Source organism: Amborella trichopoda, chromosome 6, assembly GCF_054954075.1.
Source record: "Amborella trichopoda isolate Santa Cruz 75 chromosome 6, AtrichopodaSantaCruz75HAP2 v2.0, whole genome shotgun sequence".
NCBI lineage: Eukaryota > Viridiplantae > Streptophyta > Magnoliopsida > Amborellales > Amborellaceae > Amborella > Amborella trichopoda.
Genome location: NC_142341.1, coordinates 15,362,955 through 15,507,133, shown reverse-complemented (window position 1 = coordinate 15,507,133; position 144,179 = coordinate 15,362,955). Strand labels below are relative to the sequence as shown.

Genomic DNA, 144,179 nt, shown 5'->3' with positions numbered 1-144,179 from the left:
TTCTTTCTTTTATATATATATATATATATATATATATATATATATATATATATATATATATATATATATATATATATATATATATATATATATATATATATATATAATTGTAACATCAGTCTTTGCTCTTTTTCTTCTTTTATATTTTATTGTATCATGTAGATTACTAACTTAGATATTTAACTAATCAGGGTGATCTCTCATGTCCCCAAAGTAAATATTTAAATAAGGTATGCATCTAACTCTTTTAACTTTATTGTATAGATTTTTCTTTTTGATTTACATTATTAGAAAGCTATAGAATGGATTTCTTTTTTATGTGTATTCAAATTCGTGGTGAAACGTTTAGGCATGTAATTCAAACTATTGTTTTATGAATTCAACCTTAACAGATTAAATAAATAGCATTTCTATTTTTTTGTGATTTAAATTCTAAAAATAATAATTATCTTATTTGAAAAAGCTTATGTTATTAATATTTATTGGTTACTCTGTTACTAATTATTGAATAATTAATTATGTACTACCATCCAATTTTGAAAAATATGTCTTGTCCGAAATAAATAAGCAATAAAAAGAGAATTTCATTTAAATATTTTTAATTTACATTATTAGAAAGCTATAGATTGGATTTCTTTTGGATATGTATTCAAATTCATGGTGAAATTTTTATGCATGTAATTCCAACTATTTTGTTATGAATTCAACCTTAACGTATTAAACAAATTGCATTTCTATTTTCTTAGTGATTAAATTTTAAAAAATAATAATTATTTGATTTAAAATTCTCATGCTTTTAATATTTATTGGTTAAGATTTTACTAATTATTGATTAATTAATTTTCTACCACTATCCCAAGTTTGAAAAATATGTTGTCTTAAACACAAAATAAATAAACAATGAAATGTTCACTTTTTTTTCATATCTATTCTCATGTTTATATTTAAATTTATCAATGATTTCTTTTATCTTATGGATGTGTTTGTTATTTTTTAACTATCTTTATATTTATACGTGCAACGAACGTAAATCTACTTACTATCTTGATATTTTAAAATCTCTAATCTATATCAAAATATCTCAACTTACTATTTTTTTTTTGCAATTAAATAGAGTTTCTATTTTTTGTGATTGAAATTCTAAAACTAACAATTATTTTATTTGAAAATGCTCTAATTATTGACTAATTAATTTTCTACCATTATCCCAGGTTTGAAAAATATGTTGTCCTAAACCCAAAATGAATAAACAATGAAATGAAAATTTCCTTTAAATAAATTATTTCAATTTTTCTTTTCATGTCTATGTTTATATTTACATTTATCAACCATTTCTTTTATCTTATGGTTGTGTTTGTTATTTTTTAACTGTCTTTATATTTATACGTTCAAGGCCCGTAAATCTACTCACTATCCAGATATTTTAAAATCTCTAATCTATATCACAATATCTACTTACTATTTGTCTCCCTATCACAAATACTTTAGGAAAGGGAAAAAATATCTCTACTTATCCTAACATTTTAAAATCTCTAATGTATACTACTTATTATTTCGTCTCCTTCCTATTTCTCACTCTCTCTTAGCGCGCGCCTTTTTTCTTATCTAAAAACTCAACAATATCTCTACTTACTATTTCATCTCCCTATCACATCTTTCGATTTCTCTGTCTCTCTAAATATGCTATCTGTCTTCTTCTTTTTTTTTTAGAATTTGACACGAAGTTTCAAACCTCCAATATTACATAATAGAGGAGCAAAGCTCCAATATTCCATAATAGAGGAGAAAAGCTCCAACCAAAAAAAAAAAGAAGAAATAGAAGAGAACTCCCCATTTCCAAAGAAGAACTGACTCAACTGCCCAACACTACAAACCTAAACCTCGATGGAATAAAAAAAATGCAAGCTTTCTATGCCCAACTAGACCACTTCAAGAGCTATCAGAAACAACCACCTCAAACCTTGAAAACCCCATCCTCTCTAAAACCACGCATTCACACATACCCCATTTGCAAAAGGCTCAAGGGGTTGGGATGGTACATATACAACTCTGAATCGACACCCAACATGGTGGCGATGAGGACGGCAGCAGCAGCTCGCAACCAACGACGAAACTTAGGGCAGAAGATAGTTAGAAAAGATTAGGGGTAAAAGGAAAAAAGGGAGGAAGTCAATAAAGTTATGGGAATGAGAAAAAGAAAGAAAGACGGTGAAGAAGTCCTGCTCAAACATCCCCCAAAGATGCACCTGACTATTGATAGGAATTCAAGGTCCATAAAGGACCAAAAAACCACAATAGGGCTCCTAAAGGCCGGCTGAATACCAAGCCCCAAATTAGGCGTTAACCTAGGCCTTCAGATGCAATGGTCTTCAAAGAGCAACTGCCCAAGTCCAAAGAGGCCAACGACAGGATACCAGGCCCAGAAAGAGGGGAGATCATGTCTTAAGCGTTATCCCATTGGAAAGAAGAGAGACGAGAAAGGAAAGAAGGCTGACAATCAAGAAGAGTTCCTGGACGAAAGAGAACTAGGGTGGGAGAGGATGGAGAAGAAAAGGGCAGAGAGATGGAAGACATGGATTGAAGAGCCAAACAAATTGAAAGAAAGACTAAGGTGATATTGCTGGGAAAAAAAAAAAATTTCTTCTTTCTCACCCTTTTTCATCTACTTTTTTCTTTTCTTTTGACAAAGATCATATACAAGTTGTCTTATTACACTAACTCTTGCTTCAAAGAAAATTAAAACCAATAAATTCAAGATCTTAAAATTTCTAGAGAGAGAGAGAGAGAGAGAGAGAGAGCTTCTAGGTTTAAGGCGTGCCCCCTATAATTACCAAAGAGAAAATACTTAGAGAGAAAAGATATTTTAGTGTAGAGATTTATGGGCAAGTGGTTATCTATTTATAGTAAAAAAATAGGATCAGAGTTTTTTAGGGTTTTCTATGGTTTGCCTCTTCTTGTAAGATTGAATATAATCCATTGATCTTGGATGACTTGTGGGATGAGAGATTTGAGCCATCCTCCATTTCATAGATGGGTCATCAACACCATGAAAGGTGTTAGAACCTTTGTCCCTATTTCTTAAACCATTTTCCCATCAATAGAAATTAAATAAAATAATTTCGAATATAATATTGTGCATACCAAAAATAATACACAACTCTTCTCATGCTTTCCAAAAATCCATTCAAAACTTGCTCAAGCCAATAACTTTCCAAAACACATAACAACTTGGCCTTCAAGCCAAAGTCACTTATCACAACAAAATGGAAAGCCCCTAAATCGGTGAGGCGTGCCATCCATGAGAGGATCTCATGGGCCCCATCATCTAAGCCATGGTGGGCCCATATGTACAATGGGCCCCTACACAATTTTAAATATTTTAAAACTCAATAAAAGAATTTTAGAATTTATTTGAATATTTAAATCAATGTAAAATTAATATCTCTATTTTTATAAATCCAATTTTGATAAATAAAATATCGAGAGATCTAGAAAAATTCAACTAATAATTCTAAAATCATATATATAATAAAACAAACATAATTGAATTCATTAAATGGGAAAATGATCCATATGGTCTAGTAATTAAATCAATAAACACTAGGGCACTCCACCTTCAACTGCCGACTACGGTTCACACTTGCTATATCAAAACCGACCCAGTATTTTTTTAGGACTCACAGTCCATACAAGGACTCATTAAAGGATCTACAATCATCATATGTGTGCATATATAGCTAATCTCGATCTCTCTCAATCTCACCTCATCCCTCAAGTGATAGAAATATGGTTTTATGTACTTGGAATTTTTATGAAAACGTGGCTCCTTTGACATGTAAATTACCATTATGTTATTGCAGAAAAATCCTCGCTGCCTCACAATGGAAGGGGTAAAAGTTGAGTTGATTAATAAATTTCTTAATCCATACGGCCTCCTTGGCTGCCAAACAACATTCCATGTATTCTGGCTCCATGGTGGACAATGTCATTGCATCCTGTTTTTTTGTAAGAAACTGTATCCCCTCCAATCATAAATACATATCCAGATGTGGAATTCGTATCATTTGGATCCACAAAATAGCTTGCATCTGAATATCCCCCAATTGCTATTTTAGTTCCTCATTTGTATGTAAGCGCATAATTCATGGTTTCTTTCAAATATCTGAGGATTCTAGTAATAGCCCTCCAATGCTCCTCATCAGGATTGCATTAAAATCGGCTAACCATGCTCATGACGAAAGACAAATCAGGTCTTGTTCTCGTCATCGTGTACATAAAGAACCCAATTGTGCTCTTATAAGGTACCCTCTCAATGGCTCTCATATCAATATCTTAGTAGTACACGGCTTATTACCGAGCGTCATCTTTTTGTCTATTGATCTGGGCTTACACTTATCTATATCAAACTTTTCCAGTATCCTTTTACAATAGGATGCCTAAAAAAGTTTGATACTTCTCTCTTTTCTATTTTTTATTATCTACATGCCCAACACATATGAAGTTTCTCTAAGATCCTTCATATCGAAGTGTTGTGCAAGGAAAGTTTTCGTCTTTACTACTAAGGCAATCGTGTTACTAAAAATTAGCATATCATCAACATACAAGAAAAAAAAAACCACATCATTCCCATTGATCCTTTGATAGATGCAATAGTCCTTATTATTCGTAGAGAACCTTGCAAGGGCTAAGATATCTTGAAATTTTCATTGATGTGATTTTTGTCTTAGGCCATAGAGGGATTTGTTAAGCTTACACGCTAGGTTTCCCTTTCATTTTTTCTGAAATCCCTCGAGGTTGATTCATGTAGATTTCTTCTCCTAAATCTCCATTTAGGAAGCCTGTTTCCATCTGATGAACCTCAAAATCAAAATGGGCTGGTATGACTATTAGGATCGATGGAAAGTTGGCAACTGGGGAAAAAATCTCATCATAGTCTATCCCTTCTTTTTGGGTAAATCCTTTGTAACTAGCTTAACTTTGTACTTTTCTATTTTCCCGTCCGAGTTTAACTTCTTCTTAAAAGTCCACTTATATCCTATACCCTTAGGTTTCCAAAGTAGTGGCACTAATTTTCAAACATGGTTTTGGTTAATGGAAGTACATTTATCATTCATGGCTTCTACCCAATACTTCTTTTCAGGACAAAATAAGGCTTCGTGGTAAGTTTAAGGTTCAAAATCTGGATCTTCTTTAACCCTATCATAGAGTTCCCCTAGGTAGACAAAATATTCTAGGTATAGAGGTGGTCTACTAATTCGATTGCTTCGTCTTGATTCAAGCTTGAGTTTATTTTGATTTGAGAGTTCGGGTTCAATCTCAAGTCTATTTAAAGTTTCAGGTTCGGGTTCTCGAGACACATCATTATTTCTTGCCTCCTCAAAGAGGTTGACTTGTTTCTGACTCAATCTTGCTTTAAGGGATTTTTCCTCAAAGAAGTGTGCATCGCGGCTCTCAATAACCGCCCCGGTTTCAAGGTTGCAGAATCTATACCCCTTACTTTGGTCTGGGTAGCCAATGAAATGATCTTCAGAGTTTTGGGTTGACGTTGGCCATATTTTTGTACGGGATTAGGACAAGTGTTGAGCAATGACAAACTTTTAGATGATCAATGGAGGGAGCACGAACGGTGAATATTTCATGAATAGTAAGTAGGGTAGCTTTTGTGGGAGTCCGATTAAGGATATAACATGTCATCAACACGATTTCTCCCCAAAAATCTAGGGAGAGCATAACATTCTCCATCAGACACTTTACCATTACGACCAAGGTCCGATTTTGTCTCTCGGCTACACTGTTTTGTTCTGGAGTATAAGGCATGATGTATTGATAGATGATTTTGTTTTCAATACAAAGTTCTTTGAAAAGTTTGGATGAATATCCCTCCCCCCTCATATGAAGTTTCTCTAAGATCCTTCATATCGAAGTGTTGTGCAAGGAAAGTTTTCGTCTTTACTACTAAGGCAATCGTGTTACTAACAATTAGCATATCATCAACATACAAGAAAAAAAAAACCACATCATTCCCATTGATCCTTTGATAGATGCAATAGTCCTTATTATTCGTAGAGAACCTTGCAAGGGCTAAGATATCTTGAAATTTTCATTGATGTGATTTTTGTTTTAGGCCATAGAGGGATTTGTTAAGCTTACACGCTAGGTTTCCCTTTCATTTTTTCTGAAATCCCTCGAGGTTGATTCATGTAGATTTCTTCTTCTAAATCTCCATTTAGGAAGCCTGTTTCTATCTGATGAACCTCAAAATCAAAATGGGCTGGTATGACTATTAGGATCGATGGAAAGTTGGCAACTGGGGAAAAAATCTCATCATAGTCTATCCCTTCTTTTTGGGTAAATCCTTTGTAACTAGCTTAACTTTGTACTTTTCTATTTTCCCGTCCGAGTTTAACTTCTTCTTAAAAGTCCACTTATATCCTATACCCTTAGGTTTCCAAAGTAGTGGCACTAATTTTCAAACATGGTTTTGGTTAATGGAAGTACATTTATCATTCATGGCTTCTACCTAATACTTCTTTTCAGGACAAAATAAGGCTTCGTGGTAAGTTTTAGGTTCAAAATCTGGATCTTCTTTAACCCTATCATAGAGTTCCCCTAGGTAGACAAAATATTCTAGGTATAGAGGTGGTCTACTAATTCGATTGCTTCGTCTTGATTCGAGCTTGGGTTTATTTTGATTTGAGAGTTCGGGTTCAATCTCAAGTCTATTTAAAGTTTCGAGTTCGAGTTCTCGAGACACATCCTTATTTCTTGCCTCCTCAAAGAGGTTGACTTGTTTCTGACTCAATCTTGCTTTAAGGGATTTTTCCTCAAAGAAGTGTGCATCGCGGCTCTCAATAACCGCCCCGGTTTCAAGGTTGCAGAATCTATACCCCTTACTTTGGTCTGGGTAGCCAATGAAATGATCCTCACAGTTTTGGGTTGACGTTGGCCATATTTTTTTACGGGATTAGGACAAGTGTTGAGCAACGACAAACTTTTAGATGATCAATGGAGGGAGCACGAACGGTGAATATTTCATGAATAGTAAGTAGGGTAGCTTTTGTGGAAGTCCGATTAAGGATATAACATGTCATCAACACGATTTCTCCCCAAAAATCTAGGGAGAGCATAGCATTCTCCATCAGACACTTTACCATTACGACCAAGGTCCGATTTTGTCTCTCGGCTACACTGTTTTGTTCTGGAGTATAAGGCATGATGTATTGATAGATGATTTTGTTTTCAACACAAAGTTCTTTGAAAAGTTTGGATGAATATCCCTCCCCCCTCCCCCCCCCCCCCCCCCCCCCCCCTTATTGGTTCTAAGGACTTTGATTTCCTACTTCGACTTTATTTTCTTTAAAATTTTCTAAGGCTTTGGATTTTGTGTGTATTAGATAAATATGACCATATCGCGAGTCACCATCTATAAAAGCGATGAAATATCTTTTACAGCTTTTGGTAGCCATATTCATATGACCACATATGTCACTATGAATACTTTCTAAAACGTTAGTAGCCCTTTTTGCCCCGGTGATATTTTTTCTTGTTAGTTTTCCTTGCACACAAGACTCACACACTTTCGATAAATCACCCTTAGAATTTTGAAGAATACCATCATTTTTCATTCTTTTGTAATTAATGTATCATAACCTCATATACCATAGGATAGCATCCAAACTACTAGGGGACGAGACATAAGCAATGTTATCTTTCAATAGTAAATAAACTATCCACAAGACGTCCAGTCAGAACAACATTATCGCCCTTCTTGACTACCACCTTCTCTCCATTGGAAGTGGTCACAAAACTCGACAGAGCCATCTTGGGAACCGAAACCAAGCACTTCCTCATATTGGGAGCATAAATTGCTTGCTTTAACATCAAGACGCTCTTACTCTTTAATTTAAGCTCAAAATTCTTGACTCCAAACACGTCAATCTTTTGGTTCCCTTTCATATAGATATGTTGCTCACCCGACCTCATGGGAGTAAAAGAGCGGAAGCAATCTTTGGTGTTCGTGACACGAGCTGTAGCTCCTAAATCAAGACACCAAGAAGCTCCCTTTGGGTGGCTAGCAACGTCTCAAAGACCACACTAACAAGTTCCTCGTTAGTCTTACCAAATTTGTTGGACTGATAATACTTGGCTATGTGGTCCACCTTCTTGCAAATAAAACAAGTCCTAGTCTCTCTCTTTCCTCCTTTATTTTCAAAATATCTCTTTTTATCATGTTCGCTCTTTCTAAAATTGTTTCTTCCCTTTCCTTTCTTTGGTTTAAACGAGGGTTGAGACTTTACCATGTGTACGGCCTCCCTTGGAGTCGATGTTGGTGCAAGCTTTGAGTTCCTCCTTTCTTCTTCGCTTTTGATGGTCGTGATGAGCTCTTCCAACCTTGGGGCCTTTTGTCATGCAGAGAAACAAGACATAAACGTTTCCCATGAGTTAGGAAATGAAGTCATGAGATGAATCACTTGCATGGGTTCATTAGGTTTCATGCCAATGTTTTCTGTCTCTTGGACTAGTGCACGAAAGGTGTGCACATGATCCAAGAATTTAGTTACCTCCGTCATCTTTAACTCATTGTACTTTTTCATAGCTATGGCTTGCTTCATGAGAGAGGGATTCGCATACTCTCTCTTAAGCCTATCATAGATTCCACTTGCAGCAAAAATTGACTCATACTAAAAAACATACGAGTCGGTCATAGCGCACACAATGATGTGCTTACATCTCAAGTATTTGTGCTTCCAAAGTAGCATACTCATCTTTGATTGCTTGAGATGAGTCGTCACTTGGACGATGGGGATGACGCTCATTGAGCATCTCATGCAAGTTCTCCTCATAAAGGACATATTCAATCTTTCTTTTCCAAGAGGCATAATTAGTCCCATCAAACCTTTCAGTTTTTAGGATCTTCGAGATGAAGGTACGGGCAGTCATATCTTGTATCCCTAAGCTAAATCTAGACTCAATAAAGAGAAAAAAAAAACTCCTAATGGCAACAAGTAACTATTGCATCGATACCAATGAAATAAAAACTAATGTGATATTGTTGGGGTATATATATATATATATATATATATATATATATATATATATATATATATATATATATATATATATATATATATATATATATATATATATATATATATATATCATCGAGCATCTCATGCAAGTGCTCCTCATAAAGGACATATTCAATCTTTCTTTTCCAGGAGGCATAATTAGTCCCATCAAACCTTTCAGTTTTTAGGATCTCCGAGATGAAGGTATGGGCAGCCATATCTTGTATTCCCAAGTTAAATCCATACTCAATAAAGAGAAAAAAAAACTCTTAATGGCAACAAGTAATTATAGCACCGATACCAATGAAATAAAAACTAATGTGATATTATTGGGGAATATATATATATATATATATATATATATATATATATATATATATATATATATATATATATATATATATATATATATCACCTCCTTTCCTTTTCTTTTCTTTTGGCAAAGATCACTTTGTTTATGGTGCAAAATCAAAGAGATCTTCAGAGGAAGATCCCTCATATATGAACACCACAAACTAATTTTAAAAACAAATGATAGAGAATGTGGGGAAAATCGAATTCTGATCTGAGGCCAAATCTGCCTAGAAACGAGCAAATCTGTTCTCATATCAGTGGCAGTGCCAGCATTAATCCGAATATGGAACACGAAATAAAAAGCAATAAAAACTAATTCAATCTAATTAAAATGAAATAAAAGAAGAAAATAAATAATAAAAGAGTAAGAAACGATACCGAACCAAGCCGGATGGCCCAGGACTCCCGAGCCTATTGGGGCTTGCCCGTATCAGAACCGGTCCTCTTTTGTCTCTCTGAGTCGGATGTTCACCAGAAAGTCTCTGGTTCAAGAAGGGTGGTTGTGCCCTAATGATAGATCTAGGGTGGTTGTGCCCTAGGTCTAGTTTTTCTCAGACTTAGGTTTTCTCTCAGGAGGCTCGGGTTCTTGAAGCAGTTTCTAGGGTTTTCTCTTTTCCCGTGTAGCTCTCTCTGTCTTTTTTTTTCTCTCTGATCTATATCTGTTCTCTTCCCGAGGGTTCTGGTCTCTCATACTTTTTATCTTTATCTGCTCTCTCCTAGGGTTTGGTCTCCCTCCCTCCAAATGACTATGATAAGAGGGTTTATAGGGGTCAAAATCCGCTGGGGAGGATATACTCACATAACCAACACGTACTTAGTCAAAAAAATGGGTTTACTAGGTTAAGTATGATCTTAAGGGTTCAGGAAGCCACATAATTTTCTAGATTTAAATTGGGGTGTTTACAGTTGCTCCTCTTTGGCACTCCTTGTCCTTCGAGGGACAGGTGAGTGGCAAAGAAGTAAACTCTCTGGCGTTCCTTGTCCTTCGATGGGCAAGTGAACATCAAAGATTTATTCTTGAGATTACATGGTCAGAGGGCACACCAACTATCCCTCCAAGTCATTGCATTCATCGAAGTCATCCACTTAGGGCATTTTTCCTCCTAGCGTTTTCGGTGTGAGATGGATGAGTTACACAAGCTTGAAACTCGAGTAGGATTTTCTAACCATGCCACTTAACTTCAGGGGTTTTACAATTCAAAATTTTTTAACCCTAATATCTTCTTTGATCTCCTTAGAATTTCCTTGGGCTGTCTATAGGAAAGGCTTTCTATAGGAAGAGACTTGTCTGGCCGAATCCAAAGTGAGAGACAAGGCAGCAACACCACAATCGTGGCAAACGCGATACTCATCATGTATTGGTGTCCAAGCTCCTTCGTTTTAAAAGACGTTTTAGAAATTTTGAAGATATGGGGAGATTTGAAATAAAACCAGGAGCAGCGACAAGTTACAATTTTAACAAAGAAATTAAAGTTTTGAAAAACACAAGATATATAATGAAAATTTTGAAAAGGGGAAGATATTTCGAAAAACAAGGTTGGTTAGTAGTTTAAACTCCTGCAACCATATAACCCTCTAAGCAGTTTAACGCCATGTAGCGATGGACGGTGTAGTCGTTAGTTTTACTCATATGACCGTGGAGTTATTATTATTATTATTATTATTATTATTATTATTATATATATATATATATATGTATTATTTTTTTATTTTTTATTTTTTATTTTTTATTTTTTCTTGTTGCCCCTATTTTCTTTTAATGTAGGTCTTACAGTTAGTTTAACCACTTGTGACCCCTTTGGTGGACCCTATGTGAGCGTATTGGGTCCTTGCTTGAATCTTCAGGACGATGAATCATCAAGTATTTCTTTATCTTCCAACCCTAGCTCTTGTGTTGCAATTCAAGGAGAGTTCTCTTGATTTTTGAGCGAAACAGGGTCTTGAAAATACAGGATACTGTCATTGGGTATTCAGAATCTCTTTGGATTTCCGATTTTGTTCCTCCACCACTCACCTTTCGAAGTTGAAGATGATCTAGGTCCTTAACAATGTTTCGTCGGGCTAATACTTATTGATTTTCTTTTAATACCACTTTGACTTAGGGGGAGGAAGAGAAGATGTTTAGAGAGAAGAGACTTTGGAGAGTAGAAAGAATGAGAGAACTTCTTCTTTTTCATCGCCCCAGGGTCCCTTTCAGGTGTTCAGACTGGTAGCATTTTTTTCAAGGTTTCTTTCGAATTTTCAGCCCAGCGGAATTTTTTTTTTTTTTTCTCACTCCGGGATCCCTTTCAGCCCGGTAGCCTTTTTTCCATCGCTTGGGGTTACTTTGGGATTTTCAGCCCAGCGGATTTTATTTTTATTTTTTGAAGAAGAAAACAATGACAAAGGAAGCGGAGGATGAGGGAGAAGAGTCAAAGGTACCCTCTTTTTTTTAGCAATTCGCCTTAAGATCATGTAAGAATCCGATCATCTTTTCCTCCTCCAAGTGGCAAGGAGGTTCTAATATCGGTATTCCTCTTATTTCCTTTGATCCAGGTTGGTATCCAAAATCTCTTTGACAATGGTTGTTGAATTTTCGTTGAACTTTTCCTTTAAATTGCTTCACTTGAAACTTGGATTTGAGACTAAAAATCACTATCAGTTTCAAAATCCCTTAGCCTTCTATATGGACGGATAGACTCATCAAGGTTTTCCTGTTAATGGAGTACTTCATGTTACACATTAGGCGTTAATGTCTTTTATAGTGTGACGCATGAATGCCTCATTTGGTTATTTGCAGGGGGTGAGTGACCATCCAACTCCTTTTCGGTAATCTTTTCCATTGCAAATTTCAAATTTCTTTTCGGAGATTAACTCCATGGTAGGCTCCTTCTCAGTGCTCAAGCTTAGGTGAGACTCTCGCACAAGAGGAGTGGTTGAGTTGGTACTAGATGGCCTTACGGCAGGTTGGGCGTCAACGAAGAAGGGTTCAATCTCATTAGTTGCTCCTATTGTATCCTCTTCATGAGAAGAGTTTGCCCCTATTGAATATTTTGATGCGGTTACCCCTGCAGGGTTTTCTGTTCCGTTGGGAACTTGCTCTTCACATGATGAATTCTCTTGACATGGTGGTGCTCCGGTTATCGGAGTTGTGCTCATGGCATTAATGACTTTTAGAGAGCTTGCATCTTAAGGAGGTAACATAGTCAGATTTTTAATATCCAATTCTTGATCCTAGATTGATGGATCATTCAAGAAATCTTGTGAAGGTGGTCCAAGTGGGCCCCTTAGATTTTCTAGAGGTTCGAGCTCTATCAACTCTAGTGAAGATGTCAAATCTTTGAGAATAGTTAAATTTGGGCTCTTTGCTTCTCCATCATCTATAAATGGGTTGACCTCAAGAGGTGAATTGGTTAAATCTTCTGAGCTCGGCTCTTCATCCCATATAGGTGGGTTGGCTAAGAAGTCTAGTGAAAGTGGCCCACGTGGGCCTCTTAGAATTTTCAAAGGTTCGACCTCTTTTGATATTTGAGGTGTTGGCCCCTTATTTGGAAGCGTAATAAGAGACTTTGGGGTGTTGACCCCTTGTTTGGAAGATGATCCCTTCTCGTTGATCTGGATCACATCAATTTCTAAAACGTCGTCCTCATTATATTGATCCCACTTCGATGGGTCGTCAAAGTTTTGAGGTGAAGGGCTTCCTTTTGCTTATTTGTCTCCTCACGAGTTATTGTCCCAGAAATAAGGTTTTTCTTGTCATCATGGGCTTGGAAATCCATAGCTTCAAAACCTTGATTGAGCTTATGCCCGAGTTCATATTTCTCTTGTGAGTTTGATTCGTTGCCACACACGTATGAACCATTTATTGTATTAACTTGAAAGTACGGGTTGAAGGGTTCATATGCCCTACTGTGACTCTTGATGATTGGGAATTTCTTGTGCCACTTTTGCAGGTGTATCTTGGAGGGAAATTTCATATGTGATACCCATTGCTTTTCCCCTCTCTTCGGTTATGGACTTGGAGCTAAAATCATCCTCACTACTTTGATCTTGAGTATCCTTAATCATTAATTCTTGAGTGAGGTTATGCTCGCTTTGTTCTTCATTTACTAAACTTTCCAATTGATTTCTTCTTGTGCTCCAAGGCCTTTGTGGATGTTGTTCGGATTTGGGCACAACTTATAATTCTCCTGAGTTAATCAGGTTGACACCGATATTCTTTGTCGAGATATCTAGAGTTTTTTATTCTTCTTTGCTATCAACATCTTCCTTTTCGACACTTATCATGCCATTATCGATGAGATCTTGAACTCTATGTTTGAAAGCTCGACATTCCTCAGTGCTATGGGCATAGTTTTGATGCCAATCGCACCATCAAGATGTGTCGCCTCCATGGAAAGGAGGAATCTTGGCTGTTGTCGGTAATTCTATGAGCCTTGCCTTAAGCAACTTCTTCATGACATCGATCATAGGCTCATCAATGGGAATGAATTATGTTGGTGTGGAAATCTGCATTCTCCATGTGGTAGATTGGATTTTGGGCTTTTCTTGTGAATGGTTTGCAGAAGGGTTGCTTTTCTTGATCATGTTCACCTCTCCCTCTTGAGAAGGTTTTTCAACTGCGGCTTTATCTTATTTGGTTCGCTCATATCGCGATACTCTTTCAAGAATAACATCAAATGAGTAATGGACTGTCCCTATTCTGAAGAACGTGACATATTCTGGAGTCATATTCTCTAATGCCAAGCTTACCCTCGCAGCTTCAGGGAGTGGAGTTTCAGTGACTCTCATAGCGGCCTCACTGAATCTGGTTATAATCAGGGAAGGAGATTCTTCCGATTTCTATTTAATGGAAGTTAACTCACCAAGGGTGATGGGTCTCAGCATTCCTCCACTATAGCGAGAGGAAAATTGCCTGAACATTTTGTCAAGAGTTGCTTGAGGGTTATCGTTCATGAATCTTCGTTGCCACATCAAGGGTTCTTTTAATAAGCTATGCGAGAACATGACCTTAAGTTGGTTGTGTCGGTCTCGCAGTGTGTGGACCATCAATAAGTAAGAGTAGATGTGTGCCTCAGGGTCCCTTTTCTTTAAAAATATGTTTCTGAACTGTGGCATCACAAACCCCATTAGTAGATGTTCTAGGTGTCCTAGAATTTCTTGTACATAAGCTTTAAGAATTGAGAAATCCTATATTATCATTTTCTCTAAAGAGTCTTGGAGGTGTTTCATACGAGCGACTTGAGTCGTCGTTATAGCTGTGAGCTGGCTCGGTTGTATGGTCTGTTGAACCTGACTTTCTGGAATGTGGCTCATATAAACTGGCTGTGGGGCCCATGTAGGAGGTTGCCCTAAGGATTGAGCCTGACGAATGTGTTAAACTTGATGTGTTGATTGTCGGCTTGTAGACTCACCCAAGTTGGATTGGGTCAAAGTATACCCATTTGGAGGTTGCACAACTTGGCCATGCAAGGAGGATTGAAGGCTAGGATCACCACTTAACTGGGATGAACGATTCAAGTTGCTATGACGACTAGACCTCTAAACTTGGGTGGCAAGATCTATCTGACCCTAACCTTGATTGGATGATCTATCCCTAGGGTTAGGGTATTCTCTTACCCTAGCACTAGACTGAAAGAGTGAAGGAATGCCATAAGTACTGCCAGAGGGAGCCTGCCCTCTAAGTAGTCTTGGGCTCGAGGGATGATTAGAACTAAACCCTTGGCCCGTAGTGGGTTGGATTGGCAAGCTAACATCCCTAGGATTATTCTGTTTTGAGCCAAAATGTTAGACTTGGCCCATGGCTTGAGCTTCCGAACTGACTTTCCTGGATTGACTACGCAGGATGGTGTACCCTCTATTCAGCAGATCTTGAAAGTAAGCATGCTCCTTAGGATTGTCTTTATATCGAGTTAGATCAAAACCCTGATCTTTAATGGTGATGAGTTGCTCGCATAGACTTTCCCTAGTTGTATGTGAACTCACTCACCCACTAACAGACTGATTGTCAAGACTAGAATGTCGTGCTACTAATTGACCATCAGGGTACATACGGTTGCCGACTAGATTTGAGGTTAAACCCTATGTCTTGGAGGATTACCCCCGGCCCGACCCCTTGACTTTTCAAGGTGTTAAGAACCTGATCAACATGTTGGCTCGTGACTTCGAAATGGTGGCCTTGAAAGCGGCTTGGACGACTAAGTTTGGCTCCATGGGGTCGAGGTGACACGAGCGCTATGGATGATTTGTGAAGGAGCACTGCGACGGTGCCTCTCAGATTGACTAGGTTCTCTGGATCTAGACTGAGCTAGGGCCACAGGGTTAGACCTTGCTCTACTATGATCATAGGTCAGGATTCCTAGACTCGGTGAGATCTAGACTCGATGCCTCAGGGTAGACCTAGTCTGACTCTAAGGGCAAAACCCTAAATAAGATCTAGGCTAGGACTAGACTGGATGAAACCTGCTAGACTCAATGGGTTTGGTTCAGACTCTGAACTAGGGTAAGCCTAGTCTAGCTCTAGAGGCAACTCTAGGCTTACACATATTCTATAACCTAGACTAAGACCTAAACTAGATGGGTGCAAGTCTCAGCTCGGACCAAGAGTGAGTCTGGGTTCGGACCTGGGTGTGAGCCTGGTTCGGACCTAGACTGAGCTGAGTGCAAGCCAAGGATTGGACCAAGAGGGTTTTGAAGATCAGACTTGGTGTGGACCCGGACTGGATCAAGGTTGGTTTAGGCACGAGCCCTTGGCTCGGACCAAAAAGGGGGGCCTAGGTTCGAACCTGGGTGTGAACTTGGTTCGAACTTGGGCTAGGCTGGGTATAAGCCTGAACTTGGACCCAGAGAGTTCTGATGATCAGACCAGGTATGGACCCGGACTGGATCAACGATGAACTAGGAACGTGCCTTCGGCTTGGACTGAGAGGGGGCCTAAGTTTGAACCAAGGCGAAACCTGGTTCAGACCTAGGCTAAGCTGGTACAAGCCTGGACTTAGACCCAGAGGGTTCTGCTCGGACTAAAAGTGGGCCCGGTCTAAGATCTAAGATTAACCAACCAAAATAAGAAAGCATAGCACACGAAAACTTTTGACCTAGATTATAGGTAGGCTTGGCTTGAGAGTTGGTTCCTAACTATTGAAATACGGCTAGGCTGATATAGGTCCCCACATAGGTCCTGGCCTCCTGTTATGGGATGTTCACCAGGTTCTACTATACATAGAGTTTCTCTGAGGCAAAGGATTACAGAGGGGTGCTCACAGTTAAAGTTACGCGAATTCTAACCGCCTCGACTCTCAAAGTTAGGTTCCCCTCACGCTGTTAACATGGGTTTTGGGGGGTTTTGAAAATATTTGTTGGTTTCTCGGGCATTCCCAGTTCAGTGTGTACAAGAGTGTGCAAAGAAGCACACAAGTGAAAAGAAAAAATAGCAGACATGCAAATACACAATGCAATAAAAATGTGATCACTTGGCACAAATCATGCCAAGTGAGGTGTGCTTCTGGTCGGGTTTTTGACCGACCAAAATCTCAATTCAGATGTGGGGGTAAGCAACCCCTAAGAAGGTATTGAGTCAAAACAGTGAAACCAGGCATAGTCCGTGCCTAGTCGAAGGCACCCTGAGTCGAGGGTGACTCGATCAGGGCACAATTAGAGAGAGAGTGCAGGTGAACCTAGATATATTTTTTATGATTAATAGAGAGAAGCGGTAAATGTTGAATCACAAGCAAAGAAAAGTAAGAGAATTTTTTTTTTTTTTTTCTTTTACAATTGTTTTTTTGTTTTTTTGGAAAGAGGGAGACGCCTAAAGTTATTTTTGTTTTTTTAGTGAAGATTTTGTTTTTTTAGAAACTGAAGTGGCTTTAAAAAAAAAAAATTTAGTAGTAAAATTGACTTCTTTTTTTTCTTTTTAAACAAAATAGGCCTTCAATTTTATTTTTTTTTGGAATGCAAAAGAATTTTTTTTTTTACAAATTTTTTTTTTTTGGAAAGAGGGAGATGCCTAAACTTGTTTTTGTTTTTTTAGTGAAAATTCTTTTTTTTTAAAGAAACTGAAGTGGCTTTAAAAAAAAAAGCAAGTTTAGTAGCAAAACTAACTTTTCTTTTATTTTGTTAAACAAATAGGCCTTAAAATTTTTATTTTTATTTTTAATTTTTATTTTTGCAAAGATTTTTTTGTTTGTTAAGATGAAAGGTTTTGAAACAAAAAGACTTCCGAAAAAAAAGTTTATTTTTAATAAAATTTTCTTTTTGAAAATGAGAAAGTTCTTTAAATTATTATTTTTTAGCAAGATGTCCTTAAAATATTTTTTTTGGCTTTTTTTTCTTTTGAAAAAGAAAGTGGCTTAAATAAAGTTAACTTTTAGCAAAAGACTTTTTTTAAAAAAACCAAATAAGCATTAAGATTATTTTTTTTCTTGCAAAGGAATTTTACTTTTTTTAGAAATGAGAAAAGCCTTAAAAGTTTTAATTTTGTTTTTTTTGGAAAACAGGTCACTTTAAAAAAAAAAAAAAAGAATTTTCTCTCTCTCACGCCCTTAAAACTTTCTCTCTCTCACGATCCTTTTTTTTTTATTTTCTTTATTTTCTCTCAATTTCCCTTTTAAAGATATTTTTTCCCTACTTTCTCTCAATCTCCTTCTCTATTCCTTCTCCCTGATTTCTCTCAAACTTCTTTTCCCTTTTTTTTTTTTTTTTTTGGCATGTTTTCTCTTGATTTCCCTCCCAAGATCTTTCTCTCAATCTCCTTTCCCTAGTTCTTCTCCTTTTTTTCTCTCAATCTCCCTTCTTTATCCATCTCTATCTAAATCGTCCATAAATTTCTCTCAAGGGATTAGTTGCTATCTTAAAACTCACACACCTCGTCCTACTTAATATGAAGTCACGCACTATTGATATGAAAAATTGTCCTGTGAATATCAAACAAGATTAAAATTGGGAACAAAATCCCATTAATATCAAAAAAGATTAACATTGGTAACCATTTACAAAAATCAACTCCAAAGAACGGAAAATTGGTTTTTTCTTCTTTTTTTAACAAAATAATTCTTAGCAAAGAGACAGGAAATTTGAATGTGAACAAAGCTAATCTAACCAAATTGTAAGCAAAAGAAAGCAACAAAAATAATCTAGCCATATCATAAGCACCAAAAAGTAATATATGTAAAAAAAAGGCACTGGCTTTATCCATCCAAATCATAAGCAACAAAGAGCATGGATTTCTATTGGAAACAGAAGATGAGGATGTACAACAAAGAAATCCAAACAAATAAATAAAATAAATAAATAAATAAATCGAGAGAAGAGATTCAATGAAAGTGGGAATGGTGATAGTGGTGCATACTATGAACCCGTTCCCAAAACAGAAGAAACAGTTTTTAAAAATCCCAAAATGTTCTTTTTTTTTTTTTGATAAACAAAAAAAAAAAAAAAATGTTATGAGAAAGAAATAAAACTAGATTTTCTTATGGAAAGAGATATTTTTTTTTCTCTTTCTTTTTTTTTGTTTTTGCATTTTTTTAAAAAAAAAAAAAACGGCCCTCGAAAGGAGATCGGGGGCTATTTTTATTTTTATTTTTCCGTGAACGAATCTAGCTCGAAATGGCCTACGGTGGACGCCAAACTGTTTATGATGCAAAAATCAAAGAGATCTTTAGAGGAAGATCCCTCAGTTCTGAACACCACAAACTGATTTTAAAAATAGATGATAGAAAATGTGGGGAAAATCGAATTCTGATCTGAGGCCAGATCCGCCCAGAAACGAGCAGATCTGTTCTCATATCAGTGGCAGTGCCAGCATTGATCCGAATATGAAACACGAAATAAAAAGTAATAAAACGAATCTAATCTAATTAAAATGAAATAAAAGCAGAAAATAAATAATAAGAAACGATACCAAACCGGGCCGGATGGTCTCGGGACTCCCGAACCTTCTGGGGTCAGAACAAGTCATTTTTTGTCTCTCTAAGTCGGATGTTCACCAGAAAGTCTCTGGTTGAAGAAGGGTGGTTGTGCCCTAAGGGTAGATCTAAGGTGGTTGTGCCCTATGTCTAGGTTTTTTCAGACTTAGGTTTTCTCTCAGGAAGCTCGGGTTCCTAAAACATTTTCTAAGGTTTTCTCTTCTCTCGTGTAACTCTCTGTATGTTCTTTTCCCTAAGGTTTTGGTCTCTCTGATTTTTTATCACTATTTGCTCTCTCCTAGGGTTTGGTCTCCGTCCTTCCAAATGTCTACGAAAAGAGGATAGGGGTCAAAATTCGTTAGGGAGGATATACTCACATAACCAACACGTACTTATCCAAAAAAATAGATTTACTAGGTTAAGTGTGATCCTAAGGGTTCAAGAAACTACATAATTTGCCACATTTAAAATGGGGTGTCCACACACTTACAAGTAGTCTTATTACAATAACTCTTACTTCAAATAAAATTAAAACCAACAATTCCAATATCTTAAAACTTGATGCCACTAAATCAATTTTCTTTAATCAAAAGAAAATAACCACAATTCCTTATACTTAGGAATATAAAGACCATATAATTAAATATAGCAAGAAACAAAAAGAGAGTGCCGGATATTACCTCAACCAGGCTTATTACCCCCCATACCGATTCACTACTATCCAATAGCGAGGGATCAACGATCAACATTCAATCTCAACTAAGAAAACAAGTTTAGGCCAAGCCCTCCAATGGAACTATGAACTTCTCTTGATCACAAAACTCAAACTTAGGTACAAACCCACAAGACTTAATTTAAGTGAGATACCATCTACTTACCACTACCCAACCATCCTTACGATCATCAAAGCAAGATGTGAGAGAGAGATAACACCATCTAGGTGGGGCGTACCCCCTAGGTCAACCTAGATAGAGAGATGGTCCAAGAGGTGAGGCGTGCCCCTTACTATAGTCTAGAGAGAGAGAGCTTCTAGGGCTGGGGCGTGCCCCTTATAATTACCAAAAGAGATAAATATTCAGAGGAGAGATTTTGGTGTAAAGAGTTATGGGCAAGTGGTCATCTAATACGATTAGGGTTTCTTAGGGTTTTCCTTTGCTTGACTCTTCTTGTGAGATTAAATATGAATCATTGATCTTGGGTGACTTATGAGATGAGAGATTCGAGCTCTTCATTCCATAGATGGACCATTAACATCATGGAATGTGCTAGAACATTTATCCTTAATTCTTAAACTATTTTTCCATCAATAGTAATTAAATAAAATAATTCTAAATATAATATTGTGCATACCAAAAATAAAGCACAAGCCTTCTCATGCTTTCCAAAAATCCATTCAAAGCTTCTTCAAGTCAATAGCTTTCCAAAATACATAACAACTTGGCCTTCAAGCCAAAGTCACTTATTACAACAAAATGGAAAGCCCCTAAATGGGTAGGGCGTGTCACCCATGAGAGGATCTCATGGGCCCCACCATCTAGGCCATCGTGGGCCCATGTGCACAATGGGCTCCCATGCAATTTTAAATATCTAAAAAACTCAATGAAAGAATTATAGAATTTATTTGAATATTTAAATCAATGTAAATGTTTTTATAAATCCAAATTTGATAAATAAAATATCCAGAGGTCTAGAAAAATTCAAATAATAATTTTAAAGTCATATATATCATAAAACAAACATAATTAAATTCATTCGATAGGAAAATGATCTATATAGTCTAAAAATTAAATCAATAAACATTGGGGCACTCTACCTTCAACTGTGGACTAAGGTCCACACTTACTTTATCAAAACCGACCTAGTGTTTCTCATGACCCATAGTCCATGCAGAGCTCATTAGTGGGTCACCAAAGTCTGGCCGATGAGTCCAGGGGGCGTAATCCCAGTTTTTGGGTTTTAGGTTCTCCCCTAGAGAAGTACCAAATCACCTAGATCTGATGCTACCACAACTACTATAGTGCATAGGGGAATCTCTCGCACATGCATAAGCTTCACCCTCAAATGAGGTTTGCTTTTAAAAAATGAGCATTATATATGCATTCCATAAGATGGTACACACAAGGGTCACACAGTCCCTCGGTTCACTCATCTAGGCATACTCCGACCTCATCAAGGGATAACCTATTAGAACCCTTATCGAATTGTTTTCTACACTCAGGTCGACTGGTCTAGTTCGTAAAACTCAATTCGTTATAAGCAAATGTTATGTGCTTAGTAGTCCATGAGGGACCACACTCTTACTGAGTTCATGTTCAGTTATATCAAAATGTTTTATTACAAACACTCATAAGGCCTTTAATGACCACACTCATCCAATATAAATAGCAGAGAGAAGGGGAGGGGGAGCGGGAGGGGGAGGGGGAGGGGGGAGACATCCCAAACAATAACTTATCTATGTCCTAAGCACAAAGAGATGCACTAATCAATGAAGGACCGAAGAATGACAGAAGAAAAAAGAAAGAAAAGAGAGAAAACAAAGAGAAGGAGGAGCCGCCGCCTAAGGTCAGTGGTTGCCGGCTGCTCGAGACCGCTGCTATTGTGGTGGATCACCGCTACTACTAGGGTTCACCGCAATTGCTAGGGTTTCGCCGCTCTACTAGGGTTTCACTATGCTAAGTTTTCTATTTATCTTTTTCTTTCTCTATCTCTTAGCGCTCCGCTTTTTCTTATCTAAAAACTCTTTTAAGCCACGTTTCTCTCTCCCAACTATCCTAATATTTTTAAATCTTTAATCTATATCATAATATCTCTACTTATTATTTCCTCTCCCTATCACATCTTCCTATTTCTCTCTCACCTATCTTAGTATAATAAAATATTTTAGGTAAGAAAAAAGGGTGTGTGCTAAGAGAGAGAGAGAGGAGAGAGGGAAATGCACTCATCGACTCCACAATTTGCCTTAGAAGATAAAATCTACTATGGGACCCCACTTCTCAGCCGTTCTATCTGAATTGAATGGCTGCAATTGTTCATACCCAATGTCATGCAAAACATTGTTTTATTTTTTATTTTGTTTTCTACAAAATATTTTTGGATGAAAGTTTGGGCGCCCCATCATAAAATTAGAACGAACTTAGAAAAAGTAAAAAATAAAAAGTAAATATTTTCTATAAAAATAAATAGCCAAAATGCCCTTGCAATTTTAAGGAGTATTATGGTAGTTGGTCATCATCGAAAATATTTTTTTTTTTATTTTTATCATGTTCACCCCTATTAGATCTATGCATGCCCCAACGTTTTCTTTAAAATGATTTATACAATACAAATTAAAAATTAAAAACTCTAAGTCGTCCGATCAAAATCTAACGATTAAAAGCCAATTTGTGACATTGTGACTCAAGCCATCTTAGCCATCTACTTAGATCTGACTAAGAGTCACATATATTATATATGTGGGTGGGGTCACATATAAAGCCTTCCCGATATATATATATATATGCAAACCACGTTTTGAAAGCCAATGTCTTCTTTATTTCATCTGCTAAATCTAGTAACTCTGAGTGCTTTCTTGACTCTGACCCATGCAATTTTCAGGAGTATTCTGGTAATTGTTCATCATCGAAAATATTTTATTATTATTATTATCATGTGCACCCCTATCATATCTATGCATGCCCCAACGTTTTCTTTAAAATGATTTATATAATAAAAGTTAAAAACTAAAAACTCTAGGCCGTTCGATCAAAATCTAACAGTTAAAAGCCAATTTGTGAGATTGTGACTCAAGCCTTCTTAGCCATCTACTTAGATCTGACTAAGGGTCACATATATTATATATGTGGGTGGGGTCACATAGAAACCCTTCCCGATATATATATATATATATATATATATATATATATATATATATATATATATATATATATATATATATATATATATATATATATATATATATATATATATATATATATACCACTATTTTGAAAGTCAAGGTCTTCTTTCTTTCATCTACTAAATTTAGTAACTCTGAGTGCTTTCTTGACTCTGGCGCTTCGAATCACATGACATGAGATCTTACTACCTTTTCCTCCTCCCAAGAATTGGATGGTAATTCTCGAGTTTATCTTGGTGATGATTCTTATATCAACCCGTATTGGCTCCACCAAAATTTTCAAGAAAGGACGAAAATATATATATATATATAGCACTACGCAACCCCTATGGGTGAAAATGAAAATTGATTTCGCCTATGCTCATCACCATCTCAAGTTCATCGCACGATCAAAGTTGTCCGGTAGTATTTCATTTTTCATTTTTTTTCTACAAATCGGAATGATCTAAAATTTAGAGCGTGTGTTTATAAAAAGTATAAGAATCCAATAAAAATATAAAAAAAATAATTCATAAAATATAAATTGACCAAAATACGTCTAAAACGTTTTGGAGGTATTTTGGTCAATTTATATTTTACGAAATAGTTTTTTCATATTTTTATTTAGTGTGTCTAACTATGATATACACACACTCCAAATTTTAGATCATTCTGATTAATAAAAAATAAAAATAAAAATTTAATACTACCGAACAATCGTAACCGTGCAATAAACTTTGGACAGTGATCACTGTCTATTTTCGCTTATAAGCGTTGGCAAGACTTATATATATATATATTAGATGCGCATTGATGAGAAGAACATAAACCTAAAATTTCAAGTGATTTGGATTTGTAGCAAAAAAAACTAAAATTCAAATACTACAGAACATCTGTGTTCGTCAAATCGGCCCAAATTCAATCTGGGACGTTGGGCTTATATGTTCATATGAGCTAGTGGGCTTATCCCATCTTTTCTCAATATATATATATATATATATATATATATATATATATATATATATATATATATATATATATATATATATATATATATATATATATATGTGTGTGTGTGTGTGTGTGTGTGTGTGTGTGTGTGTGTGTGTGTGTGTGTGTGCGTGTGTGTTTGTGTGTATGTATGTGTGAAGATACTACAAAACGCCTATAGGCAAAAATGAATAGTGATATCGCCTACCCTCATCACCATCCAAACTTCATCGCATGATCATAGTTGTCCGGTACTATTTCAATTTTAATTTTTATTTACTAATCATAATGATCTAAAATTTGGAGTGTGTATATATCTTAGTGAGACATACCTAATAAATATGTGAAAAAAATAATTCGTAAAATCTAAATTGATTAAAATTCCCCCATAAATTTTAGGGGGTGATTTCTATTTTATAAATTATTTTTTTCATACTTTTATTACGTGCGGCTCACTAAGATGTACACACGCTCCAAATTTTAAGTAATTTGGATGTGTAGAAAAAAAATAAAAATTGAAATACTACTGGACAATTGTAACCTTACGATAAAGTATGAATGGTGGTGAGAGTAAGTGAAATCACTGTTCATTATCGCCTATAGTCATTGGGAAAAGTTTTCCATATATATATATATATATATATATATAATAGCTCTATACAAATCGGCTTAGATTCAATCTGGGCCGTTGGGCTCATATGTTGATCTAAGCTAGTTGGTTAATTTGAACATTTTCCTATATATGTTGATATGAGCTGGTTGGCTAATCTGAATATTTTCCTATATATATATAATAGCTGGTTGGCTCATCCCAGCTATTATATATATATATATATATATATATATATATATATATATATATAGGGTGCGGTTTGTATAGAGCCTCGGCTCTAAACCATCAAATTAGAGCATCCTTTAAATTATTTTTTTAGTATTTTTATTAGATTATCCTATTTTTAAAACATACGTGTAAAATTTCAAGTTATTTGGATTTGTAGAAAAAAATTAAAATTAAAATACGAAATAAGGTTTTGATTGGCCCAGATTTAATCTGGGCTATTATGCTAATATGAACTAATCTCAGTATTTTTCTATATATATATATATATATATATATATATATATATATATATATATATATATATGTTGTGATGGGTGTATTTATCAAAACAATTATTATGTTTTATTAAAAAATTATTTAAATAGATAACTTTACCATCAAACAAGAGAAAATTTGAAATTTTTACAATAGCACATTAGCATTTTGGTAGTTAGCGTCCTAGAACGTTATTTGTAGAGTGCCTTTATCTTGTAATTAAAATTTCAACTTTACCTTTTATGGAGATGACAAAAGTACCTTTTGTCTTATAATAATATTTACAAAATTACCCCACAAAAGTAACTTTTTTAAAAAAATAAGCTATAAAATTAATAAATCCATTCTTCACAACTCTCTTTATCTTGAACGTTTATATTTTGAAGGGTTGTGAAGTTTAGATTATCCCATATATATATATATCGAAAATTTTGAGATTAGCCTACTAGCTCATATGAAAATATGAGCCCACTAGCCCAAATTGAATCTGGGCCGATCTGACGGTCACGACCTCATTTCGTATATAAATTTTAATTTTTTTCTATAAATCTAAATAACTTGCAATTTTAGGAGTGCTTTATTAAAAAATAGAATAATCTGTTAAAAGTATCAAAAGAATAATTTGGAAGAAATATAACGGCCAAAATACCCTTAAAATGTTTCGGGCATATTTTTGTTAATTTAATCTTTGCTAATTATTTTTAAATATTTTTTATTAGGTGCTCATTGATGAGAAGAATGAACACTTAAAATTTTAAGTTATTTAGATTCATAAAAAAAAATTTAAAATTAAAATACGAAATGATGTCGTCGTCATCAAATCGGCTTAGATTCAATCTGGGCCGTTGGGCTCATACGTTGATCTAAGCTAGTTGGTTAATTTGAACATTTTCCTATATATGTTGATATGAGCTGGTTGGCTAATCTGAATATTTTCCTATAGGCAAAAATGAACAGTGATTTTGCCTACCTTCATCACCGTCCAAAGTTCATCGCACAGTCACGATTGTCCAATAGTGTTTTATTTTTTTTTCTACAATTCAGAATGATTTGAAATTTAGATTGTGTGTTCATTAAAAATAGGCGAATCTATGAAAAATATTAAAAAAATATTTTACATGAAATAAATTAACCAAAATACCTCAGAAAAGTTTTAGGGGTATTTTGGTCAATGTTTTTTCATCAATTCTTCTATATATATTTCTATTGGGAAAGCTTTCTATGCTTCCCCTACAGCATAGAAGTTCTATCCTCCCTTTTATCCAACCGTCCATTCAGAATTGAGGGCTAAGATTGCCCCAATCACAATGTCACGTCTCTACACTATTTTGTATATATATGTATATATATGTATATATATATCTATATATATGGAAAAAGCTGGGATTAGCCCACTAGCTCATATGAACATATGAGCCCAACGGCCTAGATTGAATCTGGGCCGATCTGACGATTGCAGATGTCCGATAGTGTTTGAATATTAATTTTGTTTCTACAAATCCAAATGACTTGAAATTTTAGGAATGTATTCATCAAAATAGTTGAATCTTTGAAAAATCTCAAAAAACTATTTTACATGAAATAAATTGACCAAAATACTTCCGAAATGTCTCTGGGGTATTTTGGTCATTTTTTTCATGAATAATTTTTTTAATATGTTTTTATTAGGTGTGCCTTGATGAGAATAACACACACCTAAAATTTGAAGTGATTAAGATTTGTAGAAAAATAAATTAAAGTTCAAACAAGAAATGAGGTCGTGACTATCAGATCAACTTAGATTCAATCTAGGCCATTGGGCTCATATGTTCATATGAGCTGGGTTAATCCCAATAATCAATTCCCCTTAAAAAAAAAAAAGTTCAATTTGAGCCCTAGATATGGTCAAAACATTGTTCATCTAATGATAATAAAGCTATTCAAAACAATTGGAAATGAAAATAATCCTTCTAAGGCCTAGTTCTAAGCATCTCATCAAAATGAACGATCTATATTAATTGGGCTAGAAAACTACTTTCTATGTTGTGTTTTCAATTTTTTCTTTATTTGTGATTATTCATTAGAATGAAAAAGAGTGTATATTTCAAAATTTGGATCAAACAAATGGCTATAAGATGTTTTTTTAAGGTTGTTGCATCATATTACTATACAACGGTTGCATGAAATCATTGCCCCATATATATATATATATATATATATATATATATATATATATATATATATATATATATATATATATATATATATATATATATAATGAACTCTGTCAGCCCACGGGCTAACAACTATTGTGTCAGCTAATGGTTCACAACCTCATTTCGTATTTGAATTTTCAATTTTTTTCTACAAATCTAAATTACTTTAAATTTTGGGAGCTCATTTATCTCATCAAGACACACCTAACAAAAATATTAAAAAGAAATTCACAAAATATAGATTGACTAAAATACCCCAGAAATATTTTGGGGGTATTTTGATCAATTTATATTTTGCTTATTAGTTTTATATTTTATTGGATTTTAATATTTTTAAACAACAGACTCTTAAATTTCAAATGATTTGGATTTGTCGAAAAAAAAAGTGAAAATTTAAATACGAAATGAGGTTGTGACTGTTGGATCGAACTCAGATTCATTCTAGGTCGTTGGCTTGCACTGTAGTTGTTACCGTATGGGCTTACAAAATCCATTCCCATATATTTATATATAAATATATATATAAGAAAAAGCTTTTGTCAACCCATGGGCTGTGGAATAGTGTAAGCTCAATAACCCAGATTGAATCTGGATCGATCAAATAATCACAATTATCTTTCGCAATTAAATTTTAATTTTTTTAAAAAAAAATCCAAATCATTTGAAATTTAGAGCATCTATTCTTGAAAAATAGTAAAATCTAATAAAAATATCAAAAAAAAATATTTCGCATAAAATAAAGTGATCAAAATACCCCTGAAAAGTTCCACGGGTATTTTGATCAATTTATTTTATATGAATTTTTTTTTTTAGTATTTTTGTTAGGTGCGTCTTGATGAGAAGATTTGATGCGCAAAATTTCATGTTATTTAGATTTATATAAAAATGTTAAAATTATATTGTCATAATACAATCATAACCGTCAAATCGGCCCATATTTAATCTGGGCAGTTAAGCTTATATTATTCCATCAGCTAGTGGGCTGACCATATATATATATATATATATATATATATATATATATATATATATATATATATATATATATATATAGGGGAATGATTTCACGCAATGGTTGTATAGTAATATAATAAAACCATCTTCAAAGATCATGTTAGAGTCATTTGTTCAACACTAATTTTTAAAGGGTGCGGTGTTTGTATAGAGCCTAGGCACTAAACAATCAAATTACAGCCTACCTTCAAATAGTACCGAAAAATATGGTTTCAATGTTTGAAATCTTTGTGATAGCCTTTAAATATATTTTTATATTTATTTACAAAGTTTAAAGCTTCAAAAATAGTGTAGATCGACAGATCTATGAAAATCTTGAAAATTGACGATCGAAAACTGCGTTACAAAATACACTATTTCCAAAACTTGAAATCTATTTTTTTCTCATGTCCATGCTTCTTGATGCCGAGATGATCAATTTGAAGATATTTAAACATCAAAACAACCTCTTCTAACGAAATTTTTGAGATAGGCTCAATTTTAATTGTTTAGAGCTTCAGCTCTATATAAACTTTTCCCATTTTTAAATATACACTCCTTTCATTCAAACGAACAATTACAAAAAAGCCAAATTTGAAAAAACTCGGTTGAAAGTATTTTTTTTGACCAAATTAATATAGGCATTTCATTTCAGTGAGATGTTTAGATATAAGCCTTAAAAAGAAGTTTTTTTCTAAAATTTTTAGATAGCGTTATTATCATTAGATTAAAAATGCTTAAAAAGAAAAAACTAAATTTTTAAGGTCTAAATCTTGAAACGACATTCTTAATCTAATGATAAGAAAATTATCTACAAATTTTGGAAAGGAAAAAACTCCTCAAAGGGCCATAATCTAAACATCTCATTAAGATGGTTAACCTATATTAATTGGGTTAGAAAAATACTTTTTAGGATGTGTTTTCAATTATTATTATTTTTTTGTGATTACTTTCAATATTGAACTTTTTTTTAAAATTTTATATTTAGGTTCTATACCCGGACCTGAACCGGGTCGGATCCAAGTTTGGTCTATGTCCCTATTGACCAAGACCCGACCCACTACCACCCCTAGACATGCTTGGGAGTATTCTTTATGGAAATTTTGGTATTTAATTTAGAACAAATATTTAAAAAAAAATATTATATTTTTAGTTTCTAAATACTTAGATCTAACAGGCCAAATTTGACTGTCCTTGGTTTGAGACATTTTTATTCTCAAAGATGTGTATGATATTGTTTACAACCAAATTTGGGAATATCTTAGATCAAATCCTGTCTAGTTTATGTTTCAATCTAAACAATTATAAATTCGGCAGAAAAGGGTGGGGTCCATCACATTACAGTACATGTGAAAGATAGATCTGTAGCAGCAACACCTCTTTTCATTTAATGTCGATAGAGCTGACTTGAAATCCCATAAAACATAAATAGAAACCAGAAAAAACTCTGAATATAAAAGAAATAAAGAAAAAAAAATTGGAAGAGCAATGAACTAAAAATAAAGAAAGCAATGGTTTAAAAAACGGATCGGTGACCCGGATCGGGCTTCCAAAAAACCGATCCGGATCTGCGAATCGGCGATCCGGATCGAAAATCCGGTGAATCGGTCAGAATAAAGTTTAAAAAAAATTCGAAAAAATTATTAAAATTCATTATAAATATTGGTTTTTAGGAATTCAATAAAAAATGAGGGTACTCCATTAAGAATTTTCATGTTTTTGAATGAATATGCGAATATTGATATGTTCTTTCCCTGCATGAACTGCCATTCAGCATTTAATTTACAGTATTTCGTGCTCATCCCTACACTGTTGCTGTTGGGACTCGATATGTGAATAATATGGCTGGGATAGGGTGGCCTCAGAATCATCATCTCTCTCGTTTTCTCTTTGAATAATATGGATTAAAAAAAAAAAAAAAAAAATTTCAAAAAAATCGATCATGGATTAAAAAAAAAATCACAAATTTTCAAAAAATTCTATCATGGATTACAAAAAAAAATTCGATCATGGATTAAACAAAAAAAATCACAAATTTTCAAAAAATTCAATCATGGATTACATAAAATTCGATCATGGATTACATAAAATTCGATCATGGATTACATAAAATTCGATCATGGATTACAAAAACAAAAAACAAAAAAAACAAAAAATTCAATCGTGGATTACAAAAAAAGAAAAAAATAGTTCGATCATGGATTACAAAAAATTCAATCATGGATTATAAAAAACTCTATCATGGGTTACAAAAAAAGCAAACAACAAAAAATTCAATCATGGATTAAAAAAAAACAAACAAACATTTCGATCATGGATTACAAAAAAAAACAAACATTTCGATCATGTATTACAAAACATTCGATCATGGATTACAAACAATTCTATCATGGGTTACAAAAAAAAAAAAAAAAACAAAAAAATCGATCATGGATTACAAGAAAAGAAAACAAACATTTCGATCATGGATTACAAAAAATTCTATTATGGGTTACAAAAAACCAAAAAATTCGATCATGGATTACAAAAAAATCGATCAAGTATTACAAAAAAATCTATCATGGATTACCAAAAAAAAAAAAAAAAAAAAAAAAATTCCGTACGGAATCGCCGATTCACTGTTCGGACTCGCCGATTCCGTACAGTGAATCGACGATTCACTGTACAGAATCGTCCGGTTCTCTCTAGAACCGGACGATTTCCGATTTTTGGGCGATCCGATTCCTTTTTCACTATTTCCGAGTCGAACCGGGCGAGTCCTGTTCGACTCAGCGTTTTTTAAAACGCTGAAAGAAAGAATTCAACTGCACTGAGCCGGTTGACCCCGGACACCCAAGACCTAGAGTTGGGATGTCCAACAAACTATAAGTTGATTTATTCCTTTTGCTTTCTCTTTCATGAAGAATTTATTGAATTTGTACCTATAGAATGTTTTTTCCTAAAATTTTAGCTTTGCTTTAGGCCATGTTCTCCTAAGGCTTTCAAGATTTGGATTTTATGATTGTAAAGAATTTGGACAGTAAAGAATTGGGATGGTAGAGAATAGGGCGAGTCTCCTAGCATTTTTTAGGGTTTCTCTAGAGTTTTCTCTAGCCTAAGGCTCTCTCTTTCAGGGTTGTTTTTTCAGGATTTAAGTTAGGGTGCAGTTAGTATAGAGCCTAGGCTCTAAACAATCAAATTAGAGCCTACTTTCAAATAGTATCGAGAAATGTGGTTTCAATACTGAAAATATTTGTTATAGCTTTAAAATACATTTTTATCTTTATTTATAAAGTTTAAAGCTTCAAAAATAGTGTAGAACGACAAATCTATGAAAACTTGAAAATTTTGAAAATTAACGGTAAAAAATGCATTATAAAATACACTATTTTCAAAACTTGAAATCCATTTTTTTCTCATGTCCATGCATCTTAATGTTGAGATAATTAATTTGATGATATTTAGACATCAAAACAACCTCTTTTAGTAAATTTTTTGATGTAGGCTGAAATTTGATTGTTTAGAGCCTCGGCTCTATATAAACTTTTCCCTTTAAGTTATGCAGTTATGGTTTATGAATTAAAAGGAACTGGTATATAGGCCTTTATTGACCTCGATTTCAATTTAGGATCAGGACTTCTAAATCCATCCCTAGAATTGACATTTGACCTAGAATAGGAAAATAGATTTCTAAAATCTTCAAAAAGCTTGACCCGAAAGGCAGAACCGGAGGAAGCTTCTGTAGAGAGGAGCACTTATCTAGACTGGACCAGGCACCCTAAAAGATCCAGAGGCAGCGGCGCAGGGTGCGTTGCTGAGCCCCGCATTGTTGAGCCTTAACCTTGACAGAATTGCACCAGAGGCCCCTCTGAGTTCACCAATGGATGTCTAATCAAAGTTTAATGCCTCTTTGGGTCGCAATGCATGATTTTTTATTTTTTTTGTAGCCATATCCTATTGTTCTAGATAAGTATGGATCAATTAGGATTAGTTTGGATAAATCTGGTCAAATTTGTTTCAATTTGTAGATTTAGTGGTTTTCTTAGGTATTATGGATCACTAGTTAGGGTAGTAGTATGGTCCATGTGGTTCAGGTTTCAATTTTTTTTGGAAATTCAGGGTTTTAGAAATTTAGGAAATCAACCAATTTCAAATTATCTAAAAAAAATTATATTCATTATTATTATTTTTAAGTTTGTAGCAAGAGATTAAATCCAAAAAATATTTTAAAAATACTATTTTTACGTGAGGAAGTGAATTGACTATATACACCCAAGAATCTTTTGCCATGAATTTTGAAATACCTCTAAATTTTGTTGGAAGATATTGAAATACCTCTAAATTTTCCTGGAATATATAGTTCGGGTAATAGAAACATTATTTTCACTTGAAAATCCATGTTCAACCCTGATTATGAAATTGAAAATTTCTAAAACGATGCAGAGTGAGCAGATTGATAGACACTTGAAAACCTTTAAAACAGACAATGGTGACAATTTATTACAAGATACATTATATTTAGGACCTGAATTTATAGACACTTGAAAACCTCTACAACAGATAATGGAGATAACTTATTATAAAATACATTATATCTAAGACCTGAATTTTTTTATTTATATCCATATATCTCAAAGTCGAGATGATCAAGTGAAAGCTTTTCTAACTTTTGAAACACTTGCACCTCACTTCTATCGCAACCTTATAAACGTTTTTCCATTCAAATACTAGAAAGATAGATGAATACTTCTTTGAGACGGGGTTTATAACTTTCTAAAATTAAGTAGAATAGTATATATACTTATACTTGCATTAAGGAACAAATATCTAAGATTTTCCCTCTTAAATATGTGTGCAAGCTGAGGTAAACCTTAACGCTTGAAATATTTTAAAATCTGGATCTAGTCAAATGATGATTTGAACACCCATTTTTATAATCTCTCATCTATTGCCAACTTTGCTAGCTAAATTTCCTCCAAAAGCTTTAAATGAGAACTAATCTGTTTTGTACGTTTCAATAAAATTGAATTGAAACATATCTAATATGATGAAAAGCAATTTTTTCACCAAAACTAGATTAAAAATGATGCAATATGATTGAAATCAACAAGAAAATATTAAAGAAAACAAAAAAATAAAAATAAAAATAAGAGGAGAGAAACTTGCCAAACCAGGCCCATAGGCTTTCCACCTCTGGTTGGGAGCAGATGAGACTTTCTGAATTTTTATACAAGTCCTCTCCAAAATGAAAAGAAGCCTGAAATTGATTCGTTCTTATAAACTTGATGTTTGAAAGTTAGATTTAGGGTTTTAACATTTCAAGAAGCAAAATTAGAAGATTTCTTAGGATATAATGCCTAATTAGGGTTTAAGCGAACTAATGGACTTAGAGGCCTAGGGTTGAGCTAGGATTTTCTAAATTGGAAGAAGGATGAAGAACTTAGGGTTTTTATATGTGAATCTTCTAAACTACCAGCTCTCAGATCCATCTATTTGTAAAGACTCTATCCATAGCTGATCCATATCGGCTTAAAATTTGAATTTAATCAAATTTCATCATTATTATCTGAACTAAATCCAGATTGATAGATTTTGATTATGGAATTATTCGTTATATACCCAAAATTTTCAATTCTGAGATCTGATAGCCTTCTAGAAAAATTGAAACTCCCTCTGGCAATTTAAATAATTTAAAATTACTGTTTTTAGGTTCCAAACTCTTTCTTCTAGAAGTTAGAAGGATTCAAGATACACAATATATTGATAGAGACATGGTTAATGTGTCTACAGATACGGTATGTTAGTGTAGCAGGTCATATTATAATGCTCTTAGAATCATTTGAAATATTTTAAAACACATTAGCAGCCTATAGACCACATATAACTAATGCCAAGGTCATGTTTTAGAGCACTTTTGGTAAAATATTTTCATGAAAGTATTTTCATATGAAAGAACTCCCGTGGAACTTGTCAGTCTAATTGATCCCAACACATTTTTTTGCCTCAATTAGCAGCTAATTAGTTTGAAAAAACTAACTTGTCAGTCTAATTGATCCCAACACATTTTTTTGCCTCAATTAGCAGCTAATTAGTTTGAAAAAACTCCCATGTCTAATTACATAGGGAGAATTCAAAATGCTTTCATGAAAATATTTGCACTCCTACCAAATGTGCCCGTAGGGTTTTTGGAATGCTGAGTTTGTGCTCATTCCTTTTCGAAACTGCACGAGCGTTGCATGTCTTCCGTGACACGTCCTGTCTCCCGCGTCATGACTAATGTCACAGGCATGATTGTTGCCATATTGACTACAAATTTTTAGGTCCTGATTTTAAGATCCTGAATAGTTTATTATACGTAGAATTGATTGAATTGGAAGCCTTTTGTTGATTGTTTCACATACTATGCAAAAAAACTGTCAGAATATAGGAATTCAGGACATGGCTGGGTAACTTGTGTGTGAATATGCTCTAAACCAAAAAAATGTATTATGTAAAGGACTCATTAAGGCTACAAGGCCTTCCACTTGCAATGTTTCTAACAATTTTCTTGAACTTTAGTTTTCTTCAATACTCAATTTCTCATTCCACTCCTAATACTCCAACCCCTTCCCACTTCGTTCCATTTTAAGCCATCCCAATCCATTTCAGTTCAATATTCAATATTTAATCCTAAAATTAATGGAATGGAAAATCATGAATACATGCCAAGATATAACATTCAATGCGTGCACTTCCTTTTGCAGAGGTTGATCTCCCAAGTGCCTTGAAAATAGGTTATTGCCCTCTGACCATCTAATGGTAAGAGAGCCAGATGTCTTTTTTCGTTTTTTCAAATTTTAGATTCCAAATATGGTTCAAATCAAGTAGATCTATGAACACATAAAAGTCTTGAAAATGGACGGTTCAGATATTGTATGGCAAGATGCACTACTTTTGAGACTCGAATTCCTCATTTATTTTTTATATTCATACATCTCTATATTGAGATGATCCATTAGATGGTTTTCCAACTTCAAAACAACCTTTCACGATAGATTTTTTAGGTGCACCTTAATTCTAGATTTTAAAATTGCAATCCTTATATAAAAAATAGCCTTTAAAATATTTTCAGTATATGAGGTTATATTTTCCTGATTATTGAACATATTGAGCAAAATTCCAATATTTTATCAGTGATATTTTAAGAATAACGTGAAAATATTCAAAATATCAATATTTGATTTGCCACCAAATTAATCACAATGCAACAAAATTGGTATGTAAGTTTAGCCCCAGTATCCAGTTTGGATTCCAATTTATGTTTTGGTCAACATGTGGTCGACAAATCAACAAAATCCTCAAATCTGCGAGTTCGATGAAAGCTGATATATCCGCCTTTCATCACTAACAAAGTAACAGCATTTTGTGGGCAGGCACACAACTACTTGTGTAACTAAGTGGCACGGCACTCAAAGGCACTACTGCATCCATGAACGCAATCACCCAAAAAGCCATCCAACAGCTCCGATCCTTGCTTCAGGCAGCACAGCAAACAACTCGTTAGTTGAAGAACCTCTTTTATAGGTACGATTACCCAAACACCTTTAATGCACTTGTTGGAGACAAATAAGGAGGCCAGATGGGGCAACTTAGGAGCAGTACCTTTTAGACAGAACTTATTAGAAACATTCAAGCAACAAAATTCCTAGATGAAAATCATCCCTGCACTTCTACAAAACTCAAATATACATCTAGACAATATCATTTTCACATGCTTCTTGACTACCTCTTCAAGTTTTGATTCTTCAACTTGGATTTCTAAAATTAGTTTTAGAAAATATATGAAGCTGCTCATTCAAGGAAATAGTGGAGATGCGTGTGAGCACTCCCAACTCCAAAAGGAGGTGGTATTTGATAAATAACACCATGCAGACCACAAGATGGCTAGGGAGACCCAAATGGAGAGGGCAACAATTAACGATGGCTGAACTCTGATTATGTTCCATATATGAATGCTAATAGAGGGTGATGGATCAAGAGTGAGTTTTTGGCAAGAGAGATGCCCGATCCAGAATTGAATGTGTAGTGTTCCCCAAGCCATTTGATCTTGACTCCACTGTTCAGGAGGTGATTTTTGGTCACGTCCTCAAGAGTACTGAAACATACATTTCATCAAAACTGGTTTTACAATGGGGAGGTTTCCATGTTCACCAATCCCCAGCACCAACTGCCAATGGTCAGCTACCTACCCAGCCGTGATATAGCAGTATGGGAACCGAATCCCCAAGGTGATATTCCAACTAAGATATTTATTACCATATGGTTGCAGATCAAAGAATCCAAGATCCCCAATGTGAGTTTTCAAGTAAGATCTTTATTACCTTGTGGTTGCAGGTCAAAGAAGTCCTGATCAGAGAGCTGAGAGTGTACAAAACCTTCCTAGGCCCCGTAAGTCCCAAGCATTTCTACCAATACTCGGGAAAGCCCTGCCCTTAATTGCCTGAGATACCAAGGAATGACTCTTGCAAATGTTAGCAATTTGTGTAAGCAAGAAGCTGCATCGGTAAGTCATCTTGTTTTATAATTGCTCATTTGCTATCGATATTTGGTGTGCTCGGGCTGTTTGACTTGCAGTGGGTCTGCCCTGTTTCAGTACACTCCGGGTCATGCAGTGGAACTCCCCTCTATTCCTTAAACAAGGATGCATCTTCAATTCTGGGAACTTTTACGGTTTATTTGGCTCAAGCAAAACAACCAGACCTTCAAAGTTGACCAGACAGAATTGCATTCCTACTTAGTAAACTCAAAGCAACTACGAACTCATAGGCATAGCTCATAAAGAAATTTGTCTATTTTCCACCCACAGATTTCCATATGCAATTTAAAGGAGACAGCCTTATCTGTCCTCCCAAGAAAGATGCACCTATCAGATGGCTCCCTCTGCCTCCAGGAGAGTTCAAACTAAACTTTGATGTTAGCCCCGCAAAGATCATGAAGGAAGAATTTTGGCCCACTATTCCAGGCCTCATCAAATATGTGACTCCAATGAAGCTTAAGCAAGCTAGCTCTTGTAATGGCCGAGGTCGTGCAACCATAGAGTCAATCGATTCATCATCAAAGGTAACTTCATCCATTGCTGCTAACAAGTCCATTCCTGTCCCTGGGAGCTAAAGAGAGGGTTGAGAGAAATTTGGGAATGTCTTGAGATTATGGATGTGAAGGTGGTTCATTCATGTAGGGCAACTAAAGTGGCTTGGCTAAAGGGGTGGACAAAGACCCACTTTGCCCCACCAATCCCATCTTTCGATAATTGTCTAATCGCATGCTCAACTTTGTAATTGTAACAACGATACCTACAATTGTAAATCGATTTTGTACTAGTGGTTTGTACATCAATTTTGTACACGGTGAACAGGAAGCTAATTATGGACAAGTGATCAAGTAAAAACATCGACGAGAATCTGACAGGGATCAACATAATGAGTGAGAGAGAGAGTCAATGCCATCAATTAATAGATATATTAACCTTATACTCACTTGACATTTAAGGTAATTGATGTAATGATTTCAAAATGATGAATGCATCAGAATGCATGCATTTTTTTTACTTAAGAGTGAAGCCAATCATTGGTAGCATTCCTAGCATGAGAATTCAAGTCAGGGGTACCATTTTAAAAGGTTAGTACAATCTTAACATTGAAGGGATTCGTCTACAATGAAAACCAAGAATTTTAAGAGAACATTAATTAATGCTGCTTATGAAAATTCGAGACAATTAGACAATTACAAAAATGAAAGGAATCATTTTGAATAGCAGAGCAACAAACCAGTACCATGCCTCTTCTCACAATCCATTATCTGCTAAAACCATTAAAACTTGATGGATTTTAAGAGGAGAAGCATGCGCCAGCGTCCTTTATTCAACTCTGATGGCTGGGATGATGTGAAAATTCCATAGAAAAGTTCACCTCGTTTCTTGCATACATTTCCATGTTTAAAACAAGGTTGAAAATCCCAGTGGCCATGGGATCCATGCACTAACTTCACCATCAGCATCTATTTAAAGGTTGAAAATCCATGTGGCCATGGGATCCATGCACTAATTTCACCATCAGCATCTATTTATGAGTGCAACGATAGTTAACTTCAATGATGATAGTATTGTGACCAATGTAACGATTTGAAGAGTTATAATGAATGAACATTGCAAGCATGCCCCAATCAGAAGATATAAACTCAAAACTACGATTTACAGTAAAAAATGGACGAATGGAATCTATCTGAATTACACCATGTAAGAAGGTTGCCAACAAAATCATACTCATAACTGGTGTGAACACTGCCAGAAATAAAGTTCACACTTCTAGTACGAGGATAAGAGAACACTATATTGAACTTACATTCGAGCACAATATTTACAGAGATGGTTTGGAATCTCCTTCAAATATGAGAGCGATTTGGGCAACTCCCACCTATGAAAAGAAAAAACAAAAGAAAGAAAAACACAAGAATCAGCTGCCAAACTTAGGGATTAGAACCCTCAATGATATTTCATCAGGTTGTGTACTTTACCTTACAAATAAACATGCTATCACACATGCACAGGAATTTCACAAAGTATTTGCAATTTGATATCAAACAGCCATCAATCGAAGATCTCTTGTGCTTCAATGATACTATGTTGGCTGCATATTAAGGTTCCAAAGTCTTACGAAGATCATATTTTGCAAGATGACACAAAAACGTTTCCAAATATTTTTTGCACTTACTGTTCATCCTTCGTGATACGGTAGTATTTCTCCGCATGTTGTCGTTGGCCAATAAGCTGAGCGAATCTTTCATCGTGCGTAATGACTATCAGTTGAAAGTTCTCCTGACCCTTTCTATCCTCCATAATCCTGAAATAGCATCACGAGAAAACAGGTAAAAAAACCCCAGAATATAGAGTTTTACACTATCTTGTGAGCACTTGATTAACGGAGAACAGTTTCAGTTATATACCTCAAGAGTGCAGAAGCAAGGCTTTCAGTATTTGGACTATCCAAGTTTGTAGTTGGTTCATCTAGGGCAAGTATTCCACAATTGAGGCAAAATGTTTCGGCAAGCGCCAAGCGTATTATAAGTGAAGCAAGTACCTAAAAAGACATTTGAGTCAAATTTGGTGTTAGACACGGATAAAGATATGAAGTAAGTTCGATAGAGCATCAAAATGTAGAATCATGGAGCATTTTGTCTCAAACTTTGGGGTATCAAATGTGAAAACCCAGCTCTAAAAATCAACGGGGTAAATAATCATTTATTGAGCAATTTTGATGGACTTCTTTTAGTAATCCAGGATTACTATAGTATTCCTGTTTGAATTGATGTAATAATACAGTTTCCAAGACTTCAAAAAATATAATTTCAAATGGATACAAACATTGCATCCATTAAAACCATTGGCCAAAGGGGTTACATGCTGTAAGGGAATCCACATGGGACCTAAATGAGAAAAAGAGAGGAAGTTTGAACCCAAACATGGGAATTCAAAGGCTTAAACAGACAGAAAAAGCTGAAGTGAATGGACCATCTAACAGAGTATTAGGCCCCCCATCCACCATTGCATCAGTTACAAGGATTCCCAACATCAAAAAAGCATACGCCTTTCAACTGTTGGATCAGCTATCACGGTGAACCAACTTCCAACAAAACCACAGTCAAGGACTCCACTATTTGGATGGTGGGGATCATCCTGCCAACTAATTAACCAGTAATTCGAAACTCGACACTCAGGCTCGAACTTGCCTGAGTCATTCAGGCTCTGCAGGTTGTCAGATCTTGCTCTGAAACCTCAAGACTTACCCTGAGTCCATATTTACAGACCACAGCCGAGTTAGACCTCTGACTCAGCCAAGTCAAGCTGATGGCTGGGGCTAGGGACTTGGCAAATCCAAGTCCTCGTTTTCAAACACCAGATATAGCCATGGCTGAATGTCTTTTCATATTAAAAAAAATAAAAAATAAAAACAATGGACAGAATGCCCATCCTTGGGTTAACATTTCGACATTTATTTGTATGTATTGTGCTAGTATGTTATCATGTCTTCAAGTTTAACATACATCCATAGTTTGAAACAAGATTTTAGGCTCACTAGACTCACTAAACAAAATCACCTTTAACCACTTAAAAAGAAAAAAAGGAAAGTTATGAATAACATAAAAAAAGACAAAAACTTGTAATTAAGTGTCAAAAATAAGATCAACATGACGGAAAATGTGACCAGGGGAGCAATGCACCTAGACAGGTAGACCACTCCTTATCATCACTCATCTAAGCAGGTCAAACAGCAATTACATAGGGTCATGGAAATGACATGTTCAATGTCTCCATTCCTTGTGAAAGAAAAGCAACCACAACAACAGCGATAGAAGTGTAGACAAGAATGATGCTTTCAATAAAACCTTGTTTGTGTCCTATCTCAATAGTCTTCTCTCCAAACCCTGCTCCACATCGATAGCCACTCTGCATAACATGATTCAAAGGAATACCCAACACCAAAATACCATGAATATCAATTCTCCGACAACCATGATTCACCTATAACAGGATGCAGGCAAGAAACATCCAATCAATCATGCTATACTAACCTCGACTTTGGTAGGAAGACCTTAACCCCTACAATCACATTTTCAGAACTCATTGTCTTATCGCTGCCAACAATGATCTCCACATCAAATTGGTGAAGATTAAGTTGCCATAGGTCATGGATTCAAGCATTCCATTCATCACAGCTCTAGCATTATCCCAACAAATTTCGACTTACCTCAAACAATCTTCATCCTAAAATTCCAAACAGCCTTGACTCACTTCAAGAACTCCTATTTTTCATTCACTTACCTATATTTTCACTTCCATTGCTTGCCTCACTACTTTCCATACTTCCCCTTATCAGACATTGCATGAAGACATTATCAAGAGATCACTCATGATCAAACTCCAGAATTATACATCTAATTCTCTGAGGCCCTCCTTATTTTGAAGGATTCTGAGATGAAGATCTCACCATACTTACAGTCTAATCTTCATTGACCAAATAAAAAAAATAAAATTGAAAATGTAACATTTAAAGTGTGAAAGAGTAATGACTAATATCTGTCATTAGACATGGTACAAAAGATCGAGTAAAATGATTTGCAGTAGATATGGGACAGGATGGCATGGACGCAATGGATAATTCTGTATATACATCATTAGAGAACCTTCAAAAGTGAAATGCACTTTATGTTACTATAGCTGGTTACCTTGAAGAAGAAACTTTTACGGAAATATTAAGGTAAGAAGGCCAAACCTTCTGACCAGCACTACATCTTCCTCGCATTTCCAGCTCAGCATCACCAGTTTGCATGAGAACCTAAACAAAACAATGTAAGATGAGAATGTATAGAATTCCAGATATGTAAAATGACTATGGGTTTTCATACCACATACCCGATAACTATAAGAACGTGTCCCAGAGGTTTCAGAATCAGAGTGAATACTTATGTAATCAATGTCCTGTCCCCTGTACGTTTGCTGCCACAGTTCCTTTATGATTTTATTTATTTCTTCCATTTTCATGGTGTGGAAGCGCATCAAGGCTCTACAAGAAAGAAGAGATGTTAAGTGATAATTAAATCCCAAACTTCATATTGAAATTTCTGATGTGTTTTATAGAAACACATATAAAGATTTTCAAAATTGAAATCATCTAAGACTTGCCGAATCCTCACACCCTCAAGCTGGAAAATGAGACTCATCCCTAGTGAATCCTGAGTGAGATTCGAAGAAATATTATTTAAAAAAGAAAAAATGGAATAAGAAAAATTCTGAATGGATAACATAAAGGAAGAAATAGAGAAAGGGTGAAGAAATAGTTACATTGCCACCCCGTTCCACAGCATAGAAGCATGTTCTAGTAAGAAAGTGAAAATTAACTTGGCAGCCATGAAACCAAAAAGTTACAAACGCTAGGAATCTCTAATAAGGACTTAGAGAGTCCTTGGTAAGACTTGGAGAGTCATTATAGGGCTCTTCGATTTATTTTTCTAGTATATGGAACCCTGAGCTGAGTCAACAAGGGCAAGTCCTGAGATTAGAACCATATCTGTACTCGGATGATGGTATCACACTCACACAGAAAAAAAGTGTCTCAAATAATATTTGATGGTTTAAGTCTCAAGGTAACTGAAATGTATTAATATTGATTACTCAAACATCATGAACAATACAAATCAGGAAAAGTCAGAACTCACTTGTCAAGAGCATTATAATATCTGTCCAGGTCTTTATTTGCCATTTCAGTGGTCTGTAGTAAAGCAAAGCGGCAAATGAACAAACTATTAAAAGTTAAAAAAAGGAACAAAAGGGGGGGGGGGGGGGACAATGCAAAATAGTTCGGACATAAAACTGTAAGTATGAACCTTGAGTTGAATTAGCTGATTACAATATCGCTTGTCAATATCAGTATATTGTGCTTGCTTAAGGTCTACTTTGTTCTTAGAAATGTTGCTCTGGTAAACTGACATTGTTCCATGGCATCTGTTCAACTGTAAAAATAAGGTGAAAATCAAATACATTTTCTTAACTTTAATATGAGATCTATTAAAAGAAAAAACCATCTTCATACTAAAAAAGCACATTATCATTCAACAAGACCAAGGAAATCTCACAAATTTCAATGACTGCAGATGGTAGTACAGATGAAATAAAAGACAACTGATAAATTCCATTACATCAGATACCATCAAAGAAACTGGAAATGACATTAACTTTTTGTCAGACAGGAAGCGCATTATCACAATTGAATAACTCTGCATAATGAGATAAAGTTCCAAGGAGCATATCCATTGGTATATTGAACTACTCCAGACTTATAACAACAAATTATTCCACTGAATAGTGGAAGAGATTGAGCTACAAGATAGACCATGTCGGACTTCATATTTTACATTTAAGCAGCCAAGTTAAACTAATCTGTTGAGCAGATGGAGACTGCTACTCTTCCTCTTTCCTATTTCTGAGAATCTCTTAAGAACTTTGTGGTAGGTAACAAGCAAAACTAAAACTGAAACACAATGATTCAAGCCCCCCCAAGCGTATCCAAAACAACCCAGGAACTCATCAAGACCCCTCTGTGTATTCAGTGGCTTCCCTAGGATATGTTAATGACCTGTCTAGTTTAGGCGCTAACTGATTTCATGTAACAGAAAAAGGGTAAACAGGTTTGGGAAACCTCAAGGAAACCAGATGCAACCACACAAAACTGAAAATAAGGTTATAAATAGTTCTGTTTATATATGGATAGATACAAAGCCACATTCGCACGCACATGCATTCAGGAACACACAAACACACACACACATAAAAAAAAAAAAATACATAGATATGGAGAAGCACATGCACGCACATACATGTAAACCAACATATATATACAAAATCAAAATATGAGTAGCAAGGAGCTGGTAGCTCCATCCCTTGAAAATGAACCAAATATTATATTTTGTATTCTAGACAAATGTATTCGTTACGTAATAGATTAAACTATGCTCAGTTGCCATCTACAAGACCATGAGGAGAAAAGTGATTCAACATTATGGTGAATGATTGGACATATTTAACATTTTGGCGTATACTTATAACACATCTGCCTATGTATTGTAAGAATGTCAGGCCAACGCATGATACAGAACTTTAACGTGTCAAAGAAACAATGTATCTAGGTTAAATATTAAAGTAGGACAATTATTTGTCTCATTATGTGTAGGCATGGACGTCCACACACTCATGCACGCACGTGTATGCATGTATACATATACATTGATAAATTTATGTGTGTGTGTATGTGTGTCCACAGAGAGAGAGAGAGACCATGCAAGGTAATTTCCAAGCAATCATGTTTCTTAGTAGTGATGACCAAAATCAATGAATACATAACTTGGAGAAATGGATCATTACGTAATGAACAGAAGATAAAGTAACAACCCATCTTTAGGTGAAGGACCAAATCCTCACTATGCCACACTCAAGAACCATGGTCTGGATAAAGACAGATATGCGCCTTAATTGATAGCCATGAACAAAGTAAAATGATTCCAACAATATGAAAGAATAATTCTTACATACAAAAGGTTTTAGTTATCTCATTCCCAATCATGGAAGTACATTGAAAGTTCCCTATGAATAAGGAACAACTCTTACCCTTTTTTTTTTGAGAGAGATTTCAATACCAAGCAAGATATTAAATTTTCAACTAGAAAGTGAGCACTATCAAAATGTAATTAATGAATGGATATTATCAACATAAGAACACATTTAATGGTGCAACTTATGTACAATAACATGAGAGAAAAGAAAATTGCTCTCGTTCAAGTACCCAACGAACAACAATTCCCATTAAACAATTTACTTTCCAAGTCTAAACTTTCCTGGTTATGATAAGATTAGCAGAAAAATATTTGAAACTTGCAACAATTTTTTCATTTTTTGGGAAAAGATGACTTTTGTATTAATAGTAAAGGGCATTACAAAATTGTATATAGAATAATTTATGCCCAAACAGAGGCAGAAAGCAAAAGGTTACAAATTTCAAGCCGTATGATTGTGGCCTACAAATGAGATCCATGGCTCGAAGTTCGTATCAAATCGATCGTCATGCCGAGCCCGACAAGAAAGCAATCATCTTTTGGCCAAACGGACGCCAGAGCAATCCCGAATCATCCATGGAAGATCACGCAAGTTCTAGGACAGCAAGAGGGACTGTTTTGGAATTTTATGTATTGTTGGGAAGGAGAAAAGCAATCCTTTTGCACTTATTTTTAAAATTTCTTTTAATTTAATTAAATTGTAATTATCATCAATATGCCTAGGTTTGAGTTTAATTTAATTTATTTTATTTTATTTTATTTTATTTTATTTTATTTTATTTTATTTTATTTTATTTTAATTGTAATTAAATTTTAATTTAATTAAATTTAATTAAATCGTATCTGGAAATGCCACCTACTTCCAACATGCCTAGGTTACCTAGAATATTGAGGATTGTGGCCTTTAAAGCCCATGAGAGCATGTAAAAATAACAAATATAGTGCATTGTGAACTTTAGTGGAGTGTATGCCGGTTGACTGACCTAGGTTTGAGTGGTCTATAGCCCAAGTCATATGCAAAACCCTTTCACCTAGGTACATGCACTACCTTTGAGGGTTTCCAAGAGATCCCTTGTTGAGTTCGGAGAGATGCCCAGGAACGATGTTTATAGGATAGGAGAGCTTCCTGGTCTCCTGTGTGCTGTTATAGGCTTATGAGAGTGAGGGTCAAATCCTCAACAGAACTTTCACACGGCATAGACATAAAACAGCTGCATTCTAAGAAACAACCCTATAGAGGGATATGTGTACATGCACATAGAGAGAGTCCCCCTTGCACTATCGTGGTATGTGCATGAGACTTGCTCTGCGGGGGAAACCTATAATCCACATACTAAGACTGTAATTCCAGCTTTGACGGACCAATCATTAGCCCCTACGCATGACTATGGGCTATGAGTCCCATTGAGTTGAGCTGGTTTGAGAAGATACTCGTTGATCACAGTTTCTAAGACAGATGGAGTGCCCTAACAATTAACGTTTTTGCATCGATTGGTACCGATTTACTTCTAGAAGTATTTTTGAGTGCTTTAGATTTTTTAAAACTTCATAATATCACTTTCAGCTTCATATACCCTTCAGTATTTTTTAAATATTTTCAAATTTTGTTTTTCGCAAGGTTACATAAGAATGGAACTTGAGACGTCGTGTTATGAAACCAAGCTACTACCACCTTGACCCAAGCCCGATTCCTATATTTTTCAGATATTTTATACATGTGTTTTAGATTTTTTAATAACTCGTAATATCACTTTCAGCTTCATTTACGCTACTATATTTTTCAAATATTTTCAGACTTCTTTTTTTTTGACAAGGTTACATAGGAATGGAACTTGAGACATGGTGCTATGAAAACCCAGCTACTACCGCCTTGACCCAAGCCCGATTCCTATATTTTTCAGATCTTTTATAAATTATTTTATGATCAAATGCCTAAAATGGTATTTTTTGTAATCTCCAAAATTGAGGAGCTTTTTTTTTTTTTGGGTGTGTGGAGGATCCACGTGGGAGGGGGGCCAACGGCCCAACCCCCACTAGAGGGACCCATATGGTTGTGGGACGTGGGATCCATGTGGGAAGGTGGCGTCACATCCCACTTAGTAGGATGCCCTTGAGGCCTATATGAGGACGAGTCCTCCCCTCATGCTCTTTACCCTTGTTTCTCAGATCTCTCTCTCTCTCTCTCTCTCTCTCTCTCTCTCTCTCTCTCGGTGGCATGCCCCTGATAGAGACCTAGGGGTGGCACGCACCACCTAGGATATAGAGAGCAGGCACGCCCAACCCTAGTGTTGGTTAGGGAAGATGCCACACGAGGCATGCCCCAAAGGTGTTGAAAGGGGTCTAAAGAAACCCTAAATGTAGTAGCCCATGCTCTCAGCCCCATTGTTGTTTGATAAAGCATTCTAAAGGTGCTTCCTAGTTCTAAGGATTCAGCAGGACAAAAGATCAAAGTACAACATCCGTTTGGTAATCACGTGTGGGGTGTGCTAAGTCCTAAGGGGACAAACCCCATGTAAAGGTTCACTAAGTCTTACCAGTCTTATTTATCAATTTTCTTTTGTAGTTCTTGACTCATATTTGTTTAGTAGGAATTGTATTAGGAGTCCTATTTGGATTAGGATTCCTACTTGGACTAGGATACCTACTTAGATTAGAATTCCTAATTCTATAAGAATTCATATTGTAAGTTTGAACTTAGTTTTTTGAATAAAATTTTATTTGGTAGCAAGAAATAAAGATCCTAGATTGCAATAGGTTTATTTTCTATTTCTGTATTTTGTGGGAATTGATAGAAGAAATTCCACTTATTAATAACAAAAAGAAAAAAAATTGAATTTATACTTTGGAATTCTACATAGCCACGCCCTTCACAGAGAGCAACCATCGAAATTGGGTTTGATGGACCCAAGAAGCAAGCCATTATAGATTAGATACCTCGGAAGAGCCATCAAGCAAGCATTTTGATTGATACCCTACTTTTTGATAAAGTAAAGTTAGACGAACCAAAACTCCTTCCAGTTGAAAGCCCAACACTAGAGCTAATTGTCTTTCAAAGAGACACACCCCTTTCCCTTGCTTTTGAAAATTCAAGAGTTGCACTCGATCCACGAGGACCAATTTCAATGCCAAAATAATGGCATGTCGAAAGAACAGGCCGCACTGCTGGGAATGGAAGAAAGAAATAGGTTGAAAATATTTGTTGGGCATTTTGAGGCCAAACCCTCTCCCTTTCAAAAATGCCAAGAATGAACACCCATAGCTGGCTGCCACAGAGCAGTGGATGAACCAATGGTCATTGTTTCCTCCACTTCCTTACAAATCACATATTGATTGGGCAATGGTACTCCTCTCCTTTGGATCTGGTCTACAGTTAGTGCCCTCTTAGAGATGACCAACCAGTTAAAGTCCGGATCTTTGGGGAGACAAGTGCACTCCAAGCCCTATTAGCAATGGAAGACCACTGTTGGGAGGCTGTAGAGAACATAGAAGAGATTGAGAATATACCTAAAGAGGGGGGTCTTTATCCGTGCCCATTCAGGAGATAATTTGGTTAAGGATATCCAATAGAGCGACCAAAGCAGGGATCTCAAGATCATGAAAGTTTCTCCTAAACCCAGATGTCCAAACCAGTTGCCTCCTAGCTCCTCTTAAGGCTGCAAAATCAAGACATTTTGATCTAAGGATATGATAAAGATTGTTGGAAACAGGCTGTCAGAGGTACCATCCCCAACCCATGGATCACTCCACAGTCTAATTCTTGCCCCATCTTTGCCATGAAGATGGCAGGACAGATAAAAGTCACCATATGCTGTGAAAATACCCCTCCATGCTCCTGAAGCACATGCAGTTGTTTGGCCACTGAGTAACCACCCCTACACATCTAGCTATAATTTTCTTGAAACTATAATGATTAGCAGAGCTTCACAGCCATTAACAAAGCCGAGGTGAATTGTAGATTTTTAGGTTTCATATTCCTGCCCACATCCTGCTTTCACTTAGACCACATCCTGTCTAACAAGGTAAAACTTCTGTGTCACTCTGATCCAGAGCGAAGGAAGTCTCTCATCAGGCACTCAGGTCTCCTATGGCTAGAAATGGTCATCCCGAAGAGAAAGCATGGAATATACTGATATGTTGAAAAGTGGCTTTGATAAGGCTTATCCTTTCTCCAAAAAAAAAAAAAGATAAGGCCTATGCTTCCCCCTCGTGACAAGCACCTAACCTTCAAGATGTTAGTCCATAGGTCCCTCCACCGTCTCACTCTTCCTCCATCTTTGCCACGAAGAGGGCAGGACAGATAAAAGTTGTCATACACTGTGACAATACCCCTCCATTCTCCTCAAGCACATGCACGTGTTTGGCCATTGGGTAACCATCCCTACTCATGTAGGCAATAATTTTCTTGAACATGCTTTCGAAGGTGACTATATAATTAGCAGATCTTTACAACCATTTACAAAGCAGAGTTGAGTTGCAGATTTTTAGGTCTCATATTCCTGCCCACCTCCTGCTATGACTTAAGACCACATCCTGGCTCACAAGGTAAAACTTTTGTGTCCCTCTGGATCCAGAGCAGAAGAAGTCTATCAGGCACTCCGGTCTCTTATGGATGGACATGGTCATCCCGAAGAGAGAGCATGGAATATACCGAAATGTTGGAAAGTGACTTTGATAAGGTTTATCCGTCCCCCTAGTGACAAGCACCTAACCTTCATGCTGTTAGTCTTCTCTCGAACTTCTCAACATTCCAACTCATTGTATATTTCCAGGTTTTACCAGGGGAAGTGGCAAGACAAGGTACAGAGGGGGCAATTACTCAATCCCACATCCGAACCCCTTAGGCAGCATTTGTTAGCCACTGAGGGTCACACACATCCAGATTACATAGTCTTGGGTAGATTAATCTCGAGTCAATCCACATCACAGAACACAAATGCCATCAACATAGAGTAAATATGAGGGAACCCCTACTAAAGGAGTAGAACTCTTTGAGGAAATTTTTACTGTATAGAGGTCAGAGATAAGACTTACTGAAAATTTCCCCCACAATGGCAAAAAGGGGGATTGAGGCCTCCTTGGCAACAGCCCCATGAGGAGGAGAAGTACCTTGAGGACAGCCTTTGATATGAACCAAGAAGTGGGGAAACAATGCAGACCAGGATCCAACTTCTCTCCATCTATTGCCAAAACCCATAAGCCCAAGGACCTACTCCAATATGTCCCATTCAACATGGTCGTGCGCCTCCTCCAAATCCAGCTTAAACACCAAGACCAAAGATTTGGACTGCCGAGAATGGATAGCATCTTGTGCTATCAAAGCACCATCCAATATTTGTCAAACCTTCATGAAGGTTTCCTGAGATGGGGCACTACATAACTTAGCACACAAGGTTATCAAATGCAGGATGACAACACGATGCATGAGGGGGCTCCAATGCACTTCGTGCCTCAATGCGGTCTCGATGTAGGTGCATCACTTCCGATGCAGTCAACAAATTTATTAAAAACTAAAAGCAAAAAGTACACCCCCGGGGTGGCAGTCGATGGCCAAACTACTCCGGCTCATGGGTTCTACCCATAAGCAGCCTCCTACATAGAGTGAGTTTAAAATACAGCAGTAAATGATCAAAGGATGAGGAAAAGGAAGAAAAAAGATGAAGAGATCGAGCGCTCAGTGAGAGAGAAAAAGAGGAAGGAAGAGGATGTTAAGAGAGGAAGAAAGAGAGAAGGTGGTGTTAGGTCATCTCTATATTAGTTATTAAAGATTTACTTGCTGTACAAGAATGTCCTTTTGTGGAAGAAAGGACAAATACGTCCTTAGAGACTTAATTACAATATAATGTTGACTAAACCTTTAATAATCACTCTCACAACAGAATTGAGCACTGCATATGTGGTGATACACCTTCAGAGTGAAGCAGCATAAAGTGTTATGCCACCGAATTTGATTACTGTGTCAGCACATGCCGAAGGCGGATGCTAACACTTTAAAGATAATCTTGTAGGAACTATTAAGGAAGATTACTGGCATAAGATACTTGAGGTCCTTGGCTCCTTCGAGTTTTGGGACCAGGGCAATAAATGTAGAGTTTGTTCCCTGGTGGATGATGTCCCCATTATAGAACTCTAAAAATAGGGCCAGAACATATAGGGCTGCCACATCCCAGAACTAATGGACAAAAGTCTATAGAGCATTTCAAACCCACATTATTGAATGCAATGTGACAAGACAAAGACTTGTGCCAATAATCAAAAAACCTGTACTACAAGTAATACAGAAGCAAGCAATACAGAGGATAAAAGTTTCAGTATATTTGATTAAAAAATACACAATTAAATGCATAAATAAAACTACATTTACGTGGAGTAACTCTAGAGTTGATCAACCATGAAGGTTATAAAGTGCCATCTACAAGGTTTAACATCCAAGAAGATGGTTAAAAAATGTAGAAAAGCGGCTGCAAAAAGCAATTTCTTCAAGGCCAATGTTGAAAGTTAAATTATGCGATTAAAGATGAATTAACATGATTGCTCAAGTCATCACAGAACCTGGAGAAAAATGCTGTAGCAACGGAATTTGGCATTAAAGGCTAATACTAAGATGGAATTGTTTTAGGCAGGGAAATAGAATGACTATAAATCACATGCCACTCAATCAATTCACTGTATGCCATAGTAAAAACAAAATTCAAGTGAGCAACAATGGATACTGTCGGACAGAACTATTAAAGTGAAAACTAGCGGCATAATTGATACAACACATATGCCAAATGATGCAAAACCAAGAAACATCAATATATAATGCTGAGAAAAAACAAATAAATGCGTCTTCAAGAGTGTGTCCCTTAGCCACTTTGAGGGGGGCCAACCTCCTTAAATTTATTCACAATTCTCAAAAGCTTCACATTCTCTAGAAACCTCCATTGATTTTATTCCAGCCTAAATCCCTAAAAGGATTTGGCAACCTAATCATAATCTAATTGGATTTCACAACACAAATCCTTATATAAGTGGAATTATAAATACTCAAAATCCTAATATACTTACCCCTATCCTTATTATGAGAAAGGCAGGCTTCCTAAAACATTCGAAGAAAATCCCCAACTTAAAGGAGGTTCATGACATTCTAGAATGATTCTCACAAGGTACAACTCTCCCACCACCATGTGTCAATGTTTATATCATACCCAAAATATTTCCATTAAACATCCTTCATCATCATCATCAGAGCCTTACCAACTAATTAAGGTCGGCTACACGAATCCTAGTCTTCCAGTATGCTTTATCAAGGGCCATACCCTTAGTGAAGCCACAAGTCCTCGTATCTTTTCTCACTACTTCCAACCATATCCTTTTGGGCCTAGTCTTTGCCTTTTTTTAGCCTTCCACTTGAATTAACTTGCACTCCTAACAGGTGTTGTATTGAGTCTACACTGCACATAGCCAGCCCACCTAAGTCTACTTTATCACATCTTATCACCTATTAGTGTCACACCTAAATTCTCCCAAAGGTATTTATTTCAAATTCTATCCCTTCTTTGTCGTGCCACTCATCCATCTCAACATCATCATCTCATCTACACTCATTCTATAGATATGTGTTTCTTGACCGCCCAACATTTTGTTCCATAGGGCAAGGCTGGTCTCACAACAAACCTATAAAACTTGCCCTTCAGCTTCACTAGTATGCGGCGATCACATAATACTCCAGTTGCACATCTCCATTTCGCCCACCCAACTCTAATTCTATGTGCGACATCTTCCTTAATCTCTCTATTTTTCTGTATTATTGACCCAAGATATTAAAAGTGTGCTCTTTTTGGTATTTCTTAGTCGTCATTCTTAACTACTTCCTCGTCTATACTCCTATTATTACTAAACTTGCATTCCATGTATCATGTTTTAGTCCAACTAATTTAAAACTTTTAGATTTTAGAGCATCCCTCCAAAGTTCTAACTTTGTGTTGACGCTGCTTCAGGTCTCATCGATCAAAACCATGTCGTCCACAAACAACATACACCACAGCACTTCATCTTGTAGGTGCTTAGTTAAGCCGTCCATAATCAAGATAAAGAGGTATGGGCTCAATGTTAACCCCTGTTGTAGACCTATTGTCACTGAAAACTCACTCGTCTCTCCACTAGTTGTTTGCATAATCGTAAGCGTTCCCTTGTACATATCTCTCACCAAATCAATGTAGTGTCTGGAGACTCCTTTTCCAACACCTACCAAAGAAAATCTCGAGGTACTCTATCATAAGCTTTCTCGATATCAATAAACACCATGTGGAGGTCTTTTACCTTCGCCTTAAACTTTTTAATCAATTTCCTATGTAGGAAAATAACCTCAGTGGTTGACCTCGCAGGCATAAAACTGAAATGGTTTTTTGCTTCATGCCTTAGTCATTGCTCAATCACTCTCTCCCACAACTTCATTTGATCCTTCGATAGTTCACACAATCTTTTATGTCTCATTTTTTATGTAAATAGGTACCACAAGACTTTTATTCTATTCATCTGCCATTTGCTTTGTTCTCAACAACTTGTTAAACAACTTGGTCAGCCCGTCATTGCCAATCTCCCCAATGTACTTCCAAACCTCTGTCAAGACACCATCTAGTCCTAAAGCCTCTCCTATCTTCATCATCTTCAAAACTTCTTGCACTTCCAATATCCTAATCCTACGAATGTATCTATGACGCCCACCTTCATTTTGCCAACAGTTCCTTCTACCGCTGTGTTTCCATTGTGTTCGTTAGTTAATTTTTGAAAATAAACTCTCCACCTTTCATTGACCTCATCCTTCACTAAGACTTATAGATCCTCACTCTTAATGCCATTTAATACGGTATAGATCCCTACACGTTTTTTCTCTCATTTTTGCTACTTTGAAGATATCTTTTTAACCTTTTTTTGTTTCCAATTTACTGTATAAATTATCATATCACTTAAATATACCCTTGCTACTTGTTTAGCATATTTTTTTAGCATTTTTTTTGTAAGTTTTGATCATTTCTATTACATTGCCAAGTTTTATAACATGATCATGTTTCACTAATGTCCTTCTGAACCTCATCACTCCACCACCAAGTTTACTCATTGGAATTTTTTTTCCCTCTAGTTTTTCCTAGAACTTATGTTGCCACTTTCTTAATACAATCAGCCATCTCATTCCACATAACATTGACCTCATGTTCAGAGTTCAGTTTTCCTTCTTTAAGTAATTTATCCCTAAATAAGTCTACTTTCTCATTTTTTTAAATTCCAGTACCTAGTTCTTGTACACCTATTAATTTCACCCCTTCTCTTCCATGTCTTTATGCAGACGTCCATAAACATAAGCCTATATTGCGTAGTCAAACTCTCTCCTGAGATAACCTTACAGTCTTTACATCATGGTCGATCTACCTTCTTAACTATGAAAAGTCTATCAGGCTTTCATATGATCCACTATAGGTTAGTAAATGTTCATCTTGCTTTTAAAGTAATTGTTTGTTATTGCTAGGTTGTAGGCCATAACAAAATCTAGAATAGTCTCACCCATCTCATCTCATCTTTTTCACCAAGCCCATATCCCCCATGTACCCCTTTATATCCTCTATTATCCATTCCTACATGTCAATTTAACCCCCTCCGAAAAAGGTCAGCTCTCCATTTGGTATGTCTTGGAGTAGTCCATCCATGTCCTCTCAAAATTCTCTTAATTCTATCATGTAGTCCTACTTGTGGTACATAAGCACTAATTACGATTACTATCGTTTCCCTTGATACAAGTTTCATTAATAGGAGCCTATCACCTACTCTCTTGACATTAACTACTTTACCTTTTAAATTTTTGTTTACTATTATGTTTACGTCATTTCTATTATCATCCTTTCATGTATACCAAAATTTATACACATCTATGTCCTTGGATTTTTCCCCTTTCCACTTATGTTTACTCTCATTCGTCTCAATGTATGCACTAACTCCATACTCTTATCTATAAACGTTCCTACAGTAAGGACTTGGTTATATCTAAAGTCGCTAAAGAAAATCATACCCCACCACTGAAGTATGTGAAGGAATGAATTGCTGAAAAGCATCTTCAATCCATTTTCATAACAAACGTGAAATAATGCAATAGCTTAAAGGGCGAGCACGACTCAGACAATTACCTCTGAAAGAAGTCTCTCCTTGTCCTGCAATTGCTTTTTAAGATCAGATTCAAAAACTTGAAATGGCCCAATGTTCTTCATCTTATCTTCGATAGAGTCTATCTCATGAGTAAGATCGTCAACTTCAGCCTTTGTTTTCCTGTAACTTAAGTTGTCATCAATATTTCTTTTCACTTGATCCTGGTTTCGCAACAACTCCTTGCTTTTGTCTAATTCTGCCGAAACTTCCACTTTCCGGCTCTCACATTTCCGCAGCTGAGATTCCAAAAGTGATTGCTTTTCTTGAAGTTCCTTGAGCCTTTCTCCTTTTCTTGAATCATTATATCTAGAAAGAGGTTACAATAGCACAACACCAGAATCAGAATATACTGTAGCAAAAAGAAAGTGTTTTACAATATAAGAAACATACGCTTTTATCTTTGATGCATAAGTGGAGAGGGTGTCAACTTCGTGCTGGAAACTTCTGAGAATTTCAGCATGCTCATCATATTCATGCTCAAACTTCAGTTTAATATCCTTATGATCCTTCCACAGCTTATCCTTCTCCTTGGACAATGGTACATGAGCCTCTGATAGAAGCTGGAAGACACAACAGTTACGACGAATTATTAAAAAGGATCACATTCTATAAATCCTGGGAAATTTAATTAATAAACTTCTAGCAGAAGGTGCTAAAAATAAAAGAGACCTAAAAAGAGTACGAGTGGATGCTGCACTTATGAACTTGCTACAGAATAGGAAAGGCCAAAGCAATGATAATAAACATGATTATAAAATAGGAAGTGAACAAAATCACATTGACAAGATGTGGTTCATAAAAAATAGTGCATATAATACAAGGCAAAAACATTGAAATTAACAGGAGAGATGCAGTTCATATAAATGGGATGGAGAAAAAGGCCCAAGAATAAGTGGAATCACGTAAACAAAAATAAACGAGGAGGGGCCAACAAAACTGTCAACTATCAAAAATAAGAAAACGTAGCTTCTAGTAATGATGAAACTAACATCCATTGTCCAGAAAAACATACTGCAAAGAAAACACCAATGCTGCTTCAGGTGCACCTAAAATAAACTGGAAAGGAAGCATGCATTTTACGAAATAGATATACATTAAACTACCTGAATGTCAATATCCATTTGACTTTTCTCTTCTTTCAGCCTCTCTATTTCTTCTGTTAAGTCGTTGACTCGAGTTAACTTACTAGATGCTTGCAACTTTTCTTCCCTTGCAGCATGCCACCGCATCTGCATATTTGCCAGATCATTATTCATGTAGCTTTGGTCTTCTCTTAGATTCTCCAGTTGCCTGGTCAAATTATCTCTGGGAGAAAAAGAAAAAGCTCCATATCAAGCAAAGATCACCAGATCAGATTGAATAAGAGAGACCTTGCCAATAGTATCATAGATGTAAACCATGAAGTAGCCATATCAGAGCGGCCAGCCTTTAGGATACCTTTCTTCTTGGCGTCTTTCCACACTATCTCACCACCTAGTGGTTTGGTATTGTGCAGAGAAGGTGTACCCAGGCCATGTATTCAGTGAAATTATAGAACACGAAAACAAGTAATTACCATATTTGGACATAGACGCTAATTATTTGACATGTAGGAGTGCAATCTATGAGAATATGCCCTACCCTACCTTGTTTCTTGTAAACTCGTCAGCTCAGCCTGAATCTCTTCCAATGATCTGACACCCTGAGAACGAACGTCAAGCTTATATTCCAAATCTTCAATTTGCTTTTGGATAGTCTGCATCTCTTGCCAAAGTCTATCTGCTGTTTCAACTGGTTGGACCAAGCTCTCCAACGAATCCTTTTCTGCTTTAGCCTGCGCTACTATACCAACAAGCTGCCAAGTGTGCAACATGTAAATGCCTACTATTTAAGAACATATACAAAAGAAAGTGTTATCATGCGTAACATCTAAAAATTGACTAGAAATACAGCAACGTATACATCTTTACAAACTAATAGAGTGCAGAATGAGTACTAACATTGTTTTACAATCTTGTCCACAAAATAAATAAATAAATAAGACCAATGTATCCCCATTGAACTCCTTATGATGAACATAACAATCACAATTCACACATAATGTAAAATAGAGGATTTCATTCCATACCTTTAAGCAATTGTAGCATGGAGTTGGCAGATATAGGTATTGCACATGACACAAATGTAAGTATATAAAATATCAAATCTAGGCATTGCATATGCCATTAAACAATGATAAAAGAATTTTTCAGACAGCATAAACTCAAAATATATATATTATCTTGATATAACTATACAAAAGTTAGAAGCGTGCTAAGAATGACGAGATACATTCTTGAATTACAAAATAAAAAGCTACAGTATTAAGTGAACCACAAAACACATTTCTGAACCCCTAGCCAGTTCTTACATATATAGTTCACTGGCGAATGGTCACAAAGTGACACTCACAAGATGGGTGGCATAAGATGAAAAGAAAGGCCGTTTAGAAGGTCAGCATGGAAGACTAGTTATTTTAATTGCATTTAAGATTTTGTCCCTTTAGCAATTTTCAAAACTTCTTATTGTGTATACATAACATGGCCAAAAATGCTTCCATGGACACAAAGACTGCAAATTTTGCAAATCTAGATTGTAAAGATATGAACTGCCAGCATGTCATTTTCCAAACATATTCTGATAAGAAGAGATATAATTGATGGTTCCACTCTCAAGACATAATAATGGAAATTTGTGATATATCGCGTAACCAAGATTGCAACCATTGTGGCCTGGGTTACTTGATTCTGTAAATGTGACTACTACGGTAATTTGACTCAATTTTTTAGTGACAAATGACTGGTATGACTATGCTATAAAAGTTAATCACTAATATAATCAGGCATGCCTTTAACAATTGTAATAAGAATTATCACAATAACCTGATATGATAAATTTATTCTAGAAACCATGTCAATAATTTGGAGTGGTAATATGGTATTGCAACGACAAGAACCACTATAGAATCCTAAAACTCTTATAAGTTTATCACAAGGCAAGGAACTGACAAAGACTATATCAATGATAGAACCTAGCCAAAAAATGGGCAACAAGGATGCATCCTGTTTTACTTGCAGCAGCTATTCATACTTCCGATGGCTCCTCTATCCATACTAAGACCAAGCAAGAACATGGTATACCTATATCTGCATCCACCAAAACACTTTCTTTAATGTTTCTAGATGCGCTTGGGCAACTTGGCCAAGCTCTCGCCACTAGAAGAATCTCAAGTGGTGCTCCTGCCATATCTTAGACCTTAGTGATTTGCATCACATGAAAAAAAGATGTGATTCATCTCCTAGAGTCCATCCCATGTAAAGAACGGACTTCCAGTCCAAATGGTATTTGCCTAAAAATTTTTGGTATTGGTTCAAGTCATTCTTGATAAAAAAAAGGTTGAAGAGAAAGAGAGAGAGAAATAGAATATGAAAAATAAGTGCATGAAATCCCCCTTAATCCAAGAAAGATAATAAGAGAAAGAAGTGTGTGAAATCCACTCTGCTCTAGTTGTGATGCATTGAAGCGGTTTACAGTACAAGGATTCTTGAAAAACTTGGGTACAATAAGTCCTGACAAATTGTCACACAGACAAACTATTCACCTACGAGAAATGTAAAGCTCAACTTTAATGGTAGCTCAATAGGAAACCCATGTCAAAGTGTGGAGGTTGGTATTCTTAGAGATCGTTGGAGAAAGGTAAGAATGACTTTCTCAGACCAGTGGGATTGACTCCATGGAGCCAGAGAGTTTTTGGCATTGTTACCTGGTAAAGAGTTCCTATATGTTGTATGTTTGAGAGAAGAGAGAGAAAGGTCGCCTGGTACTAGTAGCTCAGGTGGAGAAAGGTTGCCTGGTAAAGGACTATGCAAGCACTGCAACAGAATGTGAGGTACGAATAACCGCATGCTCTTCAACCTGTGAAGACCTCGAGAAGTGGGATCTTGGGGGTTTCGAAACCTGTATGGGGAGTTGGTTCTAGTGATCAGGCATCCTGAGAAGAGATGAAAGTGTGAACCAACTGGGAAGGACTGTTTATCGTGATGAAATTTTACTCAAGTGGAGCTTATCTCTTGGCTCAAAGTGATGGGGAGGATGCAAGACAAGCATCGCAGTAGAATGCCCTTGAAAAACCTGTCATACAACAACCAATTACTACAAGTGCAGAGCCGATTAATACAAGTATACCTCGTCGACAGCCTTCTCAAGGCAATCCGCTCCTTGCGGTTACCTGGAAGTCGCCCATGTAGTATACACTCGAGTAAGGTTTGAGGCCAGTCCTCCACTATCACATCTATGCACATCGTAGTTGGGCTACCCTTGCAAAACGGGTATGGTGGGAAAGCATCTTTGAGGTCCCATTCTACATATGGATCGAGCTCCTGATCAAGATCTAAAATTTGCCTTACCCTGATTGGGATTAGCACCGACTCCTTTAAGAATGAAGGACACACGGTGATTAAGATGGAGGGTGATGTGGTTAACCATAATCTCATCAAACATTGCAAGCAATGCTTTGCAGTGTTGAAGTAAGGAATAAACTCCAATTTCCTAACCTCATACATCCCTTTAAGTTGCCTTACTGGCAATTGTGAGTCTCCGTAGGCATCCAGGTTCTTTATTCTCATTTCGAAAGCCATTTTAAATCTGTGATTAGTGCCTCATATTCTGCCTCATTGTTTGACCAAATCTTCAGAAATTTGAATGCATAAGGCATAAAAGCTTCCCTGGAGTCACAAACAGGATGTCGACTCCGACACCCAAGCTTTGGGAAGCTCCATCACAGTACATTTTCCATTTGGAAAAAGACGATAGGCACATAACTTCCTCATCTAGAAGAGCCTCCCTGACCAGAGCATCTCAAATAGAGGATGAGCTACCAAGAAGTCCACAAGGGCTTGTCCCTTCACCGCCTTTTGGGGTACATATGTTTAGGGTAATGTCAATTTTGCAAGCCAACCAAAAAGCACTAGCCATGACATAAGGAACTTGACTGGATTAGCCTATGACATTAGTTGTGCTCTAAGAGGTAGTGTTGGAGTTTTTGTATCGCGAACATCAGAGCTAGGCACAATTTCTCAATAGGATAGTAATTGTGCTCTGCTTCATTCATTGTGTCATTCAAATGGTACGACGCCACTTCTTTTCCTTCCTCATTGTGTTGGACCAGCAGAGCCCCTAGATATTTTTCAAAGGGCATGAACATACAAAATAAGGGGTTTACATGGAATGGGCACCAACAATACCCATGGATTGAGGAGGTATGCCTTAATGTTGTCCAAGATCTTTTGGCAAGTTGTCCCATATAAAGGGCACATTCTTTGTCATAAGCCTTGACAACTCCCAGAGAGATTTGATATAAACCTCTAGATGTACGCTAGCCTTCCCTGCAAGGACTTGAGTTCCCGCAGGTTCTTCAGTGGTGGCATTTCTTGTATGCCTTTTATTTTCACCAAAACAATTCCATACCTCCATGCCTCATTACAAACCCGAGCAATTTCCCTGACCTCAAGCCAAAGGCTCACTTTAAGGGGGTTCATCATAGTTGGAGTCATAGCTTTTGAAATACACCCTCAAAATCTTGTAGGTGAGTGCTTCGCTCTTAGGATTTAATCACCATATCATCCATGTTACATCATGCAAGATTTCCTTGCTTATGGTAGTCATTGCCTGCTAATACGTGGCACCCGCATTCTTGAGCCCAAATGGCATCCCTTTATAGTAGAAAATACTTTTTATAGTCCAAAAGGCAATGAGAGCCCCATCTTCTAGAGCTATCCTAATTTGATTATACCCAAATAATCGTCCATGAAAGAGAAGGCATCACAGGTTAAGGTAAAATCAAATCATGACATCTGTTCTGGGTAGCGAAACTCATCCCCCAAACATGCCGCATTCAGATCCCTGATATCAAAGTAGACCTGAATTTTACCATTTTTCTTTTTATTCTAGCACCACATTTGCGATCCATTTTGGATATTTCACCTCTCGGATGAGCCCAGCCATGAGAAGCTCACCCACTTCTACTTCTATCTTGGGTGTTATTTTTGGTTGCAGTTTACAAGGGCGCATTTCGCATGGATTGCCTCTCGATCAACTGCCAACTTATGGTCAGCCACCCTAGGCCTAGCCCTAGCATTTCCTTATACATCCATACAAAGATGTCTTTGTTTTGTCGAAGGAATGCAACGTAACAGTCTTTCTCTTCTGGACTTAGAGACACGCTAAGAAACGTAGGCTTTTAGGTCACCCTAGTCTCCCAAATCTACTTCCATAAGTTCGTCCACGGTTGCTTGGCCACCTTCCAAATTGTTGTGAGGTGCCTCCTCTTTCATGACTGGAATTTCCTCATTATTGAGGTCATTCTGATCCCCATCGTGGAAAGTCATATTACAATCTAATCAGATCTGAGGATGACAGGCATTTTCATTTAGATAGCATTTGCTAAGAGCAAGGTCACCAGCCCATTCAGACCCAGCAGAGGCGCTTTTAGAGCCATCACCAACAACAGACCGACTTGAGGGGCTTGTTATGCTATCCGTCATTTCGACAAGACCGACGAGTCATGATTCTCCTCGGACACAGTACCAAGGATATTCTGATTCGCATTTACCGGAGCCTTATATTCATCTAGTTCGGCTAATGTAATAAGATTGGTCGCAGTTCTCCTTGGCCTCTGCTTCACTTCCAAGGGTTGTATCCCAATCCTTGGCGATGGCTATACTTACAGCCAACCTCCTCTACCGCCTGGAATGAAGCTATTAACCCTCTTCCTTCGCCCAAACCTTCGTTGGTAGAAGGCTCACAATCGATCTTGCGCAACATGTTGTGAGCCTAAGAGTTGTATCTATGCCACTGAGGTTAGATGTACCGTCTTTCTATGACAAAATCGTAACCTTGATTTTCCCCTTGCTTGATGCATTAGGCAAGACTTTGGGGACGTAGTCAAGCTTTGTGCCTTAGTGATGCTCGCCTCCTGATGAATCATTTTACTCGATGATTCATTAACTGGGCTTGGCGATCGAAGCTCACCTCTTCTGCATATACAGCAATTAAAGATTTAGTAGAATTTTCAATGCATTCCCTCAAAGGCGCATATCATGGCATCCTCGATATCCTCATTATCTGAATCTTTTCATACAGGGTCTATCACGTTGGCTTAAAGTATCGCCCATGTCCGAGTCCTCGGGCTTGGGTGCAATTACAGGCAGCTCCCATTTTGACAAACCGCCATCATCTATGAGGTAGTATACAGCCTCAGCATAATGGGATTTTGCCTTAACAAAGGCTTTCCTATCAACAAAGATAGTATATAGTCTTCCATTTTGACAGTTTTTGAAGCATTGATGAAGGGTGGATGGAACAATCCCATTACCATGCATCCATGGGCCCCTTGGGAGGACCGCATATGAAGTATCGATATCTATCATGTAGAAAGCAACATACATGGTAAAGTCTCCAATCCTTAGTTTCAGCTAGATTGTCCCTATAGCGGGCTAGCCCCATTGATTGAATCCTTGAACAAGTAGACTGGTGACCTTCAGATCAGTATTAGACAAGTTCAAGTCGTGTAACATACGTAGTGACAGTAAGTTCACTATTGAGCCTCCATCCAACATAACTAGACTAACACACGTACCATGAAGGATTCCGACCACAGATAGTGGCCGATAGGCTCTTTTGACTAACTGCAAATCCTGATTAGTAAAGGTTATGGAAAAGAAACTTCTTGTGCAGGCTGGGTCATAGTCCACAAGATCAACCTTATTTTCGTAGACTTGTGGGGAGCTCAAAGCTTGGATTAGTGCCTCCCTCAACTCTTTGACATCATGAGGGCAACGTATACGCGCTTTAAAGTTGGGATTTTGTGCAAATGCTATACTACATTCTACTTGTTGTCTTTAGGCAGTGGATCCTGATTATGGACCAACCCTTTAGGCAGTGGAGCTTGCTGATTTGATGCTTCCACTTGCTGCAAACTTTTTCGCCTTAGGGAGTCAAACTGGTAGAGTCTTCCTGCCCGATCACAGAGATATCTGATGTGCTCTCAAGGATGGCTCTAGTTTAGTTATCTTCACCATGAGGCATTTAGTACTTCGAGGGGTCCCACCTTGGCATTTAGTATCTTCACCGTGTGGCTCCAGTTTAGTTATATTCGTCGTTCCCGTTGTCTCGCATTCCAGGCCTAGGCAAGAAATTGTTGAGAGTGGGTAAGAGACACCTCTTGGCTGAGGGAGATTCGTCGCGTTGAAGCCGGTTCGGATGGTTGTTCCTCTTCTGGCTTGTTTGGACCACTCATATTTCCTTAAAAGGCTGAACATATGGCATCATGCTCTCTTTTGAACCCTGCTCTACAGAGGGCAGATTGATGCATACGCTTGTGCTCACCCTTTCCGACAAATGTAACCCATTCACCTTCATAGTTATCTTCAATGGGAAGTGTCAAAATTGGGAGCCCTAGAACGCTCCGAGAGAATCTCAAGGGCTTCACAATTTTGATCAGCCTTGTTTTCCCATTAGGTCCTATTCAGGGTCATCTTTTGGTTGAGGCCATAGTTACCGGAATCTCTTTGCGGACCCAGCGATTCTGGTTCGAAAACCCGATTCGGCGATGCTGTCAAGGAATCTTCATCGAAACCGTTTCTCAGAACCAAGGAATCTCGATTCCTTAATTTAGGAATCTCATTTCAATACATCTTTAGAATCTTGAACCCATTATCTATGGAAAGTCATTCCCAAGTATACTGAATCTTGACTCCGACAAAGATAGAATCTTGAGTCTACATCGAGTGATACATGATTCCACATGCAATGAATCTTGTTTCGTTAGGGTTTTGAATCTAGAATCTACAACATATAGTACATCGGTTCATATAAGTAGGGAAGAGTGATTCAATCAATATGGAATCTTGCTTCGGGAAGCTCATCGTAGTTGCCCGAAAGGGCAGAAGAAGGAACAAATTGTAGCTTCCCCTCCCCTTATTCTCTTCTTCTTTTTCTCTCTTTCTCTCTTTCTCTCTCTCACCCCCCACCTCCCACCCCCTGCCCCCAACCCCTCGGTCCCCAAAAAAGTTCCATCATCACGTACTGAAAGCTATATATGAAGTATTGTATCCTTTAGTTTTTTATTACACAATACATAAATTCTAGCGACTGTTCAAAGTCAAACTCTCTCTCTTTATCCATGTGTGTTGCTTCATATGTGTGCTTGATGTTCAGAGGTCAAACTTTATTTCTCCTCTAGTATTATGGTATAATGTGAGTGTGAGGAAAAAAAATTAACTAAAAAAGTAAAATATAACAGATGTAATAAAAAACAGAAAAACCAATTCAAAGTACATATTGTCCAGTGTCTATGATGGTTGTACACTTTCTATAGGAAATTGGAGTAGAATCTTCCTTCAAATGCTTCTGATGGTAGCAGGGCTTCAAATTGTTAGTTGTGCAACCCTAAACGGCCTTTACTTTAAAATATAATTGGTAAATACAACACATACATATAAAACCATGGCATAGAAAAAATCCTATTTTGTCTTTATAATAATGAAGTCGAAATAACAACTTAAAAATACATATCTTTTGTATATAATTTTCCTAGTAGATTATTTGACCCTAAGTTCAATAGTCAACACAATCACTTTAAAACTTGGGAACCCTTCCAATAAGAGACATCTGAGATAGTTCTAAAGTTGATAAGGCTCAAGATGTGTATGGGGCTTCCTACTCCACAAATTTGAAATCTTGATTCTTGGTGGGGGTCAAACGCATTCCATACTATTGTAATTCTCAATATCAAACTGGTATGGATCTCTAAACCATATATATCAAAAACTTGAATCCAAATATGTTGGAATCACGATTCTAAACTGCAATATATCTTTATTCCACATATATCAAAAACTCGATTCCATACATGTCAGAATCTTGATTCCACATATCAATGAATCTTGACTTCTTGAGTGTCAATTTCAGGTGGATGGGAATCTCAATTCCAAGAAGGCCAGAATCTCAATTCCAAGAAGGATCTCAATTCCAGATGTGGATGAATCTCAAATCTATTTTGGTCGAGACACGATTCCAAGAAATTAGGAATCTCATTCCCAACGATTCCCATTGTACGGACGTTGATCCCTAAAACAGGAATCTTCTAGGCGGCCGCATTCTGCGATTCCAATTCCCAAAATGATTTGAGTTCCCAAGCATTTCCAACAACTATGGTTGAGGCTTCCCATTTCAAGCTAGCTGGGTAGAGCCTTGGGAGTTCATTGCTCAAACCCTGGCTCAGTAAGAACTAGTGTCTTCTCTGGCACGGCCTCCACAATTATAACCTTTCCTTCTCAAATGAGGCACATAATCTCACCCCTAATTTCCTGACATGAAGCTTATGCATGGTTGATCATCCCATGATACCCACAAAACATTGGGTGGGATACATCAGGATTTCTAGATGTCTCTTAATCTCTGGGCGGTGCCCCCATCCAGCAGTGACGGCATAATCCCATAAGTGTAGGATCTGCTCTGCCTCCAAAGGGAAACCCATCTTCATGACTTTTGTTGCCGCCTACACCTCCAAAGGGCGATTCATGCCAAACCATTGAATTTCTTCTTCAAAGACAACTGGAAGCTCACCGCTCCAATCATCAGCCACTAATCCCTTCGAGGCTTCGAGTTCACGACAAAATGCCCCTCATCAATCAAGCACAATATTTTATTCCTTATAGCCCAGTATTCATGTGACATGTGGCCAAGCACCATCGAATTCGCAACAGGCCGATGTAGCCCCTGTCAACAGTCCCCTTCGGAGCATGTGGTTTCATAAGCCCCACTTCTACAACATACCAAAAGACCGCAACCACTTCCTCAGGACCAAAAGGAAAGTATTTTCGTAGCCCTTCCGATGGCATTCAGACCATCATGGAAGCGGCAGATTTTTCGATTGAGCTTCGTAACTCTTTCAATGCCTAAGGTAATTTGGCCTTCCTTAAGCATATTTCAATCATATCTCTAAGCGTTCAGCAATCCTCAATCACATGACCAAGCATCCTATGATAGATGCAATAGTTTGGGCCCTTGTCCTTCCCGACTTCTTCCGGTTTCTTTGAAGGCGAAAGCTCGATCATCTAGTTCGTTAGTAGGTCCTCTAAAATCACCAGGCCGGGCTCTCGCTTGTAGAAATATTCCTTGGAAAGCCGTTCTTTTAGGGATGGTTTATACCATTGTTGTAGGGTCGATTGCTAGAGACTCGAAGGAGGAATTTGCACCACTACGAGGTTGTCGCGCCACCCTCCTCTTCATTTTTGGTTATTTCCTTCCTTCAGTGGCCATCGTGCATTCCCTTGAACGATTTCACTTGTCTTTTTGTTGGGTCATTGTGGTCGTCATGGCAGTCTTTGATGGAGCAGGTTTCAAGTTTCCCTTTGATTATTCTTACCGACTATGACCGGTTTTGAGTCATTTGCTAGCATGACTCTCTCGATAATGATGTCTTATCATTTAAATTGATTGGAGTAATAGCTAGTAAGGGAATGGATGGCTTGTTTTTCCCCATGGGAGTTCTTTGAATAAAATTGAGGTTTTTCCATCTCATGATGAGCTGGAATACCAGCTCGTAAGGCTTTGGCTTGGTGTCCATAAGTTCATGCAAGAGAACATCCCTTTCAACACTAAAGATTCGTGCATAAAAGGCATCCTCAAGCTGCCTCCAAGAGCTACTCGACTTGGGATGGGAGACAAGAATACCAAGTAGAAGCTACTCCTAACAAGGTTTCTACGAATTGCCTAACCAAGATATACTCATGTTGGGCATTTGTGTCGGCCGGAAGATACAGGGACAACTGGGCAACATGTTGTCCTAGTGACCCAGTTCCACCGAATTTGGGGATCTTTAGTCTTTTATAAATGGGGGGAAGTGGAGTCTTGTCCATATATGCAGGATACGGCTTCCGATAGAGTTCTAATACCCTTACTCCTGGTAAATGCAAACTTCTGAGGCCTTCCAAGTAGGCCAAAGAATTTACCCGGTTTAGATTCGAAACCCAAATTTCTGACCCTATCCAAATCCAAGTATGGATCCAGATCTGGGTATGGATCAAATTTGGTTTCGACAGGTTAGATCTGGATCAAAAATTTGGATCCAAATAGTAATATGGATCATATATGAGTACAGGTGGATTCGAACTGAATCTGACCCAAGTCATTAGAATATTATATATTATTCTATTGTATACATATATGTATTTTTTTGTTTTGTACTATTTTTTTGGTTATGTATTGTTTTACAGATATAAAATAATTATTTTTGGTTATGTATTGTTTTATAGATATAAAATAATTTTTTTGGATCTGATTGGGTCGGGATCCGGATCCAGATCCCATGTATTTTGGATCTGGATAAAGATCCAAATATTTTGGATCCGATTGGTTCCGAATTCGGATCCGGATCCCATGTATACTTTCCGGATCCAAAACCAGATTCCAATGGATATGGACCCAATCCGACCCATTCTCAGCCCTACATCTTTCGGATTCACAATCGTGTCAAGTGGCATCATTTGTGCTAAGTGTATAGGTAAAAGGGTGCCATGCTATGATGCTGAAGTGAACCTTTGGAAATACAGAGGATTGTGGTTGTTTCATATCAGCTACCTCAGCATCCTTTTGGGTCAAGAGCTTTTAGAGATTGATTTCTTGTTTAGGGGTGGGTTTTGTCCCAACCACCATTACAATGGTTATCATTCATCCCCTGATTGCTTGCTTTTCAGAATAGCTTCCCCTTCCATATCTTACAAGAGGGGATTGACTAAGGCAGCTTGAGGGGAGCCCTCCCTCTTAGCTATTAGGTTGCACCCCATCCTCGTGTCATCCTCTGAAGGCTGGTCATCAATAGTAAATGTTGTTGCCTTCTCCTCTCCACAGGTTTGTTTTTGTTCTTGACATGCTTATTCTGTATCCTTTTGCACTTCCATTTACTACCAAGGGATCTTCATTTTCGAGCTAACACAGGTCTTGCCCTTACTCGCCCTTTTCTTCCAAGGCCACCTGTTCCGGCGCAACCGAGCTCACCCCTTTATGGGTGGCCCTTATCCCTTGGGAGCATCAACTTTCTTCACCTTACTCATGCTCGTAGACTGATATTGAATTTCTAGGTTTTCTTGGCTTTCCCATGAAGTGCCTTCGTTTGCTCAGCTAGCACCATGACCCCATGATTGTCTTTAGCAGGGTCCGGCTGTGCTGCCTTAGAAGATACTTAACCATCCTGAGACTTCTTTTTCTGTTGCTTCCAAGTAGTGACATTAATCATGTTAAAAGACACAGCCTGCCTAAGGCCAGGCTTATCAAAGGATGGAAGCAATTTTCTTTCAAGAAGTCATGGCTAGGGCCACTGCTACGGCTCCTTCGCCCCCTCAACTTTACCACTTTGGGTGAGTGTTCTATCTTTTTCAGCTTTTAGTTAATAAAGCCCAGAAGTACAAATGCTCTAGGTGCCCCTTGTCTCGAGCCTGCTCGAACCTCCCTAGGACGTAATTGTAAGGTCACAAACAGCGTGGTAACCCCTCTAACACTCCTGCAATTTTAACCAAGCACAGAGGCCTTAGGGGCTTGTTCGAGGGGCCTCCTGCCTCGAATGTTTTGTGCCATAGGCAGGTAGATGAGCAGTTGGTTGCTCTATCCAATTTTTGTGTTTCGAGGTGAAGATGGCTTTTAACTATAGCTCTTTGAGAAACCATGGGCAGGGTTACATATGTACTGAAATTAGTTTGCGATTCACCCCAAGGTCCTCTAGGGCATTTTGGAGTCTATCGTGCTCATAAATCAATTTGACGGCATGCCCCCTCTCCACTACTCTACAGCCCCTCTTAACCGTGGTGGTCTTGACAACGGTATCTAGAACCACTGAGTGCAAAGTTATTCCCCTAGCTATGGTCATACAAACCTCGGGAAAACTCTAAGGGACCCTTCATTTTTGAAGGTTTACAGTGTTGTCTCCGGATTTTTATAGCAATCAGCCCAAGGGCGACCACAGAACAACATGTGGATGCCCCATGCGCTTCTTACGTAAGACCGGGCATTTTTAAGTGCATGACAGCCCTGACATGAGCACGCGGGAATCTCGTCTCTCATAACCGGTTGCCAAATTCCTATTTGGGCTAGAGTTGCTTCGCATGTTGCCCCCTGTATGGGAGTAGTAACCAGGACAAGGAGCATCCTAAAAGGGATCCATCGACGGCGTCCATTATAGTAGGTAATTATTGTAGTGGACGGTTTACCCTTATGGTTAAAGACCACCTTAATTCTTTGTCCTGCATGGGTAGGATTGGGGACCTCTCACCCTCAGTGACCTTGTTTCTGACACGCACTATTAAGTGCAATGTTTGAAGCATCATGACCCAATGGGCTGACCTTCAGCTGAGGATAATGGATCCCGTGACCGGTAATCCAGGCTTCCAAGTTTGTGGATAGTACCTTAGCAGGCTTTGTACCCAGTGATGAAAATAGGGTTTCATCCTCATGGGTGCTGCATTGGTGCTGCCCAGGGTCGGAATCTGAGCGTATAGTCGAGAGATGCAACCTTAAAGATGACTATGGGTTCGGGGATAGTTGCCTTTCAGGTTGATTGCAGCCTTTGTGCCTGATAATTGTTTTCGAGAAGTGGGCTACATGCCCCTTGGGCCATTATTGTGAGCCCTTTGACAGTTCAGGCTTACAAGTCCTTTGGCCAGCCCTTCCCGGGCAGAAAGATTTCTCAAAGAGGTCGTTGTGGAGTGACCCAGAGTTCACTCCCTGTCCATAGGTTGTATCTCCATGCATCACGTTGACCCGTCCATGGTTGAATCGAAACCACAGCAGTTGGTTGAAGCCCACTCAACCAATAGGCGAAGTTGTAGCCAGATAAACCCAAGCCCGAGTTGACGAGTTCAGTGGAATAGACGTAGGACCAGCCATACGAGTAAAGAGCATGTGTTTCGTGGGCTTTTTGCCCCGACTTTGTGGCTTTGGAGAGGCCAGGTTATGTGGCTTTGTGCCTACAACCTCACGCACGCTTGACACCCTTCGTTGTGCTGAGAGTGGTGATTTGATGGGCTTTGTGCCCTGATCTTTAGATCTTAAGATATTTGCATTTTTGGCTTTGTACCTACAAACATATGACACAACCTGGGTACCGACCATGAAGAAGCTGCTAGTCATCATCGTGTCTCCTCCTACTGGGTCTGATGCTCTGGACTTTCAAAACTTACACTGATAGGATGAAGGGAGAACTCGTCCTTAGTGGAGTCACCAGAGACCAAATTCCCCCAAATTGCATCTATGCAAAATGTAAAATGAAATGAACTCCAAGCAACCAGAGAAAACAACAAAATGGGAAGACAATTTGGAATTTTCTTTATTAATATTAAATTCGAGTTCAGGAAGAGTTCCAGGTTCACACAAAAGACATCTGCTTCATTTACATCCTAGCTCAATTGGGCAAGCAAGGAATACCCTTGATCAGTCAGCCCAGGATACAAGAAGCGTACTTACAATAATGCAGCTCAACCTTTGTGGCCTCAACCTTGAGATATATGATGGATGAGTTTACACTACGGTTACTCCAAGAACAATGCTTTGTGCTACTTCCTGCCACAGATTTGCTTTGTGCTTCAACACGTTCAAAAGATATGAGAAAGTTTCTGAAGATCCAAGAGGCCTTTCTCCCATCCATCAGAGTGCTTTTATAGACTCCAGATAGAGTTTGTCAAGATCTGTTGAGTTTGTTGCGATCTTAAGCAGTTTATCTTCCATCTTGACAGTCGATAATCCCGGAAACAGATTTGATTATTAGGACTCTTAACCTTCAAATCCATATCTTTTGAAATTTGAATATAATCCTGCTTAATACAATCACCATTCATTTTCAGTGGCAAACCTCTCTTTGTATCACACATTCAGTTGTTTGTTGAGATTTCAACTTATTTGCTTTTGCTTGAGCTGATGCTCATTCTTTATTCGACCCAATCTCAAATAATAACAGTTTAGAAGAGATTAGGATGCTCATGCGACAACCACAATGGAAGCACCCTCACTCGGCCATTTCCCAAAAACATTTTTGATATTTACCCTTTTACTAATTTGTGCTAATCCCAACTTTCTCTACCAATCATTTTTTTCCACAAACTTTGTTTTAGGATAGAAATCATACCATTCTTAACCAACTGTACTGAAATTATCACCTTAATAAACATTTTTAACAATGCTTACATTTTCCGCCTTCTTATAACCATGGTGAAATTTCTCTTGGTGTCACAAACACACTCAAAAACTCATTACTATTGCAATGCAATAGGAACCCCTCAAAATTTATACTATTTAGTAAGCAAAGGTGAAGCAATGAGAATAATAACGGAAAAAGACTATGAAAGAATAATTACATCATCAAGCGCCTGAGACTTATGGTCGTGATCTTCCTCGAGCTCTTTCAGCTTTTTCTCGGTAGAGGGAATTGTTTCTTTTACAAGTTTTATATAATCCTCATGTACAGTCCGAAGCTTATCCAACTGCTGCAAGACTACATCTGCATCAGAGGAATGCACAGCTAGCTCCTTCACCCGCTCTGCAGAACTTGCACTTTTTGCTCTTTGCTGTAATATAAAACACAACATGTAAGACACACCAAACAAATGCCTAATAAACAGAAAAGAATGCAAGAAAATTGGGCATCATACAACAAGCCCATATGTATTCTTTGCTTGGGAGTAAGATTGGAACCGCAAACTAAGGGGTTGAGCAAAACAACTCCACCCCACAAGACTGTAAAAGCCCCCTTATATATAGGGCTGTAAACTCCATTCGAAGAAAACACCCACTAGGCTATAGGACCAAGTATAGCACTGGATTGCCAGAGTAGAGCCTTAGAATGAAGACACCTTACCTTTCTAACAAACTCATCCTCCTCTTCAGGAGAAAATGGACGTTCACAGCATGGGCAAACATGATTTGCACGTGCAACTCTTTCGAAAGGTTCAAACATCCTCCGCATACCATCAGCAATGTCATGCTGGCTGTATAACTCAAACAGTTAGTAGATACCATGCATTTTTCATTCTCAAGAGAAACCAATCTACATATATTTTTTTAAGTGCGAAGACGACAAAGACCTTTTGCGGACATCTCTTTTTTCCATAGCCTCTTGTAGTACTACAGGATAGGAATCAAGGTCACATGAAAGGTGAATTAAGGATTGGAGTCGAGAATCAAAAAATCGCTTCTTGGCTGCAATTTAACAAGGTTCTGTCATTACAACATTACATATAATAGGCCAAGCTGACAAGCTATGATGAAATTAATAAATAAGGAAAGACATAAGAAGTTCACAATATCAGATATAATAAAACCATACGTCCAAAACTATAAACTACCACATATGTATTTAACATTTTTGTACACCTTTCCCTGGTCCTCCACATCAATAGAAGCTGTATCTGTCTACTAATGAGCTTATATTCCAGGTTCTCACCAAGTTCAGGCATGTGTTTATATGAACACAGAACAAAACGAAAAAACAGGATAAGAACAAACTAGTCAACATTAACAAAGAGTGAAGCATGGACATCTGATCACTCCCACAAAATAAAGAGCTGGTAAAATCAAGGAAGCCCCTTGAACATTAAAGAAATGCCAGAAAAAAAAAAAAGAGCAAATACATATTAGTTCCAAAAGAACACTACTGGAAGTGTCACCAATATAGGGTTGAACAATAGTGTGCATAAACAAGTCCTTCACAGTAAGAGAACCACAACTATGAAAACAATTCCAAAATTTTTAAGCTCTAGGTAAATATAGGAAGCCAACTGATAAAATAAGAGCTAATGGTAGAAGATCATAAGCACGACGTCACATCAAAGACCCCAAAAGGAAAGCAACCGGATATGTCAAAGAATGTAATCAGCAAAATACACTACCTATGCATTTATATTGACTAATTCTATCATTGTTAAATACACACTCATTCGTTTCCAGATCCCCTTGTGAACTAATATCACAGAGCCAAACATAAGTGCCATACACATTGCATCTAATAAAGTCTTCCACGGCATATTTAGTTTTCTTTTTTTTAAGAAAAAGATAGCAGCTGGTATCATCAAAACACCTTATGGTAACACGTTTCTACACTTACGAGGATTGTACACATGACCCTTATCATTCCACAGGAAAGGAACTGTAATACCACAACAACCACGCCACATGTTAGAAGATAAAGCTAGACAATCCATTTAAAGCAAACTTACTAAGTCAAGAGCTACCAGCAGCAAACACACTAAGACCCAGTACAAACGCGGCTAGAGGAAGTTCTTTTCATCTTCTTCTTTTTCTATCGTTAACAGTTTATTATTCATTACGCAAAATGTAAAAGCATGAGTATATGGGCTTTACAAAATATGAATACAACAAAAAGGAATCAAAACTCTATATCACTTTATCCTGGTGCCAGTATTCATCATTCTAACCAGGCAACAAGCAGCTGATTTCGGCTAACTCCTTTTTCTAAAATGCCTACTACTAAATTGGCTTCCATCCATATATGACTAAAGTTACCATCACCCTAGAAGAAAAATCTGCAAAACCTACAAATATATTATGAAAACTCCAAGGGTAGTTATCACAATCTTGAGCCGAAGAGAAAACGTTTGGAATCCCCTTCCACAATGAGAGTGCCACACCTAGGATCAAAACTGCAAAAACCCATGAGACACAACAAAGATTCAAATGGGTCCAGAGAGAGTAGCGTATTCCCCTTGGTCATGCTAAAAACCCCTCCCACCCCAGCAGGGTCAAGGCTGCCCAGGGGGGCACCCATCAAAGTTGAATTAATAGCGTCCAATGGTGGTTCCAAAGAGATGGGTGAGTGGTTCTCTTCTGATAGCTCCACACTATTGCGGACCCATTCATGTAAACTATGCAAAAGACATCCCCAAAATTCTTTTGTAACGAGTGCCCATGAACAAAACAGAACCTTTACTCGATGCATGATTGTCAAGATTTGAGAGGTTCTGCCGGCTTCGCTTAGGAGTAGTAGATTTTACAGTCTTCTTTCTGGGTTCCCTGTGGGGTCAACTGCCCTAGTTGGTTTTGTATCTAGCCCCTCCTTGGGGGCATCGCTATTTTATCTTTACAGAGTTAACAGTTTCCAAAAAAAAAAAGATTGAGAGGCTCTGCTGTCAAGAGACCTTATGTTATGCTCTAGCCCTAATCCCCAGAGTACACTAAACATGCTTGGTCTCCAAAGGGTTAGTCCAAGAGTCTAAGTCTGGGAATGGTCGGCAAGAACCATTTGCAAATTAATTCATCAATAGTAGCTATAGTGACCCAAGAGAAGCCAAAGCATTGCATAAAGAACGACCATATAGCTTACCATAAAAATGAAGAAATAGATGTCTAAAAGTTTCCATTTCTCCCTTAGACATCATGCAATCTGTTTCGATAATGGGATTTGTCATTGTTAAAGATGATCAATCGTAAGAACCTTATCTAAGGTCACTAACCACGAAAAAGCTTGTACCTTCAGTGGAACCGTTATGATCCATATCTTCTTGCAATACTCAGTGTTACTCTGGTTCAGATGAGGTGTTCGTAAAAGCACTTTCACAGAATTGTCCCTTAGTGTGACGATACCATATGAGACTGTTTACTTGCCCTTTGTTGAGGGATGTTGTTTGGAGTTAGTTTCTTCATCTTTAAGATGCCATTTAAAGCAGGGACACCATACCATCTTCTCGCCCATTTGTCCAACTACTCTTGCAAAGGGGATCTCGTCATCAATCTTAATGCTCATTAACAGCAGGAATTAGTATTCTAGTGGCAATGTTCCTAGCCATAAATCTTTCCTAGTGACAGGGCTCATTAATGCAGTTATATGATGCAGGAACAACATTACAATTTTACGGAAGAGAATACACGGTTAGCCATACATAAATGCATAACACATTCTTCTTCAAAAATGCATAAACCTGCTTTATGAAATAATTCATGATTAATTTAAAACAACATTAGTGCAAGTGCAAGAAGCTGGAAATCACATAAATAATCAAATGGAGTCCCATCAGATATGTGGGATGGCTAATGAACAAAGGCTGTAAAACACCTGCATCACAGATGCATTTATTCAATACAAACTATCTGCGCCTTGCGGAAATAAATAAGCAATAACAATCATTCATGAGAAAACCTGCCTTCCATGTCTCTCTGGAGCTTGGACAAACTAGCATTTGTCTCCTGAATCTTCATCTCTACTAATTTTACCTCTTTTTCTGCTTCATTAGATTTCAAGCTTAAATCATCATATTCCTTTCTAAGAGACCTACAAAGAAAATACATCTCCATTTTACTAATCATACAAAATGCAGATAAGCAATAAGTGATTTCTTTCCTTATTTTATTTACGAGCCTCCTCGAAGATATGCACTTCAAAATATAACAGAAGAAACAACACAGATCATATAAAACTTAAAATCCATTCAGATGATGTTACTCTAATCCAAGAAAGAGAAATATGAGCAATCTATACAATATGAACACATCAACTTAGATGTTATACAGTTAAGTATCACGTATGAATTTTGCTTCTCATCTCTGATTTATATATGCAGATATTTAAACAAGCACAGTAATGTATATATGAGATGCACAAGAGAAAAGCATAAATATGTGACTCTAAAGAGAAAAGTTTAAAATGAGAATCATAGTTCATCTTAGTTCGTAGAAGATAGGCTTTAAATAGATGCCTCAAAAAAATGTCTTATGTGTCCAATTTAGCAAGAGAAATAAAATTCTGAACAAAATCAGTCCCAACATAGTGTATTTCAACCTACCCAATATAATATAATATACAACTTAAAAACATCAGAGTCTTTCCCTTACTTAAAGAAGACAAGAAGGGCAAACCAAGAACAATATAAAACTGCAAAAAAGTTAAATCCTGAAGTGAAACATTTGAAACCAAGTTAAAAGTGCAGGCATTAGTATCAAAGGACATAATCATGAAGCTAGACATCCAATTTCCATACAAAACTACATAATTGCATGTAATGACATCAAAAGTTGTTTACTGATAGAACAGTTAAACTAATTTCTACACCATCCTTTATGTTAGCAAAATAGAAGAACACAGAGTTCATGAACAACCCTAGTGCACTGCTGATTTCCCTTTTCAAGTCCTTGGCAGCAGGAAGCCTCCCTTTCAGTGCACTTCTTATTTTCTCCTTGCATTCCTCCATGCTGTACAATTCAGATAGTAAAATCAACTTGTAAATATGAGATTAGCCAAAGAAAATAAGGAAGCATACTACATCACAGGCATACTATGAGTAGCTGAAACAAGATAACCTACATTTTCGCATGTTTTCTCTTGTGTCCTTCTAGTTCTTCCTTCTTCAGATTCAGTTTCACTCTATCCTCTGCATCACTAGCCATCACATCTTTCTCACGATAAAGAGATTTTATTTTTTGATCAATGCTAAACATTTCAGTCTTTATGCGGTGTATGTTGGATTCAAAATTTCTTTGCGCAAGTTCGGAGGTTCGTCTCTGAACTTCTGATTCCTGGAATATGATTAGAGAAAATAATTGTAAATGGACACTAATAATTAAATTTATCAAAAGAATGGAATTCAGTAGAAGCACTCTTTACAATTACCAGAAGCTTCTCTTTTTCATCTATGCGAGCCATATCCACTTCAGAGAGTTGAAGTGTTCCCAGTTCCTCCTCTATAGTTTGTATGCGCTTTGAAATATCTTCCTGAATGAAATTACAAGCAACAAAGGATTGAGCTCAACATTCTGGAGCCAAATATAGAAGGTGGGTTCTAATAGATGTACTACTTGGTCACTCAATTTCTGACCTTCTTCTGAACTTTTGCTAGCTTCTGGCCTTCAATTTCACTACAGCGGGCAGTCGCAGTCTCAAAGCTTTTCCACAAAGCATTGAGTTTCAAATCATTGGACTCCTGTAGCCATGGTAAAGGTTAGTTCAAGACAGCTCTAGCAAGCAAATGTACAAGGCTCCAGGCATTCATTGATCAAAGGACAAACATAGATGCACATCAGTATCATACAGGTTCTATAAAAGGTGTAGGGCCAGAGCACATAGTACTTAAAGAGGATATAAGAGAGAAAGGACATCACAACTGCACCGGTGAAATGTTGAAAGTGATTTAGACAGGAAAGCCTGGAATGAACAAACCTTATGACCATATAATGCAACAAGAATAGGCCACATCAAGAAGCACCTAAAGATAAAGAAAATCAGAATTCGGCAACAGCAAATTGGACTAGTACCATGGTACATAGACTCCGATCAAGTCTTGAAAGGCCACTCAAGTCGAATCCCATGTAGAGGAAGACTTGATTCATTGATTGAGACATTTGATGGCATAAAAAATGACTAAACATCATGACAAGTGTCTGTATTTTAACAGGATAAAAACCAAACACTAAACGGTCTCCGGTACCATACACGGCCTAAAAATGGGGTAGGAGGGCACTCAGCCCCAATATACATTTCTAAGCTTAGGTTCAGAGTCCAAAGTCCAAATTTTGGAAAATCAAAACAAGTCAAAATTTCCATCCTTCAAAATTGATCATGGACCTTAATTTTGGATAAACTCTGTAAAGTTCTGGGTATTCATGACCTGCAATTCTTGTAGGATAGTAAAAGGTCAGACAAGACGATCACAAATGCCCAAGCAATATAGATCCCAAAACTCTAATTTCCTTCATTTGTTCACTATTTTTCCAGTGTATCAAACTTCCTTATACATGAATAATGGCCATTGCAATGTTATACAGGTAAAATAGAGTTACCATTGAGGTTTACAAAGAACAAGTAAACATCAATAGCAGTTACTAATTTATTTTTCTCCATTCCTCGTAGATTTTTTTCACATGACTTCAATTTTCTTTCTATGCAATATATATGAGTATTACATTTTTCCTTTTTCCCTTGTATGAGTATGGTAGAACAACAGCTTGTACTGCATTCTAAAACAACGTTTTTAGCATTCCTAGGAACCCTTGATCCTCATGCGATCAAGACTTCCTGTGACTAACATTAGTTCTATTTCAGGATTTGGTGATGTAGTACTGCTTTACGAGTTTGTATTTTGTGTGCGTGTGTGCATGCATATATATCCTACAGAGTACTAAAGAAAGCCACGTAATCATTGTATCATTCTATGATTTTGCAATGTACAACAGAACAACATACAATTGATATCTGCATCAAATAATTGCTTAATCAAAGCAGATGCTATAGATATCAAGGAGCTTTCATGGTTTCTCTCTATTGCCTCGCTTGGCTCCCTATGCATGCAAACTCCGGTTTTGAATCATCACCTGATTATGCTAAACCCTTGTTATGCCAAAACTCAGTTAATGGGACAGGGCTGTTTGGATTCTGGATGGTGCCCAGGTCATGCAATTACCTGTTTGGGTGATCTGTTTGTATAATATGGAGTTGCAGATGTAATCAATTTTCTATTTTCATGTTAAAGAAAAGAAATTACTACAATTTTTCACAGGAAGATATAGAAAAACCATTAACAAAAACCAACCTAACAACACCAAAAAAAAAATTTATCACCAAAACCCATTACAACGACCATTAATCAACTCCAAAATCCTTACTAAAAAATCCATCAAAGAAAAGACAAATACCAATGCGAGAGAAAATTACAGTCCCAAATATCTCTTCACTGAGATAGCTTTTTCCCCAAAAATATTTAAGTACATAAAAGACAAGAAAGCGTCAAGCTATACTTAATGGCAGAACCCAAAACTCTATTTACACAAAAAAAATGGTAAAACAAAAGGTGAAATAACATAGAGACAGCCAATTAGAGTCCCAGCTATTTATCCATGTAGAGTGAAACAAGAATGTTCAGGTCGAATGACGAAGAAACCCTTGATCTTGTGCAACCATAAATAATCAAAAGAATTTGCAGGTTGAATCTCAAAGAAACTCTTCAGAACCAGTGATGCGCTAATCATATTTGAGCTCAAATCTCTTTGGAATTTCCTCCTCATATCTTCTTTCCACACCAGCCCCCCACCTCTCTCTCTCTCTCTCTCTCTCTCTCTCTCTCTCTCTCTCTCTCTCTATCAAAGGCAATAATAAAAGAGAAGGAAGGAAAAAAGTTTTACTTTTAATGAAAAGATATTTTTGTTGAGGTTATGTAGCTTCTAAAGGCCGTGAGAGCAAGTAAATATAAATTATAGTGGACTTCACACTTCAGTGGAAGTGTATGCGTTAGTTGATTGACCTAAGGCTAGGCCATCTATGGCCCTAGTCAAGTCCAAAACCCTTACCCCTGGACGTACGGTGAAACTGAAAACGGTTTTCCTAGGGCCATCCCTCCTTGAGGTCTGAGAGGTTCCCAACGATGGTTTGTAGGCTAGGAGAATTTCTTGGTCTCTTGTGTGCGGATGTAGACCTTCAAGAGTAAGGGCTAAATCCTCAACAAACTTCTGCACAGTATGTGCATAGGACAACTGCATTACTAAGAAGCAACCCTGAAAAGACATACGTGTACTTGTACATAGAGAGAGTCCCCTTGCACTATAGTTATATGTATGTGTAACATGCTCTTAGGGGGGAACTTGCAATCCATATTCTGGGACTATAGTTCCACTATTTATTGACCAACTTTCACAAACCAATCATGAGCATCCAAGACACTATGGGTCATTGGTCTCATTGGGTTGGTTTGATAAGATAGTCAAGGATCACGGTTACTCTATCGAGTGGAGTGCCCTAATAGTCACTTTCTCTTAACCCATTGGTACTAGTCCACATGCAGATATTTTGTTTTCAGTGTAATAAATGTTTTAATACTTTTTAGAATTTTTTCAGAATTTTTTAAAAATTATTTTCATCTATAAAATCTTTAAAAAGAGCATTTCTGAAATTCTGGGAGTTTGGAGAAGCTTGTAGGAGCACATGTCGGGCCATTGGATCCAGCCCCACATGTGAGCCATACCACATGGGTGGGGCTTGGAGCCCATGGGGCCTACACCTCACACATGGAGGTGGCACACCCCACTCCTTTCTTATTTTTCTTTTGTTTTAAAAAATAAAAAAGGTCTTTTGTTGTTGGTTTGGAAATCTTTTTTGACAAAGAATGCCCTTACTTTGTGGGAGTTTGTTATTTGAAATAACATTTGTATCTCTAACCAAATCTTTCATTTTTTACTACCTACAATTTTTGGGAGAGATAAAGGAAGTTCTAGAATATTGTTTTTAGATTTGTCTTACCCTAGTTTGACTTCAAGTGGATATGGGGTCAAAGTCTCAAAGATTCAAGGAATAAGAAGTCCTCCTTAAATCACGATTGTTAATCCATCTGATAGATGGCTCAAATTTGATCCTCTCTCACCTCACAGATTTTCTAAAATCCTAGTGGTCATGATGAGTCATAGTTGGATATGCATACTTATGGCACCTGAGGCCCATATAAGGAGGGGAAGGCCCTCATTATCTACAAATTATTTCTAGCCTCTCTCTCTCTCTCTCTCTCTCTCTCTCTCTCTCTCTCTCTCTCTCTCTCTCTCTCTCTCTCTCTCATGTTCTCCCTTCTCTCTCTAGGTGCAACGCCACCCCCTCCCTTCCCCCCAACAACAAAAAAAAGTCTTTAGGGGTGGCATGGACCACCTATAGTCAGAAAGGGAAGGTCACCCCCAATCCTAGGTTAGGATTCGGGGAGGTACCACATAGTGGCATGCCCCAAAGGATTAAAGGGGCCTTGAAACCCTAGTCAAGACCCTAGTTGTCCCATGCTCTCATAAAAACCCTAGTTTGTGAGGTATTGCCTAAGGAAGCTTCACAGCTCAAAACATTCAACAAGGCCAATAGGATCAAAGTATGCATCGGTCAAGAAATCGAGTGTGGGATGTACACTGACTTAAGGGGGTAACCCTAAGCAAATTCGAGTAAAGTCTTCCCCACTGTTTGCTTTTATTTTTCAGTCATATTTCCTTGTTTATTTGAATTTTCAGGAACATTATTTGTACCAAAATTGTTAGTAGAAGTTTATTTTTCATTCTTGTAATGTGTCTATTCTATTAGGCAGTAAAAGCTATGAGCTTAGGTTGTACTTAAGATTTTATTTCTTGTTTACAGAAATGTATGGTGGCACTTGAAAGTGAAATTCAGATACATTGATAAAAGAAAAAGAGAAATTTTTTTATTTTACTCCCTTGAATTCCTAAACGACACATGTTGCAGTGACAAGTAGGCAAAGGTTCCTGTGCCATGTTGAACGAGCATGGGTAAAGAAGGTACTCCAAGATAATATGATTTATCTAGTCATATGAATTGTAGGAACTACAAGAGTATGGAGTTAGTAAATGCAATGAGACAAAGGAGAGTTAACATAGCATGCCTATAGGAGTGAAAATGGGTAAAAGCTAAAGAAATCGATGGATATAAATTTTGATTTATAGGAAAGGATAATAATTGAAATGGCATAAGAGTATGTGATAGGAAAAGATAATAATTTAAAGGATGATGTAGTTGATGCTAAGAGAGTATGTGATAGGCTCCTATTAATTGAAATTGTGTTAAGGAAGGAGATAATTAACATAATTAGTGCTTATGCGCCAAAGGTCGGACAAGAAGATAGAATTAAGAGACAATTCTAGGAGGACATGGATGGACAAGTTCTAAGAAATAACAAATGGAGAGAAGACTTTTTTAAGAGGAGACTTAAATGGTATGTATGAAAAGATAATAGCAGATATGAGGTGCCCATGAAGGATACGGTTTTGGAAAAAGAAAAGAGAAGGGTAATACTATTCTAGATTTTGCTATGGCTTACGACCTACCAATAGCAAATACCCATTTTAAAAAGCGAGACGAACACTTAATAACTTATAAAAGCAGATTATATAAAAGCCATATAGACTTCTTTCTAGTTAAGAAGGCATATCGACTATCACATAAGGATTGTACGGCTATACTAGGAAAGAGTTTAACCACACAACATGGGCTAATGGTGATGAACCTCAACATAAAGAGATGGACGAGGAGTGAAATTAATAAGCATCCAAGAACTAGGTGGTGGAATTTAAAAAGGAAGAAAATAAACTTATTTAGGAATAAACTAATAAAAGAATAAAAATAGAATTATGAGCACAAAGTTAATGTTATGTGAAATGAGATGGTTGATTGTATTAGAGAAGTGGGACAAGAAATTTGAGGGAAAAAAAATTCTCACTAGGAAACTAGGTGGTGGAGTGATGAGCATGAAAACGCTATTAGTTAATAATGATCATATTATAAAGCTTGGCAATGATAATAGAAATGATCAAAACTAAAAAATGCTAAGAAAAATACTAAAAAAATAGTAAGGCAAAACTTAAAACATATAGTGATCTATACAATAAACAGGGGACAATAGAAGGTGAAAAAGATATCTTCAAGAAAACAAAAATGAAAGAGAAAAAGTGAGGATCAGAGGGTGTTGATGAAGGACGATGAGGTCAACAAATGGTAGTAAACTTATTTTCAAAAATTGTTAAATAAAGAACACTTTGACAGCACAACATTAGGATAAACCTTCAACATAAATGAGGTCTAAGGCAATACATATATTCACAGGATTAGGATACTTGAAGTGAAAGAAGCTCTAAAAAAGATGAAGATAGGAAAGGCTTTAGGACTATATAGTATCCTAATAGAGGTTTGGAAGTGCATGGGAGAGATTGACATTTTTTAGTTGACCAAGCTTTTCAACAAGATATTGAGAACAAAGATAATGTCAAATGAATGGAGAAAACTTATTGTGGTACCTATTTAAAAAACAAAGGAAACATACTGACTGTACGAACTATCGAGAGGTCAAAATCATGTGCCACACTATGAAGCTATAAGGGAGCGTTATTGACCAACAACTAAGACATGAAATGGGTGTGTCAGAAAATTAACTTGATTTTATGCCAGGGAAGTCAACAATTGAGACTATTTTTCTACTTAGGTAACTGATTAACATGTTTAGGGAGATGGGAAGAAGCCTTCACGTGGCCTTTATTGATTAAGAGAAAACATACGATAGGATACTTAGAGAGTTAATTCAGTGAGTGTTAGAAAAGAAAGGAGTTTCTAGAAGATATATTGACAGACATGGTTACAAATATACACGAGGGAGCGCTAACTAGTGTAAGGACAACTAGTGAAGAGACAAGGGAGTTTTAAGTGACAGTAGGCCAGCGTCTGAGGTCAGTATTCAGCCCATATCACTTTATTTTTGTTATGGACAAATTAACTAGGCATCTACAGAATGAGGTACCGTGGTGTATATTATTCGTGGATGACAGTTTTGATTGATGAGACTAAAGGCGGTGTAAAAGCAAAGTTAGAACTTTGGAGAATACTCTAGAATCTAAAGGTTTTAAAATTAGCTAAGACAGAATATATGGAATGCAAATTTAGCAATAATAGAGATTATTTTCAATATCTTAAGTCAATAATACAAGAGAATGGAGAGATTGAGGACGCATAAAATTAGAGCTAGGTAGTTGCAGTGGAGATGTGCATCTGGAGTTTTATGTGATCACAGCATATACCAATGAAACTGAAGGAGAAGCTTTATAGGATGGCTATAAGACTAGCCATGCTTTGTGGGATGGAATGTTGGGCAATCAAGAAACAACATATCTACAGGACGGGTGTAGCTGAGATAAGGATGTTGAGATAGATGAGTGGCAAGACAAAAAAGGATAGAATTCAAAAATACATATGAGAAATCTAAGGGGTGGCTTCAATAGGCAATAAGATGTGGGAAAGTAAACTTAGGTGGGTTAACCATGTGCAATGCAAACTAATATAGCACCGGTTAAGAGGGGCAATTTGGTTCAAGTAAAAGGCTCTAAAAGGGCAAGGGGAAGGCCCAATAGGATAACGATGGAAGTAGTGAGAAGAGATATGGTAACTTATAGTCTAACTGAAATTATGGCCCTTGATAGAGCAGAATGGTGGAACAAGATTCATGTAAGCGACCCCAAATAATTAGGATAAGCTTGGATGATGATGATGATGAATTCCACATAGCCACTTCTTTCAACTTTCCTCGGTTATACAAAGTGTTCATTAGACATTCATATAGAAAAAAAAATAGCAAAAGGACTATTGAATAAAGGATTCAAGGTTGGGATATTCTTCTACCCAGAAATTCACAAACATTTGAATTTATAGATTAATTCTACTACAAGCTAGTTGTCAAGCCCGTTTACCAAGCACCACAACATACTCTCCTTCCTTGCCTCTCTCCTTGAACTCTGCAACCATAGCCAACCATTAAGACCACCTCGCTAAACAAGAAAACTCCACCCATCGCAGCAAATTGGAGAAAGAGCTCAACCTACAAGCTTCTTCTGAGACTAACTAAAAGAAGAAGAATATGAGACCACGGCCCCATCAAAGAAAGTAAAGTTTGCAAAGAACCTCTATATTTGTGGAATCACTCCCTTTCAGTCATTAGAAGAAGAAGAAGCAACACCTCACTTGGAGAGGAAGAAGCCTAGCACCAGCATGAGAGCCCCTCTTTCTTGCTCCCTTTTTCTCTCTTTCTCTCTCCTCAATCCAAACAAAAACATAGGAAAACTAGGGTTTATTGGGACACCACGGTTTTTTATTTTTCTCTCTAAGGCCTGACATAGGTTTGGAGTTTTTGGTTTTCTTTAGTGCGGTAATATGAGAACGTAAATGAGGGTCAAAAGCTAGAGAAAGAAAGGAAGAGGTCTGCTCGTTGTAGGAGATTGGAGTTGCAAAGGGAGGAAGGAGAGCAGGCAAAGGAGGTAGAGAAAGAAGAGGATGGTAAGGGTAGAGAAAGAAGAAACTTTGGTTTAAGATAAAGAGAGCTGGATTCAACGAGCAGCTTGCACCCTAAAGCTTTTTCTTTTTTTCTTTTTTTCTTTTTTTCTTTTTTCCTTTTTTCCTTTTTTCCTTTTTTCCTTTTTTCCTTTTTTCCTTTTTTCCTTTTTTCCTTTTTTCCTTTTTTCCTTTTTTTCATTTTTTCGTTTTTTCGTTTTTTCGTTTTTTCTTTTTTTCTTTTTTTCTTTTTTTCTTTTTTCCTTTTTTCCTTTTTTCCTTTTTTCCTTTTTTTTTTTCTTTTTTTTCTTTTTCTCTGCTTTTTTGCATACACTGAAAACATGCTTTGCAGGTGAAACAAGTGGGAAACATGTTACCACATTTCAAACCTGACAATACACCATTTCGTTGGATACACAGGGAACCCAAATGATCCATATTGAGTACATTACTACGGCATTACAAATTTCGATCCACTCAAATCTCCTAGTAAAAACGTAGAAACAAAAGCATTACAATGTGCATCTTCTAGTATCTAAGAACTAAAAGACAAATATGTAAATAACATTACTTCCAATTCTTTCATAGAGCAGACTTCGACCACAGCACAACTTTTTTTTTTTAAAGTACTCAAACCATTTTTTTTTTTTTTTATAAACTAGAATACAATTAATCTACTTGTGAACTACAAAATCCCGAAGCAAATCAGAGCAGATTAATGTAAAAGAAAATTACCTCGGTTTAGAAACCATCTTCACTTCATAATTTAAATACAATAATAACAAAAAGAAATAGTAATATAGTTAAGACTGCAAGGTCCATGATCTGGTCCCAACAAGAACAAAGAGAAATATAAGTATAGTTACGAAACCAGCAATACACTGGCTTGCACCAACATAAAAATAATCCTCAAATTCAAGTAGTACTCTTATTTAACGCCAAAGAAGGATATTCCAGGTTGCAACTCATGGAAATATGTACCTTTTTATCAATCAAGTCTTTCTGAAGATCTTTCAGTCTCGTTTTGGCTCGGTTAGTAAGGTTGAAAGCCACCTCATTGCTAAGAGGAATGCTCTCAACAGAGCCCAAATTATGCTTCATAAAAAATTTCTGGATACATGTGTCTCGTTCATGCCTTAACGATGCATGAGCCTGAAACAAAATGTCACATTTGTAACTCTGCAATAAAACTGTGATATAAATCAAATTTTACGCTTCATGGACTCTTTCACTTTACATCGGCTTCAGCCTGGAGCTTTCCAACTTCGCGGATTGCTTCATTAATTCTCTCGGAAAGCAAAGAACTGGTTGTCGTTGTATCCCCCTGCTCCCTTTCCAGCTTGCTTATTTTAGTCTCCAACAATGTGATTCTTTCTTCGAACTTAGATTGCCATTCCAATAATTCCTGATCCGTGTCTGCAAATAAAAGCATCTAGATAGTACGTACTATTGAAATTAACAATATCACGACAACAACACCACGATCAATTTAGGCTTTCCACGTGATCCCCATTCCCCTGCAAATACTCCATACCTTCATTCTCTTCAGCAAGAGCTGCATACTGCGTTTGTTGCAGTTTGTACAGTGTACTTCTTTTAGTGTTACAATGTGATTTTTCTTCCTGTAGCTTCCTCAATTCATTGAGATTTGTTTCTGTGGCCTGGATTTTTTTGTCCATGTCATGAATGTTCCTTTCAAGTTCCTGGACTTGGGATTTGAGGGACTCAATTTTCTCATGATCTAGAGCAATGTTTTCACGGAGCTGCAGGAACACAATATTAGAGAATAGCTGTGTACTTGTGCAACAGGATCACTCATTCTTAGCAAAAAATCACAAGAGCCTAAGAATAAACTGAAGCAAACAGAATGAAAGTTACAAGATACCAAGCTAACTAAAAGACAATGGTAGTAAATTAAGTACTTAAGCACATTCTTGACTAAGGGTGATAATAAAATATCCAACAGGTAGCAAAAAAAAAATTTCCATAACCCAGGTGGACTTTCTACTGAGGTGACTTTAATAAGATTCAACCTGAAGTAAGCACCAACTGTCATGATCCCATGGGATTGTTCCTAATGAACAATTACCATATAACTATTAAATCTTCAATAAGGGAGTTCCAGTTGCAACATTGCCTACTGTAGATGGTTCCAACTTTCTAATTGTAACATTATTAACAGCTCTCAATTTTCTTTGACTAATTATTAGTTTGAAATAACTGAAGGACAGAAAGGTGTTACTTCAAGGAAAGTGTAGGTATAGAAGATAATTTCTGGAGAGGACATTTGGAGCCACTGCAGGTTAGCGTTAGAGTTAGACATGCAAGGCCATTGACTGCTGCTTGTGATCCACTTGCCTACTCTAAGGTCCCATTTGGACAGCAGAACAACTACAAAAAGGGAAGCTCATTCCTTAGAAACAATTGAAAACAGATTTAGTTTTTTCCAGAGCCATGTGTGTGTTGAACCTAATCAAGCCACATGTAGCATAGCACAAATTAAAGCAGCTTCTCTTGAACCTAGCTCTCTCTCCTCTCCTCAACAATACAAAATCAGTAAAAATAGTAATAGTACTCAAGATATTTTTATAGCTCTGAGATCTGAATTTCGGTTTTTGATGACCAGAAAACAAACAAGGTTCAATGAAATAATAACAAAGTTTCTCTTGATGAGCATACTGAATGAAGGGAATTGGTTGAAAACTTAACTATCCTATATCTTGTTCTTTAAAACCCTTAGAATCAACATTGGAATTTAAAAATGCGGAACAAAACTCTGGATCACATGCCATCCAGCATCATGACCATAAGAATATAGACTGAAGGATGCATTTTTATGTGGGTGTGGCTCTCAGAAAGAATTTCAGTGTTATTTGCAAGATTGAAAGGAAGGTTGACAAGGGTTTGAGCTGCGAAATAAGTATACCAAGACCCAATATGTAAAATCCCATGTCATTGTATTGGGAACTATTTATTTTGGAACATCTGTTATGTTAAGCATAAAGTCCTCGTATTCAAGCAAAAAACTTCCCCACATTAACACTTCAATTATGAAACTCAGTGCTACCACTTTCATGGCTAAATAGCTCGAACATAGACACTACTAGTAAAAGAAGAATGCAATAAAACCAAAATAATCATATAAGGGGTCGAATGTTATGTAACAAATGAAATTCTGACAAAGTCTCCAAAAGAAAATCATAATTGCTGATGGTACAAGTAACAAACTTTGATTATAGTGAACAATTGATGATTGAAGGAATACCTTGAATGCAGCATCCCTTAATGTCTGAAGATTCTCTAACTTTAACTTGTACATCTTTATCTCCTGAGCCTGGTCTTTGTGAAGCTTTTTTATGACTTCCAAGGCTTTTGTATACCTATAGAAAATAATTTTACAACGAACAAGAAAATGATATGGGTTTCCCACATGAGCTTCAGTAGATAGACATATTGATAATTATATTTTTCTCCATAACTGTAGATTAAACTACTCTACCATGGCGCATAAGACCATAAACCATGAACGCATAGAAAACTCCCCAAAAGCATTTATAAAGGAACACTTGCTTTTTAGCATAAAACGAGTATAACTGATGACGAGTCAAGCTTCCAGGATACATGCAAATATAAGAGCATGTTTTCCAACAACGACAAGAGGTCAATTCAAATTAAAAAATAAGTTAAAGGTTCTAAAACAGGGTGCATGGGCAAGGTACACCGGTCATTTCCAGACGAGTGATCCAACAGAGCCCGAGTCAACATGCCAAAGCCCCCCAAAAAAGACCCCAAGATTCGTGAAAAATAAAGCCCTAAAAATTAAGAAAAATAATAAAAATCCAAAATCGCCTCGTAAAATTTAAAAGAAAAGAAAAGTACATGACATTAAAAATGAAAAAACTGAATGTTAGTAGCTTGAAAAACAATAAAAAAAGTCAAAAACATGTGAAAAACAGAAAATAATATAATAATTATAGTAATAAGAATAGACAAATTATCGTAGATTGCATAAGAGAAAACAAATATACAGTTCATGGTGATAGAAAATCAACTTCTTTTTCTTTTTGTTCTCTTTTTTTTTTTTTTGGGGGGGGGGGGGGGAAGGGGTTGAAGAAGGACCCCTGTTGCCCCTCTTGGTGTAAAGATTTTGTGAGCTTTCAAGAAAGGGATTGGGTGTTCACTGATCTCTTCATTGAAGTAACATTGCATCCTACATTATAAATTTCTCTTTGATAGTGGAATTTGTGCTTGAAGCCTTGCCCGTAGATGTAGCCTTAGTGGCGAACCACGTATAATCGATGTTGTCATTTGTTCTTGATTTCCTTTGTGGTTTGTTGATTTCCTTTTGTGGTTTGTTGATTCCATCTCTTGTTTGTTGTTCTCGGATTTTTATTGCACATGGTTGCTGTTGGAAATATGGCTTCTAGTAAGCTCTCATTCAATGGGAGCGATTAAGATATCGAAATTTGGAAGCCTAGCTAAATGGGGCCCAGATTCTTTTACCTCGAGAATGCATGATCGAGAGTTCACGTGTTGAGAAAGCAATTTCTCAAGGAGGTGTGAGAGTCACCTCCTAATCAGGATTTTATAGGTTAGCCTCATGTTTAGTTGTGATTGGCTAGAGCTTGGAGAATCCAAACGAGAAAAATAAAACCCAAGTACTTATTGAGTATTCACCCTGCATGGAATGGTCAAGACTTATGGGACATAAGTCTGTATCCTGGCACGAGACCATTTCATGGCATGTGCATTTTCATTTCGTACGGGAAGCCACTCTTCCAAATGCATTATCCAAGTTTGGAAAAGCTAGTGCACATGTGCTTTTAGAGGACTCCTGTAATTGAGTTAGATCATGTCCCACAGGGGTACACCTGTAATCCATTGAGGGTCGAATGATCGGAAGTTCTGGCTCAACGGCTTTGATGTAGCCAGTTATGTGTCCCTGCTTTAAATTGTCGAACATAGGCCCATTGGGTTGATCTGAAACTCGACAGGACATCATTCAAGACTAGCCCAATGGAGTACTGCGACACCTACAGTTACCAGCTTGAGATCTCACTATACCTTTGTCCGATTTTATAACGATGAGAAAAGCCAAATTATTACTCACAAATACTTTAAATATTTATTGTGAATTTTAGATATTTTTTTGAAATTTTTATTCGCTCAAAAATGAGGATTTTCAAATTGTTTGCCTCAAATTCCACTTTAGTCATAACCTAGGAGTGCCATGTGGCGTCCAAGTGGCCACAGGGCTGCCACATGGCACCCCGCGCTCCACCCTAGGATCACTGCCCAGCTGGGCGCTGATCACTAGACGGGGGGACCAGTTTACCATTTGGTTGTGTTATGGTATCTTGTTATATATTGTTATAACTTAAGGGCCCCTTTTTATCACATTTTAATTAGCTCACATATGGGCCATGCATGTGCGAAGTTTAATTCAATTGTTTAGTAATATTAAAGAGAAAATCGATTTTCAAATTTGAGTTGAAAAATATCTTCACACACATGTGTGAAGGGGACATTATCTTTGAATTGGTTGGTTTGAAATTTTAGATCTATAACGTGATTGGCTTTGATAAAGTAGAATCTCTTCAAATGTGTGAGCTTTGCTAATTACTTCTTTGCCACTACCCTTGGTAGTTTTCTACTCTACTTTATAGATTTTAACGAACTCTGCAAGATGATGATGCTTCATGTAATGGAGAATGTTTCTATGCGTGCCATGTCACTTGCAATACCTAATCTTGAGATTTTATTCTTTCGTGGATGTTTTTCAGGTAACTGGTATAGTTATTGTCACAGTCTTTTTATCATTAAAGTGTTCAATGTGATAGAAAAAAGAAAATATTCTCAGTGTTGCGAGAGTACTTTGTAGTAGGTTACTTGTGATAATGGATACAAATACTTGAGCAAATTTCCAAGCCAAAAAAAAGGCAAAATGCACATCTTCAACAAGCCACTTGCTTAAAACCAAGCTAAGTGAATAAGTTACAATCCTTTAAATAACAATTAAAACCGTTTCTAGCCTTGTAAAACCACTGTAAATAAACCTCAAATACCAACCCCTTAAGGGGCAATTACATATAAAGCAAGACTAGCTTATGAATTACACTTTCATAGCACAAATTACATAAACTATGTCCCAAAGCTTAAATACAACATACAACTTATCTAAACAAAATTCTAAGGAATAAAATCAACTAAACAGAGAATTAGAATGCCAAATTAAAATAGGGAAGCCATGTTTCGAAACCCTTGTGCCAAGGCCACGCAAGAGTGTCTAATCAAAATGGGAAGCAACTACATACCTTAAAATCAGTTCTTAAGATCACAACACACTGGTATTATCATCCAAAACAGAATGCAAAAGGTTTGAATCAAATCGGATAAAAAACATGAGAGTTATGGCCAAACTACACACGGCGATCCCTCGGACCACCAAAACAGTCTTGTATGAAAAGATTATGAACCCCCATAGGTAAACACGTGATGAAAACCTTCTGAAAATTCAGTAACACACTGAGACTAAAGTATTTGGATTTGAAGCAAAGTAATCAATGGATATTATGCATGATCATGGATTCTCAAGCATATAGACTACAACTCATGAAGGACCACACTATGAATAAGCATGATAAAAAAGATGATCAAATGGGGATTCTAAAATTAATTAAACTTTTGTAAATTCAAAACTCCAACAACTATAGATGTCAAGAATATGAACTTATGAGAAAAAAAATTAAATTGAGTTTACCTTGATAAATGCACACTATGGACTTAAGCATAAGAAAGGAGAACCACCATCAAGATCACCATCAATGAAACTCTAAAACCCTTTTATAAGAAAAACGTGGCGTCTCTCTCTCTCTTCAATTTTCTCTCACAAAGTTCTAAAAAAATGGGGGGCACAAATTTTCCAAAATAGTTCAAGAGTTGAGATAGTTAAAGTTTGAAATCTCATGATGTGCTTTTATAACATGGGTGTAACCGTGAACTCAATCAACACCCTTGATGCACTAATCCAAAGGTACATGAGAGGTTAATGTACCCAGCAACCCATCCCCATCCCCATCCAACCACTAGGATGAAGAGATGGAATTTCACACCATTATCACTCACCCTAACCTTAAGTTATGCCACTTTACCATTTTGTCCTTGACCCATGTTTTTATTCCAATTGTATCCAATATGCCCTTACAAAATAATAATGTATTAGAATAGATAACCACCAAGGGTAAAAGGCAAAGAAGTAATTATCAAAACTCACACATGTGAAGATATTCTACTTTATCAAAGCCAATCACTTTCTAGATCTAAAATTTCAAACCAATCAATTTAAAAATAATGTCCCCTTCACATGTGTGAAGATATTTTTCAAATCAAATTTGAAATTTTATTTTCCCTTTAATATCAAATAAATTAATTAATTAAACTTCACACATGCCTTGCATGGCCCATGTGTGAGTTAATTAAGACATGTGATTAAAAGGGGGCCTTAAGTTATAACACTATATAACAATATATAACAAGACACAATAAGACAACCCGTTAAAAAGCAAGCAACCAAATGCCAATCTAATCCCCCCTGCCTAGGGATCAACGTCTAGCTGGGCGGCGATCCTAGAGTGAGGCGTGGGGGTGCCACGTGGCAGCCCTATGGCCACTCAGACACCACATGGCACTACCGAGCCAAGACTAAAGTGGAATTTGAGTCAAACAATTCAAAAAACCTCATTTTTTTAGCAAATAAAAATTCCTAAAAATTCTCTAAAATTCACAATAAATATTTAAAGTATTTTCGAGCAATTATTAGGTTTTTCTCATCATTATAAAATCGGACAAAAGGTATAGTGCGATCTCAGGCTAATAACTGTAGGTATCGGAGTACTCCATTGAGCTAGTCCCGAATGATGTTCCGCCGAGTCTCAAAACTACCCAATAGACCTATGTTCGACATTCTAAAGCAAGAACACATAATTTGCCATATCAAAGCCGTTGAGCCAAAACTTCCGATCATCCGACTCTCAATTAATTATAGATGTACCCTTGTGGGATATGATCTAACTCAATTACAAGGATCCTCTCAAAGCACATGTGCACTGGTCCTTCCAAACTCGGATAATGCATTTGAAAGAGTGGCTTCCCGTACGAAATAAAAATGCACATGCCATGTAATGGGCTCATGTCTGGAATCGAACTAATGTCCCATAAGTCTTGACCATTCCCTACAGGATGAATACTTAATAAATACGCGAGTTCTATTTTTCTCATTTGGATTCTCCAAGCCCTGACCGGTCGGAGCTAAACATGAGGCTAACCTATAAAATCTTGACTAGGCGGTGACCCTCAAACCTCTTTGAGAAATTGCTTTCTCAATACGGGAACTCTCGATGCCTCATGCGTACTCGGGGTAAAAGAATCTGGGCTCCATTTCACAAGGTGCCAAGATTTAAATTTCTCATTCGTTCCCACTGAATGAGAGACTACTGAAATTTAGGCCTTGATAGGCCATATTTCCAACATTCTCCTACTTGGCCTTTGAGGCCTAAATTCCTATATCTCTCTCATTATTGTTCACAATAAATCAAAGCATTCATACTCATCCACGGATTTATCATTCACAAGAAATAAACAAAGTAATAACAACTATGTCAACCTCCTTAATCCCATCTCATGCACATGCCTCACAAAATCACTTGCCCCCAAGCCTTTGGTTAATGGATCTGCACGCATAGCCTCAGATGGAATGTAACCAACTTCTACTTCACCAGCTGATATCTCTTCTCATACTCTATGATATTGAACTTTAATGTGCCTTGACTTGCTATGGAACCTTAGTTCAACTGCCACTGCTATTGCAGCTTGATTGTCACACATGATTCTAATAGTTCCATGTTTTAAAGGGTTGAAGTTAAGATGATTCAAGAACTTCTTAATCCAAATGGCTTCTAATGTTGCGAAACTTAAAACCATACACTCGGCTTCCATGGTAGATAGGGCTACAGTATCTTGCTTCTTAGTGTGCCAAGATATGGCACCACCCCCATAAATAAATAGATAACCCGAAGTGGATCTCGAATCATCTTGGTCTCCTTGATAGTCAGAGTTTGTGCATCCCAAAACTTTAACCTCACTCACATTGCTATGGGTTAATCCATAATCAAATGTTCCTTTCAAATACCTCATGATTCTTTTCACGGCTTTCCAATGTTCTAATCCAGGGTCACTTTGAAATCAACCAATCAAACTTTGAGCAGAAGGTAGATCGATTCTAGTTCCCATAGTTAAATACATTAGTGATCCTACGGCACTCTGATACATGATCGGTTTCATCTCATTTCTCTCAAGATCATTGTATGGTTTCATATTGACATTTAATTTTCCTCTCCTTTCCACAAGTGTATATATAGGCTTGGATTCACTCATACCAAATCTCTCAACAACTTTCTTGCAATATGTAGATTGAGATAAGTGAATAGTGCGGGCTGCTTTATCTCTTATAATATGAATCCCTAACACATACGAAGCGCCTCCCTTATCTTTCATCTCAAAGTTACTTGATAGCATTGCCTTTGTATCTCTCATATGGTCTAGGGCGCTACTAGCTATTAGAATGTCATCCACATATAAAGTCATGCAAGTAATGCCAGTCCCACTGGTCTTATGGTATACACAATGGTCATCCTCATTTGATTTGAATCCATATCTAATCAGGGTTTGGTGGAACTTGAAGAACCATCTTCTTGAAGCTTGTTTGAGACCATAAAGTGATTTGTTAAGTTTGTACATGAACTTTTCCTTTCCTTTCACAACAAAACCCTCAGGTTCGTTCATGTATATATCCTCTTCTAGGTCACCATTTAAGAATGCGGTTTTCACATCCATTTGATGCAATTCTAGGTCAAGGTAGGTTGCTATGGATATGATCATCTTAATTGAAGGCATTTTGGCAACAGGTGAATAAGTGTCAAAATAATCTACCCCTTCCTTTTGAGTAAACCCTTTTGTTACAAGTCTTGCCTTGTATTTTTCAATACGCCCTTCAAAGTTAAGTTTCTTTTTGAATATCCACTTACATCCAATGGAACTAAGGTTAGGTGGTAAGCGGACTAACTGCCATACATGGGTCTTTATGATTGAATTTATCTCATCTTGCATGGCTTCCTTCCATAACTTATGATCCAAACAAGACATAGCATGTAGGTAAGAATTCATCATCGGGTTTCTCACTAATCCTCTCATAGTTCTCCCCAAGGTAAGTGAAAAAGGTAGGTGGTCTCCTTATTCTCTCACTTCGCCTAAGTGGGATGATTTCAATTTCTTTGTTAGGCTGAAGGTCATGGAAGTCTACTCTCTTTTGGGTTGATTCTCTCTCAAGGAAATCATCTTCAAGGAATGAGTATCAAGGCTTTCAACCACATTACGATTCAAGAGGCTATAAAACCTAAATAAATCCCTTCCCATGACTTGGGTTTCCTATGAAAACACATTTAATGATTTTAGGATCAAGTTTTCACCTATTTTGGGATGGTATGAGAACATGAGCGGAACATCCCTAAAACTTGAGGTGCTTTATTGAGGAAGGTCTGCCCATGAAGGACATATGTGGAAGTTAGAATCGCTTCCCCCCAAAACTCTAATCCAAGATTAGCGGTACTCATCTTACTTCGCACCATCTCAACTGGTCCTATTCCTTCTCTCGACAACCCCATTTTCTTCGGATAGTGGTTTGGTGGACAATCTCATATTGGACACAAAGATCTTGGAAGGCTTGGGAGGTGTATTCCCCACCTCTATCTGATCTAAGGTTTTTGATGGTTCGACCTAGTTGATTTTCAACTTCCGCCTTATACTGTTGGAATTTGGTTATGGCCTCACTTTTGTTTCTCATGAGATAGGTGTGATCAAAACGGGAGTGGTCATCAATGAATGTTATGAAGTACCTCATGTGCCCCATGGTAGGTACACTCATAGGTCCACACACATCTAAGTAGATTAGTTCTAAAAGACTAGAGACCCTTTCGACCTTTTTGTGGGACTTTTTTACAATCTTTCCTTTACGGCAAGCCTCACATCTATTATGAGATATCAAGCAATCTTTCTTTCATCATAATATGCATTCTTGATAAATTAATGTGACCTAAGCTTAAATGCCATAAAGTAAACTTTTGTAAATCATCACCCAAGTAAGCAAACTCCGTTTTCATTTTAATTTTATAAAGCCGTTGAACCAAGTGGGCTACAAAACAAGGTCTCCATTAATAGAGCCATCATGCACATAGACCTTATCCTCCTTGAACAAGAGCACGAACCCGGCTCTACTCATCTTGGAAACCGAGATGAGATTCTTCCTCATCCTGGGTGCATAGAGGGTGTCCTTAAGCATGAGAGACTCACCATTAGTGAGCTCCAACACATAGTCCCCTTTTCCTGAGACCCTTTCCATTTGATTTTCACCCATATAAAGATTATGGGTGCCGGGTTGGACATCATAAAACCTTCTAAAGCCCTTCATAGAATTTGCCACATGGATAGTAGCCCCCGAGTAAAGAACCCACACATCCGCCTCCTCATTGGCAATCAAAGTCTCATGGACCACACAAACTCCCTCTTTCCTTGGTCATCCACCAATATTACCTTGAGGCTTACCGATATTGGGCTTAGGAGCAAAATGAGGGTTCTGTGGAGGAGGAGGATACCTACAAAACTTTTGAGTATGCCCGTATTTCTTGCATCTATAGCATTGCACCTTTGAATAATATTGGCTTGAGGGCCAAACCGACCTCCCACCTACTATCATAGGTATGGGTGGTGGTTTAGGCTTAAAAGGCATGGGGCTAGTATAGTTTTGTGGGTAGGCATGGGTTTTAGGAGGGTAACGGCTAAATAGATAAGGGGAGTAGGACTTTCTCTTTTGCTTTCCCTTTTGCTTCCCCTTCCCTTTCCATTTGCCTTTTCCCTTTCTTTTCATGTTCTTAGCATTATCACTCCTACTCATTCCCACATTACATGTATTCACCATAGAAGAGTTAAGAAGAGAAGAAGAGATAGGAGTAATGAGTAAGGGAGTAGAAGAAGAAGAGGGTTATTGAAATTTACCATATGGACCATGGAAGATAGTCCATCCATTGCCATATTTCTTTGCTCTTCCCCTTCCACGAAAAATGCAATCTCCTCCACTGTTGTAGGCGCGTCTTTGGCCATCAAATTGGCCACAAAGGTCTCCCAGGAAGGTGAGATCAAACATCATCTTTTGTGTCACCTCATCATATGAGTGACCGGCTCTCTCACGCTCTCTTATACAACTCTTGAACTCTCTTTAGATGATCATCCATTTTGCAACACATGAGATTCCTCATTCTAATGATCCTTTGAGCCTCATTCGGTGTGTCGTATTTCTTTTTCATGCGCTCCATAATATCTATGACACACGAAATTCTCATACTCCTTATAAAACGAATCACTCATGGTTGCAAAAATAATGTTCACGGCACTTTGGTTTTTGTTATGTCATGTCTCATATGCATCCTTAACAACTTGATGAGTATTGATTGTGGGCGGATTAGGTGGTCTAGAAGTCAATAATGGCAATAGACCATCTTCAAGAAACACAACTAATTTTCCTTCTCCATTCGGAGATGTTGGTTCCATTGAACCTCTCCGCCTTAAGAAATTCGATGAGTATCAAACGGGCTGCCATGGGTTCCTATTTGGCACTCTATAATCCCCCTAAAGACCCTAAAAGAGGCAGTAAATGATCCTAACTCTGATACCAATTGATAGTGGATACAAAGACTAGAGCAAATTTTCAAACCGAAAAAAAGGTAAAATAGACACTTTCAACAGGCCACTTGCTTAAAACCAAGCTAAGTGAATAAGTTACAATCCTTTAAATAACAATTACAGTCGTTTCTAGCCTTGTAAAACCACTGTAAATAAACTCAAATACCAACCCCTTATGGGGCAATTACATATAAAGCAATACTAGCTTATGAATTATACTTTCATGTACAAATAATATACTACCCAGCTGGGCAGTGATCCTAGAGTGAGGTGTGGGGTGCCATGTGGCAGCCCTATGGCCACCCGGATGCCACATGGCACTACCAGGTCAAGACTAAAGTGGAATTTGAGTCAAACAATTCGAAAAACCTCATTTTTTTAGCAAATAAAAATTCATAATAATTCTTTAAAATTCACAATAAATATTTAAAGTATTTTCGAGCAATTATTAAGTTTTTCTCATCATTATAAAATTGAACAAAAGGTATAATGAGATCTCAGGCTAATAATTGTAGGTATCGGAGTATCCATTAGACTCGTCCCGAATGATGTTCCGTCGAGTCTCAGATCGACCCAATAGACCTATGTTCCACAATCTAAAGCAGGGACACATAATTGGCCATATCAAAGTCGTTGAGCTAGAACTTTAGATCATCCGGCTCTCAATGGATTATAGGTGTACCCCTATGGGACATTATCTAACTCAATTACAGGGGTCCTCTCAAAGCACATGTACGTTGGCGCTTCCAAACTCGGATAATGCCTTTGGAAAAGTGGCTTCCCGTATGAAAAGAAAATGCACATACCATGTAAGGGTCTTGTGTCAGGATACGGATTTATATCCCACAAGTCTTCACCATTCCATACAAGGCGAATACTCAATAAATACTCGGATTCTATTTTTATCGTTTGGATTCTTCAAGCCCCGACCGATCGCAGCTAAATATGAGCTAACCTATAAAATCATGACTAGGAGGTGGGCCTCACGCCTCCTTGATAAATTGCTTTCTCAACACATGAACTCTCGATGCCTCATGCTTACTCAGGGTAAGAGAATCTGAGATCTATTTCGCAAGGCACCAAGATTTCAATCTCTCAATCGCTCTCACTGAATGAGAGACTACTGGAATTTAGGCCTTGATAGGCCATATTTCCAACAACTTGCCCATGAACTCCGGAAAGGCATCTCGTGGAGAACTGGAATCGAAAGTTCAATATCAAGGGGAAGTGAATGAGGAAACTCTTCTTGAAAATCTTCACAAAGTAGATCCAAGGGCTGACGAAAGTCTAAAGGACCGCCAGGAAAACAAGTATGTTTGTCAAGAATGTTGTGAAGCTGGTCATTTAAAAAGAAATTGTATGAAAAGGAAAGGACAAAAATCTAAAGAAGAAAGGGAAGGTGATGAGCCCCATAACGAGCCAAATCATGTGGAAGAACTTACATCCGATTTCATTGAAGTTTATACGGTGGGTTGAAATCTCGATTTTCATCAATACTTAATATTGGATTGTGGTGCCACGCATCATATGTGCCTGCACAAGTCATGGTCTCATTCATAAGAGCCATATGAGGGTGATTCCCAATTGATGGGTAATAACTCAAGTAGTAGAATGGCTGAGATTAGTTCAGTGAAACCAAGGATTTTTTATGGAAGTATCTGCACATAAAACTTTCCCTTCCTTGAAGAAAAGTTTGATTTCTCTTTGTTAGAGTTGAAATTGGTCTAAAAAGGGTAAGGACCTTAAACTTTCCCTTCCAATGCCAATCCCAGGTAAAAAAGGTGGGTTGTGTTAAGGAGGCAACCAATATAAAACTTTGCCAAAGTTTCCATGAATAGTACACCTGTTAGAAGATGCGAGTTGGCTCAAATGGAAAGTGCAAAAGGCCAAGGGGTAGGCCAACATGGTCAGAAGTAGTGAGAAAATATATGGCAACTTATGGTCTTACTGAAGGTATGGCCCTTGATAGAGCAAAATGGCGGACTAGTATTCATGTAGCTGACCCCAAATAGTTAGGAAAAGACTCTAATGAGGATGATGATGATGATGATGTAATCAAAATGGGCATAGGTTCACAAGGCAAAATGGAGTTCACATGTGCTCCTATTGTGATCAAAGGTGTTAGAGTTAGAAACTTATACAAATTGTTGGGTAGCTCCATTGTTGATGATGCGACTAATTCATTATTAGAGAGTGATGATCTTCCACTAATTTCAAAAAAAAAAAAAAAAGAGAGTCCTGATCTTCCACTATATTTATGGCATAGGAGGTTAGGCCACTTGAGTGAGAAGGGCATGGAGATTTTGATGAAGAGAAATCCACGTCCCACTATAAATTTTGGGGAATTCGAATTTTGTGAACATTGTGCCCATGGGAAACAACATTGATGAAGTCTCAAAGCCAGAAGCCATACAAGCAAGGGAAACCACTCAGATTTATGGCAGCCCTCACCACTATGTCATATGGTGAAGCATTGTATTCTATTTCTTTTGTAAATGACTTCTCAAAGAAAGCATGAGTGATCACTCTTAAATTAAACACTGGCATATTTTTGGCCTTTTAGCACTTTAAAGCCAAAGTTGAGAAGAGAACAAGATGCCGCATTACGGACTCCGAATCGATAATCGGAAGGAGTACAATTTCAACAAGTTTACATAGTTTATGGATGAAAGAATAAAGAGGCACTTCACCATCGTCTACACTCCCCCAAAAAATTGTTGCAGAAAGGATGACTCATTTTGATGGAGTGTGGTAGAAGCATGTTGAGCACAGCCGGATTGAAGCAAGAACTATGTGCCAAAGTATGGTTACTGAAATCTCCCACCCAAGGTCGCAATTTCGATTAGGAATCCCACTTCGACGATTCCAACAAAGAATCTTCACATGATCCATTTCTGCAAAGTCAGGAATCTCGATTCCTTATTTTAGGGATCTCAATTCCAACACTTGTAGAACCTTGTTTCTAATATTTGTTGATTCCTGATTCCGTAATTGTTGAATCTCAATCTACATTTGTTGAATCTAGATTCCACATATAATGATACTTGAATCTCTTTTTTCACATCCAGATTCCTGAACATCAAATACCACAGATTGTGGATGCAAGAAACCACGAACTAATCCAACATCGAATCTTGCTTCCACCCTCATCGAATCTTGATCTAATTTTTTTGGAACTGTAATACCACAAAATCAAATATTGATGTTCTAGGTGCATAAACGTATGACTTACAGATTACTTCAAATGTTTATGGATTCTGAGTTATTTGGAAACTAGATTGGAGATGATTCTCCCATAGTTCATATTGCTCTAAATAATAATCTAATGAATGCATTGTTGAAACTGGCTCGATCACATTTCTGATAGTGTTGGGATTGGCTGCCTTTTTTTAAAATATAATTAATAAAGAGTTTATATTTCAAAGAGGACTATAACACAGACAACACCATGGAACAGACAAAAACCCTATTTTGAAGAATAATAATGAAATAAAAATCACATTTCAAATATACATGACATAATATTTGCGTTTTTTGTAAACAGTTTCACTAGTGGACTACAATAGTCTATTAATTGGCCTTGCTCCTAATGTTGTCTCTGAAGCTCAATAGTCAATACATTGACTTCATATCTACAGAACCCTTCTTCATGTCTTAGAGAACTCTGATATCGATTGCTTGATGAGGTTCTAAGTTGGTAAGGCACAAGATGTTGATGTAGGAATCTTGATTCTAGAGGGATTGAAACTCTGAAAGAAGTGGGAATAGAATTCTAGGCTGTAAAAATTTCTCTCTTTTCTTTATTAATTGCCAAAAATTCTACTTTAATTACAATAATATAGGCCTACTGCAATCTAGGATCTTAATACTACAATCTAGGATCTTAATAACTTACTGCCAATAAAACTTTATTCAAATTGAATAGAAACTAACACTTTATGAAATAAAATAAGCCAGAACAGCAGTAAATAAAATTAAATAAATGTTGGAAGACTTAATAACTTTTGCCTAGGGTTACCCCCTTAGGGCTTAGCACATCCCACACTTGATTACTCGAACAATGGTGCATTCGATCCTAGAACCTGTTGAATCCACCAATCTAAAGTGAGAAGCACCTCTGTTACTCCCTTTCTAAAACTTATGGAGCAAGAGAGCTACGGTCACAATTAGGGTTACTATGGGCAACTCCCATAAAACTAAAGCTAGGATTGGGCCTGGCCCCTCTTTTCCTCTCTTATATATGCTGGAGAGCCAGCCTAGATGCTTAGGGAGGGTGGCATGCCCCTCTTAAGAGAGAGAGAGAGAGAGAGAGAGAGAGAGAGAGAGGACTAGGAAGAGAGAGATGAGAGAGGTTAGAGAGGGGCATGGAGAGGAGAGAGAGAAGGGAGAAATCTGAATGGGGAGAGATCGCCCTTATTTATAGGGCTCTAGGGCTTAGGGAGTCCTAATCAAATTAGGAGTTCAACATTGCCTAGGATTATTAGGTAATTTGTGAGGTAAGAGAGAAGATTTAATCTACGACTATCATCTCCATGATCAGCTAGCATGACCTACAGTGGATATTTAGGAACCTTATCCCCTAAAAGATTTGACTCATATCCACTTTTAATCTATCTAGAACTTTGACTAGTCAAACATAATATTCTAGAATTCCTTTTCTCTCACAAAGGGATGGATAATAAGCCAAAATAATTCAAATTGGTCAAAGATAAACTAGATCAACTTAAACTTCATAGAAGATTTTCTTAAAGAATTTTGTCAACCAAAATATTTTCACTAAGAAAATATTTTAAAACAAGAAATTTTGTTTTAAAGACATGTGCCTAAAAGAATGGGGTGTCCCAATGTGAGGACATGTGGCCCTAGGGGGGCATGGCACCCCAAAGTGGGGCTCACCTGCATGGAGCTGAGCCCTTAGCCCTCCATGTGGGTCGCACACACAATTTATAAATTTCCATAATACTTTTGCAATTTTCAAATTTCAGAAATACCCTTATAGTGTTTTTTAAGCAAATAAACATATTTTAAAATTATGAAAATATCAAAAAATTACAGTAACATTATTTTAGTAGAAAACAATATTTCTGGAGTTTCACAAACATCTAAAACACACAGAAATACAACTTAGAAGTGGATATGTACCTAGTAGGTCCAATAACAAGTGAATATCAAGGCACTCCACCCGTCCCAAGATCCATGATCCACTGTTGTCTTCTAAAACCAACTTAATAAAACCCATGACTCACAATCAAATGCAGAGGCTCATGATTGACCTGTCAAAGTTAGCCGATAAACAATGGAACTATAGTCCCAATATGTGGATTACAGGTTCTCCCCAAGAGCAAGTCAAATGCACATATCACTATAGTTCAAGTGGGCACTCTCACTACGTATATATACACATGTCCCCCTATATAGGGTTGCTTTCCAAAATGGGGTTGTCATATGTACATGTGCGAAAGTTTTGTTGAGGATTTGGCCCTTGCTCTCACAGGCCCTTCCTCCGCACACAAGAGACCACACAGCTCTCGTGGCCTACAAACAACGTCTTTAGGCATCTCTCCAACCTCAAGAAGGGATGATCCACAATGAACCCTCAACGGCAGTCCCACATGCCTACAGGTAAGGGTCTTAGACATGTCCTGAGCCGAACAAGTACTGGGCCAGACTGCCAAAATCTAGGTCAGTTAGTCACAATACACTCCCACTGAAGTGCAAAAAACATTACAAATATTTTTATTTACAAGCTCCCAATGAACAAGTATTCAGCCGCCCGACATCCTAGGCGATGGGTCTGAGCGGGCATGCTTAAGGCAGGCGCCTAGGCGGTCTGGGTGCCCACCAAGCGCCATCCCTTAAATAAAAAACAAGAAAAAAGAAATTCAAATCCACCTAAACAAAAATAACGCCTATATTGCCCTTCTCTCTCTCTATACCTCTCTTAGGATCCATGTGCTCTCTCTACAGATGAGAAGAAGCAGAGGATGGACTCCAAGTGTTAGCAGCCTCTCTCACACACACACACATACACGCACAAAGATACACATGGACCCATATGCTCCATCTTTACATGTAAGAAAAAGAAAAAGTAGAAAATGACCTCCAACTGTTCGATGCGAGGTCCCTATCTCTCACAGACTCTCTCTCTCTCTCTCTCTCTCTCTCTCTCTTGCTTTACATATCCTCCAAGTGTTTGAGACATCTCTCTTACAAATACAAATCTAAAAGAAAAAAAGATGATCTTTAAGAATTTCATGTGATACCTCACGCACACATACATGTGCATGCACACACACTAAACACATACACACACATTCATAAAACACACACACACACAACCCCAAACCCTTCCCTTCGGGCGCCTTTGTGTCTGGGCGCCCACCTAGGAGGCCCAAACCCACGGCCACCTCCGCCTTTTTTAACATTGCAAGCACTCTAGGCTTTTAAAGGCCACACACCCCAACAAAGTCACCCCATAGAGTTTAAAATCTCGATTTCCATGTGGGCAAAACTCGATTCCAAACTAATATGAATCTCAATTCCAAACTGATATGAATCTCGATTCCAAATACGTCAAAAACTCAATTCGAAAGATATTAGAATATCAATTACATATATAAGGAATTTTTATTCCATACAAGTCGATTCCAAATAGGTTAAAAACTCGATTATGAAAAGGTCAGAATCTCAATTCCATATAAGTAAGGATCTTGATTCCATTTGGGTCGAATCCCAATCCTATAAAGTAGGAATCTCATTTCCTACGATTTAATTTGAATGGACATCGCTTCCGATAACAGGAATCTTCTAACCAATCGTGATTCCATGATTCCAATTCTTAAAATGATTCAAAATATCAGGGGTTTCCAATAACTATGGGCTAAAGCTGTATTAATAGTTTGTTATCTAATCAATCAATCACCTTCGACATCTTTGGGGGAGAAAACATGCATGAGGTATGGTCCATAACCCCTGGTAACCATTCCGATTTAAAGATTTTTGGTTGTAATACCTATGTTTTAATTCTTAATTTCAAAAGAATAAACTTGACCTAAAATCAAATAAATACATTTTTGTTGGGTATAACAAATTTATAAAACGAAATCATTAATGGGATCCAAGTGCCCGAAAAATAATGACAAGCGATGATGCAAATATTAACGAACCATTTGTGTTGACAAAAGGTATAGAAAAAGAGAATAAAGCGAATGAAGAAGAAACTCGAAATAACACCCAAGAAATTGATATTTGTCATCTAGTGAGGACGACGAACAAGAAGATGCACCTACAAGTGTCAATGAAGACAAGCAAGTTGGAAATCCAATTGATTCAGTTGGTGCTCAGGCTTGTTGAATTGCATGATTGGGAACTTGAACAAATGGAGGTAAAAACAGCTTCTTTACATGGTGAACTTGAAGAAGATATGTATATGCAACAACCATAAGGGTTTCTTGAAACCGGAAAAGAAAGGCTAATGTGCAAGTTGAAGACATCCATACATAGACTCAAGCAAGCATCAAAGCAACGGTATACGACTTTTGATATGTTAATGGTAGGTCTTGGATACCAAAGGAGTGATTATGATCATTGTGTTTATATAAATTGTTTTGTGATGGCTCATATCTTATCGTAATCTTGAATGTTAATGATATGATTTTGGAATACAAGGATAAGATTAGGATTGATGAGCACACATCTGAGCAATAATTTTGAAACGAAAGATCTCGAGCGAGCAAAAACAAAAACTTGGAATTGAAATCCAAAAAGATCGTCAAAGAGGGACTTTGTCACTTTCACAAAAGAGTTTTGTAGAAAAGATGCTTGATGATTTTAGCATGAAAAAACAAAACCGATGAAGACTTTGTTAGCTTCTGATTTTAAGTTGTCTTTCGAGCAAAGTCCAAAGATTGAAGATGAAAAGAATACTATGAGTAGGGTGTCATAAGTTAGTTTGTGGGAAGCGTAATGTGTGCCATGGTGTGTACGAGACCAAACATGCATACTTGGTGACTTTGAGTCAATTTATGGCAAGTCCCATAAAATCTCATCAAGAAGGTGCAAAATAGGTGCCTTGGTATTTGAGAGACACAAGTGTTTATGCTTTGACATTTAGCAAAAACTTGGGGCACATTCAAGACTACGTCGATGCAAATTATACCAATGATATTGATAAAGGAAGAACAACTACTTGTTATGTTTTCAAGTTTGCAAATGGACCAGAAGTTGCATGTCAAAGCTTCAATTAATGGTGGCATTGCCAACCATTGAGGCCGAATACATTAAAGCAATGAAAGCAAACAAAGAAGCGGTTTGGCTTCAAGGTCTTATGGGTGAGTTGGGCATCAACTCCAAACCCATGGAAGAACTCTATGATAACATGAATGCCATTAATTCACTAAGAACCCAGTTTATAACAAGAGGACGAAGCAACATATTGGTTTGATAAAATTATGTTCGATAAGTTCTTGAAGATGGTGTAGATCGGTTGGGAAAGTTTGAACCAAGGAGAATGTCGCAGATATGCTCATAAAGACAGTTATGGTAGAGAAGTTAGAAGGGAGCCTAACTTCTATAGGTAAAAATGGAATTCTTAACAAGACAAGTGATTTACCATCAAGATGGAGATTGTTAACAATGATAGAAATCACATAGTGGACCGAGCATGTCATTTATATTTATTTTCGAGGGATTTTTTGTCTTACTCAAAAATGAGTAATATAAAAGAGTGTAAAAGGCCATTTGGGCCCATTCCTTCTTGTTTTTCCCTTTTCTCTATAGAAAGATAGGTTTTCCTTTTGGTAAAGTGCAAAACGGGAAGGGTTGAAGAAGGAGTTTGTTATCCCTCTTGGTGTCAAACCTTTGTGAGCTTTCAAGAAGGAATTTGCATGAGTCTCTTCATTAAGGAAATATTGTATCTCACATTGTAAATTTCTCTTTGATAGTGGATTTTTGCTTGCCCCCTTGCTCATGGATATAGCCCTAATGGAGAAACACATTATTGTTGCAATTTGTTCTTGATTTCCTTTTGTGGTCTGTTAATTCCATTTCTTGTTCATTTTTCTCCTAATTTTATTACACACAATTGCTGGGTGCCTTCTTGGGTTACCAGTACCACATACTTGGGGTTTTGAGTGTGTGATATATTGTGGTCGGTTCATTGGGGTCTCAGGTTATCAATTCCCAACATATATGAATTTAAAAATAAAAAAAATGAAGTTTACTATAATCCCCAATATTTGCATTAGATGCAAATCAATGCCTCCAATCCCGTCAAAGCTTCCATATACAACCCAAATCAAAACCCCGAAACCAGTTTTGGGTTTCAAGTCCGGATCTAGGAGTTCCAAGCTCTTGGATAAATTTCGATGAATAGTAAATTTAAATTTCAAATCTCTCAAATCCCAATAATTTTTTATGTACAAAAACCAAGCGTAGAACGTAAAAATTGGATAAATGTCATAAAAGACTATGGACTGTGAAGAAAAATCACAATTCTTCAAAATCAAGCAAAAACTTCACGTAACACAAGAAGAGACACTCACTAATCTTTGATTATAATGCCCTAAAACACATTTGGAAAACACTTTCAATTCAATAAGGTTAAATGTCAATTTCAACAAGTAATCACCATAAGACTAAATAAAGAAACTTGAGTAAATCAACATGCAATTTAGAATTCGTTTTAATGCTTGGAAAATAGCATTTCTGATCCTTAATTGATTAAAACATGTCCTTAAACAAAATTAGCTAAATAAAATTGAATTCGTTCAAATTTAAAGCTAGCCTATAGCATAAAGAGAAAAAGGGGTACAAAATAACATTAAATTAATTTCAGAGAATCGAGTTCTAGAGTTTTGAAGTTAATGGTGTGTTAAGGTGACAAATGTTCCACAACCCCAATCTATCAAGAGTAGGGGTGGTGGCAACGCATTCCGAGGACCGGGACCAGATGCCGACCCGGAACCGAAGTCACTAGACCCGCACCCAGACCCAGACCCGACCAGACACGATTGGACCCAACCCAAAAATCAAAATATTATACATTTAAATATATTTAAATATACAATTAAATATATTTTATAAATTTTAAAATATATACATGCATTAGTTAAATATTATAACTAAAACTATATAGTTGTATTTATTTAAATATTATATATTATATATTATTTAAATATCAACACTATTTGGGTCGGTCCAAGTTGGGTCTGCATGGTCCCGCCTACGTAGGGTCCCGAGAGGGGTGAGCTGGAAACGGTCCTAGCCTTTGGCTTTTTATGCACAAAGTATATATATGTATAAATAAATAAATATATATATATATATATTATATAAATATAATATATATATATATATATATTATATAAATATAATATATATATCTATATATATATATATATATATCATCATTTTAGCCTTTTTTCAATGAATTAGGGTCCGCTACATAAATCACGGTTCTCCATTTTACTCTATTAAAGGTCATATCCTCAGTGAGGCCATAAGTCCCCATATCTTTTCGGACTACTTCCAACCACGTGCTTTTGAGCCTACCCTTGCCCTTTTCAGTCCTTCCACTAGAACTAATTCGCACCTCCTAACAGGTGTTGTACTTGGTCGGCGCCACACATTGTTAGCCCACCTAAGTCTATTCTCTCTTATTTTATTGCCTATTGGTGTCACGCTTAAATTCTCTCGAATAGATTCATTGTGAATTATATCCTTTCTTGTCTTGACACTCATCCTTCTCAACAACCTCATCTCCACTATACTCATTCTATGGGTATATTTTTTTTGTCCGCCCAACATTCCGCCCCATAGAGCAAAGTTGGTCTCACCACTATCCTATAGAACTAGCCCTTCAGCCTCATTGGTATCTGGCGATCACATAAAATTCCAATTGTACATCTCCACTTTGCCCACCCAGCTATAATTCTATGTGCGATATCTCTCTCTCTCTCTCTTTATATATATATATATATATATATATATATATATATATATATATATATATATATATATATATATATATATATATATATATATATATATATATATATATATATATATATATATATATATATATATATATATATATATATATATATATATATATATATATAGGTAATTTAAGCACCCAACTTTGTGGGGGAACCCCATTCACTCAACATCAGGGTCTCAAATGCAGTGCATGGATGATCAATAACAAAGAACCATGAAGATCTAACAACTATAACTCGCATGATTCTGGGCCCGTATCCAGTCCACATGCTTGCATGGGTTAGATCTTGTCTAACAACCCGGACCAAAGATACCAGGATCCTTGATCAACCCCAAAAAGACATGGTTAGTACTTTCCTTTTTTAAAATGTATCAATCTCAAAAGTTAGGAAGGTGACCCAACAAAAGTGTAGCATTCTGTAGAGACACTTTTCTATAACTGCCATGAAAGTAACCATTACCAAGAAAAAACTTTATGCATCCTAGTAACTAAGGGAAGTGAAATAGAGAAATACCACCAGAATGTAGTTGGTAGCAGCATAGTCAAGATAGCAATGAGAAGAGAAATGGCCAGCGGATAAAGTATCGAGATTCTCATAATCAAGTGGTCCATTACAATTGCCATATTACTTGAAGTATTATTGAGAGGTAATTTGAAACTACATACAGGCATCCAAAGTCTAGATTAAAGAGCGACAGAAAAAAACAGCTACTAATACCACTCTTGAAGCACAAACCAATAACATCGACACTGAATACTAGAAGGAAAAACCTCAAAGATTGAAGCACGCTATTAACAAAATCAGAATACAGAGGATAGGAAATTAATAAAAAAGAGATAGAATACATGAGTTACATATAATAACGGATAAGGCTCCTTAGCATATGCTGATCAAGAGAAACATAATAAAATTATGTTCGGAATTGATATGATAATTCACCTTGTAGCAGAGAAGATGTCATCAAATTTCTTCTTCAAGGTCGATGGATCATGTAGAGGCCAATTTGCCTCATCCTGATGCACAAATATGACGTTTTCCAGAATAGCCTTTGAGACGCCCATCAATGCAGGAATTTCTCTGTCCATATCAGCACATCTGTAACTCAAACAAACTTTCTGTATGCATGGAGTACAAATAAACGAGACAAATTAGATCACAATGGATGAAGGATCCATCATGAAATATACAATATTAGAATTTGCTCGAATAAAATTAGCAAACGGTGCTTGTGTCAGATGACAATATGAGATCCACCATGAACAATATGTGAAATTGAGAAATTGGCCAAGCTTCCAAAACTATAAGGCAAAGAATCTTTAGGGAAAGCAGTAAATAAGAGGAAGAGATAACTTTAGCTGACAAATTCGAAAGTTCGTCCAAATCCATATCAAACAGAGAATAAGACATCCTTATCATACTCATTCCTTTAATATGAAAATTTTAACAAACAATACACAAGCTACAGCCCATTTTTTCTGTCAAATAGGTCAAAATCATAGAATTAAGTTACTCAAAAACCTTACCTCTCCAGTATGAGGATTGACGGTCTGTAAAACACTCTCAATGGCCTTGTACTCCATTTTTGAAGCCTTTTGAGTCAACTGAAACGATCGAATACAGACCACATCCTTACTAGCTGCTGTTTTGAACCTCAGTTTTATTTGCCCTTTTGTCTCTGTTTCTCCAGCAACCTAAATCCAATAGTTCTTTTTCACAATATAATCTTATACCCATTCACCATTTGATCACTAATATTCTTGGTTGGTCAAAATAAAAGTCCATTAAAATTGAAAGGCCGGGAAGGGTACCTTAGGGTCATGGATAAAACTATGACCAGACCTTGCATTTGGGGGCAGCTCACCTGTGCAAGCATGCTTCAGGCATTCGATTATCGTCTGCAAGTTATACAAATCATTCAGTAACAACTCGGTGAAAAATCGAAATAGCCAGAGACCCAGAGAGAAATGAAAAGCGAGACGGAGATAAAGGAAGACGGAGAAAGAATTAGACATAGAGAGAGAGGGGAAGATAGAAAGAGAGAGATGAATAGAACGAAAAAATTATTGTTCAAGGAGGCAGTGGTAGAGAGAGAAAGGGCACCCACTGTCTTGCCAGCTCCATTGGGTCCAACGATGAGGGTAAGAGGTTTGTAGAAAGTAATGGCGTTTTTATTATCAGGGCTGAAGCTACGGATACCCTTGATCAGCATTTTGTCCACTGTACTCATCTTTCTTCTTCTCTGATACAAAACCCTAGCTTCGTCTTCTTGTGTTACTAAAGAGTAGAATGATCATGAAATTTTTGCAGGCGTGGAGGGGCAGAAGAAAAACCTTGACTCTGCAGTGCAAAGGTATCGCGGGAAAGAGAATACAAAAATAAAAGAAAAACGGAGTAATAGCTCCGCCTTGCATAAAAAACTAAAGCTGCTTCTTAAATCTAACAAAAAAACTCGACTTTTAATTTGGAAAAACCATCAAATTGATTGTCTCTACCCTATCATAGTGTAAAAGAGAAGGGTGTGGGTTGTATGAGGTCGCAACCTTAATCAATCAAAGTAATACATGAGATGTAATTTTGGAGTAATTTTGGAAAAAATTAACGGTCAAGATAATATGTTACAAGATAATATTTTTGAATTTGAAATTTTTTTTTCCATATCTCTATATCATGATGTCGAGATGATCAATTAGACGGTTTTCTAAATTCAAGATAGCCTTTTTTTTCAATTGAATTTTTAGGTGCATCTTAATTCTATATTTTAAGATGTCAACCTTATATGAACTTTTTCCCCTAAAAAAAGATGATTCAAAGATTTAAAAATAGTGTATATTCTACTACATTATCTAGACCGTTCATTTTCAAGTTTAACAAATGTATAAGATCTATTCCTCTAAGCTACAAATTTTATAATCGATGATCGAAATAGATTTTACAATCATCACACGGAGCTACAAATTTCATAATTGGTGATATAAATAGATTTAACAGCCATCACAAGGGTTTCTCATGCCCAAAGTGATTTATGGACAATGTTCTAATGTGAGGCTTTACTTGTATGCTCAAGGCCTAGGCCTTACAGAAACTCTAAGGTTTGTATAAGATGTTCACCTTATATTATACAATTGAGGAGCACATGAAAATATATGTTCCATGCCAATTGAAAAGCAAAAATTTCATGTATGTTCCATGCCAATTGAAAAGCAAAAATTTCTAACAATGGTGATGATCAAGCAGGTCCATAAACATACGATATTTTAGGACTTAAAATTCGCTTGTTTCTTTATATCCAGATACTTTAAGGTCAAGATGATCAATTAGAAGATTTTCCAACTTTCGAACTTTATTTTTCTATTGGACTTTTGAGGTGTAGCTGGTGCAGCTTTCCTATGTAGTATGAAAGAAATGAGACAATCACCATAAGTATCCCTCGCAAGCCGCTTTATTTTCACCGGTGCTAAAAAGCAAGGCGGGTGGTTAAATAATGAATAATGTCCAGCATATTGGTTTGACGTATTCAGTCACATCTAGTTTGAAAAAAGAAAAATTAAATCTCAAATTGAGTTGATATGATAAAAAACAATTGACAAATAGGCCATCATAGTTTGATGAAATTATCAAAGAAAGTGTGAAGTCGAGTTTCTAAGTGTCACACGTGCCTTGTTCTAGGGGTTTTTTACAGTAATGAATTATAAACTTTATATTTCTTACTTATGAATGAATAACGGATAAGGGCTTTCTCCCCCACTAACTTACCCCAAAAAAAAAAAAGGAGTTTTTAAGTGTCACACTCATTTTTCAATTAAAAACTTTAAAATGTATAAAATCTCAATCGCGACATCCAAAGGGACGATTAAATAACAATATTTTGATAGAAATGAAGCAAAACATACAATTTAAAATCAAACGGAAAGACATGGTGGCTTATCCAAATCGTGACGCTCATAGTCTTGCCATGCACTCGTTTAGAAAAAAATGATCTTTTTTTATGAAAAATACAAAACCAAGCAAAGAAATATCGATTCTATTTTAAATCGGGCAAAAACTAACAAAAAGTTTTAACTAGGTAATCTAATTCAACCTAGAATAAAAAGAAAAAATAACATTTCAAAACATTCCAATTTCTTAAAAAATCCTATGCATATTTTCAATAAACTAGAGCACCAGCCCAAAAAAATGATGTCAATAAAATTAGAGAAAAGATAATATAATAATTGTTTAAATGCTTTCTAACCGAATATATGATAGAAAAGGAAAATCATTTAGAGCCTCTCTAGAAACGTTTCAAGAAAAATCTAAACTAGAAAAAAATAACATAAATATCATTACGAAAAACCAAATACCTAGTTTAATCACTCCTCACCCCTTTTGGATCAAAATCCCCAAAAAATCATTTGATTGAAACTCAAAAAAGTTTCAGATAGAGAAAAAGTTTTGGAAAAACCTCAAATCAAGCCAAAAAAAATTAAAATAAATACAAATATCATTGAAAAAAATCAAGTGTCTCTTTTAAATCAATTATAATCTCTTTTGGATCAAAATCCTCATAGAAATCATAGGTTGAATACCCAAGAAAGTTTGTATTAGAGTACTTTTTTTTACGAAAACTCTAAATTGAGCCAAAAAATAAACAAATATCCTTACTACTGAAAAAAGATAAATATGTACTTTAAATCAATCCTAAACACTTCTAGATCATAATCAAAGAAATATTTGATTTGTACTCCAAAAAGTTTTGGATCACATAAATTGTTAGGAACACCTAAGCTGAGCCTAAAAGAGTAAAAATAAATACAAATATTATTCAAAAAAATCATATACGATCGTAAAATCTTCAAGATCAAAATCCTTAATAAATATTTGATTCAAACTCCAAAAGAAAATTGAATCCGAGAAAACTTATTCAGAAAACTCCTAAAAATATAAGCTTTTGTTACAAGGCTCAATAACCGTTCTAATAGAACAAATTCAAAGTCATTTGATTATGATTCGATAGAGTCTGTGATAGTTTGGTGGATTGGTTATTTTGAGCACCAAAAATTGTTACTTTGATGAATCAACGTGAAATAATGAAAAATCGAGCAATCCAATCTTGTTTCTAGTTAATATGAAATCGATTTATACTCAAATGGATCAATGAGGGCTTAATACAATGTAGGATCAATTATTGATCCAAAAACACAAAATTAAAAAAGAAAAATCTACAAATTTGTTTCTCAAGCAATAAAGCCTATACAAGTGCTTTATAGGCCTGCTTGCCTAATTTGGTTGAGACTCAACATGCTTAACCAGTTATCCTAGTTCGTTAGGGATGGTTCCAAGTCAAACTAGCAATGTTTGAGACACTAATTTTCACATAAGGCATCAATTCTATTGTGCGGAGGGGGTGTTTCACATGAGTGGTTGGGTGCCTCGATCTTGCCTCGGGTCTTGATGTGAAGACCCCGGCTGCTGGGATCCGGATGCGTGGTGGCCCGGATCCTGAGATCGTTTCTCGGGAACTGTGACATGCATAGGAGATATGTGTGCATTGTGCAGGCAGGGTACCAACTAGTGAGAGATGAATTAAGGTCGTGAGGCGGGACTTACCTCACGATGGGTCCCTGACACACTCGAGCTACTCGCATGGGCGCTCTCTTAGATCACGAAGAAAGCCCCCCAAGCCTAAGGCTGATTCGGACTCAATTCCCTTGACTTCCTTTCTTCCTTCTTGCAACCACAAACACACATGAGATGTCTAGACAAGTGGGTCAGAGGACCCCAGCTTGTCATCAAGTGAGTATGCACATACGTGTTTACCTAAAAAAGAAGGGGGGGAGGTGGTGTCATAGAGTCCGTGTCAATTAGACGGTCTCACGGCATCTTCTTAACAAATGACTCACAACATATACCTTATTTTTAAGGGGGAGAGGGAGAAGGAAGATGAGAAGACCAACGGCTTAGGCCCCTGCCTTAAAGATAAAAGAGAGCAAAGAGAGTGAGCTGATGACCTAGGCCGTCACTCGAGGAGGGGATGAGAGATGAGAGAAAAGCTAATAAATGAGAGAGGGGAAGAGAGAAAGAGAGAGGGAAAGGGGCAAGAAGAGTGAGGGAGAGAAGGAATGACATCTTCTTAGGCTGTCGCCCAGGGAGAGGAGAGAAAAAGAGAAAGATAATGGAGATGGAAAGAGGGAGAAAGGGAGGCGATAGAGGGGAGAGAGAAGAGAGACAGGAACGAGAGAAGAGGAAAGAAAGTGAGAGAGTATAGGAAGGGAGGAACGAGAGAGAGAAGAGAGAAAGGAGAGGAGGGAAGATAGAGAAAGGAAGGAGAGGAGAGACAAAGATAGAGCGAGGTAGAGAGGGAAAGAATAGAGAGAAAAGAAGTTAGAGAGAGAAAAGATAGGAGAGAGGATAGGGAGAGATAGATAGAGAGAGGAAGTGACGCGATGGCCTAAGCCATTGCTTAGGGAAAGGAGAGAGAAGATAGAAGAGAAAGAGAGCGAAGTTAGAAAGAAGAAGAGGGCTAAAAGAAGGGGATGGAGAGCGAGACGGCGGTTGAGGCTGCCACTAGTGGAGGAGAGAGAAGATAGAAAAGAAAAAGAGAGAAGTGAGGGAGACGAAGGGGCTAGAAGATAGAGAGAGATCGAGACAGCAGTTGAGGCTGCCGTTGGAGGAGAGAGAAGATAGAAGAGAGAAAAAGGGTTAGAAGAAAGAGAGAGGGCGATACAGCGGCTGTGACCGCCACTTAGGGAGGAGAGAGAAGATAGAAGAGAGAAAGAGAGAAGTGAGGGAGAATAAGGAGCTAGAAAAAAGAGAGAGGTCAAGACGGCGGTTGAGGTCACCACTTTGGGAGGAGAGAGAATTTAGAAGAGAGAAAGGGAGAGGAGTGAGAGAAGATAGAGTAAGGAAGAGAGATAGGGAGAGAAGTAGAGAGAAGAGAGAAGAAAGATCTAGAGGAGGGAGAAAAAAGAAGAGAGAGAAGGGGAGTGAGAAAGAAGAGAGAGGAAAGAAGAGATGGGGAAAAAAGAAGTAGAGAAGAAGGGTCTAGAAGAGGGAACGGGAAGAAGAGAGAAGAGAGAGAGGAGAGAGAAAGAATGGGAGAGGAAAAATGAAGAGTGAAAATGGGAGAGGGAATAAAGAAGAGAGGAGAGAAAAAATAGGAGAGGGAAGAAAGAAGAGAGGAGAGAGAATACAGAGAGGAGAGAGAAAAAGGGAGGGGGAAGAAAGAAGAGAGGAGAGAGAAATGAAGGAATAGAGAGAGAGGAGAGAGAAAGAAATGGAAAGGGAAAAAACGGAGGAGAGAGAAAGAAAGGGTGAGGGAAGAGAGGAGAGAGAAAGAAAGAAGAGAGAGAGGTGGGCCCCCGGCCCCGCTTCGCACGTGGGGAGGGTGAAGGTTGACCTTCTCGGCTTAGGGGTAGTGATTAATTGCCAAAAATATTCTCTCTCCTCTCTCTAAGGAAGGGGTAAGCAAAATTTGGATAAACAACAAGAACTAAACGTAAGTAAAAAGGGGCGATTACCAGGGTAATCAAGGGATGCCAAAAGGATTATCAAAAGGATCAAAAGATCAAAAGATCCATCAGTTATTACATGCTGGTTACATATAGGCAACCACTAAAAACATGTGTGGATGCTCAAAACTAACCTAATTGCTGAAAAATATACATTTTCTAAATTAAATAAAAGCTAAAAATTAAAGGCAAAATGACGATTTTACCCCTCTCCCATAATCCTGCTAATTCCAAAACAGTCCTTCCATGACCATGAACGTTCTTATGATTTCACGTAGCTAGTATGGGATCTTTCTGGCCATCTTTCGGCCAAAATAACATTGTAAACTTGATAAGCTCGGTGAGGTGATCATCTTGGTGTAGATTTTGAGCTATGGATCGAGGTTTCGAGCTGTAAACTTGAGGCGGCAAAGATGGGAGAAACTTGCGATCTTAGATTCAAGATTGCACTCGTTTCTCTATGTCTTTCCTTCGATTTCTCTGTTGTAGAATGACAAGCAAGTCGTCATGATCGTTTGGCAGCTCAATTTGGTGCTCGAATGATTACCTTCTATATTGGGGAATTTTGGTCGGAATTGGGATTTCAATGGCCGAAAAATGCCTTTGTCCCTGAAATGCAGCAAATCCGACCGTTCATCATGTGCAATGTTTGGCTCGAATGGAGTCCTTGACCTCCGGGTCGCAATGGGTCCATTTTCAAGCCGATCCGTTATGCGAGCGACCTAATACGGTCATTTGGTTGAAGGGACCTTCTTCTTGAAAAATCTGCAACTTATGCTTTTCCAATGGTGATCTTCTCTCTTCGATTTCTCTCAGCTCGGGCCATGCCATCGGGCATGCCATATATCAAAATGATAGGGCCGATGAGACGAACATCCTCTAAAAATCTGGGCTTGTTTCGACCCGGGATGAAGGCGTCCCGAAATTGGAAAGTACAGTTTCCATAAAATGGAAACTGGTTCACCGATGGTGCATTAGAATTGTGTGCGACCTACCCATTTTTGGTAAGTTGGCCGCAAAATGCTCTAGAAACATATGAATGAGCTAAAATTTCGTATCTAAGAGTTTTCGGACGTTCTGAATCCAATGGAAGTGGTCTGGTATTGATTTGAAACTCCTGTAATAAGGCTATAGTTACATGGTCTTCTTTCAGCGTGCTAAAGGTCGAATTTTGAAAATTGTTTTAACGTCGCGACGAAACTTAGCGAGTATTCTTAGGAGTCATCGAGCCACGCTTTTGAGCATTACTGGGCCATTCTGGGATTGTTAGAGATTATGTTTTGGATCAAAGCTTATTCCACTTCTGCTTCCTCTTATTCGCGTCGGAGATTACAAGTGTCGAAAAATACCTTTTAACAATGAACATCAACGTCAAATTATCAGGTGGGGTGCACTTTCAAATCATGTAGGAAGAGGTTATTGTGGCAATCTCTTAGATAAGCACTTAGGCAATATTTGGCAACCGAGAAAATATGAGAAACATCGTAATGAGAAAACAATGGTTGCTCTTCTGATTTATCAAGAAAAGGGGGAGAAACATGAGACCCCTCTCGTCCTTCTTTTTTTTATTTAACCTCATGATCGCTCACCCCTCTTAATTTTTCGTTGCCTAAGCTTTTGCTTGAGCATTCTCTAGTATTTATAAGTAGATTACCAAATAAGAGTTCTCAACTTAGGACCACAATTTTCTATCTCTACCTTTTTTTTTGGGTTTCTAATTTTTCAGATTCCTTGAAGGTCTATTTGGGTACCTGGATTAGACTATCCAGGAGAAAGTTATCTAGGTATTGGGCCCCTATCTCTTGTTTGAGTAGTAAAACAGCTCATGGATAGCTTAGTACCGCCAACTAGCCGATCCATATTTTACGCCAAAAAATGCGCTTTTTTCCACCCAAAGGGGTGGAATAAGGCGATCCACACTATTTTGAACAGTATTATACCTGTCATGGAGCCGAAATATTTCCTAAACTCGATTTTTGCACCTAATTTGAAGTTCGTGATAGAAAAAGACGCTCAAAGCAGAGGAAACTTTAACTCTTTGCCATCTGTCGCAAAAACCCCTAACTCTTCGCCGTCCCTGGAGGAAACCCCAACACTGCCATCGCTCAACCTGTGGAAGAAACCCTAACCCCATGTGCTCTACTGGTGTTGTTTTCTATCTCACGCAGCTGATGAAACCCTAGAATGGCTTTTCTCTCTCCTTAGTGAAAAAAACTGGTGCCGCTCTCTTGAACTTGCACTCACAGAGGATTAACTTGATTTGTAGTACTCTTTTGCTCTGGTTTTCTCAGAGTCCCAAAGAATCACAGTGAATGTTCTTTCTCTCTATCTATTGATCACGTTTATGCCTATTCATCACAATGTGAAATTTGTAAACAAATTGGTTTTATACTCTTTCTATAATGGTTTACTTGAAATGTTGAGGCTCTAATGGTATAGTTAAAAAATCAGAACTTTTTTTTCTCTCTAGAATCACTTCCTTGAATGCAGAAATTGTAGAAAACCTAGCTACCTTCAATTGCAGAATTGCAGAAAACCTAATGTTATACTTGATTGATCAGGAATGTATCTATTTCATGGTATGAATACTCTTTATGTACTGAGATTTTCAACATGAGAAGAAAACAGTTGTCCTAGTGACCAAATAGGGCCTAAATATGTTTGACAAAGAAGGATTTCAAATATTCAAAAAATTCAAAATTTGAATAAAAGCTTTGTTGGCTTTCCATATTTTCATATTATATGTTATCTCAGTATATGTTTTCTTGTGTTTGGATTGTTTACTTATATTACGTAATTTTAATGGATTTGATATTTTTAACTGTTTGGGAAACAAAATAAGCATTTCTATGAAACTAATTTTTTCTTCAAGAATTTAGTTGATAATTTTTTCAGTTGTAACAATGTTAAGAGAGCATGGTTACTAACAATCATGGAGTCCGTCAAATCTAGCTTTTCATAATCATTCTATTAAATATTTTCCAAGTTACCATACACATTGCTCAAAATACATGAAATTAATTAGCAAAACGTCTTTCCTAATGTTGATTTTCTTTAAAATAATCCCACGATGAAAAGTCTAGGTTATTATTAATTGAGAAAAAAGGGCCAAAAATAAAACCAAAGCCTACTTTTGTGGTCGAATATTAGCATAAACCTTTAGTCAAAACCTAGCAATTTCTTCTTTTATATAAACAAAAGGTCCTCTCCTTCCTCTTCTCCTCCTTTTAGTTCTTTGGATTTAGACATAAGGATGACTGGTGAGAATGATTTGGGTTTGTTGAGACACCCCATAAAGTGAATTAAGGCCCAATAATATATTTTAGGCCGCACATCTGAGTGCGCGGATTGATACACTTGGACTAGAATCCTTTTTGTGCATTCCTTGTGAAAACTTACCCCAACAACAATCAAGCATAAGGAGAAACTACATGAATTCTAAAGAGAGAGGTGGAAAAAACCCATTGCATTTATCCCTTCTTTTGAACTATGTAGGCCATGTTTCACAAGAACAAATGTACCAATTAAGAGGTATTGATGGGTCTAATGCAGGGGAGATAACAGAAATGATCTAAAGTTTTAGAGAGAAGTTATATGAATCAAGGAATTGTTTCTTTAGAGAGATGAATAGAGAGGTGTGTATTGGGTGATGCTCTTCTCAAGCAGTTTCTACAAAAGAATTGGCATGGTATGGGCTAAGCCACAACCCAAAAAATAGGTTCAGAGAGGTGAATTTCTCTGTGAAAAAACCTTCTCCTTTTCCTCCATGGTTTTCATGATCAAAGAGTTGCATAGCTATATAATATAAATGAGACAACCACTCTTATGTCAAAGTTTATGAGGTAACCAATACCCAGTAAGAGATCCATGCCTCAATGTATGAATTAATAGTTTCCTCATGTATGCAACTCGAATAGTGTACATCATTGCCATTTTGATAATTTCACTATGTGCTCCCTAGCCAGCAACACCACCATTGTTTAAGCTTCAACCTACACCAAATTTTAGAACTGCACTTGCTAGAAGAAGAGCAAAAATCAAGAGAGAAATTTTCTCTCTTTAGGCCTGCTTCATCGAGAGTTTATCTAGTTCAATTGCTCGGAAATATTATCCCTAGGAGATTGGTATGCAATAGATTCAAAAGGGTATGGCGATGATGGAGGAAGCAAGCGGATGATGGGTTCATTGAATAAGAGTCAAAGAGAGCAGTGGGTGGGGGAAGGAAAGACGAGGGGAAAGAGCGAAGAGGAATCAAATCCTGTAAAATTCAAGTCTTGAATTTTGTGGGATTTGGAAAATGGGAGTTTATCTGAATTAATTGGGAGAAGATTTTGGTCAATCAATCGTGGTTTTAATACTTGAAAGATCATGATTATTGTAGAGTTCACACTGTCCTGAAATGTTAGAATAATAAGTGGTTGTCAAACATACTCTAATATGGAGTGATACACAGACTCATGTTCTATAAATAGGTGATTCAAATGGGGGATTTGTATACCAAGGCTTCTATCCAGAACCTATAAAAACAACAATGCCTCAAAAAACTGATTTTGCAAAACATGTGTTTACATAATCAAGATATGAAACAGGACTAGGGCTTGGATATGCAAGGATCCAAACGAGCCATTCTTGCTGATATATGGTCTGAATTACGTATTTCCTTTCCTACGTTTATGGGCATACCCATTTGGCTTCCTAAGCTTATTGAATTATTTGCTGCCCAACCCCATTTGTGAAGGGAGATGATGAGAGAGAGAGAGAGAGAGAGAGAGAGAAGTGAACTAAAAATAAAATATATGTGATCTATACTATCTATTTTGCTAGACTTAATATGAAGGAGCTATAAAATTAAAATCTCACTCTTTAAGTAATTACTATCCTATCAACAATGAAAATGACAATGAAATTGCAACCATACTACAGAAATGGGTGATTTTTAGATTCAAATCAGATGGGATTCTCTAAATTTGGCATGCTTTATTTGTTACGACTGTTTGGATGCTCTGGGAGGAACGCAACCATGGTATTTTTCAACGAAAGGCATCTAGGCATGAACAATTGATCAGACGGATCACTTCTTATGGTCGCGATCTGGCAAATGCTAACACGTATCGGAGAAGGTGCTAACATAAAATTTACAACTTGTGTGGTGACAACAAATGCTCAAGTCCCCAGTATCAATTGTGTGGTCCTTTCCTCGTCCCATCATTTTAAGCTCAATATTGATGGTTCTGTTTTTCACAATCCAGCTTAAACAAGATGTGGGGACGTTATCAGAAGGGATGATGGTTCTTTCATTGCGGTTTTCTCTATTCTTTTGGGTGTAACATCAAATAACTATGCAGAATTATGGGCTTTAGAAGTGGGTGTTGACTTAGCTATTTAGATGGACTCTTTTTCTTACGGATCGAAAGTGATTCATCGCTTCTTGTTCAAGTCATATGTGAACACTCTAAAACTCCATGGGCGCTTCATATTATTGCCTCCAATTTTCACCACAAACTTGCAAATCATTCATGGTTGATTTGTCACATTTATCGTGAGAAATATGGTGGCAGATTTACTTGCTAAAAAGGCCAAAATTTTTTCATATGTTACTATTTCGCACTCTAGGCCTTCCAACTTTATCTTTCTTCCTTTACTTCAAGATGTTGAACAATTGCTTTATAGTAAGGTTGTAAAATAATGAGTTGTAATATACTTTTATTTTTATTAATGAAAAATGGGTAGGGGATCTTCTCCCCCACTGATTTTACCCAAACAACAAATCCAAACAAAAAATGACAATGAATAGTTAAAACTGACTAATTGTTAGATCTTCGAGTTGCAAAATTCCAGGTTCAACCAAACACTATTGTAGACAGGTTGCTAAACACAGATTTATCTCTACCAAGTACCAAAATTCCCACCATTTTGGCCTCAAAAATACAAATTTCAGCTATCATTTCCAACTTCAAGTTTGTCAAATGTCCCCTTTTAAATTTTTTGAAAATGGTTAGTCATGAAAATACATCACAAGATGCATTATTTGCATGAATTGAAAAGGACCATCTCCTCATATCTATATATATCAAGGTCTACATGATCAATTGAAAGGTTTTCTACAGTTAAAACAACATTTTCCAGAGATTTTTGAGGTATGCTTTACTAGATGGTATAAAGTTGATGCCTTATATGACCTTTTTTCTGGTTTAAACTAATTAGATGCAATGAGATGCATTTATTTTAGCAATTGATAGGAATACTGTGAGAGATAATATAGTGAATCAAAAAGATAAATTTATGCACATATCCCTAAATTTTTATTATTTAAAAAATCTCCTAATTTTTTGTTTATATATTTTTTATTTATCTATTTATGACTAAACTGCCTCTACTTTGGACCTTGATGTTCCAAATTTGACTCTTGGATCAAAACATCCGTAAGTGTTTGTCACACTTGACTCAAACCTCCAAGGCCCTAATTTGTTCCCCCAAAACAATGTGCGTCTTGAAGGAAATTAACCCTATACTCAAAATGCAGCATTGGATTGTTCCAAAAACAATCTTCGAATCTAGAAAGTTCAAAGTTTAGCATTCAAAAACAAATTTTAGACCTTTGATGTCTGAATTTTGTACTTAGTTGTTTTTTCTTTCTTTCTTGGGAGCCCCAGATATGTTTTAGAACAAAATCAGATGTCAAGTTATGATGTTTGATTTTGGAACAAATTCATATTTGGAAGGTCTGAGTTAAGTGTATGAGTAATGCTTATCCAAACATGGATGCTTAAGTTAAAACATCAGCAAAGATCCAAAGTAATTAGTATGAAGGTAAAAACATAAATTTAGGGGATTTTCAGTATATAGACATTTTCTTTTATATTTTGGGGTTGGGGAGGGGGATTTTTTAGGGAGGGGTAAGGGGCAGAGGGGTATATGCGCATAAATTTTTTAATAAAAATATATAGTTTTGTCTCCCTTTATGTTATGTAATTAAATATTAAACATTTATTTGATGAAATCAGTAAATTGTCTTGGTGATATTTTATAATAACACAAAAAAAATTTATTTAATAAATTAACGTACTAAGGAATATTTTTTTTTACAATTATATCAATAATTGTAACATAAATTAATCATTATAAATATGTCAGTATTACAATTTGGACACGATTTTGGTGAGTCAGCTGACTCACCTATTATCGTGCGGTCCCTTCTCTATCTAACATCTATCTCTAAGATGGATGCAAAAAATGTTACATTCCCTAAAAGTTAAAATGGATGGTGAAGAAAGGAATTCAAAAAATAACATTTGTATTTTTTAAAAATAAAATTTCCATATTTAGGTCAATGTCATGGTTGCGATTATTGAAATCTAAAATCTTGGATAAAAAATACATATTTGAAATATATTTTGTAGGGAGACCGCACAAAAATAGTGTAAGTCAACCAACTCACCAAATATATATATATATATATATATATATATATATATATATATATATATATATATATATATATAATAATAATAATAATAATAATAATAATAAGTAACATTATTAATCATAAATATATTATTAGCACATTACAGTGATCATAAAATTATCATTATTATTAAGGGTAAGGTTATTAAGGTGCCTTGCTTGTACTATAAGTAATGCCACCTCTAAATATTGTCCAGAGATGTAGTTCTTGTGTGATGGCTTGAAAATCACAAGATATGAACTTAAAATGTAAAAAATGATATAGATCAAACAAATTTATAATCATTTAAAAATTTTGAAAATAGAAAGTTCAAGTAACTTGTTACAATATATATTATTTTTAGGACTTGAGATTCCTTTTTTTCTTTTCACATCCATATGTTGTGTGGTCGATATGATCAATTAAATGGTTTTTCAATCTCGAAACGCTCTCTCACAGAGGATTTTTAATATACAGCTTATTTCAATATTATAAGGTTAACACTTTATACAACTTTTCTTATTATAAATATATATTTACATTATTATACTTGTATGAATATAACATAATCATAATATTTAATTATGATCCTTTATTTTATTAATTGATATGATATTGCGACAATTATATTATTTAATGGTATTAGTAATATTTATACCTTAAAAATATTTATATTTGTTGTCTTTTTAACATTATAAGAATACTAAAGATAGTTATTATTAATGGGTTATGTTAAGGTGCTCACACTATGAAGTAATTTATCATTGCAATCAATATAATTTGGACACTTTTATATCTTTGTTTGGCACATAGAGCACTTTTTTAATAAGGTACTCTTGGTCTTTATGAGGAATATGACGTCATCCACATGGGGTGTGATATCACCCACATGGACCACACTAGTGACGTTACACTTCTCTTAATGATAAAAAATACCCTTAAAAAAAAAAAGCTCTATGTACAAAACAAAAGTATGTAAGTGTCCAAATTTTGTTGAGAACAAAATTACTCCATAGTGTGAGTACCTTAACATAACCCATCATTAATTATATATAATTAGAAAAAAACTTATAGCAAACATATTTATGTAAATGTCATTTTATAAAGGAAATGTATATTATAAGATCAATTATTTTTTATACAAGAATGTCATAATCAGCATTGACCATTATATTTGAAATTTAGTTGTTGAGGATGTGTCATTGTTTAGGCACAAAGTTTAAAACAAAAATTTTTGAATGTTGCGACACACTTTCATCTATTAGATTTCACATCTAATGGTTAAAAGCAAGGTTAAAAAAAATAGATCAGCGACCCAAATCGGTGTCCCCAAAAACCATGTCGGATTAGTGGATTGGCGATTCGAATCGGAGAATCGGATAGATTGGTGGGTTTCAGCCCAAAAATATTCAAAAAATTGCTAAAAATCTCTATAAGCAGTGTTTTTTTAGTTTAAAAAAAAAGTGGGAGTGGTGCATTATGTACTTTCATTATTTTGTAAAAATACATGAATACTGAGATGTTTTTCTGTTTGGATGTCTGTTAACCATTCACTCATATCACAAAAAAAAAAAAAAAAAAAAGAACTTATAATAATCAACTTGCATATAAATACATAGTCTAAAATGGAACATACAACAATTAAAATACTACCTTAAACCAAAATGAAACACGTTGGTGTTCTACCTTTTCATAATGTTGGTGCCACTCATTGAATTGTCTCGGCTAGTGGTTCAAAAAACGGCGAATCAACCTAGAATCGCTCAGGTTGGCACAGGAATCGCCTGGGACGCGTCGTTTCAGCGAAAAACACGGGAATCGCCGATTTGCAACAGTGAATCGCCCGGTTTGCAACATTGACTCGTCCGAGTCGGTGGAAAAAATAGATCAACAATGAATGCCAAAATTTTGTCACAAGATTGCTATAGATTTGCAGCTTTTTTCTCAATTATTGATCAATTTCAACTTTTACAGTGCATTATTGTGAGATATTACTCTCTTTTTCATTATAAACAACGAATTGAGAGGATTGAATCACAAAATTTGATGATTTTTGTTCGAATAAAATTTCGTCACAAATATGCAGTGTTTTTTGTTCGAATCAAAGGGGTTTTCAAGGAAATTGATTTCTATAGATGATCATAGTGATTGTTTTTGTGATTTAACAAATATTGGAGGTAGATTTTTGAAGAAATCAGAGGTTTTGTGAAGAACAGTTGACGGAAAAAGAAAATCCGCCAATCTTGAGATCCCAATCGATATGGGTCGAATTGTTTCTTGAAAACATAGGGTTTTTGTTGAAAATATTGATCTATTGTAGCCTTTTTGCTTGACTTGGTCAATTTTGTACGAAATCAGAGGGATTTTTGTGAATAATAGTTGACGAAAAAATATCATCCGCCAACCTTCAGATCTGAATCGATATGGGCCGAATTTTTTGTTGAAAACAGATGTATTTTGCTCGTAATCCTTATCTTCATAAGCTATTGCAGGATTTTTGTGAGATTAAGCAACATTAGTTGTTTGAATTTGCAAGAAAGCGAAGCTTGCTCCAATTTTTAGGCATGCATATGTACTTTTTAATTTTTATTGTCAATTTTATTGATGCACTAAAATCATTTTGATTAGTACATAATTAAGTATGTAATGAATGTATAATTCTCGTGCATTTTGAATGACGCTAAAATTAAAAACTTGTATTTTTAAAATTTTGATTATTACAAAATTAAAAACTTGTATTTTTTAATTTTATCTTCAAGATGTAGTGGCATTATGAATGACTAAATCATTGTAAATAAATCTCTTTATTGATACTATATCATTGTAATGCTTTTTTCTCGATTCTAGGTTTGGCTGATACATACTATTTTATGGTGCATAAATCAAATAGCTTTCAATTTTTAGGTATGCATATGTATTTTCTAATTTTTTTGTCAATTTTATTAATGCATTAAAATGTATGTTCTTGAATCTAGATATATAATTCAATTTTGATTGATATATAATTAAGTATGTCATGAATGTATAATTATCATGCAACAAAAACTTGTATTTTTTAATTTTATTGTAAAAAATAAGATATGTGGCGAGTCTACATGTAGTGGCATTATGAATGACTATATCGTTGTAAATATTTTTTTTTATTGATACTATATCATTGTAATTTTCTTTTTCTTGATTCTAGGTTTGGCTAATACATACTATTTTTATGTTGTATAAATCAAATAGCTTTGAATTTTTAAATATGCATATGCATTTTTTAATTTTATTGTCAATTTTATTAATGTACTAAAATGTATGTTCTTGAATCTAGATACATAATTCAATTTTGATTGATACATAATTAAGTATATCATGAATGTATAATAATCATGCAATAAAAACTTGTATTTTTTAATTTTATTGTCAAAAATAAGATATGTGGCAAGTCTACATGTAGTGGCATTATGAATGACTATATCATTGTAAATAATTTTTTTTATTGATACTATATCATTGTAAATATTCGTTTTTCTTGATTTTAGGTTTGGTTGATATAGACTATTTCTATCTATAATGTTGCATAAATAAAATATTTTTGCCAAGTAGGAACTAAACTATTTTTGTCAGTAAAAGTATTTTGCATGAACAACAATGATAACTTCATGAACTACCCCTATACATTATTACTAAGCATGGTGATCATTTTTCATGTTGAATTATCAGGTTCATTTTTAACCATTTACATCTTAAAAGAGTTGAATCATGGCAAATTCCAGGGAAGACCTTGTATGGAAACATGGGGTCAAACTTGATCCCAATAAAAAAGATAAAATTATTAGTATTTACTGCAAAAAAGTAATTAGTAGTGGGGTATTTAGATTTAAGCAACACTTGGCAGGGGTTAAGCGAGATGTTGCTGCGTACAATAGTGTCGGTAGCAATGTAAGAAAACAGATGACGGTCATTGTCAAGGCTAGCAAAGGTAAAAAAATCGCAAAACAGATGATAAATGAGGAGATAGCTGGCTTATATACACCATCGAGTGGGATGGATCCAGAAGAGCAATATAATCATGACTTGGAGATGGCCACAAGCATGAGCTTGCAAGAAATGTACAAGAGGTAAAGCGGGTTCGAAATGCTTGGTGGTTGTAGTATGGGCATGCATGGTGGGCCCAGCTCGAGAAGGCATGGCGAGCCCAGCTCGAGCATGGATGACAAGCCCAGCTCAAACATGTATGGTGGGCTCAGCTCAAATATGTATGGGGGGTTAATAGCAATATGTATCTAGAGGCACCAGATGTTGAGAAAATTGTTCCTACCTTATCTAGGTGCACCAGTATTGTAGTCATGGTTACATAGACGCATTTATTTCAAAGCCCAAGTCACAACAGATGACCCTCAAAGGCATACTGAAAGGTATAAGGAACTTGTTGGGCAAATATATTGGTAAATGGTTTTATGATAAAAGGATCCCCTTTGATACAGCCAACAACTCATATTTCCCGCCTATGGTCAATGCAATCTAGAGAGCCGGGCCGGGAATAAAGCCCCCGACTATATATGAGTTCAGTAGGCCGATCTTGGATGAAGAGGTGGAGGAAGTTAGAAAGTGGATTGAAGAATATAAACTGGGTTGGCCAAAAACAGGCATTACTCTTATGAGTGATGGTTGATTGAATAAAGTTACCAATAATGAATATCTTAACTTCTTGGCCTATTTCCCAAATGGTACAACTTTCTTATCTAGCAAAGATGTCTTAGGAAAAAAGAATGATGCAAACTTATTGGTACGATTATATGACCAGATAATAGAGTTGGTGAGAGATAAGCATGTGATCCAGTTTATTACGAACAATGCGACTGCTTGTGTTTCTACGAGTAGCAAGTTGATGGTTAAGAAGAAGCATCTAGTATGGATCGTGTGTGCTGCACACAACACCGATCTTATGTTAGAGGAGATTGGCACGATCAAAATTGTGAATGAGACTCTAGAGGCAGCGAGGTTTGTGTTAAGATTTATATATAATCACTCTATTTTTGTCCAGAGAAAAATTTGAGAAAAAAGAGATAATCATGCATACCATAACCTGCTTTGCGACATATTACTTAGCTGTGGACTCCATTTGGGAATCCCAAGCTGCATTGAAGAGATTCTTTACCAGCAAAGAGTGGCATAATGACCGCCTCTTGACGTCCAATAATGGGCTAAAAGTGGAGGGTATAGTCATAGATAGGAAGTTTTGGTCTCGATGTTCCAAGGTCGTAGAGGGCACTGTCCCTTTGGTTACGATGTTAAGAATGATGGATGCTGACAAAAAGCTACCATGAGCATCATCTACGAAGGTATCGAGAGGGCCAAATCAGCTATTGGGGAGAAGTGTAATTTTGCTAGTAAAATAATCGAGATTATAAAAAGAAGGTGGAACACCAAATTTGGCCGTTCAATTCATTATGTAGGTATATAGATATTTAAATCCTTAGAATGTTTAATTCTAAAATATTTTTTTAATGAAAATTTAAATGACTTTTCTCTATCTAGGTATTTTCTAGGTTACTACTTTAACCCAAAAGTTTTTTATTTGACACTTGAACATCCCCACAAGATTATGGAAGGGGTTAGATATATTATTGTCAGGCTGGAGAGAAGCAATCGAAACCAGGTAGCGGCAATGCAGGAGGTAATATTTAATATTTGGGTAAGAATTTCATTGAGTTGTTATATTTGTGAGGAATAACTAATGCACTAAAACGAAATATTATGTTTTAGCTTTCTATGTATAGGGATGCTATAACATCCTTTGGAATTAGACTTGCCATGAATTCTTGAACTAAGATGGATCTAGGTTAAGCCTTAACTAATATTTTGTTCTTTCATATCGTTAATCTTATGAATTGTTCTTGCACTTACAATGCTTTTTGCATTTTAATTCAATTGAATGGTGGGAGATATATGATAGTGATGCACCTCACCTAAGGAGGATAACAATTAAGGTGCTCTCTCAGATATGTTCTGCTATTGGGTGTGAGCGAAACTTGAGTACGTTCTAATGGTTGCACATTGCTAAGAAGAATCAACTCACTTTGGAGAGGCTTCATAAGCTAGTCTACGTTCATTATAACTTCAACTTCCGAGAGCGACAAATAAGAAGGACGCTTGAAGACTACGGACCGATAGACTTGGACACAATATTTGTCACAGGCACAATAAAAGAATGGGTAGTAGAGGAAGATGAGCCAAAGTTGCACAAGAGAGCGTTCCTCTAGGCTATCAGTGATGAAGATCATGATGAAGGTGATGAGCAGCATGAAAGAGGAAGCATGCCACCAATATATCCACAATTCGTCAAAGATGTCGATGGTATTACATCTAATGAAGGAGAGTGAGAAGGGGGTATAAGGGAAAATGAGAGAGATGATGATTCTGAGGCCACACTATCCCAACCAAAGTATTCCCAACAACAAGAGGGTAAGGATGAGCATGACAGTGTAGGTGAGCATAAAGGATGGACAAGCCTCAGGGATTTTGGATTAGAAGCGCAACAAAATACTAACACTCAGGGATTTGCGTATAGTCAGGTGTTCACTAATTTGGATGATTCGTTCCTAGATCGAGTCAATGAATTGTCGCGCGAATTCAATCAATGGCACCAGCGTGACCAAGATGAAGAACGGCGTCGTCTTTTCATTTTATTATTAGGTCGTATTTTACCAATTGTATACTTTATTGTAGTCCATGTATGATGATATACTTCATTCATGATAATTCTATGCTTCTCCTGTTGTGTGATGTAAATTTAATGGTTAACAGTTGCTCATACAGGGAAAGAACATATCAATATTCACATATTGATGCAAAAAATGAAAGTTCTTAACGGGGTACCTCAATTTCTTATTGGATTCCTAGAAAACAACATTTATAATGAATTTTAATAATTTTTTTGGATTTTTTTTAATGTTGAATCCCATTGATTCAGTTGATTCCTGATCCGGATAGTCGATTCACCGATCCGGATGGGTTTTTGGGATGCTCGATCTGGGGCACCGATCTGTTTTTTAAACCACTGGTCTCGACAATTTATCGAGTCGTTTTATGTATGCCTCAGAATTGGTTGAACAACTTGTTATATATATTATATAATATAACAAAACTTAATGCAATTTAAAAGTATATTAAATTTTTATTGCTCTATAAAATGTTATTGTAAAAATAACAAATTAACAATAAATTACTTGTTAAATATATGTGTAAGTTATAAATATATTAATTTAAAATTACAATCTATATTAAATATGAAAATAATATAATCTATACAACCATAATAATTTATTAATAACACAACAATTTAATACATTAAATTATGTGATGTTTTAATGTATTTAAATTTTAATACAGCAATAACAATTTTAACATAATTATAGTAAATAAGTTAACAATTTTTACATAATTATATTCATTCAACCTAATATTATTAACATAATTTTAATATAATCATATTCACATGCTTATCTTGGCATAAGTTTAATAAGTTATTACGATAAATAATTTTAGTATAATTATACTAATTTTTGTAAATTAAATATATAGAATTTCTTTTTGTAATTATATGTAATTAAAACTTAATATGTATTTTTATTTTTTGTAAATTATAAAAAACAAATTATTAATCTAAAAAAGAAAAATAAATTTTATTTTATAGACTATTTCATGTAAATGAACTTGCCCTTGTTAATAGAAATGTAAAAGCAATATCACATTGCAGGATTTGGAGAGAACAAGCCACCATAAAAAGGTCAACTCCACGTCAACAATAAACACTTGGTGCTGCTGAGGTGTGCTGTGATCATGATGGTAGGGGAAGAGCCTACCTTTGATAAGGTAAGCGCGCGTGCTTATGTAAGTGCAGTTGGTGGGCCTACCACAAAACATTTGATAAGAAAATTGTTAAAAAAATATAGCTCAGACTGGTGACCGGTTTGGAGAGGGATATAGCCCGGATGTTGATATATTAAAAAAATTCGGAACGGTAATGATGATACCCGATCTAGATCAAGTAATTTTAATTCGAATCAATAATTTTTCAAATCTTGGCTAAAAGCAATTGTGACTTGTATTTTTAGAGAAATAAATAAGTGACATTCATGCCATAAAATAAATCATACTAACCTGGCTAAAAACAATTGTAACTTGTATTTTCAGAGAAGTAAATAAGTGACATTTACGTTACAAAATAAATCATACTATAGCATTTCAAGAAGAACACTATCTAGTAAAATTATCTTTTTTTTCTACTGTTTGAAAGTAGATACATAATAATAATACATATGTTTTCATAAGCCTCATATCACTCTGTTAAGTAGGCTTGATAAATATAGTTATTCATACATCAATGAAGAACATACCAAATTGCAGAAAATTTAGGATGACCTGTCTTCAATCCAAAATTTTTATTTATCTCTTCCCATAGATATTTCTCTCTCAAATAAATTTTATTAGAAACTAGACTCAGAATGAAAGTATAAAAACTTAGTGTGAACCATAAAAAAATTCTGTTAAGAATAAAAATAAAATCATGACTTCATGGAAATAGTTTTCGTTGCAGAAAATAACATTTGCGCACCCTTCAATAAATTGATCAAATCTTTCAAACCACAAGGACTTTCTTGATGAAACTTTTTTTGTTTGAAATTAGACTCACTTATATGAGTTATAGTAAAATTTCAATAAGAAATAAAATTATATCACTAGTGGAAAAAATTACGAAACTCAATGGACAATTCCTGGATTTTGCAGGGTTAGAACTGACACCCTTCATTGATGATACCATAACTTTTAATTTCCTTCGGATCTCCCACTAAAATTTTACAAGTAGATCCTAATCTCAAATACACACAATATCCCTGAGTATGTAATAGAAAAATACATCATTATATTCTTCATATCACTGATCTAAAATAGCTCAGAATACCCATTCTGCAGAGTGCCTTTTTCGATATTTGAATATTTAAATTATTCTCAGCCGTGGGTGTATTACTTGTCCACAAAGGTTATTAGCTTTCTTATATCGCATTCTCAAGCTTGATCTAGACTCCATAAAGAGGAAAGATAACTAATGACATCAAGTATCAACGGCTCTGATACCAATGAAAGAAAGACTAGTGCGATCTTGCCTTTTATTTTTTTATTTTTATTTTATTTTTTCTACTTTTCACCCCTTTTCTTTTTCTTTTCTTTTTGTTTTTTTGGCAAGGATCACTTACAAGTAGTCTTATTACAATAACTCTTGCTTTAAAGGATATAAAAGTAACAAATCCAAGATTTTAAAAACCTTGATGTCATTAAACTAATTTTCTTTAAACAAATGAAATATCCACAATTCTTATGCTTGGGAATATAAAATTAATATAATTAAAAATAGCAAGAAACAAAAAGAAAGTACTAGAGATTATCTCAACTGGGCTTATTATACCTCACACCGAGTCACCACTATCCAACGGCGCGGGACCAATTATTAACCTTCAATCTCAACCGGAAAATCAAGTTTAGGACAAACCACACCAATGAAACATGAACCCATTTGATCACAAACTCAAACTCTAAGTGAATTCTCTTAACAATCTAGTTTGAGCGAGATGAATTTTCTTTTTGCTACACCTTAAGAGATGGGAGAGAGAATAACCCTATAACTTAAACCGCTAGGTTCTTTCACAATGTGGGAGAGAAAGAGAGATCTCAAAGATGGAAGAGTGGGACGTGCTCCCTTTTGGGCTTTCATGAGAGAGATAAACTTTTCTTAAGAGAGAGAGAAATTATGGGGCATGCCCCTTTGTAAGATATGAGAAAGATGAAATTAGGTATGAAAGACAAGGTGTAGAGATTTTGGGTAGAGAGAATCCCTTTTTATAAGCTTCCAACAAGATGACGGTTTTCTTGGCTTGCCTTTTCTTGTGACATTGAATATGAACCATTGATCTTGGGTGACTTGTGGGGTGAGAGATTTGAGTTATCCATTTTACAGATAAGCCATCAACATTATGAAAGGTGCTAAAACCTTTATCCCCTTTTTCTAAACCATTTTCCCATAAATAAAAATTAAATAAAATAATTTCAAATATAATATTGTGTATACCAAAGTAATGCACAAACATTTTCATACTTTCTAAAAAATCATTCAAAGCTTCCTCAAGTCAATACCTTTCCAAAACACATAGCAACTTGGCCTACAAGCCAAAGTTCACTTATCACAAACATAGAAAGTTTCTAAATGGGTGGGGCATGCCAACCATGAGAGGATCTCATAGGCCCTACCATCTAGGCTATGATGGGCTCATGTGTACAATGCCTCCATGCAATTTTAAATATTTTTAAAACTTAATAAATAATTTTATAATTTATTTGAATATTTAAATCAATATAAAATTAATATATCTGATTTTATAGATCAAAATTTGATAAATAAAATATTCAGAGATCTAAAAAAATTCAAATAATAATTCTAAAATCATATATATCATAAACCAAATATAATTACATTTATTAGATGAGAAAATGAGCCATATGGTCTAGGAATTAAATCAATCAAACACTGGGGCACTCCACGTTCAACTATGGACCACAGAGTGCACTTGCTTTATCAAACCGGCCCAATGTTTTCCATAACCCACAGTCCATGCAGGGTTCATTAGTGGGTCACCAAAGTTTGGCCGATGAGCCAAGGGATCGTAATCCCAGTCTGTAGATTTCAAGTTCTCCCCTAGAGATGGGCCGATGTCACTTAGACCCGATGGGACCACAGCTCCTATGACGCATAGAGGTATCTCTCGCATATGCATACGCTTCACCTTGAAAGATGGTTTGCTTTCCCGAAACAGTTTATCAATATGTATGCCGTGTTATGGTACATGGATGAAGCTTTGGCCCCTGTCTTTGAAGGCCACCATCATACACAAAGGTCACACAGTCCCTTGACTTACTCATCCGGGCATACTCCGATAAGGGATGACCCATTAGAACCCTTATATATTTTAATGCTATCACAAAGATCTCCAGTATTGAACCCACATTTCTTGTTACTATTTGAAGGTAAGCTCTAATTTGATTGTTTAGAGCCTAAGATCTATACAAACCACACCCTATTTTTAATGAGAAAAAATAACAAGATCTCAATGCACTAGAATTACTTTTCTCTTAGGGAGAGAAAGTAGATCATGAAAGCGTAACAATGTATAAAAAAAATTATGCCAAAAGAGAGATTCAAGCCCTTTTCATAGAGAGAGTCTATTGTAATGACTGTGAGATATAGCTCACTAGTGTAATATAGCACATCGTGATGCTATGTGCAATATGGCTTGGAGGGATGCGATTCGGCTTGCAACATAAACAAAGTGCTTTATGTTGCAAGCCGAATCGATATAAGTGTATAGTAAAAGAAAGCCTTTGCACAGGGTAGGCTCGAGGCTTGCTTTGTTTATGTTGCAAGGTGAATCGATATAAGTGTAGAAAGTGCAAAGGGTGCCTTGACATCGATATAAGTGTAGAAAGTGTAATCAAAGAGCAATGATCCAATGCAACGGTTGTATTATAATATGATGCAACGACACATCTAAAAAATTATGTTTGTGGTATTTGTATGACCTCAAATTTTGCACACTCTCTCTCTTCATCTCAATAATCAATTAAAAAAAAAAGAAGTTCATTTTGAACCCTAGATATGATCAAAATGAGCCCCATCCAAAAATGAATCTAGACCATTCATTTTGTGAATTTCAAGATCTTAGCCTTTACAAACTCAAAATCATTTTTTCCTTTTTTAACATTGTTCATCCAATGATAATAAAGCCATCCAAAAAAATTAAAAATTAAAAAAATCCTTCTAAGGCCTATATCTAAGCATCTCACCAAAATGAACAGCCTATGTTAATTGGGCTAAAAAATACTTTATAGATTGTGTTTTCAATTTTTTCTTTTTTTCTGATTGTTCGTTAAAATGAAAAGAGTGTATATTTCAAAATTTAAATCAAACAAATAGTCATAAAATGGTTTTTTAATGTTAGTGCATCATATTACTATACAAAGGTTACATGAAATCATTGCCAAATGGGGCTACCGCTATAGGGCAACGGAGCACATGCACATGCTTCGTGTGCTCCGTATTATCCTTCTCTTCGAGCATGGTAGAAGAAGGTATTCCCATATTTAAATTTGACTTTTCTCTTTTTCATTTCTTAGGCTAAAAACCAAGAACGTCTTTTTATAACTTTTATTTTCTAGAAGCTATAACTTTTAAAAATATATTATTTTAAAATAACAATTAGTATTTCCCCAAAACAAAACAACTACTAATTTGTAGGCTACGAGAGACAGAGAAAGAGAGCATAAAAAGTTTGCAGGTCATGAAAGGGAGCATTGATTATAAGTTTTGGAGATAGATGTCATGAAAGAGATGAGAGCATTGATAAAGAGAGAGCGAATTTGTGGATTAAAAGAGAGAAATTTAATATGTTTGGGTTGTTGAGCATTAGAAATCAGCCTCGAACATAGTATCCCAACCATGCACAACTAGCAATTTAGAAATAAATAAATAAATTTAAATAATATACTACATATTTTAGAAGTAAATAATATATAATTTTAAACTATCGACGTTTTAATGGTTAATATACATGTATGTATAAGCCCGCACCAAAGATTTATGGCTGTAAATAAGGTTCAAGGTAAGGCTTGAAATATGTTTGTGGCAAGCCCGGCCCGATTGGCTCGACCTTGCAAAACTAGGGCCTAGGCACGATTATGGTTTGAGGGCCAAGCCTACGCCCTATGTCCTTTATTATTTTTGTATCTTTTTAATCCTACACACCATGATTTGTGCCGGTTTTGAGCTTGGGTTAGGCTGGGTACAAAGAGCTTAATTAAGGTTTAGAAACATAGTGATTCTCGATCAATATCATCGATTTAGATAGGAATCGATGAGGACCAAAGCAATTCTAAGATGGTACGAGTCTTGCTTTATTTTTTTTTAGAGACCCTTTTATATATTATTTATCTTTTTTTTATAAGCTTATTAAGTGTTTTACGACTCCTCTATATCCCTACACTGAAGGTTTATTTTAATTTTATTTCTAATTTTTTGTTTTTTTATTCGAATGGATCTCCATACTTGATCCGAACCACCAATTCAACAATCCAACATGGATCTAATCCTTCCCTGTGATCCGGATATGGAAACACTACTCTCGACTTTAATGCCCTAGAGTTTCTCTCAAAAACTAAAGTTTTCCTTAGTGGAAAAAATAAAAAATTGAAATTATTGATTTAGGTTTTTTTTTTTTTTTTTTGGGGGTAAATGTGATCTAGGGTTTGGCCCACGCGTTTTCCTCCATGGGTTCTCTCCACGGAAGCTCTGAACCCCGCCATGAATGGCTTCAACGAAGCTCAAAACACTGAACGATCCTTTTACATTGCCATAGTTAAGATAGCAGTTTCTCAAATTTGTGAAGCCTCAGGCTTCGATTCTTCTCAAGACTCTGCCCTTGAAACCTTCTCAGACGTGGCCACAAGATACCTGGAAACCCTAGCTCGTTTCGCCCATTCTCATTCCAATTTATGTGGCAGGTCACAATGCAATATTTTTGACGCCATTAATGCGATTGAGGATATGAGTTCCCCTCTAGGGTTTTCTGGAGCTTCAGACTGTAATCGTTTAATTTTGAGCTCTGGAGTTGTTAAAGAAATCATGGATTATGTTAGTTTAGTTGAGGAGATCCCTTTTGCTAGGCGGATACCTCGAGACACCGGTCCTAGAGAGAGAAAGAGGAGCTACCGTAGTTTCATTCAATCAGGCAAAGAGTCACCTTTTAGGCATGTCCCTTTATGGCTCCCTGCTTTCCCTGATTCCCTCACTAGCAGAAGTAGTTCAGAGAGAGAGGGTAGATTTGGGGTTTCTGAAAAGGACTTTAACTGTAATTCTCTGATGATGACTGTTCACAGTGAAAGTCATAAGCTTGATTCTAAGGTTTCATCTGGTTCTAAGTTGATGAGAGAGAAAGGAATAGTTGGGGTTTCTGAACTGGGCTTTAATTGTGAACCTTTGCTGAATGTTCACTGTGAAAATCATAATCTTGATTGCAACATTTCATCTGGTTCTAAATTGAAGAGGGAGAATGGGATTTTGCCTTGTAAGAAGCCGATTGTTCGGTTTAAGCTTGGTTCTATGACTTCGACCAAGAATTTCATGTCTGGTTCTTCTAAATTGGAGCCTAGAGATTTGAGTTGCAGGGACAAAGGATTATGCTGGTTTCCATTTGAGCTGGAAAATGGGGTGAAGAGAATTAGAACAGATGATGCTTTTGAGGAAGCTCTTGAAGATGGATAGGAAAGTTAAAGTCAGCCTGGTTCGTTTTTTGTTTTCTCTTTTTTTTTCCGGAAGAGTCATGGCTTTGATGAATTTTGGTGTAACGTCGTCGCCATTCATGTTTGTTTCAATCATGATTTCAGAGATCTTCAATTGTAAATCGCATATTATGATTGTAATTTTGGAATATTTCATAAGATTGTTTCATGCAACTCTTGACTATATTTTCATGCCCATTGGACAAAAGGCCATTTTATATTTGCTTCTAAAGCTCTTTGGGCGGAAATCTTGTTTTATCCTGAATCTGAAGGTTTACTTTTGGCCTTTGCATCAGTCATGGCTTTACTGTTTTTCAATGCATTAACTCCGGTGAAGAAATCAACGAGTCTCCAAGTGGTGGTCCCAGTAAGGCTTAACACCGTTTATCATGGTGCTTATGAATATATCATCTTGTTTCTCTCTATTTTTACTCTCTTGTGTCTTTCTTTGAATAGATTGAAATTTCTCCCTTGGTAACAGTTACCCAATGATCATGGCTTAACCACTTTGGCAGACATGGAACATAAATTTGTGCACTGTCTGACTTGGTGGTGTCAGTTATTGGTTTCAGAATGAATGTGAACTCTTCCACCACAGTTGAATTTTGATAATTGGTCTCCACTAGGTATATACTTCAGTATTGAGAGGCATCCTCATTATGTTATTGTCCTCTCATTAGAATTTGGTAGCGGTGTTCACTTTGTTTTTTCCAATAGGTTCCACCAGATGTGAAGTGCCTGGATGTTGGAGTTATTTGACATAGGAATTTGGCACTTATCACCATGCGTCGTGTTCCAAGTGATGATTGTAAATTGATTGAGCACCAATTTATAGCAGTGGAAAAACTGTCAGGTTTATTCACTACCTAGTTGAATGTATTGGTATCTTGTAATTCTAATGGATAGCAATTGAGTACACTTAAGAGCTTGTGTTGTTTGGTGCTGTCCTTTACTACATTACAAGCTGGAAGAGATTCCATCCATGTGAGTTGCAATGCTACTTCATGTGCAGTTTCAAGTGGTCATGGGTTTCAATTTTAAATATACATAAATCGTTGGTTGAGATTGATTGAACCTGATTAGTACAGCACTCCAGCAAAGAATCATGGCGTTGTCATATGAAATTTGTAACTTTTTCATCAAATAGAATGTTAAAAAACTCTTTCATCCAAAAACTGTTTCATTCAACAAATTCTTTTCTAATACTTCTTGATTGATATATTTTACTACATCATTCGTGTCTTGGATATGTTGAAATACATGATGAACAGTCGCTGCAGAGATGCCTTTATTCTGTTTATCATATGTCTCACATCCTAAAATAAGCTCATCCATGAACTGGGCCATATAAAATTGTGTTGAAATTATCTTTTGTTTGAGTACTAAATCATTACTTCTCTAATAAAAATATATTGTTCAAAATATTTTGACATTTTGCTGTGCCAAATATAAGTTTGGTTTCATGAACTGAAGCACTAAAACTCACTTCCTACCTCATTTTAACTATAGTTCTAGGGCAGTGGACCGTCTCCTTGTGATGTTGTTGCTTCCCAATTTGATGAGTCTACACAAACATAATTCACTTTCGTCATGGCAGAATAATAATAAAGTCGGACACACCAAATTCACTAGGAAGTCAAACCGAATAATGAAAACAAATCTCCAGTCATCAGTCAAGCAGCCAGTAATTGATAGTCATTTAAATGTTGCTTTGCAGGATCTGTGAACAACTTTGTTGTTACCACCACACTACAACCTATATGTTTGCTGCATATTCTCAGAGCACACAATTAGTGGTCTTAGCAAATCGTTGGTCCTCTGAGGTGGGAAACAGACTCTAACTAGAAAAAAAAAAAAAAAAAAAAGCGACAAAGGCAAGCATAATTAAGTTGTTTTCTGATTAAGCATTGAAAAGACCTGCTAAAGAAGTGAATTGCAGTAACATCTTTAGCAGACGCTTAGGGAACTGTAGACTAAAGAAGCATGATGCTAGTTGTCCCTAAAATGTGTGCTCTTTGCATTCGACTACATCATCCTTTCTTGGGGCATAAGGATTTGCATATTGATGAAGCATACCATTTTTCAAACTTGTATATGAATATTCTCCACAAAAAGCGGATTGGATTTTGATGTATTTTTTATGGAATTTCCATATTTAATTCATTCCTTTCTCAAACAGTAACAATTCCATCTTACTATGATATACAGCGTTTGCACATTACTCGCCATATAACGATGCTGCTGCGCAAGCGCTGGCAGTTTTTGTTTTCTCATATGAATTGCTCATACAATAGTCTAGAACACTGAATTTTAGTCCTAGCAACACCACTAGAATCTTGGCATTGACATGTCTAGACTAGCAGTGAAGCAGACTATCATTCTATAAATCTTGATGATGGACCATCTAGCTGACTACATCAAGAGAACATGTAAGCTCATCATCTCCTTCTCAATTTAGGTACGCGTTGATTTTTTCTTGTGTTGATTTCTTAGCTACATGAATGTTGTTTTTCTTCTGATCTCAAACCAAACTTTTATAAAGAAGCCAGAGGTTCCTGTCATACATTTTGTTTGTTGAGGAGATAAGAGAGATACCTAAAAAGACAAAGATAAAGAGTCGTAGAACTCCTACAAGTTTTATAGACTATTTCAAGGTTCATGAGCAAAGCAAAGGTAAGGCGTAGAATGGTTGACGATGTGATCATTTTGACATCATTCTCTTGGGCACAATCGTATATGAGCAAGGAAAACTTCTAACTATCAAACTTCATATTGTATTTTATATGCTCAGCATCAACTTACATAATCTTAAGGATCACACTTTTCATTTAGGAGCTTCGCTTACATGGATTTGATCCCCATGGCCCTAAGAGGAGACCTCTTGAAAACATATAGGTTGCAAGTAGCAATGTCTGAAGACTAGAGAGCTCGATTGAAGCAGAAGGAAAAAAAAGCAGTGCGTGGACCAAGTACATAAAATGCAGTGCGTGGACCAAGTACATAAAATGCATGTTCTTGGACATAAAGATTTGCTAGTGCCATGTTATCTGAATAAGATCTAGAATGACAGATTATCTGACCATTAGATACTTCATCATCATCCATCCAAACATTATTTCAATTATTTGGGGTCGACTACATGAATCATGTAATTCCATTCTTCTCTATCAGTGGTCATATCCTCACTAGTTCTGTCCATGTCCTATTAGCCTTTTCACTTGCCCTTTTAGAGCCTTCCGCTTGAACCATATCGCACCACCTAATTGGTCTGAATGGAATAGTCTTCATCTCAGCCTATTGCCGCTTGACCAACATTTGTTCATCACCTTTGGCAAAAGTAGAGGGCTTAAGAATATGTTTTCATTCCTCTCTTGTGGGACATACATGTTGTGCATTTTAATTCTGTGCCTTATTTCCCATTATGAAGGCTTTCTAGATTTCCCTTGATTGTTTCTTTGGAGCCCTGCCTCGCTTGATGCTCATACTCTTGAGAACCTGGGATAGATCATGTCCACTGTTATTTCTAAAAAGGAAGATCATGTCCACCGTTTTCATGTGTACATTGGATTTGTCAATTTTCGGTTTTAGGTTATATATATATATATATATATATATATATATATATATATATATATACCTCAAATTTTGCACACTCACTCTCTTCATCTCAACAATCACTCCCCCCCTTCCCAAAAAAAAAGTTCAATTTGAACCCTAGATATGGTCAAAATGAGTCACCTCCGAAATGAATCTAGACCATTCATTTTATGAATTTCAAGATCTTAGCATTTATAACCTCAAAATCATTTTTTTCTTTTTTAACATTGTTCAGCTAATGATAATAAAGCCATCCAAAAAAATTGAAAATAAAAAAATCCTTCTGAGGCCTAGATCTACGCATCTCACCAAAATGAACTGCTTATGTTAATTGAGCTAAAAAATAGTTTCTAAATTGTGTTTTCAATTTTTTTTCGTGATTGTTCATTAGAATGTAAAGATTGTATATTTCAAAATTTGGATGAAACAAATGGCCACAAGATGGCTTTTTAAGGTTGTTGCATCATATTACTATACAACGGTTGCATTTTTAAGTTGTGTTTGCAATTTTTTTTTTTTTTTTTTTTTCGTGATTGTTCATAAGAATGTAAAGATTGTATATTTCAAAATTTGGATTAAACAAATGGCCACAAGATGGCTTTTTAAGGTTGTTGCATCATATTACTATACAACGGTTGCATGAAATCATTGATATATATATATATATATATATATATATATATATATATATATATATATATATATATATATATATATATATATATATATATATATATATATATATATATATATAGATGAACAGTGATCTCATACAACAGTTGTATTATAATATAATGCAACTACATTTCTAGAAAACTATGTTTGTGGTATTTGTATGATCCAAAATTTTACACACACTCTCTTTTCGTCTAAATAACAATCCCCAAAAAAAAGTTTGATTTAAACTCTAGATGTGGTAAAAATGAGTCACCTCCAACAATGAATGTAGACCATTCGTTTGGTGAATTTCAAGATTTAGCCTTTGCACACTCAAAATCATTTCGTTCTTTTTTAACATTGTTCATCCAATAACAATAAAGCCTTCTAAACAAATTGGAAAAGAAAAAAAATCCTTCTAAGGCCTCGATCTAAGCATCTTATCAAAATGGACGGCTTATGTTCATTGAGCTAAAAAAATACTTTCAAGGTTGCGTTTTCAAATTTTTATTTTTTGTGATTGTTTATTGGAATGAAGAGTGTATATTTTAAAATTTGTATCAAACAAATGGCCATAACATAGTTTTTGAAGGTTGTTGCATTATATTACTATACAACTTGCATGAGATTGCCCATATATATATATATATATATATATGGAAAAGTTTTCCCAATGCCTATAGGCGAAAATGAATAGTGATTTTGCCTACCCACTTCACCGTCCAAATTTCATCGCGCGGTCACGATTATCTGGTAGTGTTTTATTTTTCATTTTTTTTCTACAAATGGGAATGACCTGAAATTTGGAGTGTATATACATCTTACTGAGGCGCATCTAATAAAAATATAAAAAAATTATCCGCGAAAAAAAATTAACCAAAATACCCTCGAAACTTTTCGGGGGTATTTTGGTTAAATTTTTTCTTGTAAAATATTTTTTTTTATATTTTTTGAAGATTCCCCTATTTTTGATGAATACACGTTCCAAATTTCAGGTTATTCCGATTTGTAAAACAAAAATAAAACACTACCAGACATCGTGACCGCACGATGAATTTTGGACGGTTATGGGGGTAGACGAAATCACTGTTCATTTTTGCCTATAGGTGTTGTGTAGTGTTTTCATATATATATATATATATATATATATATAAGGGGAGAGAATAATTTCATGCAACGGTTGTATAGTAGTATAATGCAACCAAACCTCTAAAAAACCATGTTTTTGGCATTTGTATGACTTGCACACATTCTCTTCATCCTCATAATTAATCCTAAGAAAAAATAAAATTCAATTTTTACCCTAGATATGGTCAAAATTAATACCCTCGAACAATGAATCTTGACCATCCATTTGGTGACTTTCAAGATCTAGGTCTTAACAAATTCAAAGTCACTTTTTTCTTTCTCAGCATTGTTAATCTAATGATGATAACGCTATATAAAAAATTTGAGAATGAAAAATCCTTATGAGACCTATATCTAATGATGATATAACTTAGATATAACATTTATGCAACTTATGCCATTTGGATTAAACGCTTCATAAATGATTTGAAGCTGGATATAGCCGACAGACCTATTAAATTCTTTTGTGATAATCAGGTTGCTATCTCATCAATTAGAAATGGAGCTTAAGGGTAAGTATATTGAAAAAAATTATCATTACATTTATGATATTATTGAAAAGAGTGAACTAACTGTAAGTTATTTGTCATCTTCAGATATGATTGCAGACCCTTTAACAAAGAGATTAAGCACAAAAATATTATCAAAGCATATAGCTTTGATGGGACTTGGGAATATTTAAGTCAAGAGCTCCCGAATGAGATATTTTACTAAAATAGACGGTTTATATATATATATATATATATATATATATATATATATATATATATATATATATATAAAACAACTACTCAGGTATACTTCTAAGGCCTGGAATTCCACCCAACAAAATTATTCTATAGTAAAAAAGGAACTACTTGCCAGTGTGCATTGTGTAACAAAATTTCAAAGCGATATTCTAAATCAACAATTTCTCATTCGCACTGACTGCAAAGCAGCCAAAGATATTCTGCAAAAAGATGTTCAAAACCTTGTCTCCAAACAAATCTTTGCTCGCTGGCAGGCAATTCTCTCTGCTTTTGATTTCATTATTGAACACCTTCACGGTTCTGCCAATTCCTCACCTGTGAATTTTTGCAGGGGCGGCTACACTGACGCCAACGACGAAGAAACACC

General features: G+C 36.4%; 1 protein-coding gene and 1 long non-coding RNA gene across 15 annotated transcripts; one reads left to right on the top strand and one right to left on the bottom strand.

Annotated features, from left to right (window-relative positions):
* Window positions 1-35,573: 35,573 nt before the first annotated feature.
* Window positions 35,574-110,931, bottom strand: RAD50 (DNA repair-recombination protein (RAD50)). Of its 14 annotated transcripts, none has more exons than XM_088870206.1 (29): window positions 110,485-110,931; window positions 110,189-110,275; window positions 109,904-110,071; window positions 109,320-109,495; window positions 87,857-87,971; window positions 86,126-86,354; window positions 85,829-86,007; window positions 85,573-85,743; window positions 76,631-76,735; window positions 76,426-76,527; window positions 76,120-76,331; window positions 75,915-76,007; window positions 74,963-75,090; window positions 71,891-72,005; window positions 71,665-71,794; window positions 71,165-71,374; window positions 56,369-56,577; window positions 55,847-56,048; window positions 55,134-55,303; window positions 54,725-55,049; window positions 42,846-42,971; window positions 42,678-42,730; window positions 41,875-42,025; window positions 41,735-41,797; window positions 39,408-39,541; window positions 39,176-39,304; window positions 38,979-39,091; window positions 38,807-38,878; window positions 35,574-36,068 (listed from the first exon to the last, which is right to left on the bottom strand). In XM_088870206.1, exons 1-27 carry the CDS (start codon window positions 110,605-110,607, stop codon window positions 39,052-39,054), a joined length of 3,945 nt encoding a protein of 1,314 aa, XP_088726332.1. In that variant the 5' UTR covers window positions 110,608-110,931; the 3' UTR covers window positions 35,574-36,068; window positions 38,807-38,878; window positions 38,979-39,051. The 14 variants fall into 14 exon arrangements, with proteins under 14 accessions (XP_088726332.1, XP_088726330.1, XP_088726333.1 ...); XM_088870204.1 differs by having other exon boundaries at window positions 35,574-35,940; XM_088870207.1 differs by having other exon boundaries at window positions 35,574-35,936.
* A 27,045-nt stretch (window positions 110,932-137,976) lies between these two features.
* On the top strand, window positions 137,977-138,604 carry LOC18438247 (uncharacterized). The gene is made up of 2 exons (XR_002281618.2): window positions 137,977-138,073; window positions 138,399-138,604. It is a non-coding gene; the product is annotated as an uncharacterized LOC18438247 (long non-coding RNA).
* The last annotated feature ends 5,575 nt before the right edge of the window (window positions 138,605-144,179 follow it).

Bases quoted from the DNA above. Each gene is read 5' to 3' on its own strand.
- RAD50 (XM_020669802.2), bottom strand. From the start codon at position 110,607: ATGAGTACAGTGGACAAAATGCTGATCAAGGGTATCCGTAGCTTCAGC. The intron at 109,496-109,903 runs GTAAGGTTTTTG...CCATGCATACAG, and splicing joins TCAATCCTCATACTGGAGAG to AAAGTTTGTTTGAGTTACAG. The intron at 41,798-41,874 runs GTATGTGGTATG...TGTTTTGTTTAG, and splicing joins CACGTTCTTATAGTTATCGG to GTTCTCATGCAAACTGGTGA.